We start from the raw sequence: 143,469 nt of genomic DNA, 5'->3' as shown, positions 1-143,469 counted from the left end.
CCATTAATCACTTCATGTCATTTTTCCAAATCATCATACACAATAACACCTTCGGGCAAGATATTGCATTCAATGATTTAGCAAAATGCAATGCTACCTTTTTTTTTTTTGTTGAGAAAATCAGATAAATATCAGTGAGTGTGCCACTTTGGTGACTACCACCCACTTCAATTTCAAAATATCCTCTTAATGGGAAAATAAGGATAGTCTTTATGCCCAACAATTTTCAATCACAAAAATAATGGTTTATGTGACAAAAACATAATCATCAAACATGCTTCAAACATAATCAAAAATACATGTGATTGATTAAACAAAAATGTTAATTACAAAAGGCATATATGATGTCCAAAATTTAACAATTTATTAATTTAACACCTCAATATTAACATGCATGAAGGCCTTGATTCAGATTATTCAATATTTAAATAACAATTAAATGGGTTACTAACTCTTAGCCCCAGCCCAAAATCCCATTCTGGTCCATTAGGATGCAGTGCAAATAAAATAAATATGAGCTGATTAAATAAAAGGGCCCAACTTGCAATTATAGACCTATTCAGATTGGGTTTAGTAGGCCAAAAAACCCTAAATTATTCCTCCCTATTTTCCTTCTTCTTCCCAGCGCCGCCACTGTTCCTGTTTTTTTTTTTTTTTTTTGTTTGGGAAGCAGCCCGTGGCTGCTACCCATGGCAGCCCCATGGTGGCAGCCCGCGGCTGCCACCCATGGCCGCCACCCACGCCGGCCACTGCGAGTGGCCGGCGACGCTCCCTGGGCCGCTGCGACGCCCCACGGCGTGCGGCCGCCCTTGGGGGGGGGGGTGGCCGCGAAAGCCCCCGGCAGCGGCGATCTCCGCCCGTGAAGGAGGCGGGATCCCACTGTGGCCGGGCTCCTTTGGGCGGTGGTTTCCGCCCACGGCGGTGGCGTGCGAGCCGCCTGAAATTCCTTCCGCCGCCGTCGCACGGCACAGAGGCGCCGGCCAGCGGCGAGGAAAGCCCCTTGCCATCCTTCATCTTCTTCTTCTTTCCCATGAAGAGGGGATTTGTAAAACGGGAAGAAGATGAAGGATGTCTGCGGGAGAAGAAAAAAAAAAACAGAGAGATTTAGTTCATCCATCTCATGACAAAAATTGGTAGACTAGTTGCTAGGGAGAGGAGAATACCAATGACATGTCACGCTGGCCCCAAAGCACATCAATGCTTTGGAAGATGATAAGGAAGAAGATGACTCATGCGGTTGGAAGATGAAGCTTACGGGGAGGACAAGGAAAAAGATGAACAGTGAAATCCTTTTCCCTTTTCTCTTTTTATTTTTATTTTTTTTTTAAATCCGAAAATCATATTCCATACAAATCTAAAATAAAATCAAATCAAAAATTTGATCATCAATGGAAGATCCGTGTATGAAGATTTATGCAGAAAATCCATTCACCATATATCACCAATGCATAAAATCAATCCTTAAATCCAGATAAAATAATAACTGTGTATGAAGGATTCTAATCCTAGCATGGATGCTCTGATACCAATTGTTAGTCATAAATAATAACATGCTAAGATTTAGAATCACAAATAATACTGTATTCAAGTTTAAGGGATATACCTGCGGAAGACATATTGAATACGTTCTTCAATCACCTGGAATAATAGCGGCTGGATCTTCCCTTCCTTGCTCCTCACAAAAGATAGCCGTCAATGGGGCAAGCTATCAACCATATGGAGAGGAGAGGGGGACCTAGCCTATATATAGGAAACATAGAGGAGCCTTCCCATTAAAGGCTCCATAACCCTAATTGGGTTTCCTGGCCTACATACCAAAAGTACCACAATAAATAGGACTCAATCCTATACATCCAAGGTGCACCAAAGCCCATAAAACAAAATGATCACACATCATATTGGGCTTAACCATAGTACCATTCTGAGCCATACGTCTAACCCGTTTTATAAAACAAAAATATGCAATCAATGTAAGCCCATATTTTGAAATTATTCTAACAATGTGATGTTACGTTTAGGGATATGGACCCAAATTGTCTATCCATTAGCTAGATGCATGGATGATCAGATTTGGTCGTCTTCCTTCCCTCCATCCAACCCTACAGGATATATTTATGCTAGGATCTTGTAATTCTCTCAGCGTACCAAAATAAATATTTATCGGTCACGAGCAAATCATTTTCGTATGCCGAGTTTAGATCAAACATAAAATTGAAAAAAAAAATTGTATGTGTTTTTATCTTAATTTGAGAAATCAAATGGAAATGCCCGTAAGATCTCCAAAACATGAGCCTCTTCCATCCAAGTAGAGAGCAGCACTAGCCCGTTATATTTGTTTACGATTTTAATTTCAACCTATAGCAATTCTGGGTGAAAGTCACCAATCCTATTAATAAGAAAAAACATGAATCCGGGGGCTTTCATTATCACATTGGCATTCTAAACTAGAATGCTAGTAGGTATACCACAACGTCTAAATTAAGGGAAGCTTTTCCGGGAGACACGCACGGTACTTACCGGTGCTATCGGGCCTCGGAGAAAAGAACTAGCGGGACACCCACCTCAGGAAGAAAAAAAGGTAGGTGTTGCGAAGGGGGAGTTCGGCTTGCTCGTAAGTCAAGGCAAGACTTTGGTTTAAAGTACCAAGGGTTTTTAAGTCGATGGACTTCTTCAATCTCGTTTGTAGCAAAAAAAAACCTTTTATATATATATATATATATATATATATATATATATATATATATATATATATATATATATATATATATATATATATTTGTGAGGGCTGTTAGGGTACCAGTTTACCTCGTAACATCTCTTATATTAGTGAGAGTATATAAGGAGAGAACTGAATGACGAGGTTGGAAATTAAATCTACAGCAACAGAAAACCTACAAACGTTATGATTCCACGGTTCGAGTTCCTCCAAAGTCTCAAGATTAGCTTTTTATTGACTTTTACCAGTACTCGTTTCCTTCACTTCCTTTAATTTGCAATTCCAAGTGCTTGAAAGATAATTCATAGGTCGGATAATTCCTAATTACACTGCTACCTCAGCAGTGATAACCAGCATAACGTTGCATTTAGAAAATAAATTAGAACGGAAGCCCACCCACCATGCTGTCCCTGTATGGCATGCAGGAGCATCCAATAATGCCTGAAAGCATCTCGACGAAGTACTAAAAGGAGCACAATTCAGGTAACAGGCACTCCTCCAACTGGCATCTTGCAGCTGGTCTTGATAAGGATGAAGCACAGACATAATAAAGTGCAGCTAGCGCTAGATGAAGACACCACCAGAGATACTGAACTATAGAGCGATCACCGAAGTCTGGAATTTGTGTGGGCATCACTGTAGAGCACACCCTTCAAAGTTCATCATTTGCGCTGCTGACACGATGTCGGACACTGGAAATATCGGTGGTCACGGTAATAATGTAGCAGCTGTTAATATTTTAAACCAATATAAATGGTACAAGGGTTGGGGTTGTGTCAATTCCTTCAAATACAGAAGACTCGACAGAAAGGTAGGAGATGAAAGAAACCGACATATCCAGAAAATGCAATATCGTAATAGAATTACTTGTCTATTATTTATATAAGTAATTTGGAAGACAGCAGTACAATAAATAATAGTCGAAACATCATCACCACTGAAAACAGAAGATACCATTCGTCCATGAGTTTTGCTTGAATAATATATTTCATGAAGAGCCGAATAATTCTTCGCCAACTTGTTTACCAGAGAATAGTTGATATAACATTTTTTTTTTTTAATGAAGAAAGTAGAGATATCAATTCAGCAAATGAAAAAATGGGTAGGAAACATCAAACATGAATGAACAAGTAAACCTTCAATAATTAGAAGAACCAACGTTACTAACTTACTATCAGCGATACCAAGCAACAGCGACAGTTGACAGCTCGTAGGCCAAAAAACGAACAAGAAGATACATGTGCCGGTGTTCGCCGGAGATGAAACTTGCCCGGGGGACCATTGCCGAGGGAGAGAGAGCAGGCAAGGGAATCGTACCTTATCAACTTTTGTGTACGTGATAGTATGAAGCATGACGTTAGTAGCTGCAATGGGAGTCTGGTGGAGGAGTACATAACCCTTTCGGCTATCTGGTGACAGGGCCTTATACCGTGGGCGCTCTGGATTTCCAGTGCTCGCACCCAAGAGGACGGTTTCGTTTCATTTGCGAGGACGCCTAGTGCACTCATGACCGCCATGACCCCATAGCTCTTGAGGACCCGTGGTCTGCAATTTAGATCCTTTTAAGTAGGGGGACTTTGATGGCACGTCAAATTGCTTTGATATTCGATATATGTAAGAGACCTGACCTTTCATGCCATGCAATGGCCGAAAAATCGCATCAACCTAGCTACGGACTTCTAAGATGCTATTCACGGGTTCTCTCTCCTTTTCCTCTCGCCTACTTTTATGGTCATAAAGATTTAGGAAAGCTGTGCGCCAGGAGACCAACTTCACTATTACTTCAGTCCTGGATCTGGCTTCATCATAGGATTGGTGAGACTATGGTGCACTCATATCATTATTTGTTGATGGAAATATAAATCATCTCAAAAGAACTGTAATCGGTCCGAGACGTGTAGTCACCGTCTTTGAAAGAGATTCGTCTTCTTATGTATACTGAATTCTGGCGATCCCTTCCCATGATACAATGGACCGTTGAATTTGTAGACGTGCACAGTACTACAAATTCTCTTGAACTCAACAAGAACTTTTCTGTATACTCGTACACAATTGATTCAGAGCCAAAGGATGAAGAGAGATTGACGAAGAGGAGACCAACAACAAGATAATTCCTCTTCTCTTCTCCCCTCACCGCTTGAAAGAAAATAAGGAAGGAAAGAAAAAACCCAAGAAGGAAAAAAGCACCCTAACGAATATGAAGAGGAGGAATTAAATGAGAGTGAGAAGACTCTCTCCTCTCTCTCCCACCTGGAGTATCGTTGGAGCCCAATGTCTCTATTGCATTTAGGATAGGTTTTAAATGAGTTTAAATGGAGAGGGACGGTTCATAACTATTTTAAATTTCAAAACCTCTTACATTTGTTTCTTATATATAGCTTATCATTGGGTTCATCTGTGCTATCTTATATGATGTGAATGTCACAACATAAGAAATTACAAGTTGAAAATAATAAAAGAAGGCCAAGCAAACCAAAAACATTTTCTGAAACTTTGCATTAAACTAATTCTTTCTTACAGATGACTGACAGAGTAACTTTAACGAGTACACCAAATTATTTGAGGCCTTCGTTGACCGACAGAGGCATTCCCCTCTAATAACTTGGATAGAAACAGTGGAAACAGGACAGAAACTCTTACTTGCAGGAATTGCAGTTAATAGACGTGGATGGTAAAGAAAAGTCACTCGGCTCAAGTCCAGCAGAGCGGGGCCTGGTGGTAAAACTACACCTTGCAAGCTTGGATTAAATTTATCTGCACCTCAGGAAGTGAAGCAAAATATAATGTTTGGCATTGTTCGATGTATAATATTCTCCAATAATCTGTAGTTACACTGTAATATAATCAACCTTTATGTGCTGTCGTCATCACTAATTGCAACTGGCCACAAATGGCCGTGAAAGGAGGCATGTTGATTGAAATGGCAAATAAACATTGGAAGTACAAGCATTGCAGACTGTGAGATACATATAATATAAATTATAAAGGTCAAATATACTTCCTTCTTGTGTTTGGTGCTGTACTTTGACTAATCTTCATAATCATTTAACCAGCAACATGGAATAATACTGAAGTTTGAAATTTGGAACGCACACTGGGTCTTTCAATTACTTGTCATCCGCCAAAGAACTTTAGAGACAAAGTGTAATCATCTTAGCAATCATCGAAGTAGTTTATGTGTTGAAATTTACAACATGAAGGAAAAAAAAAGATCCAAGAAATTCCGTTTATTTGCACGCCGTTTTTTATTAACTTTTTCCTCTTCATAAAGAATCATATTGTGGCAATATAGGTTCTCCGCCTACATTAATTTCTCCTAGTTAACAATTTTGGCATCGTGGAAGTGTTTTGATGTGTTTGTTTTTTCTATCTTGATCAGGTTGCATGTTTTCTAAGCCAGAAATTCCTTACAATCCGCTAAGCATTCCATTGATACATTTTGAAACACATATAGGCCAGGCAATAAACGTCTACTATTAGATAGATGTCCACAAGAGAGACAAGAAATTATGAACATACCTAAGTTGACCGTTCATCTCCCTGAACGTTTAAAACTGCATGAAACAACAAATAATTAAAATTATTTAAATAAAAGAAAAAGATGGCAATGGATAAATGAAGAGATATATGCTTACTGGAAAGCAATCAGATTTTCTAAGTATAGGAACCCTTTATGCTAAGCTACTTTGCCTTCAAGTGCTTGGTGATTGTAAAACTCTTCAAGAAATACAAATTGAAAGTTAGAGAAACTAATTTTTAAGAGTATCTTAGAGTTCACAATTAGGAAGAACAACACTCGAAACAGCATGCAACTTTATTATTTTCTTTCTGCATTCACATGCATGAAATGTAACTGATGTACTCACAAGTAAAAAAAAAAAGTGAAAATGATAAACTATATATGTAGATACTGATAGTGAGCCTTGCATGGATAATGAATGATTCATCTGAGATGCCGGTATGCAAAGATGTACAAAATCCAAGATAGAAGACTGATTCATTTAAGCAACTAGCCATCCTGCAGTGCATATTCTTCATCAATCAGAAATGCACACAGAAGTATGTACCTGAATATGCAATGTTAATCATCGTTTGAAATGCTCAGTGTGGTGCCCCTGTACCGCATACCATCAGCCCCATATATACTGTGCATCATCTTTGCAGAGGAACTGTGAAAGGATATGAGGGGGTGCACCATTCCAAATACCATACCAGAACATGACCTATACACCCCCATATCGTGCCATTTCAAATTTTGACGTTAATACAAATTGTTTTATGGGGCTCCCATGCATGCTGTTTTTCTGAAAACTTTAGTGGCAATGAATTCTTGTCAAAATGCAAGAAGCAATACTTTCAGATGAAGCAACTTAATGGATAACAAGTTATTCTTTTTTCCGTTAAAATTGATTGATAATTGTAACCTTCAAGTCTTGTTCCAATTATTTGGGCTTAGCTTTATGAGGCCTTATTCATCTATTGTTCTTGTTAAGAAACACTTAAAGGTCAAGCTTTTCCAAATAAGATTTCCACACTCTGACATCATATTAATTTTGATGGGTAATCAACACAAACATCGTTAATAAGAGCTGATATTTTAGTATCACAAAAGTAAGTTCCCACAACCAACATAGATTGACAGATTTGTGGTTTTCATTATGACCAGGGCCACCTTTTTTGTATGCCCATGCCATCTTCTATCTTTGGTTCTCCCTTGCTTATTCGCAACTAGTGCAAATGACATACCTTTTCTAGCATTCTTAATTTAATATATCCTTTCTAGTATTAGTTTAAGAACTCGTTAACTCGAAATTCAACTAAATTAACTTGACTCAGCAAATTTTTGGGCTGACTAGATGAGAGACTCGGCTTGCGTAGAAGTCAGATTTTGGATCAGTATTAACTCGACTGACTCGCCCGGTTACCTGAAACTTGATCCAACTCACTTGATTCGATGGATTCCTAAAGTACACTAGCCATAGGCCATTTCAATAACATATTTTTTCAGGTTTTCACCCAAAGCAAGTCATAGGAGGTTGTCTTTTAGTATATTTAGTATCTCAACCACCCTCACAATACCATCCTTCGCAATTACCATCATCACTTGAGTGTGTTATGCTGGCAATCCCCTCCAAGTACTTGAGACCAACATGCAAATAGTAGTTGATAGCATGTCAAATAATTATCCATATTTCTTATTTTTTACTTAATTATTAAATTAATTATAGTTGTATGCTAGCAATAAATCACAGATTTAGGGCTGTATGTGTCCACGTATATAAATATCTCTATTTAGGTCCCTAAAAATCAGTATCCAATAACAAATTTATATTTAATACTAAACAATATAAATTATTGAGTCTTGATGTTAAAGACTCATTAGGCATTTGGCTGAGTCTTTCAATCGAGTTGACTTGGCTAACTTTTTAATAGAGTTGAGATTTTGGTTTTTTAACTATGGTATTAACCCAAAACCATCTCAGCTCTCATTATTGGCACACACATTTTATTTTCTCAAGCACTCACTATAGTGCAACTTTATGAACCATAAAAATTGCTGGTCTTATGTTTCTAAAACTTTTCCCTGTGGCCATCACAAAACACTTAAACAACACTCCATTGCATCTATCTAGCTCTCACTTAAACAGGTATCTATATCTGTCTCTATTTCTTTTGTATGATGAATCCAATATAAAAGACCCTGATGCTATCATGGCATGTAATGGCTTCTAATTACAGTTTCATCATTATTTCCATTTCTGTTAATATCTGTAATGTCCGGGCCCAATACAGACCGGGCCCAATACTGTAGGGCCCAGTTGAATAGTATTGGGCCAGGGATGGGTTAGCTGGCCCAAGATGGCCATAATCTCCCGCCTGAGGGCTGAAAAGACAGGATCACAGATGGCCAACGGAGAGACCCCTACAGGCATGCACAACCGGAGCCTGCCACCTCCCTCCTCCTCGGCAGCTGGGCCTCGAGCTGGCCTGAAGAGGGGGGGGTAGCTGGTGGCTCCCGAAGCCCTGAGCAAGGAGAGGATGCCACCTCTCCTTGGGGTCAAATCACAAGCTTAGTTTTTATAGACCTAAGCCCTGCTAACCCTAATCTTGGATATACCCTCTTAAGCTTCTAACCCTCTGATATTCGGTACCAGAGAGCTAGATCCTGGAGCTGGAGGTGGAAGGTGCCCCGCAGCCCCAAGGGAGGAAGGAGGGAACTTGCCGAGAAAGGGTCACTGCCCAACTCCACTCAGCCAAGTCAAGGTAAGCACACTGCCAGTAGACTAAAGCGAGAGAAGAGGGGAGGAACCCCCTCGGTGGGGGTGTTCTCCTCTCTGTTCCATTCGTGAACAGAGGGGAGCACATCGGCACAAGGAGAAAGATCGGGCAAGACAACAACAAAAAAAAAAAAAACCCAGGCCGGACCCACGAGCCGCGGGCCGGACCCAGGAAAACCCAAGCCCAGGCCCGGCTGCCACCCGGGCCGAGCCCAACCGGACTCGGCCTACGGGGTGACAGTCCCCGGCCGCTGCCGCCCTAGGGCAGAGGGGCAGCCAGGGGGCCGCCGGTTCTGGCCGTGCCGGCGACCAATGCGGCCCCCAAGGCCGCCAGCCTCCGCCCCCGCCTCCCCGCCGGCGAAGGGGTGGCGGTGAAGAGGGGAGAAGGAACCCACAAAAAAAAAAAAAAGAAGAAAAGAGAGAAGAAAAAAAAAGGGGAGGATCGATCCTTACCTCGAGCCACGGCCTCACCTCGCCGTGGCCGAAGGCGGAGAGGATCTTCCCCGGAGGAGATCCCACCTCGGACCCATCTTCCGGCTCCTCTCCTTTCCTCCGGCATCATCTCGAAGAAGGGGGAAAGAGGGGTCTCGACCCCATGCCACCATCACCCCGCCTCCCCGGTCGCCGACGAGAGGAGGAGGAGATGTCGGAAGGGGTTCCGGCGGAGGCTAGGAGGGAACGAGGGAGAGGGAGAGACGCGGGCGAAAGGGGGAGGGGCAGAAGCCTCTGGAAGCTCCCGGAAGAAGAGAGAAAAAAAAAAAAAAAAAAGGGGAAAGGAGGGCCTTAACGGGCTAGCGGGTCGGATCCAAGTCCAGATCCGAGACCCGTTAGGCCCAAATGATTCAATCGGTTTGGGTGAGCCCAATGAAGGGTTGATCCAAGCCCAATTGAATTAAACGGATCAATTAAGCCTAATCGATGTTGGGTCTGAACCCGACCAAGCCTGAATGAAACCAAGTCAAGCAAATTGGGCCAAATTTGAACCCAATTAAGTTGGGTTAGATCCAGCAGACCCAATTGAATATAGATCAGGCCCAATTTAAGCCCAATTAAATTGGCAGAAGGCCAAATTGGCTAGAAAAAGTGGACTTAACCACAAATCAGGCCCAATCTTTCCCATAAGAAACCCAATTAGGCCTGGTAGACTCAAATTTACTTTAATTGGGTTAAAATTTATGATAATAGAGGATAATGTGGATCTTATAATATGGTCCTAGGAATTAAAGACTTGTCGTCCGGACTCAAAGGATTGATAACAACTTATTGTAAGTAACCTGTTCTAATCCTGTTTTGGATCATGTCATGTTATTAATATTTCCTCAGCACTTCTTTTAAGTATATATGTTTCATGCTTGATATGTTACAATGCTTAAGTAACTTGCATGAACCCAGAAGCTATGGCTATGTATGCGATATGATGATACTGATATTTTAATCATGCATGTAAGTTTATAAAGTCTTAGCTAGCCCAGAGGCACTATAATGGGCTCAAAGATGCTACTGAGAATGACTGAGCCGCCAGTGGCTGAATAGTAACTGAGCTTGCCCCGCCAGTGGCTGAATAGTAACTGAGCTGCCCCGCCAGTGGCTGAATAGTAACTGAGCCTGCCCCGCCAGTGGCTGAATAGTAACTGCGCATGCCCCGCCAGTGGCTGAATAGTAACTGCGCTTGCCCCGCCAGTGGCTGAATAGTAACTGAGCCTGCCCCGCCAGTGGCTGAATAGTAACTGAGCTGGCCCCGCCAGTGGTCGAGTCTGACTTCGCAGTAGCATCCGAGAGAAAAAGGACCACGGCATGCCGGGGGCACGATTTCATATGCATATATTATGAAAATTTCTGTGATTTGCACTACTGCTTTGTTTAGATTGCATACCTATTATGCCATGATGATTATTAGATGAATATGCATGTCAGCTTCTCAAATCCTGATTTACATGTTTAGCCTACTGGTTGATCCGGTAGGATTATGCAGGATTACTTACTGAGCCGTGTAGCTCACATCTGTTTATGCTTCGTTTTCTTTCAGATCCTCACCAGTGATCGCCATCAGATATGTTTTTATTTTGTTACAGAGCTTCGTATTTTTGGAGAAGCTTATATACTTTTTGTACATTTGAATAGCATAAAAGTTCTGTATTTTTGGTTTCAAACTTGAAGGTTGTACTGCAAAACTTTTAATTTATATAAGTTTGAATCCTTTTGGCTACCTGTTACCCCTGTATGAGGCTGCATGCTACTGTGGGCGATAGTCGGCAATAGCACGGCCGTGTCACGGATCCGGGTCCGGGGCGTGATATCTAGTGGTATCAGAGCCTTAGGTTAAACAATAGAATAACCATGCCTAAGAAAAGGGGTAGTTAAGAATGTCACTGTCATAGAAAATGTTATAATATGCTAGTTTATCATAATCTCACTGTAAAAATTTTGACTGCTAGGCGATCATTAGGAAGATATGGACGACGATCGGAGACCACCCTCCCCGGAGCCCAGCGAGCGGTCAGCTTCCCCGGATACTCCATGGTCTGCAGCGGGTCAGGCAGGCCTAGCCGGAGTGTATCAGCTCATGGCACAAGTGCTGCAACGGCAGCAGATGATGCAGCTGGCCGCTATGCCATCAGCAGACTCCTGCTATGAGAGGTTCCGCCGACTGAACCCCCCGACCTTTGAGGGTGGGTCTGACCCTATGGCGGCAGAAACATGGATCCGGGAGATGGAAAAGATGTTCCGAGCCCTCCACTTTCCTGATGAGGTGACAGTCCGACTGGCGACCTCTATGCTGACAGGAAACGCCGAATACTGGTGGACGGCCATGGAGACAGCTTATGCCGTTGACGGACTCACCTGGAGAGACTTTAAGAGGATGTTTTACAATCAATACTTTCCGGACTCAGTTCACCTGGCGAAGCAGAATGAGTTTTTGACGCTGACCCAGACTGACCAGATGTCCGTTCTGGAGTACGCCAATAAATTTAACGAACTGGGACGATTTTGCCCCCAGTTCATGGAGGATGAGAGAAGTAAGGTGAACCGGTTTGAGCAGGGATTGAGGTATGGGATTCGGTCCCGAATATCCTCCCATCTATTCTCAAGCTACAAAGATGTACTGGACCAAGCCTTGAAGGTTGAGGCTGACCTGATACGGTCCGGGAGAGAGAGGGAGGACCTGAAGAGGACCCGGTCATCGGGAGCACCGAGCAGTGGGTCTGGAGGCAGCAAGGGGTCTGTGCCCAAGAAGAGACAGAGCAGAGGCTGCCCCACTTGTGGCGGAAACCACAAGGGTACCTGCATGAAGAAGACCGGAGCTTGTTATTCTTGCGGGCAGACAGGACACATCGCTCGCAACTGCCCTAGCCGAAAGAAGGACGAGCCCAGACATAATGCACCAGAGGACCAGAGATCGAGGGGTAACCCTCGAGTTTTCGCACTGACTCGACAGGATGCCAGTGCTAGCGATCAAGTGGTGACAGGTACACTTCTGGTCAACTTGGTTCCTGCCCTCATTCTATTTGATACTGGTTCTACGCATTCTTTCGTGTCAGTTAGCTTTTCCAGACAATTACATAGCACATCTGAGAAATTAGTGGAACCATGGCATGTTGCTACACCCCTTCAGAAAACCGCAATTGTTGACACTAAATATAAAGATTGCATAATTCAGATAGGGAAAAAAGAATTAGAGACAAATCTTTTACAGCTTGACATGCAAGACTTTGATATTATCTTGGGCATGGACTGGATGTCACAGTATCACGCCCACATTGATTGTTACCACAAGAGGGTGGTATTTCGGATACCTGGGGAGCAAGAATTTTTCTTTCAGGGCGATATACCCCTTCAAGATGCTCCTACACTACACTTTATTTCTGCCTTGAAAGCTGGAAAGGCTTTGAGAAAAGGGTGTATGGCCTATCTGGCCTGTGTAGTGGATACCCAGAAAGAGACCAAACTGGAAGATATTCCAGTAGTCAGAGAATATCCGGATGTCTTCCCGGAGGAATTACTAGGATTACCCCCAGACCGAGAGATCGAATTCACTATCGACCTCGCACCAGGAGAGGGGCCAGTCTCCAAGGCTCCTTATCGGATGGCCCCTGCTGAGTTAAGGGAATTGAAGGTACAACTACAAGAACTCCTGGATAAAAAGTTCATCCAGCCTAGTGCGTCGCCATGGGGAGCTCCTGTCCTGTTTGTGAAAAAGAAAGACGGGAGTATGCGGCTATGCATCGATTACCGGGAATTGAACAAGATAACCATAAAGAACAAATATCCCCTACCCCGGATCGATGACCTGTTTGATCAGCTGCAAGGCGCCCAAATCTTCTCCAAGATAGATTTGAGGTCGGGTTACCATCAGCTGAAGATCAAATCTGAGGATGTGCCAAAAACTGCATTTCGAACCAGGTATGGGCATTATGAATTTCTGGTTATGCCTTTTGGACTGACCAATGCCCCGGCTGCATTTATGGACTTGATGAACAGAGTCTTTAAACAATATTTGGATCAGTTCGTGATAGTTTTCATCGATGACATTTTGATATACTCAAAGAGCCGGAAGGAACATGAAGACCATTTGAGGGTGGTGCTACAAATCCTTCGAGAGAAGAGGCTGTACGCCAAGCTGAACAAATGTGAGTTCTGGCTGGACAGTGTGGCGTTTCTCGGCCATATAATCTCCAAGGAAGGAGTGTCAGTGGACCCCAAGAAGATAGAAGCGGTGGTGGATTGGCCTCGTCCTACCAACGCCAAGGAAATAAGAAGCTTTTTGGGATTAGCCGGGTATTACCGGCGATTTGTGGAAGGGTTCTCCAAAATAGCTACCCCCTTGACCCAGTTGACTAAGAAACGGGCCAAGTTTATCTGGGACGGCAAGTGTGAGAGGAGCTTCCAGGAGCTTAAACAAAGGTTAGTTTCTGCCCCAATTTTAACATTGCCGTCCTTAACTGGAGAATTTACCATTTACAGTGATGCTTCCAAGAACAGGCTAGGCTGTGTGCTGATGCAAGATGGCAAGGTGGTAGCCTATGCCTCGAGACAGCTGAAACCCTATGAACAGAACTACCCGACACATGACCTGGAGTTGGCCGCAGTAGTGTTCGCCTTGAAACTTTGGAGACATTATTTGTATGGCGAACACTGTGAAGTGTACACCGACCACAAGAGCCTAAAGTATATATTCACCCAGAAGGAATTGAATATGAGGCAAAGAAGGTGGTTAGAACTCCTGAAGGATTATGACCTGAGCATTAAGTACCACCCAGGGAAGGCCAACGTGGTGGCTGATGCCCTAAGCAGGAAATCAGTAGTGGGATCCGCCGCGTTACTCACCACTCAACCACAGATTCAGGGGGATCTCAATAAACTGCAGGTTGAGGTGGTTACCCGAACTACAAAAAGTTTGCTGGCCGCTTTGAGCATACAACCAACCTTGATCGACAGGATAAAGGTCGCCCAGCAGTCTGATGAGCACATCTGCCAGCTCAAGGATGAAGTGGAGAAAGGGTTGCGACCCGAGCTCCAAATGCACCCAGATGGCACTCTAAGGTTTGGCCATCGACTGTGTGTACCGGCAAATGTTGACCTAAGAAGGGAAATCATGGAAGAGGCCCACCAATCCCGTTTCTCTATTCACCCAGGCAGTACTAAGATGTACCGGGACCTTCGGGAACATTACTGGTGGAAGGGGATGAAGAGAGAGATAGCTGAGTTTGTGGCCCGATGTTTGACCTGTCAGCTGGTAAAAGCAGAGCACCAGAGGCCGGCAGGGTTGCTGGAACCAATAGAAATTCCTGAATGGAAGTGGGAGCACATCACGATGGATTTTGTTACAGGACTTCCTAGAACAGTAAGGAAGAATGATGCGGTATGGGTGATAGTTGACCGTCTCACAAAATCGGCCCACTTTCTACCATTCAGAATTGGTACTCCTTTAGACAAGCTGGCCCAATTATACATCGACGAGATTGTACGCCTGCACGGAGTACCAGTGAGTATCATTTTTGATCGTGACCCCCGATTCGTGTCCAGATTCTGGGGAAGCTTTCAAAAGGCCATGGGTACCGGACTGAGGCTCAGTACAGCATACCACCCCCAGACTGACGGCCAGTCAGAGCGGACAATCCAAACTCTGGAAGACATGTTGAGGGCTTGCACTGTGGACCTAGGTGGAAATTGGGATAGTCATATACCACTGGTGGAATTTGCTTATAACAATAGTTACCATTCCAGTATCCAGATGGCCCCCTACGAAGCCCTCTATGGGAGAAAATGTCGGTCCCCCTTACACTGGGATGATGTCGGGGAGCGAAAAATGCTAGGCCCCGAACTGGTCCAGCACACCAGAGACAAGGTACTACTAATTAAGCAAAGGCTTCAGGCTGCCCAAGACAGACAGAAAAGATGGGCTGATAGAGGAAGAAGGGCCTTGGAATTTTTGGAGGGGAACTTTGTCTTTCTAAAAATTTCTCCATCGAAGGGTATCACCCGATTCGGAAGACACGGCAAGCTAAGTCCCCGCTACATCGGCCCATTCGAGATTCTTGCCAGGATAGGCAAGGTTGCCTACAAATTGGCCCTACCCCCGGAGCTATCGGGCGTACACGACGTCTTCCATGTCTCACTACTGCGGAGGTACATCCCGGATCCCAGCCATGTGGTGCCACATAAGCCCCTGCAATTAAATAGAGATTTAACCTCTGAGGAGGCTCCCCTGCGCATTGTCGACAGAAAAGAGCAGATCCTCCGAAGGCGCACCATTCCCTACGTTAAGGTCCAGTGGACCAATCACACTGAAAGGGAAGCCACCTGGAAATTGGAAGAAGAGATGCGACAGTGTTACCCTCAGCTCTTCGAGAACCAAGATATGCTTAATTTCGGGGACGAAATTTATTTAAGGGGGGAAGGATGTAATGTCCGGGCCCAATACAGACCGGGCCCAATACTGTAGGGCCCAGTTGAATAGTATTGGGCCAGGGATGGGTTAGCTGGCCCAAGATGGCCATAATCTCCCGCCTGAGGGCTGAAAAGACAGGATCACAGATGGCCAACGGAGAGACCCCTACAGGCATGCACAACCGGAGCCCGCCACCTCCCTCCTCCTCGGCAGCTGGGCCTCGAGCTGGCCTGAAGAGGGGGGGGGTAGCTGGTGGCTCCCGAAGCCCTGAGCAAGGAGAGGATGCCACCTCTCCTTGGGGTCAAATCACAAGCTTAGTTTTTATAGACCTAAGCCCTGCTAACCCTAATCTTGGATATACCCTCTTAAGCTTCTAACCCTCTGATATTCGGTACCAGAGAGCTAGATCCTGGAGCTGGAGGTGGAAGGTGCCCCGCAGCCCCAAGGGAGGAAGGAGGGAACTTGCCGAGAAAGGGTCACTGCCCAACTCCACTCAGCCAAGTCAAGGTAAGCATACTGCCAGTAGACTAAAGCGAGAGAAGAGGGGAGGAACCCCCTCGGTGGGGGTGTATTCCTCTCTGTTCCATTCGTGAACAGAGGGGAGCACATCGGCACAAGGAGAAAGATCGGGCAAGACAACAACAAAAAAAAAAAAAAAAACCCAGGCCGGACCCACGGGCCGCGGGCCGGACCCAGGAAAACCCAAGCCCAGGCCCGGCTGCCACCCGGGCCGAGCCCAACCGGACTCGGCCTACGGGGTGACAGTCTCCGGCCGCTGCCGCCCTAGGGCAGAGGGGCAGCCAGGGGGCCGCCGGTTCTGGCCGTGCCGGCGACCAATGCGGCCCCCAAGGCCGCCAGCCTCCGCCCCCGCCTCCCCGCCGGCGAAGGGGTGGCGGTGAAGAGGGGAGAAGGAACCCACAAAAAAAAAAGAAGAAAAGAGAGAAGAAAAAAAAAGGGGAGGATCGATCCTTACCTCGAGCCACGGCCTCACCTCGCCGTGGCCGAAGGCGGAGAGGATCTTCCCCGGAGGAGATCCCATCTCGGACCCATCTTCCGGCTCCTCTCCTTTCCTCCGGCATCATCTCGAAGAAGGGGGAAAGAGGGGTCTCGACCCCATGCCACCATCACCCCGCCTCCCGGGTCGCCGACGAGAGGAGGAGGAGATGTCGGAAGGGGTTCCGGCGGAGGCTAGGAGGGAACGAGGGAGAGGGAGAGACGCGGGCGAAAGGGGGAGGGGCAGAAGCCTCTGGAAGCTCCCGGAAGAAGAGAGGAAAAAAAAAAAAAAGGGGAAAGGAGGGCCTTAACGGGCTAGCGGGTCGGATCCAAGTCCAGATCCGAGACCCGTTAGGCCCAAATGATTCAATCGGTTTGGGTGAGCCCAATGAAGGGTTGATCCAAGCCCAATTGAATTAAACGGATCAATTAAGCCTAATCGATGTTGGGTCTGAACCCGACCAAGCCTGAATGAAACCAAGTCAAGCAAATTGGGCCAAATTTGAACCCAATTAAGTTGGGTTAGATCCAGCAGACCCAATTGAATATAGATCAGGCCCAATTTAAGCCCAATTAAATTGGCAGAAGGCCAAATTGGCTAGGAAAAGTGGACTTAACCACAAATCAGGCCCAATCTTTTCCATAAGAAACCCAATTAGGCCTGGTAGACTCAAATTTACTTTAATTGGGTTAAAATTTATGATAATAGAGGATAATGTGGATCTTATAATATGGTTCTAGGAATTAAAGACTTGTCGTCCGGACTCAAAGGATTGATAACAACTTATTGTAAGTAACCTGTTCTAATCCTGTTTTGGATCATGTCATGTTATTAATGTTTTCTCAGCACTTCTTTTAAGTATATATGTTTCATGCTTGATATGTTACAATGCTTAAGTAACTTGCATGAACCCAGAAGCTATGGCTATGTATGCGATATGATGATACTGATATTTTAATCATGTATGTAAGTTTATAAAGTCTTAGCTAGCCCAGAGGCACTATAATGGGCTCAAAGATGCTACTGAGAATGACTGAGCCGCCAGTGGCTGAATAGTAACTGAGCTTGCCCCGCCAGTGGCTGAATAGTAACTGAGCTGCCCCGCCAGTGGCTGAATAGTAACTGAGCCTGCCCCGCCAGTGGCTGAATTGGAATTGGGCCTGCCCCGCCAGTGGCTGAATAGTAACTGCGCTTGCCCCGCCAGTGGCTGAATAGTAACTGAGCCTGCCCCGCCAGTGGCTGAATAGTAACTGAGCTGGCCCCGCCAGTGGTCGAGTCTGACTTCGCAGTAGCATCCGAGAGAAAAGGACCACGGCATGCCGGGGGCACGATTTCATATGCATATATTATGAAAATTTCTGTGATTTGCACTACTGCTTTGTTTAGATTGCATACCTATTATGCCATGATGATTATTAGATGAATATGCATGTCAGCTTCTCAAATCCTGATTTACATGTTTAGCCTACTGGTTGATCCGGTAGGATTATGCAGGATTACTTACTGAGCCGTGTAGCTCACATCTGTTTATGCTTCGTTTTCTTTCATATCCTCACCAGTGATCGCCATCAGATATGTTTTTATTTTGTTACAGAGCTTCGTATTTTTGGAGAAGCTTATATACTTTTTGTACATTTGAATAGCATAGAAGTTCTGTATTTTTGGTTTCAAACTTGAAGGTTGTACTGCAAAACTTTTAATTTATATAAGTTTGAATCCTTTTGGCTACCTGTTACCCCTGTATGAGGCTGCGTGCTACTGTGGGCGATAGTTGGCAATAGCACGGCCGTGTCACGGATCCGGGTCCGGGGCGTGACAATATCGATGCGAACATATATGATCAAGAAGTTTTTTGCGAACATATATGATCAAGAAGTTTTTTGCGAACATATATGATCAAGAAGTTTTTGGCTCGGGATAATATTTTCATTTAGAATGTACAGTGCATCCACTTCTAGTAGGATCCTCGCATAAATCAAATTTAACAGCATACTTATGTAAACAGGGTTAGCGGGCTCGCATTGACCATACATACATATATATATATATATATATATATATATATATATATATATATATATATATATATATATATATATATATATATATATATCTCCATTCATTAGCTAATTGGAAAATGCTATAGTGAAACGATGCGATATAAATTATGAGATTGGCGGGCCTGCACGCCTACCGCCCGCAGGCCCAAATAGTTTAGTAAATTTGGGTCGGATTAGGTCGTAGGGTTGGAAATCTAAAATTGCCTAAATTTCAAATAGATCGGATTAGGTCGAATTTAGAAAACCCAGACTTGTCCCCAATAATAGAATGGGTCTAATTTTAAAATCCAACCCAGCCCCACGAATACTTTAAAATAGGTCGGATTAGGTCGGATTGGATCAGGTTATGGGTCAACCTACCTATTTGAGCCTTAGTTAGAATCAATGTCCAAATTTGGAACGTTGCAAAGTTGGTCTGCATCGTGAATCGTTAGCATGAGTTTAGCATCAGTCATGGAGTTAAATAGCTGTTCTGAGATTCTGTCACAAAGAAAATGTGACTCATTATATATATATATATATATATATATATAGTCAGGTTTTATTATTCTAATATAAAGAAAACATATCTATGTGAATCAGGAAAAGAAAAAGAAATATCCGATAATAAGAATCATAAAGTAGTTTCTCTATGATTTGCACTGTGCTATTAGAGAAAACAAAATATAAAACGTTTTGGAGTATATAATTTGGCTTACGACACATGCCATGCACATTCGTGATGGAAAGAAATGGACGTGACCGTTCGATTAAAAAGAGTGAGGGGAGCTGGAAGCCACGATTGGATTGGTGAAATGGTTTGCGGCTTCCCAATTGAAATGTTTCTGAGGACTCCTCGATTACATTATATATTAACATAAGAAGACATCTATTGTTTTAAGGTGGCCAGGGAAATCAACCATTTCGATCCAGAAATATCACCACATCTGATGTAGACTAGTTTGGCCATGACGAATATTCAAAAAGATCATCAAATTTGATGTAGAATACTTTGGCCACTACAAATATTCAGAAGGACCACCAGACTCGATATGGATCAGTTTAGCTACTACGAGTATTCAAGAGGATCACCAAACTTGATGTGTAATACTTTGGCTACTACAAGTATTTAGAAAAATCACCAAATTCAATATAGAACATTTTGGCCAGTATGGATATGTAAGAGAATCACTAGACTCGATGTGGAACAATTTAGCTACTACGAGCAGGACTGGACAGGGCTCAGAAGTGAGATCTGCCACATCAGAAAGCCAAATCGCATGCCAAACTTCTGGAGGCCATAACTTGGTCATACAATGCTTGATTGAGATGATCTTATTTTTTAAAAAAATTGGTATTTTTTCGAGATTTACAACTTTAGGTTGAATTGGACTGAAATTCTATCGTTTAGGCTCCGAAACAGACTAGTCAAACTAAAAACAAAAAATTGGATAAGAATTTGACCGGGCGTAGCTCTCTATCCGAGAAGAATCAGGTAGAGCGATAAAAGGTGGAGTTGATGTAGAAGTCGTAATCTACCTCTTCAAAAAAATTTAGATTTTTCTACAATATTTTTATTAATCATATTTATTTTAGGGTATCTATTCCTATTCGAGCTAGGAGAGAAATCTAACCTAAATTGTAAAAAAAAGACCTCACTAGTATTATAAATAGGGGCCATGTACCTCATTTTAAGAGGTGTGGAAAAATCAATGAAAGAAAAAAAGAACTTAAAGCCCTACTTTCGAAATTCCTCCATCTTCTTCTCTTTTTTTGAGAGAGATTCAAGTTAAGCAAGTTGAAGAAAATATTTCTTCTTCCCAATTGGTTCAAATTGGTATAAGAGCCATGTTTCTCTACATGTAAGGAAGTAACTTGGTATTAGAGCTTCGATCATCTACATTTATGGGAGCCTTAGTCCATGGTTTAGATGAGTGAGCAGTACAAGCAATCAAGAGAAGGACTATTCGTGCTTGAAGTACATTGAAGGACAGAGACGAATGTGGCTGCTATTTCTACCTCGATAGATGAAGAGATGATAGAACGTCAACTCATTGAGATCGTGTCTCGATTGGCAAATGCCTTCAACACAAGTACTAACAACTCTATCTTCAAGCAAAACTAAGTGGCTCGGTTGTAAGGCAGGAAGCAAGCATTTTTCCATCTTTAGTTCTTTTTTAGTAGGAGCTAAATTTTCTAAACAAGGAGAGCTCTAATCCAGAAAGAACACTAGACTCGATGTGGACCAATTTGACCATTGCGAGTATTCAAGAGGATCACCAAACTCGATGTGGAACACTTTGGCCACTATGAGTATTCAAGAGGATTATCAGGCTCGATTTAGATCAATTTGGTTACTACAAGCATTTAGGAGGATCACCATACTCGATGTAAAATACTTTGGTTACTATGAGTGTTCAGAAGAATTACTAAACTCGATGTAGAATACTCTGGCTACCACAAATATTTAAGAGGATTACTAGATTCACGTGAGATTCGCTATATCGGAAAGCCGAGTTACATGCCAAATTTTCAAAGGCCGTAATTTGGTCATGTGATACCCGATTGAGATGATCTTTTTTTTTAAATAATTGGTTGTCTTTTCGAGATCTATAACTTTGGGCCAACCTCATAGGAGATTGAATCAGACCGAAATTCTAGCTTTTAGGCTCCAAAACGGACCGGTCAAACCGAAAATTTCTTTTCGGATAAGACTTTGACTGGGTATAGTTCTCTATCCAAGAAGAATCAGGTAGAGTGACAGAAGATAAAGTTGATGTAGAAGTTGAGATCTACCTTCTCACAAAATTTTAGTTTTTTTTAGAAAATTTTTATTAATTATATTTATTTTAGGATATCTAGCCATATTCGAATTATTAGAGGAATCCAATCCAAATTATGAAAGGAGAAGATCTTACTAATATTATAGATAGGAGCTATGTATCTCAGTTTAAGAGGGGTGAAAAAATCAATAAAAGAAAACTTAAAGCCCTAGTTTGAGATTTCTTCATTTTCTTTCGAGTTTTCTTTTAAGAGATTCGATTTGAGCGAGTTGAAAAAAAATTTTCTTCTCCTCGATCATATCACATTTTTTCCTTTTTAAAAATCTTTTTTGGTCGAGCTTGGATAGTCTGCTGGCGAGACATCCTTCTCATTTGGGCGGTTGTTGATGATGTTTTCTTAGTCCTCCAAGAATAGTGCGCATGGGTACTTAATTCTATATTGATTATTTGCTAAATAAATTTTGAGTATTTATATAAGATTAATAAATTTAAATAATAGCTTCCGTCTAACTTTTTTGGATAAGATCTTGGATTGTAACAAATGGTATTAGAGCAAATCCAGCTCATGACCTATGTAGACTAGAAGACACTACGACACATATATTTGAGCTGACCATGAGCTGATTATAGTATTTCCAATTAAATTTAAATGAATTTGGATTTTTAGCTTGCCGAGGACGCTAGAGCTTATAAACGAAGGAGGTACGTAAGCATCTGTATGAGTATGTATCTGTTCCTATATTGATTATTTGTTGGATAGAACTTGAATACTCATACAGAACCAAAAATCTCAAATAATATTTTTGAACTAGCTTTTTCACGTCACGTCCTGAGCTATAACATCCTCGGCCCCATTCCGTGCCTATGAATTTAGGTCCTTGCACAAAAAAAAACCTTTTCGAGGTGAATTTAGCTCCTTGCAGGAAAAAAAAGTGGGGAAAAAAAAAGCAGCACATAAGTAACTTCCAAGCTAACGAAGCAATTGAAAAAAACACAGCAGATAACCCCAAGCCTTTTCGATTATATTGACACAGCCAGTCAGGGGAGAACAAGCTCTCGTGAAGTTAAAAAAAAATGTGGGAAAAAAAAAACAGCACATCAATGACTTCCAAGCTAACGAAGCAATCGAAAAGAAACAGCAGAGAACCCCAAGACTTTTCAGATTATATTTACACAACCTAGTTGGGGTCGAACAAGCTAACGAAGCAATGGAATTGTCGAAAACTTTTCAAATTTTCCTCTTTTTTTGCCTTTTCAAACCCCTAAGCAGAACTAGGCTCTAACTTTATGGTCTAATTTTACAGGATGTTGCATTGTCTTGCAGGGAAGAAGGTGAATAAATAAGAACCAAAAAAAAAATATAAAAAATAAAAATTGGTATGAGAGGTTTAGGATTTGGGACCGTCCGGTCCCCGAAGTCATCGCCCGCTTCTTGCGGGCGAAGAATAACGGCTGGTTCGCTCCTCTGCGGCTCTCTGTCAGCCTTTATCGTGTTCCTATCGTTACCCTTCTCCGCGCTCCGCCCTGTCCATGGTGATCGACAGGCTCCTCGATCGCGATTTCCGCATCCGACCCGACTGCCCCTCCCCGTCCTCTTCTACTACGTCGATCGCATGGCCATCCCCACCGCCGACGGCCTCCCTCACCGCCAGGACCGCCGCCTCGTTGGGCGGCGCCTCGAGGTCGGAGCGGCAGATGGGGCAGGTGGTGTGGGAGGCGAGCCAGGAGTCGATGCAGGCCGGGTGGAATGCGTGGCAGCAGACAGTCAGCAGCCGTATGACGTCCCCACCGGCGAACTCCGCCAGGCACACCGCGCACTCCGCCCCGCACTTCCCCTCCTGCACCCCCCTCACCGCCGAGTACGGCAGCTTCGGGAACGACGCGATGATCGCTGGGTCCAGCCCCGTCTCACCCTGGGTCTCCCCGCCGCCAGCCAACCCTCCGCCCCCGTCGCCGCCGCGTCCTCGGGCCCCCCTGCGGGCGATCCAGGCGGAGACGTAGTGGAGGAGGTCGCGGAAGAGGAAGATGGAGAGGAAGCAGAGGAGAATGAAGAAGAGGATGAAGACGGGGAGGAGCATGGGGACGGGGTGCGACGGCGGGCCACCGTCAGAGGACTCCGCTGGAGATTGGTCGGAGATCGGTCTCTCCATTGCCGGATTCGTCGGATTCCGGCCGGCCGGGCGTCGCTTCGCATATGGATTGATGGGTTTGTATGTAGCGCTCTCTCTCAGTCGTCTGTTGGTTGGGTGTCTCTTCTCTTTCCCGGGGGCGTGGGGAAAGGGGGGGGGACGGTTCAGTCGTTCACATAGTACGGCCGCGGGGATGATGACGTGGCGGGTCTTGTGGCCGGGAAGGCTGGCTTTGACGCGGGCGGTTAGTGCAAGGTAGCGGTCGGGACAGTTGGGTTGGTCGGAAGAGTAGTTGAGGTATTTCTTTTTTGGTTACAACGTAGGTTGCTGAGCCTAAATTGCACCACTTAGATCTGCAACTCTGCAAGTAAAATGTTACCCCAAGAAAGTGGAACACAAGTATAGCTATCAATGACAATGACGAAGTTTCCATTGATTGGCCGCACGGCTATCCAGCCAGCTGCCCGATTTCCTTTGCAATAAATATGTGTTACCTTGAACATATAACATGCCCTATGTACAAAAAAAAAAAAAAACACATCAAGCCAAATTTTTGGCACCAGAAGAGTAATCGAAGCTTGATCAACTAGCTATGTATGTACTTTTTTTTTTTTTAACTAAAAATAAAAATATCATACATAACGTGTACGAATACAACCAAGAAACTCAAAAAGCAATACATCATGGAGTACACCGGACAACTCTGCCTCTCCCACCCAAAGATGGTCCCTCGAGTATATGTACTTTCAAAGCAAAAAATATTTTGAAACACACTTCTCAATAGGCTTTCATTCCATCCAATTTAATAATTCTGGGACCACATTCCTACATTTATCTCTAGTCAATTAATCTGCTATATATTTTTTAAATCTCACAAAGTCTAGTGACATAATATATCCTCCACAAAAATCTCTCACATATTAATATCATGCATGCATATGCATGTCCATTCTCTCGTAAAAGTGTTTGATATATCAAATCAATAATACCTGAATGTAGAGTTGGAAATTGGCTCGAGCCGGCCAGAGGCCCATCGGGCTGGGCTCGAAAAAATTCAGATTAGATTTGAGCTTAAATATAGAGCTCATTTATTTTTCGGGCCACGCTTGGATATATCATTGGCCCAGCTTGAGCTGGAACAGAGCCCGAATTTAGGTTCGAATCAATTTATTTTTTTATGTCATTATTTAGACAGAATATGAAAAAAATAAATAACAAATTAAAATAGGTTTAGCTGAGAATAATGTATCACGTATTATTTACTTGTATCATAGAAGAAAACCTAATTTTTAACTAGCTTATTTAGTTATAAAGCAGTATTATGGAATATTAAACTTCAATCGGGTTTGAACCGGACCTATTTTTGGCTCACCTAGATCCGATCCGGTTGAAGAACGGATCGGGTCAGGTCGGGTTCAAGTCCGAGTTGGATCGAGTTCGGGTTCGAATCGAGTCTACTTTTTTTTGTGCTTTTGGAAAAGAATTTGGGCAAACCTAATTTGGTCATATCATAATTATGAGGTGCTGGGTGACCTATGACTTGAAAGACTTGCAATTGACCTCCAGTCTGAACAGATGGCCCATGACTTACTAAGTCGGTCAAGTCCTGCAATTGACCTCCAGTCAGAACAACTTACTAAGTAAGTCGGTCTACAAGCCAAATTTCATATCACACTATTTTTTATTTATATGATTGATTGGACGGAACTTGGCGTCTCCCAGCTCCCCTCTCACGGGGACAAAAAAAAATCCCAGACCTTCTTCCAAAATCCAATTCCATTGCAGAAAACTGGCACATGACCCATATTCAGTTCAGTGTTCCCTCACTTTCTCCCTTCAAAAGTTAAAAGAAACAAAACCAAAAAACAGAAGGAAAAAAAAAAAAGCCAGCTACCGAGACGCCAGAGGTATCAACAGTGTAATAGATCGAGAGGGAATCCTGACGGGCCGAGGTTCCTTTGGATTCTGTGAACCTATGCTTGTTGCTATCCTTCCATGCTTGAACCCTACTCCTCCTCCTCCTTCTTCTTCTTCTTCTTCTTTTGGTTTTTTTTGGTACAAAGCTTTCCCTCCTCGTTGCCTGGCATTTCCCATCCCTTAGGGAGCAAGCTAATAAGCTCCTAAGAAACCCATATCTCCTTTCTGTCTGCCTTGAAAACCCGCCAGAAAAGATTCTCTTTTGCTCCCCCCCCCCCCCCCCCCCCCCCCCCGTGCATTCAGGTCGGATCGGGTCCATTCAGTAAACCCAGATCCGATCCAAAAAATGATTCGAGTCTAATTTTAGGATCCAACCCGTTCCATTTACAGCCTTAATAGGTACATATACATATATACACATACATATATATACGCACATAAATACAAATATATTTCTATGTATATGTGTCACATTCAAATTCGTCCTTCACTCTTCATAGATAGAGACGGTGTTATATAGTTTCTTTTTTATTTTTCAAAATAATTTTTTATTCATTCATTTCATTACTACCGTAAATAGATCTTTATTCACTTTAGAATTTTCTAAATAATTTTTTTTTTTTACATGATCATCTTTGCTGTGACTATTGTTTTTTTATTTTATTTTTGCATCATTCAAATAGAAAGCGGTAAGATCAGTCTAAAAAGGGTGTAATTTATAATCTATAAACTATGAGCCCCTATTTATTTATATAAATAGAAAAGTCTACGATAGTTTATTTAATTGTTTCAGATTTGACAATGAGGCGAAGTGCAGCACTAATGATGGCATACTATTTTTTTGAGAAGGAAATTTTGTAGCATAATTTTCATCAATAAAAATTTTAAGTCAATATTTTTTTTTGATTTTTCGAAGTATGTGTATGCTAGGCCCTTTTAAGGGGAAATTCTGATTCCACTATTATGTAGAAGTCAATCATTTGCATCCAATACTGATTGAGTTATTTGAATTAATATAAGTTAGACTGTATGCAGTCATATAACCAATCTCTGATATCGGTGTCTGCTGGCTGGGGAATGGCCAGCAACCGTACCATCCTGTTCTTGGGAGTATTCCATGAAAAATTCTCTCAGGGAAGAGTTCCAAACGTACCATCCTGTTCTTGTCACGAGCTTTGCAGAGAGTTTGCGCTAGCCGGGAGCTGGTGCCGTATAGTCCGGCACCAGGGGCCCGACCCCTTTCCCACTTATTTTTCGCTGATGATTGTCTTCTTTTGACCAGGGCACGAGTGGCTGAGGCACGGGTTCTTCGCAGGGTGGTGACGGACTATTGCATAGCGTCTGGCCAGAGAGTGAACTTCCGGAAGTCAGCTATTACCTTCAGCCCCAGTACGGAGTCCAGAGTTCGACAGGAGATCCGGGGGTTACTGCAGATACCAGAGCAGGAGGGGACGCTGACCTACCTGGGAGTTACCATCACCGGCCGACGACCGCGAGTGGCAGAGTGCTCGGGCCTGGTGCAGCGGGTACAGAGCAGGCTTGAGGGATGGAGAGCATCTTCCCTATCCATGATGGGGAGATTGACTTTGGTCAGATCAGTGTTGGGATCCATACCGATGTATCTCATGGCCAACACTGTTATGCCAAAGACGACCTTGTTGAGGATTGAGCGTCTTCTTCGGAGTTTTTTGTGGGGCTCACACGGTGGAGGCCATGGAGTGCATTTGGTGGCTTGGGAGCAGGTCTGCCGTCCTATTAGTGAGGGCGGTCTTGGGGTGCAGTCCCTGATGGAGAGGCGCGAGGCGCTCATCGCTCGGCATGCAGTTCGGTTTATACTTGAGCCACATAGCCTATGGAGTCAGGTGATGGCAGCCCGATATGGACGAGGGGGCCTAGGGGGGGCATGGAGGGGCCGCCGAGTCTCTTTCATGTGGCGTGAGATTGTGAGGCACTTACCGACTGCATTAGCGAGCACCAGGTGGCTGATCGGCGACGGGCAGAGCATTGATGTGACCAGCGAGCCATGGGTGGACACCGTGCCATTGAGGCGTTGGCCGACCATGGTCGATGTAGAGGCAGTAGAGGGACTACGGGTTAGCGACCTTTTGGCAGGAGGTGGAGTAGAGTGGGATGATACTAGACTTCGACAGCTATTTGGGGTACACCTCGCAGCGAGGATCCGGTCTCTTCCGTTACCAGGATGTGGGGGGCGGGATGTCAGGGTATGGGGCACATCGAGCCAGGCCAGTGTTAGGCTAGGAGACCTCTCCCGTGTCATCCAGTCAGAACGGGAGAGGGGGCCGGATTGCACATGGATCTGGAGGCACGGTCTCCACCCGCGGGTAGCCCTCTTCTTATGGAAGGTGTTCTGGGATCGCCTTCCGACGAGAGCTGCGCTGAGTAGGCGTGGTTGGGGGATCCCTGCAGAGTGTGGAGCGTGTGGGGCTGTGGAGTCGGTAGACCATGTGCTCTTTCAGTGTGTATGGGCGAGATTGACATGGCAGTGGGCCGGGATCTCGCAAGAGGCCCGGAGTGACAGGCCACAGTTCCTTCACATGATACGACAGGGGCTACCCAGTTCCGGGACGTGTCAGGAGGCTATTAGAGCGACTTGCACAGCGCACCAGATTTGGCTGGCAAGAAATGCTCGTACTCTCGGCGACCGCAGGGTGTCACCGAGGTTTGCTGCGGAGCTTGCTCGTGTTCAGGCCCTTGAGTTTGTACCCACCACCTCTTCAGACAGACCTTTGACAGCTCGGGACACCTAGGGCCCCCCCTCTGCTTCGGCAGCCCACCATATGGTGTTTTTCACCTGGGAGCCCCCACCCCCGAGTTTCCTCAAGGTCAATTTTGACGGGTCGGTGTTGGACGGCGGTGCGCGGGGTGGTGCGGGCTTTGTTATACGAGGCCCGCACTCCAGGGTAGTTGCAGCAGGTGGCTGCCAGCTGTTCGATACGTCGGTTCCGGAGGCAGAGCTTCGAGCAGCCTGGGCGGGCGTGCGCCATGCGAGGATGATCCTGCGAGCCAGGTCGATCATTTTGGAGGGCGACTCCACCACGGTCATCGGATGGATTCGGAGGGGGGCGACGGGTGATGGTACAGACCACCCTTTGATCCGCGACATAGGGAGCATGATGGGAGATGAGCGAGCCTTTCAGGCTCAACATGTATTTAGAGAAGCTAATGGGGCAGCCGATTGGGTGGCGGCCCATGCGGCTCATCACTCAGGGTATACCCTTTGGTCGGGGGAGGAGGAGCTGCCACATGCGCTCCGCGAGTTGCTTTATTTTGATTTTCTTGGATGTATTCGTACACGTATTGTATGAAATATCCGTTTTCAGCAACAACAAAAAAAAAAAAAAAAAAAAAAAAAAAAAAAAAAAAAAAAAAAAAAAAAAAGAGTTCCAAACGCTTTAGCCAAAAGAGAGCATGCAATAGACATCGGAGATAGGAAGCGATCACGCGTGCTTGGTTGGGGCACGCCTAATTTTCCCTCTCTCTCGTATCCGTGGGGTGGAGTGAACAAATTGCGTTGTCAAAATAAAGATAAATTATTTATTCCATATGGTTTAGTGGGGGTAAAGACGATCCCTATGACCATTTATTCATGAAAAACTGGCTATGCTCACCAGAAAGTCTAACCCGCTAAAACATGCTTTGGTGACAACACGTGATAGATCTAGAGATTGGGCGGGCCCAGTCCCATACCGCTGAGTTTGCATATCATGAGCTTCTCATAATTAGCCGCATCCTTATCGGGAGACCCCATGATCATTGAGATCCCCACCAATGCAACAGGCAAGACGTCATCCGTGTGCGAAGTATTCACGTCTGATGTACAAGCCGTACTCAAGCCAGTCATTTATGGTCGACCCACATGCCCTAATTTTCTGTTGGTAGGTAGGCTTCTCCACCGGACATACACAAAATGAGAGAGAGCAAATGCCCTAAGAGGCAAAAAGACGACCTCCTTCTGTTCCATGATTACTACACTAACTTAGGCATCGGAGGGTCTTCTACTAGATACATTTCGGCCAAAGGACTTCTATGCTCTGTGCTATTTTAGGTCGGAGTGCTACTATCTGACGAAGATCTCAGTTGCAACGATCAAACACCGCTCGCCTTCTTCAATTCCAATCAGAGCAGCTAATCACCGAGCTCTCTAGTGTCGTTGCACTTCTCGTTGTGGTGCTTAGGACCAGTCAGTTATCAGCGGCAACGGTTCATAAAGCCGCTACCCTTCGCTAGCTTGGATTGATGACTTTTGTGTTTTTTTGTTCGCCAGATGTCCTGAGTCTTTATCTGTTAATCCCGAAGTTTTGTTTCTTTTTGAGTTTGCTTGCATCTTTTGCGTTTAACTCCGCTAGGTGGATTTTTCTGGCATGGTTAATGATTAATTCCTAAAGAGAGTGGGGATAGAGAAAGGCACGAGGAAAGTTGCTGATCACGAGGAGAGGGGCAGGGCGTTGTGGGCTATGGGTGGCTGCTTCTGGAGGTTCGCTCTCGAATACATTGGTGGCTTTGGCAACACATGGTAAATAGCCTATCAGTGGTCCTGTCTTAAACGTCGCCATGGCTGGCAGCTTGGGCAGTGATTCACCGGGTGGTTCTTACAGGTAAAGCAGAGACCGAGCAATGATACTTGTAAAGGTCTATAAGATATTTGCAATGGTTCCTTTCTGAATATTGTGAGTTTGCCATTGTTTAATGCCAAGTTTTGGTGGTTATGAAAAATAACTGGCTGTATTGTGTATCTCTAATTCCTGATTTTACTGATATTGGGTTCCCAAGATTTCTACCAAATATCTTATAGTCTTTTGAAGAGAAGTTCTTGTTTTAATCTATGAAATTGTTGGGTTGAGATTTGACTTTTATCTAAAATATATGATTAATATTACCCTTCATCCCATCTCATCAAAAGACTGCACAAGGATTCATTTTCATGCATGGGTATTGCCTGGACTGCTGACTATCAATATGACCTGTTTTTAATGTGATTCATATGTAATGATGTCCTCTTTTTTTTTTGAAAAAAAAAGGCAGAAGTCCTTTCGAACTCATTTATATCTGAGTTATCTATTTCATTTATTAAATTTTGAATCGGATTAGCTATTCTTGAAATCCATGAAGCCCAAATTGCCACTGGAAGCATAGGAGACAGTTAATAGCATTGAACATGATTTCAAATCAAGCCATCTTCTATTCTTCATCCTGTTTTACAGAGTTATCAGAATGTATGACTACTGAAAGTTATTCCTGCATTCTCTTCACCAACCTGTCCTTTCTACTGGTGGTTTAGTAAAATGATGTTGGAAGAATAATCAATTATTGCACTCACATGTCTACTGTAGTTCATGGGATATACAGAAAGATTCAGAGGTCTTTTCTTGTATTCAGAGCAAAACTGCATCGGCCAAATGTCAATTTTCTCTCGAGACCTGTCAAGCATGGAACAACTGGGACAGTGATTGTTCTCACTACTCCAGATGCCAAATGCACTATGCTTGCGTTTCAGGTTAACTCTTTTCCAGTTTGTATTATCATAAGTGACTATAACTTTAGTCTTCTGTATACTTTTGTACAATATATCTTTCAGTATTACTATGAAAGCATTGTGGTGAGATGGTCTTTTGTAGATTATGCAGAGTTAATACATGTGAACTGAAGCCCTATAATGTTGGACACTGTAATTTGATTTCTTTCCATCTTATCATTTAACTATCAGAAGTGCAGAATTTTGTTTAAATGGTAGCGATGCCAATATGTTGTTATCCTTTGGTAAAGAATTTCTGTCTCCCTTTTGAAAGTACCATCCAATTTTAAAGAAACAGGTATAATGGAATAAGGATAATCTCTCGAGGTTGAGGTTGTTTCTCTACTAGTTGGCATGTCCATATCTATGGATCTTGTGAACACAGTAAAGGAGAATGATACAGTCATTTTATATCGATACAGAAAAATAAAATATCTAGTCAACGTTCCCTTTTGAGTCTTCATTACAAGCCTTTTTATTTGCTTGTCTTGGATTTCTTTGTTTAGTGTGTATGCATGTTCTTCTAGATTCTGTATACTAGGTTAAGAACTAATGCATTAATTATAGGGCTCTCTAGATCAACTGGCATCGGCAGTGCCAGTGTGCTAATAATGTAAGTATATTTAGGTGAGCAAACATGGGATGCTTCATAGACAATCAACTGATACTCGATCACTTTTGTGGCTAGTTAACTTTTATCATTTAGAGGATAACCTCTTAAAAAGATCATAAATGATGCATATGAAGAAAGAGAGATGGAAGATATGGAGATGAAGTTGTTTTCAGACGGAATATATGCAAATGAAAAAGTAAAAGATGAATTGTTTTTTTATGTTTGTGTGCCAATAAAATTTTTAGAGAAGTTTGTTACCTAATCTTCTAATTGGTAAGTGTTAACACATGCCTAAACTAAACAATATGATCCATAACTTACATAATACCTGATCCTCTTTGGTTATAGGAAGGTAAGATTATAGTTTTTGCTCCAACATGAGCATAAACTTTATAATAAACCATGTGCTAAGAGTAATATGAATGAACTAAACCAAGATCAATTAGAATAGGAGCAGACCATCCACCCCATCAATAATAATAGCACTGAAACCGACATACATGGCAACCAACCAATCCTGAGTGCATGCAGTACTTGATAACCAACATAATGATTATTAGAGATGGATAATCTCTTAATCAACTTTTAATAGGCTATTGATCTACTCTATAACATTTTCTCAACGCATCAATTGCATTATGATACAGTATAATGATAACAACCACTACCATGGTTAGAGAAGAAATAACTATGACCATGACATTTTGACTTAAGCATCAAAAGTCATTGTGGCTCTTTCCTTCTAGAAATGCAAGTTGTCAAGATCTGTCATCGCCGTAAGAAAGCAATGCAACAAAAGTGATAAAGAATGTACAAGTAGTGGATATGAGTTTATATCCATCTCTGTAACATTTTTAGATAGCTATAGCTAGTTAGCTGCAATATATAATGTAGTTTTCTGTTGATCGACTAGTTGGTCTTAAGTTTTGTTATCGATTGGTCGGTCTTAGTTCCTGTTATGCTTATGAGGTTCTCCTTAAGTGTTGTTACACATCAATTCGTAGTAGCCTTGGCATGATTTATCTGATTGTTGGCCCTCGCTTGTTGACCACCATTAATGCTTTTATCTTGCTGTTTTCACAGGCCGCTTCATCAACTGTTGACCATGATCCATTCTAAGCTGACATAGTCTCAAAGACAAGTGTACCTGTCATAGAAGGTTATTTATTCGAACTACTTCATACAGTTGAAACTATCCAGAAAGCCTGCAATGATGCTTGCAGAAATGGTGCTTATTGCTGGTACTGCATCAGTTATATCATGCATTGATAGATGTTATGATGATTTCTGATAGGCCTTTTGCCTTTAGTTTCTTATGTATGTCCCCTTCAAATTTTAAGTAGCAAATGCTATTCTGCATTCCCTTGGCATCAATTGTTTTTGTTGCAAGATTGCTTGTTATACACTTCTGATCTGAAAGTAAAGAACTTGTCTGTTGTTTCTGTTCAGGTATTTCATTCGTGTCGGAAATGTTCTTTGAAATTTACATCCTCGTTTGTTTGTGGTAAAGGTTATACAGATATTTCAGCTACTAAGTGAAACACCTATTAGTGAGAATATGGCTTGATATGCTTGAGTCAGATGTGTACTTGAAAGAAAAGAACTTTGTAAGAAAGTGAAAGTTTTCTTAGTTGTCTGACACCATGTTCTAAAAACTATTTACTATATAAGTTTAGAGTTTCTCAAGATCCCACAACCACACTAGGTGCTTCCTATTATATGCAATCTTGTCCTTAAATTTCGAGGCATGGAAAAAAAAAAATCTTATGAGTAACTTGGCCATTTCGTGGCTTCCTCCAGTTCAGTCTATTCTAGGAATCTCATTCTGTGAGACTGGGGAGGCAAGATACTTCCAATTTAAGTTCCCCCTTTTGTCAAGAAAAAAAGATACTTCAACTTTAAAAAATGCATGAACCATTACTAACCAAACTATGGATCTTTTCATCTGAGCAGAAAATTTGTTGTCTGCGACTTTCTTCTTCCTTTCCTTTCTTTTTGCCTCTTCTTCTTTGCCTGTCTTTCTTTCCTTTCTCTTATTCTTCCATTTTAAACGTCCATAGGGCTTAAAAGAATCCTCAAAAACATAAAAGAAAAAAAAAATGCTATACTGGTATCTAACGATACATATATGCGTATCGATTGTCGACAGGCATGGTAGGATACGGGACTATACAGGTTAGATACTGGTACAGTCCCTGCCATCAATTGCAGATCTTGAATTGAAGTGTGGAGCAGGGATTTTATATATGAGTGTCTCTGATCCTGTCACCTCTTGCAATCAGTCATAAACCTGTTGACAGATTATTCTTTGCTGATAACTAGAACATATCTTCCTCCTGATATGTAGCATTCTAATTCTCCAGACAGAAATTCAAGAGTTCGGTATTGTATCCTAGTTCGTTTAGTTGTTTAGAACCAGGTGCAGTAGTTGATGCATTTTTTGCTCCTGAATTGCGCTGGACTTGGTAAATAAAGGAATTAACAGAATTGCTGTGTAAGGGGGGAACCTGTCCTCCAACTCGTTGTGGAATGCTGATGAATAACTTTTTTTCAAACACTATGTTATACTCATTTAGTCTCCCCACCCTGCACTCAAAATCACCAACCCAATCAACCCTTTTTAACCTTCATTCTGCTTTTTGATGTTGGTACAACATGAATTCAAATGTGGCTGGAAGTATTTTGCATTGTAATTTCCTTTAGTCTTGAGATTCGGCGGCATTCAGCTTTTATATTTGTGGTTATCATCATAAAGTTCTGTATGCTGGGAGCGAAGTTGAAATCTTAAATTTGGTACCTTCTGAAGTATCTCACTTTCATGTAAACAATCGCAGTTGCTTCTGAACTGCGATATATTCTCTACGGAGCAAATCAAGGTAGCTTTGTCGATGTGCTTCTCTCTTATAGCCTGTTCAAAGCTAGTAATGCTGATATGGATGAAAAGTGGATCAAATTGCACCAGGCTTTAATCATCACTATCGGTAAGTTCTAACTAGGTTTTTTTCCCCTCATTTTCCCCCCTCTTTTGGGTATTATAAGTCACGGAGTGTAAGCAATTCCTCCTCACCAACCCATGAGACCCTTAGAGTGGTCAGCCACATACGAGGCCACCCAATCTATAGCTTCATTGACCTCTTTATAAACATGCTTGGTCTGGAAAATGACGTCTCCATCTACCATGGCCCGAATATTTCGAAGAAGGGATAGTATCCAACCATGCTGCCGGTGCCCCCTTGGATCGACTTAATAATCTTGCCGAATTACCTTTGAGCAGGACTGCGCTGACCCGTAGAATACGTCGGGCATGACACGGACCAGCCTAAGCTGCCCTTAGCTCTACCCTCGAAACAGATATGTTAAAAATCTGACATACGCCAGCAACAACTATCTTCGCCTCTAATAACGAAGCTTGTACCACTTCTTCTACCACCGCCTAGAATGCATCCGTCGAAATAAATACCACTTTTAAGACCGGAACCTCAAGACTCAAACCGGTCCTCCATTTTTTTTTTCTTTTTTTTGTTTTGAACAATGATAAGTGTTCTTAATTAAATTTGCGTCAAATAGTTTAAAACATTAGCTCAAATGCAACTGCTTAGCTATACCCACTGTGAGAAAAAAAAAAAAAAACTCTGAGTACCCATCCATTATTCCATTTAAAGAAACTTTTTCCTCTTTTCTTACTGCCGGAAAGGCAAACGCCTATGCAACTTTTGGACTGTTCTTTTTTTTGACAATTATCCTTGAAAAATTGCTTATTTTACAAATTAAAATGTTAGGTCCATTCGCATGTTTCGTCACATCAATTTCAAGAGATCTTTAAAAGCATTTGGGCCAATAGCAACCTCTAGACTTGTTCATGTCATTAGTTGGTTTCTTGTTCCAATTAAGAGAGCTACTTTTGAAGGAAGAAAGAAAAAAAAAAAAAGAAGGAAAAGGGTCGTGGGGTAAATAATAGCTTTATTAGCGCTAACCATTCGAGCACGTTTCCCTCCTTGCTTTCCAGGTGGGCCCTTATTCTGTTCTGGATGCCATTAGCCTATGTCACGACGGTTTAGTTCTCCCCTCCCTTTCTTGTGGGGACCAACCATCGCTTCTCTTAGGTCCAAGTAACGCTCTCATGATCTCCCCGGAGAAGCATATCATCTGATGCGAGCATATACGAACGCCATCTGTCCCCAAATCGGCAATATTGTTCACGCAAGTGCCGAAATTTACTCTCATCCACTACGTGTCGCTTTTTAATTGCTCCAGAACAGTGTACAGCTGTTTGGCCCAACCTCACCCAATCCTCTTTTCTAATCCCAATTCTAATTTACCATATTACCCTTGCGCTAACTGGGCAATACTGTAAGCCCGTTTAGTTGCCTTGCTTATAAATCTGAAATAAATTTTACTTATTCAATTTATCCAGTTACATAATTTTTTTTAACGTTACAACATAATAAGAACGCAAAAGATACTTTCGAAACTTTGTAAAGGGAGAGATGAAGAGCAATTTATAATATTTATTCTTTATTAATTCGGTTAAATATTAAGTTATTTTGGCTAAATAATTTTTATATTAAAAAAAGTGTTTAGCATTTTTGTTTGTCTAAAAATTCTAATTATTTTTTTTTTAAAAAGAATAAATTAGAGGGGTAATTTAGGTAAGACAGTTAATTAGTTTTTTGAAAAAAAAAACTCGCCGGAGCCATTGGAGTCCTATTCGGAGACGTTCCCAATTGCTTCTGCCCTTTTCTCCTTCTATGCATTCTCTCTCTCGGTTATCCCCAACGAGGAGGCTCGGATATTATATAACCCCAAGCGTGGAGTTTCTTCTCCCCCGATTCTTTTCTCCTCTACGAGCCCTAGAGAGAGGGAGGCGGCCCGCCCTTCCCTTCTCCATTCCTCCATCCGATCCTCGGAGATCGTTGCTCTCCGGCGCCGGTCTCCGATCCTTAGAAGAAGCACGATTTCTCGCGCTCCAAGATGGTGTCCGCGAATCGGGAAATGGCGGTGTACTGCTTCGACACCCTTGTCGCCCACTACAATAGCGACCAGGCGCCTCCCCCGGCTTTCGAAGAAGGCCAGCAGTAAGGATCGCCCTCCTCCGATTCGTCTCCTTGGTTCCGATTATCGTTTCTCGTGTTATTGTGGAATTTTATGGCGTTTAACCTCACTTCCTTGTAGGAGAAAAGGAACCTTGGAGGGATTTTTGTTTGTTTTCTTCTTCACCTTCGGAGTTTCTGGTGTTCTAGTGGTTTGATTGCCCGCTGGCCTTCAGTCGAGCTATAAAACGTTGGAAAAACGCTTTTGATGGTTTAAAACAATAATAAAGGACTGATGATCGCTGGATTATGCTCTGATTGCTTATGCATTAAAGGATTGCTTTCTTTTCTCGATTCTAAATTGGTAGATCTTTTTGGTTTTAGGTTCTCTTACGGATATGAGGATTAAAAATTTCTTCTTGGGTTTTGTTGAGTGAAGGATTGGTATTTGAGGTTTGTTTTCTTTGAAAAGTGTTTTTTTTTTAAAAAAAAACATATATACCTTAATCACTTTCTTTAAATGTTAGATAAATAGCCAGGTATGGGTCCGTGTCTCATGTTGTTCTTAAAATTAAACATTGGCACATGATTCTTCTTCCCTTCTTATGGTGCTGTTGGTACTAATTTTCCTTTTTGATGTTTTTTATACTTTATCTTTTTTATTTATTCTTTTGGTTTTTCTGTCATGGTTAGAGGTTCCTGTTCGCCCTATATGTGTCCTTTACATCTAATATTGATGGCTTTAGTTTCTGTTTTCTTTGTGCTGATTGGATTAAGGCAGTTTGCTTACAAATGCTGTAATGTGTCTTTAATGATTATAAAGTTACGTTGATCGAATGCCATCAAATTTGTAATGTACGAAAAAAGGAAGGATCTGTGATAATTTGACTACTGTGATAATTTGTTGATCAATGATTTATGTTCCCTTTGGAAATATCATCACCCATTGTGAATTAAGGCTTATTATGAATTTCATCGATTCAATAGTAAGGTGATGGGTCTTTCACATCTGAAATTGCCGTTATACTAGGCTGAAGTCTTTGAAGTTTTATTTGTATGCTGTAGTTCTCTATGGATATATTTGTAGTATTGCTCTGCTCTTACATTGATATGTTTCTGATTTCAGCCCATTGTTTGTAACTTGGAAGAAAGCAGTCAATGGTGGGGAGCCGCGTCTGCGTGGATGTATTGGAACTTTAGAAGCCCGTTGCTTGATAAATGGTTTTAGGGACTACGCATTAACTAGGTATTTTGTTTTACATAGATACCATCCGGAAGTTTCTGATTTTGTGCATGGTGATATTGGAAGGATGATAACCTTGTTGTGATTCTTATTCTAAATTTTAACACTTAACTAAAAGCCTCTAAATTGATGATTCAAATCTAGCACCATCAACGTAATTATCTTCGGAACAAGAATTTGATGTAATGCAAAAGCCTGGACTGCTCAGTTCTGAATTTGATTATTTTTAATTTCCAGGTTATAAACACAGGAAATCATGACAATCATATGCATCTATGCTTGTATTGCATCAGTTAGCATTAGCACGTCATTTTAATGCAGCGATAATTATCTGACTTATGATGCGTGTATTGGTTGATGAATAAACTGCTCTACACATATTTCTGGGTCTATATATATGCCATATCACATGAAATATTTGTATTATTCATTATTGAAAATGATATTCTCGTATCTAGGCTGAATAAATTTTAATCTTTCCCTCAGAACTGTATGGGTGTTGTTTATACAGAACTTCCAAATTGATAAGAAACCATATAAACTGTCTAATGCTGGGAACAAGAGAAGAAATTGACCATTCTCTTAAATTCTGTTACTTTCCTACTGATGAATAATGTAAAACTTGTACGTTGATGCTTAAAACTTATTCATGGCACTAGAGTGGTCTTATCAAATCATACTGATAGATATGTCACAATTTCGATGAATTTGGTTCATTGAACCCAAAAATTGCAAAATCAGTAGATAAAATGATATTGTTTTAGATATCGAATTCTCTAATTATGCATTAGTAGTTCTGTTAGTTTGTAGGGGGGGTAAGCCAGCACTGTCATGTTCTCTAATCGTGCCAATAATAGATTTATTAGTTCTTATAGTTCTTTTTCCCTCAATGACATATAAGAGAAGTGCTTGCACCTGTACCTTTGTTGGCTGATGAAGCTATGTTTCAAATGCCTTATGATTGTGACATTGAAAGTTCTTGATGAAAATTTGATTGGTGAAATAAGTTCTAAATACCAATCATTTAGGAAGAGGAGGTCTAATTCAAATAGCTTCTGACTAGGGCTGAAACCAAATCAGATATAGATCGGGTACCAGTATATCCATATCCATATTTGTTTTGTTTAACGAATACTTATCAGAATACGGATATTAGTTAGATGCAATTTCATATCCATATTTGTTTTAAACCGATACTGGTACAAATCAGATAGTGAAAGTATGTATATAAATATAGATATAAGTCAGATAACTAAATTTTGTGATTATAGAATTAGAGATATTACTAAGTGGAAGGTAAATTAAGTCAATATCATATTAATATAGGCATTTATTTTTCTTAGAAGTTCATGGGTATTATATAAAATTAAATAGAATTACAAATAGAATTGGATATTAGGATACGGATTGGATGGTTGTCTATCTATATCCATATTCGTTTTTCTTATGAATATGGATATTAATTGGATGCTCAAATTTCTATCCATATCCAGATAAATTCGGATATGAAAATGAATCAAAACGGATATTATTCAAACTACCTTTACCCCTACTTCTGACTGCTCATCAATGTGTCGACACTTTTCATAATAGATCATAGGCTAGGAAACTTCATACAGCCACATTTATTAGGTTTGTGTATGGCATGTGGTTTGCTATACAGGTTTAGAAATAGGTAGATTGATCAGTTGACAACTGTATCACTGATGTAAGATTTCATACCTTATGTGGTGGATCTCTAAAAAGGTTGTCTTTTCGTAGTGGTAAAGGAATGAGTATTGTTTTTCTTTTGCTCTCAATATCTGGAGCTGCATTGAAACTTTGTGAACAAAGACAGGGATGAGAATCTTTTTGCAGGATAAAAGTTTGCTAGTATATGGTCTTCATTACATGCTAGAAATATGCCGATGACAAATGTTGCAGACACTAAAAAACTGGCAATCTTTAGTGCTTTTTGTCTGTTGTCGTTGCATGAATAATATTTGGAATCCAACTAGATGGCTTTTACACCATATGCCCAGGGCTCTGCTTGTTAGAGCTTTAATCAAACACATTATTTTGCCTGTTATGGCAGCAGTTGGCGTCATAGTTTACTTTATCCTTTCTAGAACAGCTAACCCATCAGCTGTGACAACTAAGCTTATCCAACGACATCTTGCTAGGAAAATTAGAATAATTGAAGAAATTGTGTTGTGCTGATATATGGAGGTTAAAAAAAGAAACGGTGCTGGGCACATGAAATGCACGTGGTTTATTCAAGAGTTTGGAGCATTTGATCAGTGGCTTTCATTCCATCATTCATAATTGTAATGAACTTGATAAACAACACTTTTCCATTGTAGTAAAGATGTAAGTTGTACTTTTATGGTATAAAACTTATAAACCAAATTATGAGGTTTTAGGTAAAGCATGGTACAGCAATGATCAAGACAAGTAATAGGAATTAGAATTTTTTTTTGAAGTCCTCAATTAAAATTGATGGCCTTCATTAATTTTGTTTTATTGAATCTACTATAATAAGAGATGAATGTCAATATGCCTGACATCTTCAAAGAAAATATGATGTGTAGATGTTCTTCATATGTGTCCAACTATATATTTTTATGATACAGTTGTTAGACCAATAATGTTTGGACCTGATGTTGAACAGTGAAGTGGGCGCACGTGCATTAGTTGATTGTAGATGACAATGAAAGTGATTTCATGATTATGTTAAGGAAAATTTAGAAATTGGTATACTACTGGAAGTTTTGGATATGCTGGTACAGGATAATGATGAAGAGTTAATTGAGTTTGTACGGTTTTAAGAGTTTCTAGACATTAAGGTTCCTGTAAGGAGAGAGGTTTGAAATTAAGTTGAAGGTTCAGGAAAGTTGGGCAAGGAAACAAAACATAGATGACATTTGTGAGCAAGGACTTCTTTGCTGCCTGCCTAGTAGACTTTTAGATTCATGGCAAGCTCTTCTTTTCCGAAAGTTATCGTGGCCAAGAATTCAGCAGAAATTCTTAAATGGTCCGCAACATGTTGTCAAGTGGTTGTGAAAATCTACTCGGTGTTCTACTTGGATTTCTTCTACAAAACTGACTTCATTTTGATGCTTGAAGGCTTGGCTGATTGTGGTTTAGATGACATAGTTGAATAGTGTTTTACTAGTGCTGATTCCATTTTGTTTGAGCAAGTGTTCCGCTCCTAGTATGACTGCTCAAAGCCAGTGCTAGTGACTTTTCTGCTTCTTGATGAATTGTGATGGTGACAGGTTATAGTATGTTATGATTTAGTTTTAATTCTGTTAACTTCTGGGTAATAACTCCACCTTTTCATTGTGCAAAGGAAATTTCCTTAATTTGTGTTAAATGTAAGATTCTGGATTTTCCAAGGAGAGCGTTTTATTTTTCCTGTAGTTGATTTCTGTCTTTCTGAGGTGGTCACAGGGAGTAAAGGTATATGTATAATATGTCTTTTAATTCCTTCAGGTAATGGATTTTCTGTCTTCTTGCAGTGCTCTGAGGGACCGGCGCTTTCCTCCTATACAAGCTAAAGAATTGCCATATTTGGAATGCACAGTATCTATTCTGACTGATTATGAATCTGCTCTCCATTACCTTGATTGGGAGGTTTGCTGCTTCTCTTGTGTTTGATGTGGTATGCACAACATATTAGCTAGGGGCATGGGTGGTAGGTATAAGCTGTTTGCATGCAAAAGAAATTTTAAACTTCATCTTTCAATGAGACACCAATATCATTTTGAAAGGCGATTTATAATGACCCAATATTTATCTTCTGCTTCTCTTTCTAAACCTTATTACCTTCTAGTTTCCTGCTAGATTCTAATGCACTGGCCTGCTAGTTATTCTGTTGTATTCTGAGGCATTGAAACACCCTCAAGATTTTACTGGGGAGGAAAAGATAGAAAGGATGATCTGGTCGAGGCATTGTTAGATATGAGATCAAAAAAAAAATCTGTTTTTAAAGGATTTGACCATTGATAAAAATAATGGCATGGTAGGATCTTTAAAACTAACTGCAAAGCTAAGAGAATGTAGCTTTTTGTTTCTGATTGCAGCAAGAGGCAAAATCAGTAGTTGTCTGATTTCTGTGCTTTTCAGAGGTTGCCTTGCAGCATGCTGTATTACTTGTTTGCTTAAACAAATTACTATTGTTTTTTTCTTTTTCTTTTTTCCTTCTCCATCAACCCATGTGTTCCCATGTTCACACCAATCACTGTCTAAAGCAGCTAGAGTATTTCTAATGATTACAACTGAGCAGTTTCTATTTTGCAGATTGGAAAGCATGGCTTAATTATTGAATTTACTGACCCAGATTACAACACAAGGCGTAGTGCAACTTACTTGCCCGAGGTTGCTGCCCATGAAGGTACATTGTGTATTATTTGTTTGCTCTCCTCAGTTTTCCCTTTATTTTCATATGAACTATTGAAATAGTGCTTCTCTCTAGAAGTTCAGAGCATCTGAAAATCAGTTCAAATTTGCACAAACCTGTACATCAACTTCCAGTTCTAGTGTTCAAGTGTTAGTCCGTCATGAATTGTGGTCAAATGCCATAATAGATAATGGCCTAGGTGACTCTCTGGAACCATGAAATTGAAGGATTACAGGAAAATTGCTCTTTCATGTAGGGAGATATGAGATGCTTACTGATGCATTATTCTATATCTAATGCTCTTTCATGTGTTTTTCCATCTTCTGAACATAATTGTTCGCACAGAGGGCTTCATAAGATAAAGGGCGTGGTGGTTTTATCTTCAGAATATGCTTTATATCGGTATGACGGAGACCTTTTCTTTTCCCCTTTTGAAACAGGTTGGGCAAAAACAGAAACCATTGACTCATTGATGAGGAAAGCTGGTTACAATGGAGTCATCACTGAGTCGCTTCGCAGGCGACTCCGTGTCACCCGCTATCAGAGCACCCTGTACACCATGCACTACAGTGACTATGCCTCCTATGTCAAGATGATCAGAGGAACTGCCCCTGCAATTAATGGTACTAGACTTAATCATTGATTTATTCAGAGCGGCTTCATTGTTAAAAGCTGCAAAGGTACATTCAGACTTATTAAAAATCAGTTGGGTGAGAATTTGCCTTGATTCCATCCCTGCCAATTGATCTGCTCTCATTATTTGTCAGAACTCATTCAAGAAATAGGAAAAAAACTGACAGGTTAGCCAGCAACTGTAAAATTGTTGAATGGCTAAGCTGTATCATGTCTCAAGATTGTCTGTGGATTCAGTTTAATTTGATATGCATTCCTTCATATGTGGTCTTCTTGATAAAACTTTACCTGGCATATGCCTTCGAAAGGGTGAACTCTAAAACTTTGCAAATGTATAGTTACCTACATAAAACTATCTAGGGTTAGAATCTACCAACAAACAACAGTTGACTGCAGATAGGGGTCGGGTTTGGGCAGGAAGTTGTTTGAGCCATTGACACCTATTTCAAGTCTTGGACGTGAGTAGATGTGTTAACTGAAAAGGCTTAGATCTGTGAACCATCTGCAGCCTAGTCCAAGAATTGACAGTTCTGATCCAATTGATTACACAGGCATGTCTGCCGCTGGGGACTGCACATTGTGGTAGATTTGGTGCCAGGCCATTTGTTTAGTGTTCTGATTCGGTCTAGTATTTTTGGTATGCCCTTGCGTTTCAAGCCGCCAGTATAGCAGCGAAGCCATGCACATTGATGAATTCACCTGAGGTTTCAGGTCTGTCGAGCTTTAGCGGCAGGACCATCATCCATATAGATTCTTCACAAATTTGTGGTTGCAGTTAATCTTCGCCTTTGATACAGCGCTTTTTTTACAAGCAGTGCATGATAGGGTCTTGAAGGCATTGTTGTTTCTTCGCATTGTAAGCCCCAAAATAGGTACCAAAGTCTATGCAAAGTACAAGACTACAATTATAATTATTGTAACACCCAAACAACTTGTAAAGGGAAATAGGAATTAGGTAGTTTGGTAAAAGTTTAGTTATACTATGTATAAGGTAAATGCACTACTCTTCAGGGATCTCACGTTACAATTTTAGTCCCACAAAGGATTCTGCTGTCTCTTACATATTAGAATCTGTATTTGCGAAAAGATTTGTAGATTTCAAGCATATCTATGTGGCTTGGATCATCATCTTCTTCATGAGTTCCTTCTGCTCACGGTGTCTTGGTTCTTGGTTTATTTTTCTGCTAATCTTTGGAGTGCTAGGGTTTTGAAGTCTCTGTTTGAGTTGTATTCTTTCTCATTTCATATGACAAAACCCTAAGCCTAAGATTCTTCATGAATGAGGTGACTTGAACTTGTGGTCTCGTGATAAGAATCCTACTAGCTTCAAAAGCCGGTAGTTCTGAATAAGATGCATCAAGAAACCTCGCAGGAAAAAAAGAAAAAGAAAAAGTGTTCTTGCTGTTGCACCATGTATGACGGATAGCATTCAAAAAAAACCTGACATCGCTGCAAATACAAGAGATTTCCCTCCACAGATAATATATGGAACTTCCACGTGAGCTTCTTAGTCTTACAAAGAAAAGGGCAAAAAGTTAGGAAAAGGAAAGAAAAGAAGACCAACTCCCATGGCCGTGTTTCCCCAGCTCTACTCTCCTACTTGGGCTTGGGGGCTAGAGAGGGAGCTCTCTTTCTGAGAAGCGCAAAGAATGAGAGAAAATGGAGTGTAACAACTCAGAATTTCATCTAAAATGGCTAGCTGAAAGGTATTTTTTTGGTTCTTTGATCTTGTATAAGTACCCAAAATTTATCCAACAAATAACCGATATGGGACTAAACACACGTCTGCACGAATCATCACATGAAGAACAAGGACATAGAGGGTGGTGAAATGGGTGGTAGGGAAAGTGCGGAGGGTGAATAGGATCCCATGCGTTGGCTCACGTATGTGTAGATTGTCGGTGGATAAGAGGCCATAGGTGGTAGCAAGGACAGAGTCGTACCAATGGCAGGCAGGTGGGTGGAGAGTGTAGAGGGTTATTTTGGCCACGGTTAGTGTCACGCCCCAAGATCATAACAATTATTTATAGGTTCCAAATCTTTTTTAAATAAAACAATAAATAAATAAATATTTAATTTTATCATTCATTAAATAATAAAATAAAAATCGGTTCAGATCATCTAAATTCAAATATAAATTTGAAACTCATAATTTTCAATATTCAAAAAATTACTAAGCTACATATTTATAACCAACTAAAGAACTAAAATTTTACTATAAATTACAAATTTTGTTAGTGCGAACTCTAAGCTTGGATTATCGTTTGTTCCTACTAACTTTATACATCTGGAAAGAAAAAAAATAAAAATATATGAGCGGCACAGCTCAAAAAGTAAAACTGACATCACTTTATTAAACTATATAATGCTATATCATAATGCTAATTTTCATAAAGCAAAATTTAGGCACAACAAAAGCAGTGATATTATTCAATTATTTATTTGTGAGATACATCCAATAATGCGTATATTTTTGTATATTATGAGTGATTATATATTAAAAAAAATCAATTTTTGAGAAAAAAGCTAGAAGCCTAAAATTAATAAAAAAACATATTAATTGAACTTTGTTTTGCAGTTGACATCAATCTAAAATACCATTGACTTCAGCATATCCTTCGGCAACTTGTGTTTTCTACCATCGATGTAAGCTTTAGAAGAAAATAAAAATTTGTTAGAGTAGTTATAGCTGTATCGTGGCAAATCAACTTATCAATACAGATATCATAATATCTCTTTTAACTACGATAAACTTATTCAAAGTTCTTATCTACAGGTCGTTTTATTCCAATTTTCTCTCTCCTTCTTTGTACCCCCCGCTCTCTCTCTCTCTCTCTCTCTCTCTCTCTCTTAATTCTATGTATTGGGCACGCCACCAATTTTTTCATTTTTTTTCCAATAATAATAAGGTCAAAGAAATTCCTTATTGTCCTACGATTACCCATTAACGGTTGTGTAATTGATGCCTCTCTACCCTTTATTTTTACAAAGATACACCATTTTAGCTCTTATTCAAGAGAGAGAGAGCCAAGAAAATGCATCAACTACAAATTAAGATTATATATATCAAACCAAAATTAGAATAGTTATTTCTCACGTAATCACAGTCGTTTATGTTTTCTCTTGTGTTATCCTAGTTGTCCAGAACTAAAACAGCAAACCAAAATATAAACCTGTATGTACCTCCTTCCACCCCTTCCTTATTCCCCTTCTTTTTCCTCCTCTTTCTGCTTTCCAAAAACTTCACCCTATAAAAAAAGAAGGGTTTTGTCATTAAACTAGGATGACCAGTATACGGCTAGGGAGATCTATCTTATTAAGTTCATGCAACCAAGAAACAGACTTTTGAGATTGTCCTAAGCTTAGCAAGAAAGCAGGCAAATTAGAGGGACATCATTGACTTTTGAAATAAGAAACTATGTTCATTTCAAAAGCGCAAATAATGCAAATAGATGAACGAGTCATAGGCTCAACCTCCAAGGTATTTTATATGCAAGCTTAGTTAAGGACTATGATTTAGCTAGTACCACGTTACAATAGCTAATAGTATAATAATAGCAGCGTATTCTTTTTCTAAAACTTGATTAAATCGATGTTTTAGAATTTAAATCTTCTATTTGTTGCTGTTAAAAAAAGTCAATTTTCAAAAAAAAGAGAATCCAAATCAAGGTGCATGAGATGGAGGGCCACCCGCCGATACATTGAGAACTCCAGTCGAAATGGAATCCAAATCAAGAAAGAGGCCATTGGCATTGCATGATTTATCCCGCGATCCTAGTAGATTTCTTGTGATGTTTTAGCCCACTAAATGCCCAAAGAAGGTGAGAGAGCGCAAAGCTAAAAAAGCTTGGAAGGCTGGAATTCAGCGATCGAGTCCCTACGTTTAAATTATTCGCCGTCCAACGGCTGACTTCTATATCCCGGCCTTTGGCAGCTCTTGTGCAGAATACCGCACGATAGAAGTTCATGACGCTTATATTCCGAAAGAAAAAGAATAGAAGTTGAGCCTACCGAGAGTCACTGTGCTATAATATCATTACGGGGGCCATGACACTGCTCGGATTTGAATCAAGACCCACCTCTCTCATTATTGTTGTGCCTTACCAGGGTGTTTGTTTGGGTAGTTGACTCGTAATTGTTGCTTGCCGATAAATTTTGACGCTTAATAGATGATTACAAGTTTAATAAAATAAATAAATTTTGGAGGCACGCAAAGAAGTTTGATAGGAATGATTCTTGTATCAAAGTTGGTATATTTAATCATGGTGCTTTCGGTACGTAGGAACATGCATGCATGGGTATCTGTTAAACGGCTGAGGAAGAAGCAAGCAGCAGCCATGCATGTGCTGATGACCATGCCACCAACTCCCCTCATCCATTCACTCAACCAACCTCTCATTGGTAGATCGCCGGAGGTAGCCGTGGGGTGACGAGGACTTCCAGTGGCGTAGCCTTGGGTAGGCTCGCACCCTTGCCCTCCGTCATGTCCACAGGTCCGCCTGTTGGCGTCTCCAGATCAAACCCATGAATTACGCGGGCGAGCGTCAGGTGCATGACCTGCAGCGCGAACGACGCCCCCGGACACGCCCGCCGGCCCGACCCGAACGGCAGGAGCTCCCAGCGTCTTCCCCGGACGTCGACGTCCCTGTGGCTCGTCAGAAACCTCTCCGGCAGGAAGGCTGACGGCTCCGGCCACACCTGTGGATCGCGCTGGATCGCCCATGCGTTAACCAGCACCTGCGTGCCGGCCGGCACGTCGCAGCCGCCCACCTCGCAGTCCTCCATGGCCTGGTGGGGGATCAGGACCGGACCGGGCGGGTACAGCCGGAGCGTTTCCTTCACGATGGCTTGCAGGTAGGCCAGCTTCTCCACGTCCGACTCCTCCACGTTCCGGCCCATGCCCACGTGGGCGTCCAGCTCTTCTTGGGCCTTCTTTAGAACGCGGGGATGGTTCAGCACTTGGGCCAGGGCCCAGGTCATCGTCACGCTTGTCGTGTCCGTGCCAGCTGAGATCAGAGCCTGCGTCCAAATGTGTCCCATGGTTATTTAATCATCCGAAGCTTTTTTTTAGCCGGGAGATGGTGATGGCTTTAAAGAATTAGCCGGGACCCCCCGCCCTAGATTTGCGGGTGATTTGTATGCATTCTGATCATTGACGTCGGAATTCGTGCCTTCTATCTTAAATGCCGGAAGAGAATAAAAAATGGCCCAAGTCTGGAAGGATTACTGCCTGCCGCCCATGGTTTAGCTTCTGCCACGGAATTTATAAACCCAGCCTTCTTCCACGACTATTTAATTTCAGCTGTTTGCCCTTAATTAGGGGCTTGATTTAGGAGAAGAGATTCCTCAGCTAGCAGCCTATATACAGCACCGTTTACTGTTAATAACTTCTATTTACTGTTCTAGAGAAGTGTTTATTCCTGTACCAGCACCTAGATGAAATAAAACCTTTTGGTAATTTCTGTTCTTTGGATTTAATCGCGGACTTTTGACAGGATCTACTTGCCTGTGATATTGCGTTGACCCTCCCTCCTTTGTTTTTTTATTTTTCTATGTGACACTGACCCACCCAAATGATTGGTGGGAACCACCCTCCCTGGGTCCCTGCAGTCCTCTCTTTTAGGCTTTTGTAATATAAAACTGGGACCTGTTGTTCTAAGAACTTTGCGGTAAAACAGAATTTGTCGGATAACGTACCAGGGAATTTGCCTTGATAACAGTATCCGGATCGTGGTCGGAGAACAGCTCCCCTTCCTTCTCCATTATCGACAGCATGACATCCATGAAGTCCTGCATGCCGTCACCCCGTCCTTGTATCCTCCTCTCTCGGTGCTCCCTTAACCACCCTCCGATGATGCAGTCCATCACAGCCGCGTTGCGCTTCATCGCCCTCTCGTAGCCGCCCAAATCCATCCACTTGAGGAGCGGCACCACGTCGGAGATCGCAAACGCTCCCAAGAGCTCCATCATCCGGTGCATCGCTCCGGTGAACCTCCGAGCCTCGCTGCTGCCACCGTCATCAACAGCACCATACACAAGCACCTCTTCCCCGACACCATCCTTACTACCACGTTGAACGTCAGCTCCTGGAACCACTTGCTGATGATCTCCACCCTCACCGGGCCCCCATCGCCGTCGCGACAAAGTCCGTAGAGGGTCCTGGCGAAATCACGAATCTCCGAGGCCCGGACGTGAGCGAGGGAGCCTAGCCGGGCGTGAGAGAGGAGCTCCAGGGTCAGGATCTTGCGGATCCGGCGCCAGTATGGTCCGTAGGACGAGAAGCCCACCATGGCGTTGTTGTAGCACATGAGCTTGCTCGCAGCGGTCGGGGGTCGGCCGGCGAGGGCCTTGTCGTTGGCGGTGAAGCACTCCTTGGCTGCCTCCCGAGTGCTGACACCCAGTGCTGGCCTCGCGCCCAGCCGTAGTGCGAAGACAGGCCCGGCCGCATCCGCCGCCGCTTTTAGCGCCCGGCCGATGTTGTTGTGAGAGCCGAGAAGTGGGAGGTGGCCAAGGACGGGCCACGCGCCGGCCGGCCGAGGAGCCTGGTTTCTTCTTTTGGCCGACTTAGACTTCTTGGCCAGCCATTGGTTGGAGACGAGTACCAAAAGAAGGAGAAGAATAGGTAGAAGCCCAAGACCGTGAAAACGGGAAGCATCCATGGTAATGGTATACGCACTGGGGATGATGAGAGGTGGGAAAGAGCAAGGGAGGAGGTTTGGACGGTTAGTTTCAGGACACTCCGCTCCCGCTACCGTTTGTTATACACACGAGACCTCGGAGGGAGATGAGACTCAGGAAAGCGGTAATCTAAGACCGAGGGGCCGCTCGTCAAAACGAAGGACGGAGAAGAAGGACGGCGACTAAGTGTTGTCTATAAAATAGTACAGATGACGCGATTTAGGCCGGCTGGTAGACCTGGTCTTGCCAAGAATTTTTCTGTGCATGGCCGAGCGCAGTGAACGATGGAATCCATCATGATATCGGGACTAATTTTGATGGACATGTTATATAATTATATCATGCATAATTATAATTAATTTTGACGGAATCTGTTATACTTATTTTAAAGCATAACAAATATCATGCCTGTCAATGGGACTGATGAGCCAATTAACCTGCACCACGCAAGCTTAATTACCAGGAACAAATTGTGTTAAACTGGTCCAAAGGCATGGCCACAGTAGGATTTCTCCATATGGATCATACGAGCACCATATAAAGATGAACTGCACCAAGAATATCTTTTGCTCCTTGTTCTTACCAGCTATAATTATCCCTCAAAAAACTCTAACAAAAATCCTTTGAAACCAAAGGTATGGCAATTTAATCAAAAAATGTCCCTTTCTATTGCGCTGCAACTTAAGGTGGAGTTGACTGCCAAACTTTAATGAGTTTTGACTGTGCGGCTAAAAATTGTTCCATGGAGTTTCCTCATTTCCTTCCATTTCTTACCTTGATCAGATGCATGGCAGTGCCCGTTTCGTCCCTTCCAAAGCTTGCAGGGAGCAGCTTCATCACATACATAGCAATAACACTGCACCAATCAGCCAAAAAACTGAGTGTTATAAGCAAGCAAAAATATCAGTCGCGAACAAAAGAAGAAAATCACAAAGTAAAAGACTAGCTTAGAAGCTGAAGGTATTAACAGGATTTAATGGTAAAGCCTCTCGTCTTCATACGAGACCTGGACTTGTAAACTGGAGTCTTCAACGAAAGTCACAGATGGATGTCATTAGAATAACCCGTAGACGCCATCTGGTTAATTTTCTGGTGGATTGGATGCTAATAGCCTAATACTGAACCAAAAGCTCAGCTTTTCCTTTTTCTTTTTGATTAATTCTAATATGAATTATACGAACAGTTATGATGCATTCAGTCAACCTGCTGTGCATGATGATCGAAGAAAAATGGGGGGAAGGCGAGCAGTAGATACTGCAAAAGAAACAAGCTGCTCTTGAATAAATCATGAATAGATTGTGCTGAGCTGAATAACAGGCTCGATCGAGCTTGTTCTATTAGGAAGATAGAAAAAAAAAAAGCACAGACATCATTCAACGCTGGACTCAACAAAGTCGAGCCTCAACATCTTCAGCTTGCAAAAACAAATAGAAGTTTGCGCTCGGCTCAATGAAAATCCTACTCGAGCTCATTCAACCTGAGTAACTCTTATGTAGATTAGCTCGAGCTTGACTATCCTATTCATATAATGAGCCGAGTCAGATCATCTTACAACTCGGCTCTTCTCCCCTTTTTTCCACCCTCCACGACATTGCAAACATTATTTCTGAAGTAAATGGATTCTGCTCTCTCTCCTTCTATTACATCGTATCCAATAACGCCCTTGCAAGGAATTGAACTTCTCCTAGTATAAATACTTACTTAAGAAAAAAGAAAAAAAATTAAATTCTTTGATACGAGGAAAACAAACAATGCCTATAGAAAATAATAACTTAAACCTCGACGCCGAGCCTTATATTTCCAAACGGCACCTATTAGTAATTCAGAGCTATATATATCAAAGAGAGGTGGTCCCTGAACTCCTGAAGGCAGCAACTTTCATGAGACGTCATGCTGAAGGGATATTCAGAACACAGATGTCGTGAGTGGGGATAATCTCTGCAAGCCACCTGCATTCAGGGATATCAATCAGAGACGCATTCATTCATAAACAAAGCATGTCGATTCCCAAAATTAGGACAGTCAAGTTTGACCTTATCATTTAACATGCCTAATTACCGCAAGGAATCTCTTCAATAATTTTTATTATTGCTTTCTAGTTCTGCGATAATTTTGTGCAACAGCTTATGTTTTCAGTCAGATCTTGACTTGATAACAAGAGAAACAATATGGACCACGTCCTACGAATCTGTAGAAATTTATCCATACATACAGGTGCAGGCATTACCATGCATCATATAAGACCATACATAATATCCACAAGCAGAGGGAATTGTTGTAATGCTTACATTCATGGGCACATAAAGCATATGTTACACCCAATTTGCAGCAAAATGGGGCACTGTGGAATGCACCATGCCTTATACTGAGGGCATAAGATTAGCATTGCTTCATTTCTCAAACAATAAGACATCGTTGGCATCCTTACCATACAGCATGTACACAATTTCGATATACTAGCCATTTTTTTCAAAGATTTTAGCATAATTTTTCGCAATTTGCTTGTTTGTTTCTTGATTGGGTGAAGTAACTGATCTAGTCCATTCCATTCTTGCAATTAACTATGAATCGAAGCAAAGGAGGAAAAAATGAAGGTAGGAGGGGGCAAAAAAAAAAAAAATCTCAGAATCTCCTGTGGTGGTAGAATCTGAAGAGAAGAACTAATGAAACAAGGGCCACAGTCGTTTCTAGAAATGAGATTGGCTGCGAGCTAATTGATGTTTCCTAGGCGAACAATCCAGCCTTTTTCTTTTGGCTTGTTCCACTCTCTTGTTTTTGTTTTTGTATTACTGCAATATTGACTTCCATGATATTTTACAATACCTAACTTAATATCAAAGTAAAAGCGTATTATGAAGTCAAAATTGTCTTTCTACGTATATTATCACTCCCTATACCACCAACCCCCAAAAAATAGCGAGCAAAATGGGGAATAATTTAAAGGCAATTATCAAATGTCAAAAAACTTCCCTTGAAGGAGACTAAAAATTGTATATAAAGGCCAAATGGAAAAAGTATTCATTTTTGCACCTTTATCTCATGTAACAATGTGTTTTTCTAAACTAACATCGTCATCTAAACGTGTGTGTGTTTTTGTTTTGTTTTATTTTTTCCCTTCTCAATTTTATTGAGAAACGACCCTACACTTGCAGGTTGGGTTGGAGATTTGGTCAGTACATGCCCAAATTGGATCCATATATGATGTTTAATCAAGTCATTTCAAAATCTAGCGGGTTGGGCTAATTTTAACCGTGAAGTGAGACTATGCCGGATATGAAAGCTAATATCAAACTGTTATCATAATTTATAAAAGATGAGTTACATGTTATGGATATGCAATGAAGAATAGAGGGTTGGATTTTATTGAAGAAGGCTTAGGTTGTGCCGAAGCTCGCTTCAATCCAATTTTAATTCAAGCTTGAATTAGCCATATATAAAGCGATCCACATGACATCGACATAAAATTCAAGCTAATTCAAGCTTGAATCCCATAGGCTTCCTCCACCTTCTCTCTTCCATATCCTCAACCCTCTCATTGCTTTCTAGCTAATGGGAGATATAATGCAAGCAATAGCCTTGCACGAATCGTAATATCCTAGCTGTTGCACAAAAGATGAGAAGTCATGCCACTCTTTAAGGACCATGGGATGCCGTAGCACATACCACATGTAATTGCATGCCAAATTAGCTCCACTAATTCAAACAAACGTTCAGGATAAATCATCATCACATCCACATATATATATATATATATATGTGTGTGTGTGTGTGTGTGTTTGCTAAAATGGAAGTATCATGCATAACGTGTACAGATACAATCAAGAAAGTCAAAAAACAGTACATCACGGAGTGTACTGGACAACTCCACCTCTCCTACCCAAAGGAGGTCCTCCGAATGATTGGCAATAAAAGAGACCACTCAATCTGCAGCTCCATTAGCCTCTTTAAACACGTGCTTCGCCTGAAACACCATCTCACTACGGACCATGGCTATTACATCCATATTTTGGTCGTACTACAATTCTTACCTCGTAAACCCGAGTCACCCTAATAAATGTCATGCCCATCTCAAAGTGAGCGCGGGTTCTCCTTGTCTTCGTTCTTTAACCAAGTCAACTTCCGTTATGTAAAAAGATATAAAATATATAAATAAATCTATTTCATCCTATTAGCTTAAGCTTAAAAAAAAAAAAAAGGTAATTTCAATATAGTATCAAAGCAAAGATCCTGAGTTCGATCTCTGTCTCTGCATTTTTTAACCCATTAAAAAAAATACGGGCCACATGTAAGGATTTCAACATGGTATCATCTACATGTAAGGTATAAAATATATAATGTGAATCTATCAATTCAAGCATTTAGAAAAAACGGTGGGTGCAGCTGGGACAGTGGGAAACCCTAAACAAGTTTCATGCCCCATCTTCCTTTAAGGTGGGGGCCATCTCTACGGCTCCCCGCCAACTTGTGATGCTCGAGACTTCGTGGTGGTTATCCCACTACCTTCTACCGTTTGGGCCCACCGTTGCGGAAGCCGGCGAGGCAGTCACCGACGATGCCGAGAAGGCCATCGTCACGCTTACAAGCTTAGATGGCGATGGATCGGACGGTAGGCTTATCGAAATAGATGATGTAGATGTACAGCATATGGTGGACCTCAACCCCTCTCTCATCTTCAGAAGGTTGCATCATCATCAATGGTAATGGAGGAGGGGACGTTGCAGGGATACAGAGAGCAGTGCTGAAGACTGCAAAAATAAGATCGAAAAATGTCCACATCCGCTACTTCATCAATTTTAGCAATTTTTTTGACAGCACATAAAAATACATATATAATTATCTCCCTCATGGCAACCTAACGAAAATTATATAATTTAGTTCCACATCGATTATTTGCTAAATAGATTTTTGATATTTATACAGAATTAAGAAATTCAAATAATATCTTCCAACTAGTCATTTTGGATATGATCCTATATTGTTACAAATGGTATCAGAGCGAATCTGGTTCATAACCTATCCAAATTAGGAGACACTGCAGCACGGATACATTTGAACTGGCCACTGGCCGATTGTGGTATTGATGATTAGATTTGAATTCTTAGCCTAACGAGAATGTCAGCACGAAAAATATTTTTTTTAAAATATTTAGTTCCATATCGGTTATTTATTAGGTAAATCTTGAATATTTATATAAATTAAAGTTTCGAATAAAAATATTTTTTTTAAAAAATAAGATTTTTGGCTATGCTTAATTTTTAAACACATAATATTTATTTATATATAATGGAGAGGATGACGGATGATAGCATAGTATTACGGCTGGAATGGGACCGCTTTTCATTTTTCCGCGCGGGGGCCGGGATGGGGGGTTTGTGGGGTTGGGGGGACGACGACTTAGGCGACTTCATCACCTTTGAGGGGAGGGAGAGAGGTACCGAGCGCGCATGCATCCCGTTCCCTTTTTTATATTATTTTCTTAGCTATCAAACAACGTACTAATGCCTCTGAGACGCCTTTTTTTTAATGCAAGTTGCTACCAAACGTATGATAGCGCACATGCCCTTAGGGTTGAAGTTCGTGCAATCGCCACCATATTTTGTTGGAGAATAATTCCCACTCTCTGTGGACTTGCAAGCTAGTATTCATTTGCTGTAGATACTTGCAAGAAGAGCGGAAGAAATCATATACATATATATATATATATATATATATATATATAGCTGGTATTTGTGTACGTGGACTGGACCTGGCGATACCAACAACAAAATGAATGCTCAACTCTTGGATCAATGCGGCGCTTGTTTACAACTTGCAAGGCGCCGCAGTTGCTTTCCTCACACGTCACGAGCTACGTGAGCTCCAGCTCGGCACCACCTGCCCCTCTCCCCCTCAGCCAGCCGGCGCCAACTGGCTCCCAGCGGACCCAGCCGGCATCAAGGCGTCGGCTTTCAATGCACGGTCCAACTTGATCAGCCTTGAAGCGGCGATCCCTTTTTACGGCTAAAAATTGTCCCAATTTGACGAATCCAACGGTCTCGATTAAGGAAAGATTCGTCTAAATTTCCTGGACCCTAGGCGCGCGGGATCGAAAAATTCCGAGGAGACGAGTTTCACCTAAAAACACTTTATCGCCCTCTAAAAACTCTTTTAGATAAAATAAAAATATTTAGTAAAATTTTTGAAAAACAATTTTAGTTTTTCTAAAAGCTAAAATAGCGGGGAAAGGAGCTTCTATGAAAAATACTTTTAAGAATTATCGGAAAGCAGTTTTAAATTATAATATTTTTTTTTCTTTTAGAACCAAATTATTCATAATAAAATATAATAATTACACAAAATATCTATTTATAATAATATTTTATATCTTTATTATTATATTATACTATAAATATAATATTATATTACATTATATCATAATTAATTCATATATTATGTTAAATAATTTAATATTATATTAAATTATTATACTATAGTATACAATATTATATTACTATATTATAATAATATTATATTACGTTACATTAATATTATACTCTATCATATATTTATGTATTAATACATATTATTTTTTATTATGCTTTATTGTATAATATTATATAATGTCCTATTTTCTTAGTTTGTTTACCAAATACATGTCAAAATTCTACAACACCTTAAAAATATAGTTACCAAATAGCAAACAACTTTTTTATAAAAAAGCTCTACTTTTTTTTTTTTTGATAGGACGGGTAACTCATACCTGACGAGTACGAATGCACCCAATAAAATCAGAAAACAAAAAATCTTGGAGTGCCTGGAGCAACTCCCTATCTCCAGCCCACAGGGTCCTACCTGCATGACTGCCCACATAGGCAGCCACCCAATCTGCAGCCCCATTAGCTTCACGAAATACATGCTTGGCCTAAAAGGCCCTCCATCCCTCGTCATTGCCCAGATGTCTCGAAGCAACAGATGGTTGCCGCTGGCACCCCTCGGACCTCCTGGATCCAACCGATGACCGTGGCCGAGTCACCCTTCAGAATGACTGAGCTGGCTCGTAACTCAAGCCGGGCATATGTTGAAGGCCTCCCCAGGCAACCTCCAGCTCCACACCGGGCACGGAGATGTCGAATAGCTGATAGTCATCTGCTGCCACCACTATGGCGTCCGGGTTTCTGATAACAAAACCCGCGCCTCCCCTCATACCTCCGTCGAAGATGGACCTATCAAAATTGATCTTGAGGAAACTTGGAGATAGAGGCTCCCAGGTGAAGAACACCGTACGAAATACTATCCTAGCAGAATAGGAACTCTAGATATCCCGAACTATCAAAGGCCCTTCTGAGGATGAAGTATGACTGATTTTCGCCATCTGCACTCAGGCGCTTTTCATCGCGAACCTCGGCGACGTTCTATACTTATCAAAAGTTCGAGCATTTTTTTCAAATAAAAAAGATTTACTTTCAAAGCTTTATTGCTAGGTCGGTACTTTCCTCTATGCTTATCTACTTGATGTCGAACACCATTGTCCCCAAGATGGTGTTGATGAGGATTGAGAGGCCTACGCGGAGCTTTATCTGGGGGTCGCAGGGCAGTGGCCGAGGGGTTCATCTAGTGGACTGGGAGTCAGTATGCCGACCGACCAGGGCAAGGGGGCTGGGTATTCAGTCTCTGCTAATCAGGAGAGAGACGCAAATTGCTCGGCATGCTGCGAGAGTTATCTTGGAGCCATGGTCTGTTTGGAGTTAGTTGATGGTCGCCCGGTATGGCCCTGTTGGGAGTAGTGGGACCCCACCAGAGGGGCGGAGGGCGTCACAGTTTGGCGCAAGATTTGCAGATACATACCTTTGGTCCTATCGAGATGTAGGTGGTTGATCGGTGATGGTCAGAGAGTGGATGTGATGCTTGGGTGGAGGATCTCCCGCTGATGCGGTGGCCGACCCTAGTCAATGTTGAGGTCGTGGAGGGACTCCAGATATGCGACCTTCTTCTCCCGGGCAGTGCAGGATGGGATACCCACCGGATCGATCAGTTATTTGGGGAGCCACTTGCGGAGCAGATTTGGTCACTCCCAGTTCTGGGGCACTCTTGCCCCGACGTCATGGTGTGGCGCTAGCTCGTCCTGCAGGGCTAGAGTCAGGGTGGCTGACGTTTGTTGTGCTATTCGGGGCGGAGGGCAGTTGGGGGTGGATCTCGGCTATATCTGGCAAGTTGGGCTACACCCTAGAGTGGCCTTATTCCTATGGAAAGTCGCTTGGGGCAGGCTACCGACGAGATTGCTGTTGTGCAACGGGAAGATGGGTATTCGCCCCCAGTGCCCGAAGTGTCAGACTAATGAGTTGCTGGACCATGCTATGTTCCTGTGCTGTCAGGCCAGGAGGATCTGGATGATGGCAGGTTTCTCCATGGATTTATGGCGCCACGTGGTGGCCTTTCTTCAAGTTTTCCGACGCTGAGCCGCGGCCTCACAGTCTAGACCGGAGGCAGTATGGGCGACCTATACTGCCTATCAGACCTGGCTAGCGAGGAATGCATGGACCTTTAGCGAGAGGAGCCCTACACCTGGGGTGGTGGTGGAGAGGGCGCGGATGCTAGCAGTGGAGGCCTCTTAGGCGATCTGCTCGGATAGACCTATACTGCCTATCAGACTTGGCTAGCGAGGAATGCATGGACCTTTGGCGAGAGGAGCCCTATACCTGGGGTGGTGGTGGAGAGGGCGCGGATGCTAGCAGTAGAGGCCTCTTAGGCGATCTGCTTGGATAGACCTTTGACAGCTCGAGACATCTGAGGCTCTACATCTGCTCGTGGAACGCCCCGTATGGTGTTTTTCACCTGCAAGCCCCCACCTCCGAGTTTCCTCAAGGTCAATTTCGATGGATGCATCTTGCAGGGCAGCTGGAGCGGGCTTTGTTGTCAGGTGCCCGGATTCTAGGTAATCGCGGCCGAGGGCTGCCACTTGATCAACACCTCGGTGCCAGCGGCGAAGTTGAGAGCAGCTTGGTCAGGATTGAGCTATGTTCGGCGTGCTTTACTGGAGCAAGAGGTCCTCCTGAAGGGCGACTCTGCGATGGTCATTGGGTGGATCCTACAGGCGTTGGGTGGAGTTGGCGATTACCACCCACTGCTAAGAGACATTCAGGCTATGGTTTATGACGAGTTGATGATCCAGACGAGGCATGTGTTCAGGAAAGCCAATTAGGCCGTGGATTGAATGGCTTTCTTTGTTGCCGATCACTCTAGGAACCACCTACGGATGGGCGAGACGGAGTTATTTAGTATTTTTCGTGATATATATTCCGTACACGTTACGTATGATGCATCCGTTTTAGAAAAAAAAAAAAAAAACTTTATTGCCAACGGCTCTCCTAAACTGCTTTACCGGGCGAAGCGGCTTGGCTGACAATAACTGAATCGGTCGGCTACGGGCCGACAACCCAAGCCAGCCGGCACGCATTAGTCCCCATCTGCTGCAAGACAAAATTAAATGACATATTTCAATACCATTATCGGCAAACTAAATATAAAAACCCCAAAATACTTGTACGGTCCGATTATTAGAATAAAATAGACGAGAAATTCATTATTGAATAAAATAAAATAAAATAATAGAACCCACTCGCTCATAGGCCGCATACCTGAGTTGCATTTTTTTATCCCCTAATTCAGCGCTATAAAAGGTAACCGGGATCCGCTTCTCTTCCCCCGGGGAGGAGGAGGACGAAGCCATGGAGGGAGGAGGATCCGAGGAGGAGGAATCGAGATCGGCGGCGTCAGAGTTGCCGGCGGGGCTCGCGTCAGAGTTGCCGGCGGGGCTCACGGCGGAGGAGCAGGAGGTGCTCCGGCCGACGATCGAGGAGCACCACCGCTACAGGGTGGGCCTGGGCCAATGCTCCTCGCTGCTAACCCAGAGGATCCACGCCCCGGCCGCCACTGTCTGGTCAGTCGTACGCCGCTTCGACCGGCCCCAGATCTACAAACACTTCATCCGGAGCTGCGCCATCAAGGGCGACGGCGACGTTCGGGTCGGCTGCCTCCGCGAGCTCTGCGTCATATCCGGCCTCCCGGCGACCACCAGCACCGAGCGGCTAGACGTGCTCGACGAGGACCGCCGGGTCACCGGGTTCAGCATCATCGGGGGCGAGCACCGCCTCCGGAACTACCGGTCGGTGACGACGGTGACCGAGTTCTGCCGCCCGGGGGGCGAGATCTGGACGGTGGTGCTGGAATCGTACGTCGTGGACGTGCCGGAGGGGAACACCGTGGACGACACCCGGCTCTTCGCCGACACCGTGGTCCGCCTCAACCTCCAGAAGCTCGCCTCCGTCGCGGAGGCGATGGCGGCCGCGGCCGCGGAGGTGGAGGCGTCGGCGGCGACCGCCGATCCGGAGAAGGGGAAGTGATCCCAGATCCCTCCGCCCTCCCCGCGGAAAAAAAAAAAAAAAAAATTAGGTCCGCTTTCTAGCTTCTGTTTTCGTGGTTTGTGATGTAATAATGTCGTAATTTAGTGGATGAAAATACGGAAACATCCCTAATCTCTCGTTAACTACGGAGACAACCCTTCCGTTTCTGCAGGGATATCTGTCTATTTTCTCTCCAATGAGGGACGTTTTTGTAATTTCGCCTTTTCTCTTTTGTTTTCTGCTTCTGTGCGAATTTAATTCTTTTCGCTCAAAAAAATTTTGGAGGGCGAGTGCTGGCCCACGTCAGATTCGAACAGATGGCTGAACAGCGGCGGAGGAGACGGCAGCTCCTGCGGTTTAATAAATTCTTTTCAGCTTTCCGAGAGAAAATTGAAGGGTTTGCGAAGGAGCCGTTCGTGGGGCTTTATGCTGTTGTCGCCGTGCTGCCACGGGCATTTGGACCGGTACTTTTTGTGGTGGTTGAGAAATGGGGGGCTTTCCCCTTCTCAGAGCCGAGGAAATAGTGAGAAGGGAGCAAAACTTACCGTCTCTTTCCATTTCTGGGAATCTCATATTTCTATCCCGAGGAATTCCTTCTGGCCTAAAGTTGCCGGTGCACGGGGGGACTCTCTCCGACATTTTTGTGGCTATGGTTAGCTTACCATTTCTGTGCTTGCTATAAATAGGTGCTAGGTTACTTGAGACAAAAATGTAAAATGACCGTTATGATTGTCTTTTTGATGGGTAGAGTTTTAGGTTGGCGATTAAATACGAACATCTCAAGTATTTTATTTTAGCGGATCCAATTGCCACCATTCCTCGTGACAATGCATGCGCCATATCCATTTGGCAAAACGAAGATTAGATAAAAATTAATGAATAATGTTAAATAAATAAAAGTAGAATAGAAAATAAAAATTAAAGAGAAGGATAGAGTTGCTTTAGAAGAAGATGGAGAGAAAATAAGTTTGCTAGAGAGTAGTTAGTTAGGACAGAGAGAAAGGATCGGGAAGATGAGTGATCGAAGTTTTAAATTAATTATTTGCATATTTTTGTTTCCAAAAGCGCCTATATTAATTGCTATTATGTAATAAAGTTTTGTTTGTGGATCAGATGTTCCATTCACGAACAGTGTTGCACTAATCCATATTGAAGTTCAACCCTTATTTTTTTTTTTTTTTTGGTGAACAACGCCAGACGAGGCAGCAAATTTTTTCGACTGTCGTATGAGGGTTTTGTTCTCTGGGAGGATTGTTTGCCTCCCAGTTTAGCTGATCTCTATTTGGTGACCCTAGGCTAGCTGTCTCTATACTACGGTGCAAAGAGCAGTCAGTTTAACCATTATATAAAGGAAAAGCAAAACAGAAAGTGAGAGAATCTGGAGGTGGGTGGAGCATTTGCATTTCCATATTATAAATAGAGCATGGCATTGGCAGGTGACAAGAAGAGAGCTTTGAATCACTGAATCTAAGCCATACAAAGGCCATGTTCTAGCATCACTACACCAAAAAAAAAATTTTTTAAAAAAAAGGTGGAGAGGTGGTGGAGCGGGCTTGTAGCTATCACAAAATCAGCCACCAAAATACTGTACAACATACGAGGTGACTCAATCAGCTTCTTTGTTCACCTCTTAGTAAGCATGGATGACCTGAAATGCCACACAATTCCTTAAAATATTGCGGATGTCTTGCAGCAATTGTATTTATCGCCTACTCTAGCGTAGCTCTGGATCTACCCAATCATAGTCGCTAAGTCTCCTTCCAGGTAGATACACTCCGCCCTCAAGTGGACCCGTGCGTGGGTGACCCCTTCCCAAGTAGCTTTGAGCTCCGCCCTAGAAACAGAAGTGTCATAGAGATAACTGCTCCCTGCTACAATCAGTCCAAAATCAACATCTCTGATCACAAATCCAACAACTCCTCGTTCCCCATTCTCATGCACACTACTATCGAAATTCACCTTAAGAAAGCTAAGGGATGAGAGCTTCCAGGAACAAAAATTGTTTGAGTTGCTCCAAGAGCTAAGTGGAGTCTCCAGATATCCCTAGTAATTCCAGATCTTCTGATAGTCTAAGTTCAAGCAAACTTATCTGCATGAGGAAGCGTCCAATCTGCCACAACCCCCAGACTCTGCTTTTGTCCCTCAAAGGTTATGGCATTTCTGTCCGGCAAAATATGATAAGCAACATAGGTAGCGCCAACTCCTGTGGCACCAGCGACAGGTTTGCTGATGAACTCCTTCAGGTGAATGAGGAAAGTTACAATCAGGATCGGAGACTACAAAAAATCTCAATTGCCTTCAGCTAGCTATCACACAGGCCTGCTCTCGGGCAACGAAATCTGCTTCAGTAAGTGGTATTGCACTAGCAAATTAAAAGACAATACCCTTTTATCTCATTTGCAGCCTTTTCCATCCGAAGTCCTAATCTCTCTCTGCCTTTTTTAAAAAGGGCGAAACATATTCGTTCGGTGAAATGCAAAGAAGCCCATTGGATGGGGAGGTTGGGAGCGTTCTGAGTGGGCCTTGCATGCTTTCCGGAACCGATTGATACTGCTGGCAAAAACACTTGACAGAAAGTGATGTAAAAAAGTAAGCACAAGGGACCAGAGTATAATTCACCAGCTTCACACATGAATTTATTCCGGACTTATTGTACCAGAGTTGCATATGTTTCAAATATGTAGTTTTCGGATTGCTAATATAGAAGACTTATTTAATTTTATTCAACAAAGAGAATCAGATGATGCCTCAAAGGTCACACCCATCTTTTGCTTGGAGATTTCCGGTTCGAGTCCTGGATGATACATCTTTAAGTATTTGGATATGGATAATATAATTTGATTAGCCATTCTCTCTTCTTTGCTCTCTCCCTCTCTCAAACAACAAGGTGACCTTGTTAAGAAATTTTACTTTTCACTGAAGAGCTGTATTCATTGAGATTATCATACATTACAAAATAGTAACCAAATGGAATGTATATATGTATATAATATATGTATACATATGTATGTATAAAAGGTCCGGTGGTGTCCTCTTTGTTCAAAATATATACATCACATATTTAGATAAATTAGCTACATTTAGTATATTCTACAGCCTCTAGTAGTTTAAATGAATTATACGATAGTCATCTTTCCATATGCATGCTAACTACCGGTGCTATCACCCACTCATCACTTCAATTTACTCTTTTCTTTTTTCACATTCCTTACTTCTCTCTCTCAATATATAATATTATCAAGTGGTACGAGACAATACTTTGTAATTATCGAATCGTTCAATTATTCGACACTAATTTATATTATTAATCGATGCCAAGATGGTGGCGGTTGGTGGTCATATTTTTAAAAAGCACTAGCGGTTGCTTTCCCGTATGACAGGGTCCCATGAAAAGGACGTCCCAGCTCAAGTTGGCCAACTTGGACAATTAAGTATTTGAAAATGGCTGAGGCGAAGTCACCTTTAGGAGGTGGGGTTCATCAAGGCCGAAAGTGTCTGCATCCTTTCCACCGTTTTCTCGACCAAGTAAGGAAAAATGCTTCGGAGTGACGTCAACACAAGGCTATGCTTCAAGGGAGATCTCTTTTTTCCATGTAGACGTGCATGTCGAGAGTAACATGAGGTTGGTGTCCGGTTCACCCATGAATTTATTAGATTTCTTTCCCTTTTTTTTCTTTGGTTTTTTTTTTTTCAATTTTTTCGGCGAGTAGCTTTCTTTCTGCTTTAGTGTGTGTGTGTGTGTACGTGTGTGGTGTGGACTTGTGGGGAAAAAAAAAAAAAAAAGAAGAGGGACTTGCTAGGAAGGTGGATGGGATGGTGCTGAGTTTGTTATCGAGACTGGGAGGCCAAATTTGTGGTGGCTGAGAGCCGACGGATTTTTAATAAGTCTATAGTCGGTGCCAAAGTCAGAGCCTTATAGGAGGGTGTCTCCTACGCGAAGCAAATGTTAGGCGCAAACCATATTATTCTGAAGAAGGACTCTGCCACGATGATCGAGTGGGTTCAAAATTCGGATCGTATGGTTGGTGGTCGCGGCCAATACACGATATCCGCAGTCTTTTGGGGGAGTGCGCCTTCCATCAGGCTACCCATGCCATGTCTTCCGAGAAGCAAATAGTGGGACGGACTAGGTGGCATCATTTTCGGCTCACTATTCGGAGAATTTTGTTTGGGATACTTATACCTTGGTGCCGTCTTTTATGTATTTTCTCCTTCTTTCTAACTTCATAAACTGCATCCACACCCATTATATATGAGTCGCCAATGTACAAAAAAGAAAGAAGAAAAAGATACCAGAGCGATGGTTCTCTCGCAGCATGATCACTTCTATTTTGCATCCATTTGCGACGAGTAACGTTGGAGCAAGTTCCGGAATTGATACATGTGATTGCTTAGCTTTCGACAATAAGCAACCTGAAGAGCCTTCTTTAGTTTCTTCTTGGTAATTCCTCTAGGGAAAGCAAGAAATAAGCAAATACAAAGCACAATAATTAAAGCCATGTTTGGTTTCAAATGGCACGGATGTTATGTTCTGATGTATGTATATGCATTGATATTATACTATATGCCAGCAATTATGAGGCTATAGCTAACAGGGATGGTTAAAGATGGGAATATTGAGAGGTGAGGTTGGCTCAATTAAATGCCTGGAATTAAAAGACCCTGGAGCCTTATCTTAAGCCTCTAACGAATCATAATAAAAAAATAAAGTAAAAAAAAGGGTTTCTCTGACCATAACTGAACATGAAAGTATGAAATCCAACGCCGAAGGAACTGTTGGATATGGAGTCACAACAATGTTATGAAGAAACTGTTGGCATATCCTATCACATATTGTCTGAAGTTTGATAATAATGAAAATTTCTTCTGTAAATATACAAGCAACACATTCAAGAACAAAAAAACAACCATGTAATCTCATGTACGAAACACTTGAGAATTTTAATATATTGTTCCCTAGCACTATTATCCTATGTAGTCGCTATCTATGCCGAATATTGATGGACACCATCAACTTGAGGAACAAAGAAATAAAATACACATCAGAGCTAACTCCATCTTTGGAATGGCACTCATTTGTTCCCCAGCACCTCTTATCAACTTTAGATTGAAGGAAAACATTCCTTGTGACAACATTACAATGTCCTCCATTTCAAAAGATCTCATCACCAAAAAGATTTGCAGTTGTAGAAAGATGCCATACCATATTAATATATTATCAAAGCAATCACGAATGATGAGCACAAATAATGTCCAAGCTACAAATTTATAGAAGTCTAGACACACTAAAGGCTACTGCAATTTTTTTTTTTTTTAACGAACTACTCATACTCGGCACTCCTCTTCTCATCAACCCTGTTCTTGGAGGTACCGTCCACGTCCATGTTCGAGCTCTTGAGCTTCCAAGGCCGAGCCTTTCCGCTTCACCTCGGCGCTTCTCTTCGTAACTCTTCTTTATAAGAATCGCATCAGGCAGGACGAGGCCTTTGTACTTGTCGATCTCGAAGTCGTTGCTGTTGGCCCCATAAAGGTCATAGCCTAAGGCATAGTCCCCGGGATTCAGGAGGTGGCCGAGATGGGTTCCGACGGCGAAGATGCCGTCGTTCTTCCCGAAATCAGACACCCGGGCCGGCCACCTGGGCGTAGGCCAGGGAGTACCTCGACCCGCCGACGGTGACCTCCGAGGACTCCACCTAGATGTCGAGCACGACGTACTCCACGAGCTGGCGGCTGGAGAGCAGGGCCTTGAAGGGGGCCCGCCAGTACTGTCTGGCGTCGAGAAAGGCGGAGCGGAGAGTGAAGGGGAGTTGGAGATCTTGGTGCAGAGGACGAGGAGGCCGAGATTCCGGAGGGCCTGGGCGACTCTAGGTGGGAGGCAGATGGGGCAGATCTCGACGGAGAAGGTGTGCTTGTAGTTGTAGATGTTGCTCCTGGGGTCGTGGGAGACGAGCTGCTTGTCGGAGCGGGAGCGGACGGGGACGACGCCAGAGATGAACTCGACGAACTCGACGGCGTGGGAGCGGCTGGCGAAGAAGAAGTCGAGGCCTCCGGAGGCGGCGTCGTGGAGGAGGATGAGCTGCTCGGGGAAGAAGAAGGTGCGGCGGTGGGTGACGTGCTGGCGGAGCTCGACGGCGGCGGACCACTGGCCGGGGTTGGCCTGGGCGCGGGAGCAGGCGGGGCAGAGCTGGTCGTGGACGCTAAGCTGGACCAGGTGGGACTGATCGAGGATGAGGGGCCCAGGCCTTCGAGACCAAATATAATTGGCTGCCAGGCTCCGTCCCGGTTCGAGTTAACGCCTGGGTCCAGGCCTTCGAGAAAAGACCGGCCCGACGGAGAACCGGAGTTTGGGCCGAGGGAAGCGGGAGCTTATCTCCAATGTGGTGTGCGTTTATTACCTCCAGGACGAGGCCTGCGGTTAGGTTAGATATTTTCACTCCATTTTTGTCGTTCTCCTCCGCTTCGATGGCCACGGCGACTTCGTCTGCTACACCTTCCCTCGTAGGTGAGTCGAGTTTCTCGTTCCCTCTTATCTATAAAAGCTCCTTCCGATTTTGTGTTGTTCGATCGGATCCCTTTCGGGGCTTCGTTCCGTCTGGATTTTCGTCGGGTTTTTTTTCGCCAACCGATCAAAATTGCGCTGTAATCTTGTTCTTGTGGTGAGAAAGATCCGGTTTTGAGAATTGTAGCGACCGTATAAATCGCAGAAGATCGGCAACAAAATTACCCGATCTTGGACGCCAAACTTTTACATTCTCGCTTTGAATCTGAACGTCTTCTTGATTCGGCCGTCATGCCTGAGAGTCGAGGGAACTGTAAAACCATCTTCCATGTTACAAGCGGTCTTCCCTTAGCCTGTCAGCTTCGCAACGGAACACCCTTCCACCAAATTCTTCTTGCAATCTCCAAGCCGCCCTCATACCCTAGAAATTACAGAGGCACAACAGTTTATATGAATTTATATTTGTTGGATTTTCCACCTTTTGAGTGTTTAGATAGTCGAATTATGTCAAAACCTTGCTTCCTTTGCATGCTTCTCGTGAGCCAGTGGGACATGCGCACCACTATCAGGTATCTGGTATTGGAACTTCCACCCTTAACCGGCCCTTCATCTTTGTGGAAGCTCGTTGTTGGTTCTGTGGCTTCATTTGCTTCATTCATCAGATCAACACTATTCATGTGCCATAATTAGATCCTTTTTATCAGGTTTGAGATGTTTATTTTCCTACGAAGATCCATCTTGAAGGGTCTGATCTTGCCATGGACCAATTTCTTTGTACTTTTCAGCATTAACATATCAAAAAATTTCCTTCTTACAACATCTACAGCGAGACCAGAAGATCAACCTATAGAACTACTATACAAATATGTAATCAAATCTCCAGCAACATTATACAGAAAGTCTTACAAGTTGTACGTAACTTGAATTTGGAACTTACTTAGACCCTGTTTGGGGGAGCTTTTGGAGGGCCAAAAAACACTTATTGGCCCTCCAAAAGTACTTTTCAATGAAAAAGGGTGTTTAATAAAAATTTCAGAAAGTTGTTTTAGCTTTTTCAGAAAACTGAAAATAGCTTTTTGGGAGAAGCTCTATTTTGTAGCTTTCTGAAAATGCTATTTTCAGCTTTGTCGGGAAGCTTTTTTTTTAACTAAAATATCCCTATTTAAAGATCCTTTTTTTTCCAAAACCCTCCATCCCACCGCCTCTTCCTCTCTCACCCTTCCCTCTCTCTCTCCCTCTCTATCTCCTTCTTCTTCTCAACACCGCTGCCTGCCGTTCCTTTTTTCTTTCTTTATTTTGGGAGGCAGCCCGTGGCTGCCCACGGTGGCAGCCACCACACCGGCCGCCAACCGTGGCCGGCGACCCCTCCGCAGGTCGCGCCAGCCTGTGGAGCAGCCCGGCTAGGCCGTGGGGTGGCTGGGCCTCCGCCAGCCGCGGGATCGCGGCTTCCCAACCGTGGGACCGGGGAGCTGTGAGGCGAGCTGCTTCGGCTCCCTTCTGCCGAGCCCGACCGCGGCGTCCCAGCTGCAGCAAAGCCCCCATGGCAGTGGAGCTGTGGGGCGGTGATGTCCGCCTGCGGTGGTGGCGGGCGAGCCGCCTCGGCTCCCTTCCGCTGGGCCCCCTCCCACCGCCGCCGCGACCCGGCCCCCTTCCGGCGCCGCCGGCCTCGCGGGAGGAGAAGAAATGAGGAGAAGGGAAGAGAGGAAGGAACGAGAAGAAGAGAAGAAAAAAGAAAAGAAAAAGAAGAAGAAAAAAAAAGAAGAAAAGGAAAGAAAAAGAAAAGAAAAAAGAAAAGAAAAAGAAAAGAAATAAACAAATAAATAAATGCATAAATAAATATGTATATAAATGAACGAATAAATAAATAAATATATTTCAATGAAATAAAATAATAAATAAATAAATAAATAAAAAGGAAAATAAAGAGTGAGTGGCAAATAATCTGATCTAAATAAATAAATAAATAAATATAAATATTAGTAATTATTTAATTAGTTTTATTATTTAGCTAGAAAATTTGTTAGAGAGATAAATGGTCATCAAAAGGGTGAAAAATTAATTTACACTAATAATTATAATATTTTATATATTTGTTATTGTATTATACTATAAATATAACATTATATTACATTATATTATAATACATTGATATGTTATGTTAAATAATTTAATATTATATTAAATTATCCTATAGTATACAATGTTATAGTACTATATTATAATAATTTTATATTACATTATATTAATGTTATACTATATCATATATTTATGTATTAATATATATTATATTTTATTATGCTATATTGTATAATACTAGTAATGTCCTTTATGGTCATTTTGTCACACAAAAGTACTTTCTCAGTTTGTTTACCAAACATATGTTAAGGTACCACGGCACTTTAGAAATGTAGTTACCAAACAGCAAATAGCTTTTTATAAAAGCTCTACCTCCAAAAGCTTTACTTCCAACAGCTCTACTTCCAAAAGCTCTACTTCCAACAGCTCCCCCAAACTAGTCTAATCAAAACATTGGAAGGTGTGATCTTTTATAGTCATTTAAAATAATTAGAAGATTTTTCTCATTTGAGTTCGAAGTTTCACAGATCTCAAGTAGACACTGTGCGTTTCACCAACCACTGCCACAAATTCAGGATTTGGTACTCATCCAAGAAGTGGGAGAATCTATGGTTCAGAAATACTGAAGAAAAGCTGAGAGTATAGAAAATATTGTAGAAAATTAGGACCAAAATAAAAGCTAAGTAATGTAGAAATGTGTAGTTGACAAATTATATTTTGGTTCAGAAATACAAGAAACAACAGATTCAAGAATTTTCAATTGTTCCTAAAAACAATTGGCTAATGGCAACAGGAACCAGGATAAAGCCGCATTCTGGCTTTATCCTCCTTTTTCTTTATGGTGATCAATTTTCTGTTTTGTCATTAAAAGGCATTTATTTTCTTTTCTTCTTCTTCTTCTTCATTGTCCTTTCTTGGGGGTTTTAGGTGGATCTCATTTGAAGACACGTAGCCTGCAGTCCAACAAGTTGAAGATGTTGGCACGCCATCAAACTCAGTTGGCAGTTGGTCAGAACAAGCGAGTAAATCATCGTCAGAACTTTTCTATCTGTGCTGAATACAGGTACTTAGCATTTTCTATTACTTTATGATAGTATTCTCTGTCAGAAGTTGCAAAATCTTTATCTAGTATTTGTACTTACAATGATGCTATCCTTGTCTCTCATCATTGAGTACAAAGCATGTTCTTGATTCCACAGATTATTTAGAGAGAAGTTCCATTGGTGTTAGTTTAATTTTATAACTTTGGAGCCTCTGTATGAAATACGTATGGTATATTCAAAATGATATCAGTGTATGTCAGAAAGTGTCTCTTGTGGACATTTTTCGTGTGGTTATTTGGCATGCCATGCACTTTCACCAGTTTATGGTGGTATTCACATGAGTGATGATTTCATATGTTATATGAATAAGAACATATATATGCCGTATGTCAGTGACATGCGAGAATCATTAAAGAAATAGAACGGCATGTTGATAAATTTAAGTCCAGACCATGTTTTTGTCAGCAGTAACCATATGATTGTCACACTATGAAATCTCTGGAAAGATGATGTTGCCTTGTCTTTATAATTAAAATATCTGTGGTTTTAGTGTTAGTAGTAACATGTATAGGTGTAAAATAAATGATAGGATGTTTGCTTGTTGCAACACAAACAAACACTTCACCATCCTTGTCTTCCATCCACCTCTAAGGCTAAGATCTGATAAAGAGGAGTCGTTGTCACTTCTTTATCTCTGGACTCAAATCTTTTCATAAACACCGGAGATAATCTGGTTGACAATCTCTGAGAAAAGAACTAGTGTGCAGTCAACAGACCTATTTGTGTCCTCAAGCTTATCTCTATTTAACAAGCTTTGTTTATTATATCATTTTTGAGTCGGTTGGCATCACAATTAGAGTTTCTTTTTCTCTGAATTAAAGAATGTTACCATGAGTAGCTGACAGGATATTACTTTTGCAAATGGTATAGAAGAGAGGGAACTCCAATTTGGGAAGAAAGTTATCTGAAAAAGATGTTTGATTGACTAGTTTCCAGGAACCTTCTTGGTAAAGCTTGGGCCCACCAATTGTGAATCAGACTTGTTTGCTAATTGATACTTCAAGTTATAAATGTTCATTTTTGGATTCAAAGAAATCTTTGTGGCTTAATAGCATCAGGAATCTTTAGTCTGTTAATGGTGCAGGTCCTTCAGAGTTATGGGTCTTGTGAAAAGTTTTTCACTTCCGGTCAGATCATTATTATGATTGGATATGTGAGACTTTTCACATCCTGAAGCATCTTGTGACAATAATATTTTATAATATCCAAAACCAAGGAGGTTTTAGGGTAGCTATAATAAGGACATCAAGATCTCATTTATAGGGATAATTCAAATGGGGACAATGTTTGAAACCCTTTGGCATTAGAGGTATCAAAACACTAGGTCTGTTTCTCATAACAAGATCTTTAATTGAAAAAAGCACTACTTGTTTAATATTAAAGGCATATATCGAGTTTCAGTTAGGCCTAAATTATCATAAAGGCTAATTTGCTTCTCATAGAATCTTATAAGATTTGTTCATTTTTCCCCCTTTATTTCTTCTTCCTGAAATCATGGGGTGTATTAACTGATATAAGACTTCTGTGAAGAAGAGATACTAACTTTTGGACAATGAGCTGTTTTGATGTTCCTTGTTTTCCAATTTTTGCCCTCATTTTCTAGGTTTTGCCTGTAAAGCAGCTTTGGCCGGTACTTTCCTTGGAGCATGACATCCCAGTGTGCCTATTCTCCAATTGACATCCTTTGGAGAGGAAGCATTAGAATTGTCAATATGATTTGTGCTTAATTCTACTCACCTCCTCTCCATGCAAATCCAGAAAGCTTTTTCTAAGTTCACCTTCAAGCTCTTAATGAATTCAACACACCAGAAGGAAATTTAAATTGGAAAATGTAGAAATATCATTCTCACAAAAAGAAGAGCACAATATATGTTACAATCCTCCACACTTACCCCATCTGCAACCCACCACCAGACATGAACACAATATTTTTCATTCTTGTTGTCTGGGAAGCATTTTCAAGGCATGCTCATCCCCATTTGCTTGACGAAATTATGAAAGTATTTCCCTTTTTTATTGGATAAATATCATATTTCTTTCCCACTGTAATTGGCAGTATCAGCATTTTTCCTCTGTTAAGCTTCTCTGTTATCACCTAATATAAACTTTTTCAGTGTAGTATGCTTGCTAATTGACATTTGGATTCTTAGAAAAACAAGCTTTGCGAACACTTGAAATTGAATCATTTGCTACATCTACTGGAGTCATTTTATGGATTGTGTTCAATTGCTATATCATCATATGCATCTGCTAGTACCTTGAATAGTTGATGCTGATATGAACGCTGCTATTAAGTATTGAATTATATTGTTTCATTTCCGCTTTTCTTGTATCTTGTTACTTGAGATTATTAAACTTTTATGAAATAGATGACAGTATAGTGTTTTTACTTGCACATGCAGTAATAATTCTAGAGGTGGAGGTGGTGATTTTCTTGCTGGCTTGGTTTTAGGTGGAGCAGTGTTTGGAACACTAGCATATGTTTTTTCTCCACAGGTAATTCTCTCTTTTGTAGAATTAACCTTTACGTTTATTTGAGAACCTCATATTTGACTGGCATTGCACATAGATATGATCTTCAGCACCTCCTTAATGCTACAGGACAACTTCCACTACACACTGTCCCCACCCTCCATGCAGTAACACTTGTACATGGAGCCAGCCGTAATACAAAGCTTTTCCTCTTGCTTGTTCACATTATGCTCCAGCTATTGCCCAACATGCTAATTTTCAAAATGTTTGAATATGCATTTTCCACGTATCTGTCATGGCATTCTCCTGCTATAAAGGTATTAGGCACTGAGCAGAAATGGGGAGCTGTTGTTAATTTTCATCTCATGCATATTTTTGGGTCTTGGCTGTTCCTCAATCTTCTCAGAGCTTGTAAATAAGTTACTGCTGGAATAGACTATTCATACTTAGTCTTCGGGGAAAATTACAGTTTGACCTCCTTAACTTTTAACCATTTGCACAAACTTCCCTCTGCTTTAAAAAGCTTCGATTTGCTCCTAACTTTTAATCTGAGCCAATGTTGCCCTACCGCTTGTTGCCTATGATGCTGCTAGTAAAGTCCACAAATGACCAAATTGCCATTCTCCTCATTTTTCATTCTGTCTAAAATTGTTCTGTCTCGCTCTCATCATCCTTGTACTGCCCTTCATTCCATTGGCTACACCTCCACCTCAGTCACCAAGAATCGGAAGCAACTCCTCCAAATGGATGGAAAGAGGGAGTGAAAGGGGGAAGAAAGAGGAGAATGTGAGGGGCAAAGTGATGATAGGCGAGTACCAGATGAATGGCTTTGGCTGACGTAGGCCACTGTGCATACGGTTGGTGCAGGCTAACATTGTGTTACTGTTGACAGTGGAGAGGATGAGATCTTTTATGTGTAGTTTGAGAGGGTTGGCGACTTTAGAGAGGGAGACATGGTTGGGGCTGTTGGAGAGCTAGAAGGAGACGGAGGGCAGGATGGGAACTAGTTGGGTGGGGAAAGGTGGGTGAAGGAGATGATGCAGTAGTGGGGGCATAGGAGATGTCGATGTTGTACCTGCGGAGGATGATGTCGCCATAGTTAAGGACCTTCTCATCGGCCTTGGATTTGGATGGAGACATTCGGAGCAGATGAATTCCTTAGTGGGGGCATATGAGATGTCGATGTTGTACCTGCGGAGGATGATGTCCCCATAGTTAAGGACCTTCTCATCTGCCTTGGATTTGGATGAAGACATTTGGAGCAGATGAATTCCTTCTCCAAAGAGATTGCTTAGCGGCACGGAGGGGCAATGAGGCATCATCGGACTCCATCCTTCGTAGGACTGGTCCCAAATTCATCATAGAAATGGGTGGCTCTATCAAGACCTGGATGGGTGGGGCTGCTTCTTATTGGGACATGGGTATGTTAGGAAATTTAATTCTTTTTGAAGGACTCATGTGATGATTGCATGAGTTGTTTTACTATATTTAAGGGAGATGGATGGAAGGTTTAGATTGCGATAGAAATTAAATTGAGGGACGTAATTGAAGCTTTTTGAAGGAGAGGTGGTGTCTGCAAATGGTTGAAAGCTGAGGGGTCAAATTGTAATTTTACCTTTTTTTTTTTGGGAGAAAAGTTATCAGATGCACTGCAACATGGCTTCCTATCGTATTTACTAAATGTTAGGTCCAAACCTAGTTTTTTTTTTCTATTTGGCACGCAGCTTAATCACAAAGCCCAGTTTCTTCCACAGATCAGAAGATCAATACTAAATGAAGATGATGAATATGGCTTTCGCAAGGCGAAGCGGCCCATATATTATAATGATGGCCTTGAGGTGCCTGTCCAACATTTCCTTTTGAGCATTTAATAATCAGATGGCATTCTTTGTTCCTAATTGAAATCTCGTATGTGGATCTTAAAACAGAAAACTCGTCAAACACTGACTGATAAGATAAGCCAGCTGAATTCTGCAATTGACAATGTTTCTTCACGGTTGAGGGGTTTAAGAGGTGGGAGTAACATGGCAACAGAACCGGCTGAAGCTGATTCAGAAGTAGAAGCAACAATTGTAGAATCTGCGGTTTAATTCATGAAGTCATCTTTTATTTTGTGTCTCCCCTCATGCGGACTCTCTATCATGTGTTTTGACAATATAGACATGCACTTGAGTACTTCTACATGTTGCTTTCTTAGTACTTGGGTTTATAAATTTTGAAGCTGTTTTAAAGCCATGACTTTTTTCTGCTATACAAGAGCCATTTCCTTTCTTTTAAATTAAATTCTGGGGACCAGTTGAAGTATCTTAATTAGGGGTCTTGATCTTCATGTATGAAAGGTGAAGACCTTCCTGAAAGCTCAAATGAAAAATTGAACACCAGACCAGAAATAATAGCATGAGACCTGCCATATAAAAATTTTAAATTAAGCGGAGCATGAAATTTTGCTAGTATCATATGCTTGAGAACTTTTTTATGTAAAGTTTTCCCCTTGATCACTTAACCAAATGCATCCTATAGCCACATATGATCTCTGATTCATCGATCGTATTCTGATCTAGGAGCAATACCATTCCCAAGTTCATGCCAAAGTTTAACCTTGCAAAAGCAATTTAATTTAACCTCCGCAAAAATAAAACCAACATAACCGTTCTGTAACCCAAGCATGCAGATGCCATGCAAGTTCAGAGGATCCATCCCAGCCTGTAATCAAAGTATGCGGATGCCATGCAAGTTACCTTCGGAGGAGCCGCTAATATTACATCATCCAGAAGCGGCCCTGTAAAATTTTAGCTTATGAACTGCTGAACTGACGTTCCATAATATCTAACATAATTAGGGTCATAAGAGAGAATTTGTAGACAAAGCCAAAGGAAATCTGAAAACATTTAAACCAAAGACTAAGCTTAACTGTATTAGAAGCAAGAAGATGCCAACTTCTTGCGGTGTCATAAATTCTTCGACTTTTTGATATTTTTCCAAAAAGCAATTGCAGGCAAGACCAGAAAAAAATATGCCCAGTACATGCTGCAACAAACAATAAACGAACAAATAGATTATAGCAAACTGGTTGCCTCAGAATGCAGATACATTTTTAGGCCATCAAGCATTCTCCACGAGCATATCATCTGCTATAGTCCCAAGATTTGCTAGCTACTCCAAAGCTAACGATACCCTCCACATATGTTACCATCAAAGCTGGGAAATTGGCGTCTCAAAAGCCAGTGACAACACATGAGAGAGGAATAGAACCATCAGCTTTGGAAGCTAAACACACTGCAGCAAGCCACAGAGCAGCACATGATTTATCACTGCCAACCTAACCAAGCACAACTAATGGTATACCGCCTATCCCCACGACAAGCTTTGGTTACCTTCTTAGGTGCCATCACGAGCATCTCACTAATAATCATTATTTAGACCACAGCTAAAACCACCTGAAATATTCATCTTTTGGAAAAGCATGATAAAACAAAGAAAATATACAAGGACTTAACAGTAACATATCCAGAGAGTTTCCGCATAATTTTAAGATTTGGCTTTCTTTCTCTTATATACAGACAGCCGTAACTCTGCACTCTAAAAACAAGTAGTGATTGGAAGGAGGGGAAAAAGTTATAAGTTGAAAAAAGAAATGGATTTTGTCATGAACATATGGGCAAGGTCTCTGATGCTTCCCCTTCTGATCATCTAAGTATATTTAGGTGGCAATTTACAGGGCATATACAATCGCAACTGGATTTAAGCATCGGTAAAGCTGCCAAACAGAAGTAAAGAAGTGTTAACGCAAGGCCTCTCCGGCAAAAGTTGCTCGGTTCTTATAATGGGTTTGTCTGTTTGTTTCTTCTCTGTGCCAGGAAAGGCCAGGGATAGAGAGAGTGATGCTGACATATCATCTTCATCATCCACTGCAGGACCGGGCAGTTTATATCGGCTGCTTTTTCTGTCAACCAAAGGGAAAAGAAATGACAGGACTTCCTTTTCTGATGATTTTTTCTTGCCTCCAAGTGCAAGTTCAAGATCTGGAGTACTGGATTCTGGCATGTCTTCATTGTCCAAAGAAAGAACATGTCTGTTCTCTGATACAACATTTCTCACAGGACCCAAATCCACAGGAAAGAAATACCTTTCAGCACTCCTTGTGTTCTCAGTCATTTCTTTTCCATTGCAGAAACCATCCATATGCTGCTGCTCATTGATGTAGCTAGATAGCAAAGGACGTAACGATAAACTACAAAATGCATTTTCATCCCTAGAAGCATGTCTCTCGCTGCAACTCCTAATCTTCTTGTATTCTATTTCATTTTTAATAGAACTGATGTTTGCTCTCTCACTCCAAAGCATCATTTCATCAGTACTCTTTGAGGGTTCACAAAAAGTGTGGGTAACTGTCTCTAAGGAAGGTGAGTATGAACGTTTCTTGCTAGGCCTTGACTCCCAGCTGAGATTGTCAATCTCCATCAGATGTTCCTGTTGCTCGCTATCTGTCCCAGCTTCATCTTTCATTGATCTTTCTTTCTCCCTCATTTTTTCACAATTTCTGCTGCCTTTACCACCTGTTCGTTGAGCAAGCAAAAAGAAATTGAGCAGAAATATCCTGGACAAATCATGCAAGCACTACTGAAAGAAAAAGCACCTTGCCCAAAATATGAAGAAATTGAGTGTGTTGATTGTGCAGGCAATGCACTGTTCAGATTTTCTATGCTGGTTGCACGAACGTGAACTGGGGTTTTGCCATCAATATCATAGCTAGCGTTCCCCTGCACGCAGATGGGTAAGCTCTGAGGATCTCATGCCACATGCCACAAAAGCAACAACAATCTAAGCATGATGAAAAGAAGGGTATACATTAATTGCAATTAGTTCATGTGAGATAAGACAAGCATGCATAAATACTAGAGATTAACACGACTGGTGATCAGAAACAACAAATATTTAGCTAGCATGGACTAGTAGTCAATTCAGATATTGATCAACCAAAAAAATTTATTAACCTCTTTCAATCAAAGACTCCTAAACAGTTGTTTTGAGAAAGAAATGGTCACAGATGAATTAAAATTGGGAAAGCTAAAATACCTCTGTCCTTGAACCAACGCTGTTTCCTAAATGTGCTATATCCTAAATGAATTAAATTTGTGATGTGGCAAAGGCAGGTGCAAATTAGCCAATGACAGGAGCTTCTGCTCAAACTGCACTCGAATGGCATTCTGCATTCACACATAAATTGGCCAATGCTCAAGGGCTCCTAGGAAAAAGATTCATCAAACATACAAGGTTGATAGGAAAATGCATCATCAAACATATGTCTTTGACAACAATGGCAATCAGATCTCCTAATGCCAAACTGCATAATGGTTTTTAAAGTTGTCAGACAGTTTAAAAAAAGCAACAACTGGACAATATTTGGACAACAATGTGCAGTCAGTACCATACATAAATGTATTGCCGGATTCTTCTTTTCTTTTTTTCCCCTTTTGATAGAAAGTATTTTAAATAGGATAAACAAAAACAAAATCACAAAAATAAAAACCTCATCCACCCATCAAGTGTCCTTAAAACTCAGTTTCAGTTATATGTAGTCAAAACTAACTGATCTCATCCAATTTTGGCTACAAGGACCAAGATGAGCCATTTGTCCATTTATTTAAACATACTAGGGTAGATTCTATCAATTTTTAAGCCACCCCTCATTGTCTAATAAAAGGGCACACTTACTCATGGATGATAAACATTACCTCTTGTTAGTATTTTCTCAAGTCTAAACATAGAATTTTGGGACTTTTAATTGGAGAAGTTAAAAGTGAATGGAAGATTTTCCTAAAGATGACCTTTTAGGCTTTTTTTTTTTGGTAGAAGACCTTTTAGGTCTCTGAGATTTCATTTTTGTAAGGATAAAAGGATCTCTATGTATCATATACTCGACAAGTTCCCTAGATATTGGATTTTCAAAATTTAAGTTCAGATTTGCTAGATTGTAGTATAGGCGTTTAGGTGAAATATATCTAATTGTCACCCTTTTAAAATTTTCAATAACTGGAAATCAAAAGTTATATAATGGAACTTGATATGATGGCAATCATACTTCTATAAATATTTACATTGTTGATTGTTCAACAATTAGATTGTGTACAATTTTTTGCATGCAATTTGCTTAAAATTTTTTTGTTAGTCTGCAAATGAATTTATAATGTTTCAGACCTTCAGGCTTTCAGCCTAGAAAGACTAAAACAACAAATCCAAATATAACAACCGATATGCTCTAAAATTATATTGCATATGCATCCTTGCTTACAAGACCAAAATATTAAATCAGGAGAAAACTTTCTTTTAACTTATCAAAAATAGAAATACTAATCCTAGAAAGTTACAAACACTATAACAGTATCTTTGATCTTAAAGTGCACACCCACATATCTGGAAATGACTCACATACATTACATCTTAATAAAAAATGTGAAATATAAATGATTAACAAAGTAATATCATTGTCAGTAATTCACATTAATCTTCACATTCAACAGCTTTAAGTAGTTCACACTGAAAAGGGAAAAATTCAATTTAACCTAAATCAATTCACTTAGAATTGTCAAGACGATGCGGAAAGAATTGTAAGCAAGCAGACAAGGTGCATTGCCTAGACAACGACTACATTTTTGTATTCAGAATAGGAATTGTTGGTAATGATCTTAGACATTGTTAAGATACAGGTGTTAGTCTGTCTTTAGTTCATATTGTTTTACTTGCATAATTAGAATAAGCTCTATTTTACATCAGTTTATGAGTTAGATGTTACATCACTTGCATCAACCAATTGTATGTTATGATTTAAAAACTTCTATAAATTACTCTATCGCTTAAAAAATTTAAAAAAAATTTCATTTGTATGTTAGACTATTCAATTACTCTCGAATTATTCAAAATGTTATGATTTTAAGAATTTTTTATATATTACAAATTAATGATACCATATATGATTGCTAGTGGTGATGTTTCTTTCTATTATATGTTATATTTGCCTCTCCTATAAGTGAAAAAAAAGGATTAAGAATATTTTATGAAGCCTGTTTTTTTTTAAATTCTGTCGTTTTTTCTATTTCTTTTATTATCCAAACTTTTGACAAATTTTCTGGATTTTTCCCGACTTCCGAATCATTACATCCAGCCCGAATTGTTCCCGAACACTGAACTTATGACTATGGTTTTTCATGTATTGTTGCTGCCATACACAGGTGTGCCTGCTCTATACACACTTGTACGGATGCATGGAACCTAAACTAAAAAAGCCATCCAAATGAAGAGCCAGAAATAAAACCCAGGGAACATTGCCTAAACATTAGGTGGCAGTTAGCCAGGGGCCATACCTAAATTTCCCCTACAATTTGTATTGTTCACCATCTAAGAAGCCAGTCATTTAACCTCATCCTCAGCTATTTAAATACAACCAGGACATCTATGAATGTCATAAATTCCTACTACACAAAAACCATCAAAAAACCGTTGACAGCTACGAATCTGCTAGTGATAGTTCTAGCTTGCTCTGGATCTATCTACAGGTGACAAGGGGCTATTGGTGAAGTCATGTTCACTCAGGTCATCCTTCTCCATACATAAAAAAAACACCCATATAAGAGGTTATTTAGATACGTGGAACATAAAATAAAGATGGCACAAGTAGGCACTTGCGAGTCCAATTTGGATTATCAGAAAAATAAGCTGGGAGCAACATGATTTTGTCTATAAGAACTGGTGAATGAAGACAAATTCAATTTTCGATAACTTGGTCCAGAATGTTCAAAGTCCTGTTCAGGTTTGCTCATTCAGAGGTCCATAACAACAGTAAACCAGATGTCTTTAGATTTCTTCCCAATACCAACGTGTATATACTCATATGTTGGTACGTATGTGTGTGCGATTTCATTTGTGGCAGCATTTTTAGCAACTGGAGTCAATGACATGAAAAAACATGTTAATCTCAAGAAACATGTAAACAGCCCATGGAAAACAACTATACAGGTACGCAGATGTAAATACACTAATGTAATTGTGAAAATAGTTACAACCCTCATTCCCAAAAAAAAAAAGGAAAAAAAACCAAATAAAAATGACGGCAATGATGTAAACAAACAAAATCGTGTACATTTCAGCAATCACATGATGCATAATGAGCAATATAGCAGATGCAGCATCCACAAATAAAGATGCAAAATATTGCACTAGCAGTTGTAAGCTATTCTGACAATGAAAACATTATATGCAGCAATTATAATCAAGAAGCAAAGGGCATTGTAGGCTTCAATCCTTCAGGAAAATAAAGCTTTACCAGGAAAGTGGCCTCCCTTTTCAAAGCAGGGCACGATTCCATGGCACTCATCTGAAGGTCAGGCACGGGACAAGCACCAAGTGAGCTGCGCAGCTGGCATAGTCTATCTGACAAGCAGCTTACAGGAAATGAATCTGAAACAAGCTCTGATGGCTGCCGACTCTCAGCAGCTCGCTGACACGAAGAATTTTGAACAAAAAAGGACTCCTGTGTGTTGCAGATCTTATCCTCGATACCAGAAGAAGAAGTAGGCAGAAAATCCACCTGAATACTGGATTTCACTGCCTTCACTTTCAGTAATCTATCACTCCTAGAAAATTCCTTTTCTGAACTCTCATGGGAATTTATTTTCTGAGAGGTAGAAGCTTCAAAAAGAGGGAAAGAAATTTCTTGAACCAAAGGATCTGTGCTCAACTTGAACCAACAAGGCTGCTTCTGTAAATCGGGCAGCACTTTGAAGCAGTCTGTCCTCCTTCCTCTAAAGACACCCCAGAGGAAGAATAACATGTTCCAACCTGAAAACAAATAAAGCATCTTATCACAGATGATATTTTTAAATTGCAATTAGCAATACCGGATAGAGGGAAGGAAATCATATAAAATCATGTTTGCATGCAACAATCTATCAAAAGCACGGGCATATGAAATAAATGCCCTTATTACAGTTGATTACATAAATCCTGTTTCTTACGTTGGCAGTTTTCTGGTAGCTTATTTGATGGGAAAATAAGCAGCTCAACCTCACTGATGTTCCCTCTAAGGGCTAAATCTCTTTTAAGCATATTTTCCAACAGCTTCCCATAAGTACTTTCATAACTGTATCAAAACCAACGAAATAAATATCCATAAAATTCTAGATCTTAAAATAATAATAATAGTTTATAAAAAAGAGAAAAACAGCAATCAAACCTCTCAATATCTTTAGCAAAGAAAAAAAGGGCAATATTATCTTCCTTAGGACTCATTCCCTGAAACTGAACTGGCCACAACCTAAGGCAAGGAACTTCATCCAATTGCAGTTTGCCAGGAAACTGACTGACTACTTCGAGCACTTTAGACGATGCACAAGTTGACAAGTGAGCTTGAATCCCATCAAAAAATTCAGGAAGTCTTCCGGTCCTAAGCACCTCAAAACCACCTCTGTAGAGAATAAAGGATATGAATTATTATACATCAACAAAGTTCAGTTAATTATGAGAAACAAATTTAAACTCTCAAATAAACCATCTGAAATAAAAAATCGAGCAAGAAAGATATCATACTGCCATATATATTTGTGTTCTGGGATTGCTGAAGCTCTAAATGGATTTGCAAGTAAAGAAGATTGATCAGGCAAAATTTGAGTTGAAGAATTCGCATTTGAACTATCAGAATTGGTAAGAATGGCATTTGAATCACATTCTTTAGGAAGAAATGAGGCTTCAACTGGGTGTTTTGCTTGCTGTGCATAAATCTCAAGTTCTTTTCTGCCCAAATCAGCATCAGAGCATCTCAAAATAACTTTCCCATCAGATGTCCCTTCCAGAGGCAAGCTCTTCAGACCACTTGAATTTGACTGGAAATCTTTGGAAGCTACTTCATAATTAACTTCAGTACTTGGCATTGAACATCCAGACTGGTCTGGCAATTTATTTCTCTTCTTTGTTCTCATTTTTGCAGCTTCACTTGCATCTCTGCACTTATTGCTATTACTACTGCCCTCCCTTCGGTCAGCAGAAGGTTTAAGAGCAGATATGCTAAGTTTGTCAATTGGGCAGAACTGTGTTGTGTGGCCCGTTTCATTGCATTTATGACAATGTAATACTCGACCACCAGTTGAAGATGCCTGCCTTGAAGTGCTAGAATGGGTAGAATCATTGATTTTATGTTCTCTAGGGGAGGATTCTGGAACCTGAGTCACACTGCATTCCAAAACTGAGTCAGCATCACAGTGTGAGCTATCAATAACAGTGGGATTTGCATGAGAACCTTCCTTAGGGACAACTTGGCATGACCTTTGATCCTCAGAATTGCACAGTTCATATCTTTTAGATGCATTTGATGTTTTCTTCTTCACTTCGCTACGTCCTATCACAATAGCAAAACAGGAATGAACATAATTAATATTTAAACAGCATCACAATGTAGCCAAATAAAAGGAATGCCAGTTACAAGTCCTCTAAAGAGATACTATTTACCTGAATCCTTTGCATTTTCTGATACTTTTTCAGACTTAGGAGTTAAATTTCCATTATGCTGTGAACTCTTCAGATCCACCTTTGGGATAGATGTGCCAGCTGATGGTGACGGACTAACAACAGGACAATCTAGAACAAAAGAATTCTTCCTTTCCACCATGTTCCTTTCTTTCACTGGTTTCCAACCTTTAAGTTCATCAGCTCGAGGTGAATTAAGTGATTGCAGTTTATTTACTGATTCAATATTGGAGCGGCCTGAGCTCACACTTTTAAATGATGCAGATTTAGTCATTGTTTTGACTACTCCATCCTTCCTACTGTTGCTGGAAACATATTCTCTCATAATTTTTTGCTTCTGAGGTAAATTATTCATCAACTGTCTGACTTTTGGCTTCATGTTTGAGTTATTAAATGAAAGCTGCTTTGAGAGAGGCCCTATGAAAAGAAAATATTTATAAATTTTAAAACTTCCCTGAAGCATGATTCAACTGAAAATCGTCTGCATATATTATACAAAAATTATAAATGCATGCAAATTTACCTCGAGGTGAATGAAGTTGTGCTTGAACTCTTGATGGGTTAGAGCTTGAGGTATGTGAGCGGGAGTTGGCCTGGAAACTATTTGCCAACTGACCTTTGGGGGATGGAGACAGGTTGGTTGGCTTTACCTTTCCCATATCCAGGCTCTTAAATGAACTTACTTGAGACAAGACAGCATTTTTCCTTGGACTGGTTGTTCCTATGGACCCACCATCCATCTCAGAAATCTTTTTGCTGTTCATTGAAGTAACCTCCTGGCTGTCTGCATGCATCTTGCCTGATTTTTGTGGACTTCGCATTCCTTTGGTAGACCCTCTCACTTCCGTACCGATAGCTTCAATATCCAACTTAGCTAAATTTTTAGGGTTGAAAGTACTTTTTCCTTTCAAGTTGTCTTCTTTTGATGTTTCAGAAATTGAATCAGATTTATCCACTTTTTTGTTTTCCGCATCCTCCTTGAGTTGGCATTCTTCACAAAACCATTCACCTTCTGGAATTTTGTCCAACTTAATTTGCATGCAGTAACTGGTTAATAGTGAACAATTTTCAAGCATTAGCATCAAACGAAAATCATATTAAGAGATAGATTAATTAGGATACAATACAATTGAAAATCAATAAGGGCTTACGTGTGCTCTGCACCATCACTGCATCTGCTACAGATAGCTAGAAGTTCCTCCACACCTGCATCCCCACATATATCACATACCTTTACCTGAAACAAGTAACATAACATGTATCACATGGACTTGTTGCAACATAAGAAAAGGCAAGAAATATGAAGCCGAAGTTTAACATTTTCAGTTCCATCAATTCATCAGAGTAAAATATATGTCATAAAACTATCACCATACGTTAAGTATCATATATCAATCATGGCTGTTAGGAGAGCACGGCAAAAATATGAAAGCTACTTCACCTTCACAGCAAAAGCTGTCAAATACAACCTCAACTATGTAAAGTATTAGTCGCACTTCAACAGTTGAGAACAACATCAGATGATATATCGTTGTATAACTATCCAAAAGCTATACATAAATCATCTCCTCTATGGCAGCTGCACAAAAGATTTATTGCTAAAAAGCCTTCACGCAACTGCTCAGGGTCAGTTCAAGCAAGAAAACAAAGAAAGATATGTCTAAGCCCCTGCAGGCAGCACGCATGTTCATAATTAACTTTCCTTCCTTTATTCATAAAGAGTAGGATATACAAAAAGCTTCCAGATCGATAACATATGATTCGTTATTAACAAAAGAGTAATGACATAATCACTAGATAGACCCATCATTCATGGAATCAGATTCACATAAGAGGCATCATGCTTTGTGATAAACTTAGAAAATGCAATTGTTGTCTCCTAATCTGATATGACAAGCAAAAACTCATTATTAAACCAACCATGTGCATACTTGGTCTCATATTTTTTCCAGTAAGTTGAAAAGCCAGCACTAGCTGATCAAAACTTCATATATATGTATTACCCTCCAGTGAATATGATAAGGAATCCAATCAAACCCAACATTTAGGTACATCAACTTCAACAGAGCCCTGACAACTATCACAAAAAAAAACAGAGCCCTGACAACAATGAGTAAATATTTGCAATTATACCGTTGCTGAAAGAACCAATAGACCAACCATTGTGCTAATTACACCTTGCAGCTCCTCCTTTCAGCCCCTTCAAGAAATCACTATGTGGTTGATGATGGGACTAGATTTTGTTCTGTTAAATGATTCATTCAACAGCAATAGCAAAAATCATAGTTTAGCTGCCATGTTTATCATAGTTTTAAGCTGAAATTAAGCCAGGTTATGGGTGCAAGAGGCCTAATCCAATGGTCCATTGATCGACTTAATGATTATTCTCATCAAACAGGGTGGATGGACATATTTCTTAATTATTTTAACCATCCATCTATCAATGAAGAGCATAAGTTTAGTAGTGGTAACTGAACAGTACCACAAGTCTTCTAAAGCATTTAACTGAAATTTGGAAAAGCTATCAAAATAGCCAAGCTTATATTATGTTTCACCTCCTATTGCTTCCTTAGGGTTCTATATATGGACCTAATCATGATTACAAAGTGACAATTGTTCTTAGTCCTTAATGGTGAATTGAATCGACATTTTCTTTGCAGATCACAACAAATGCTACCTTTAATCTGTCTTTTCTTCCTTTACTTTCCCTGGTTTCATCCAAACAACAGAATTTCCATAAACCTTCCATTAACTCCATTGCCCCTCCAGCACGTATCTCTACAATTGGGAAAAGCAACCAAATCAAATCCTACTGTCCCAACTCTCAATCTTATTGATTGCAAAACTAGCAAAACGATATGAAGAATAAATGGTTGTTATTTTGATTTCTTCCAATCTCAACCCTTTATTGTACCAGTGAATACGAAGCAACACTTCAATCTACATTTCTGATAGTCTACCTAGCAATTTTATAATGGCCTGAGTTATAAGCAATTGCTTGCGAAACTATAACAGAGCACCTGATCATATTTGACAATATGATATGAAGAGTAAATATTTGTTATTTAGATTTCTTTCAATCCCAACCCTTTATTTTACCAGTAAGTGCGAAGCAACTTTTTGAACCACATCTCCATCTTTAGCTCTAAAAACCTAACATTCTTAAGTGCTAGTTTACCTAGGCAATTTTATAATGGCTTGAATTATAAGCAACTGCTTGGGCAACTTTGAGACAGTACTTTACCGACCCAGTCCCAACATTTATTTTAGGAAAAAGGGCATTTTATGAGTCAGATATGGAATAAGTCAGACATGAACATTTAATTGTCCTCCTCAAGCTTAGTCTCCTCATAGCCCACCAAGCTATCTCGCAAGTTGGCCAAGCTCAAGCCTTCTGAAAGAGAGACTGATGCAGTTTGAGTATATTATCTATTAGCAGCCAGTTTGTGTTCCTAGACTTCATAGTGTAAAAGGGGAGGGACATTCTGATGAAAGAACCGTACATTGGATGCACCAGAGACACCTCTCAACCAGGACATTCCGACCTTCCTAGTTGGTATCAGCCCAGATAGATCGGGATGGTTGCATGCCGACACTTGGGACAGCCTGCAATCTCGAGACACTATTTTTTTTTTTCTCTTCATTATCATTGTTAATGATCATTTTGGTCTGTCCCATCACTGCAGCGATCCAGGACCAAATCAAGACAAGGACCAATACTAGGCTTTAAATCTTACCATCAACAGTAGCTATCATTTATTCCTCATATATAAGGGGACACTATAAAAAACATTTTTGCAATATTCTAAATTTCCATTTTCCCCTTTCTTCAAATTCATATCCTTTTCATTTATAGTGAATTCCCACATTACCCTTATCTGAAGAATATGTAAAGAATTTTTGGCATTCCAGGAGATCCATATAGTAGGTTACTCAAAGAACATTTTGCTCATTTAGAAAATGAAAGGCCTTGGAAGAAAAAAATTTCAGACTATATTGTTAGGATCTATTTCAGGTAATATAAAGAATACATATAGCTCAAGCATATGTATTTAACAAATAACTAAAAAAAATTCCTCAAAGCAATTTGAATCAAAAAGATACTAAAAAAAATAAATTTTCAAAAAGTTATATACTTAAAAATTTAAATGTTCATAAAAATTATGTACCAAAAAATCATGTTAAGAGTGTTTCAAAAGATTAAAAGATATATACCATTTTATTATTTGGCAACCTACCATACAAAAATTTAAAAAAAAATCAATAAGATTTTGATCTCTAAAATACCAAAGTTTATGTCTAAAATTTCCCTTCCCTCTTAATCTCATTAGAAACTTTTGTCCGGGGCTTCCAAATCTTTTGGGAACTTGCAAAATTTGCTAGTTGGGAAAAACTGCTTCCCGATATATGAGAAATTAGTACAAATTACTCATTTATACAGCCTATTTAAAGTTAAGCTAGTTTCAGCTTAAACTACTAATCTGACCCCTGTTTCAAGTAGGTGCCAGCCAAAATTGGCATGTTTAATTTTGAAGTTTTGGGCAAAACTTTAAATCATGGAAGCTACAAATCAGATATACAAGAATTAATGTAAAAAAAAAAACTTAAAATAAATCACTAACTCCTATGGAACTTCATATAATAAGAACTTGATATCAGAAGTTGGATCATCTAGGTATATAACCAAAAAATTTAGCCATAAGTTTTCTCATACAACAGAAAAATTGAGATATTGTTAATTTAATGGAGGTGGTTGGCCTTAGGCTTCAATGCATTTAACTCGAACTACTGGCATGCAATTGTATGACTTCATCCATCTGGAATTTGTGATGGCATGGCAGAAAGGCTAAAGCCAGCAGCAAATTTATAATTATAAAGCAAGCAAATAATTTATTAGTTGATAAACTGGAATCCAAGTAACCATCATACTAAATCCTCCTTCAAGCAATTTAAGTTGACATACAATTACTATCTCTCAAAGGTCTTACAAGGATAAATATAATAATCTTTTAGTTTGCACTAACTGATTTAACTAAAATTGTTTTGTTTTGTGAAACTCAGAAGCAGTGTTATCACAGTTTTTCCTTACTCTAATAGTCATACAATTCTAAGACCCAACCGCTGATAAAAAGTGTATACACAAACATGTACAAAACAAACTCTCCTCACCAAATTTGAGTTACAACCTTCCAATAATCGCTCACCTTGTTTTTTATTTAAATTTATTGGTGTATCACAGAATAACTTCAATTCAATTTTTATAAACAAAGCACATAACAGATCAAAGAGAAATTTTAATGACCAAGGAATATTTAAGAGTATAAAAGTGCCTAAATGGATGAACAAGAATTTTTATAATAATTTGATGGCCAAGTTGAACAAAAAAAAAAGAAGGTACTTACATCACATAATCCGCTGTCTGATTCAGAATTTTCCCCCTCCTTGATCAGCTGACGTTGCATGTCAGGCTCTTGCACATTGGATGCCTCCAACGAGGAACTATTCTTTCCAAATTGCTCACCAGTGTTCTTACATTTAGTAGATTCATCAGATGGTTTCTCACCACCCACTGCAGTTTCAGCTTCAAAGCATGACTCATGGTCCTTTAAAGTCCTTGAAGAGGAGGAAACTCTGATATGACTCAGTTTACTATCTTCATCATTTGGCAGTGCAGCAGATTTCTGCCTATCAATACTCATGGAAACCCTTGGTCCTACAGAAGAAGATTTCACATCATTCATCGAGCGGTCAGAAGGTTCTCCTTGATGTTGAGAAGTTAGATACCCTTCCAAATCCTTAGAATCAGAACTGAGGTCAACATATACATTTTGCGAAGGCGAATGTGAAGCCAGTATTTTGGGAGATGATTCTTTTTTTGTGGGAGGGAACTCTGCAAGGTCAGACTTGTAAGAAAGGCCAGCATTTACAGAGCTAGAACCAGAATTCTTCCTCAAAGATTCCCTAGGGCATGTGTATAGTTCTGTTGGTTTACTCTCGCTCGCTTCTATTTCATGATGAGATCCATGATGGCCATCCACCAGTACCTCCACTACATTTTCTTTAGCAACTATATCACAGGCCGATGCAGAACTACATGATGTATCTTTCTTCTCCAGGTCAACATTATGATCACATGCTGGCACATTGGCATCTCTGACTCCAGTGATACATGACATATTATCCCCATGGCATTCTCCACCATGCTGCTCTTCGTCTTGATGTAAGAACAGCACATGGTGCAAATTAGACGCAGAGTGACGGCATGAGTGATTTAGCCCATGACTGGTACTAGTAGCCATTCTAGAAAGAGGCTGATCTTCTCCTGCTGCTTCACCTGAAGGCACTTTTGGAGGCATGTCAACATCTTCAGATGCACATGTAGCAGAAGCCCTCATTATTGCTTTACTTTCAACATTTTCAGAATATGAATCATGACTTGAGCTTGTGCTTAATAAATTGCTTATTTCACTACTTGCATGTTGTTGATCATCGCATGCTCTGCTCCTGGGAGGAGGCAGCACATCGGCACCAATGAATGAACAACTATCAGTTTCATTCCTCTCACAGATATTGCCGGAAAACCCACACTCAACTTTTGACAACGTGGCTGACATGTTACGATGCATACAAGAGGTGCAAGGAGAAGAACAAACGTTGCATGTCCCAGATTCTGCCCTCATTCGAAGACTGCCGTTTATAATTATACACCTTTTTCCGGCTCGGAAAACACTCTATCAAAAACAGTGTAAACGAAGAATTTCAGAAACCTGGATAACATGATATATTTGTTTTTCTTTTCCTCTCACAAAAAAAAGCACTTGTATAACATGATACATAAAGGATCTGGAACAACATGGATGAGAAGTGTATCGGCACATGAACTTGTGTATGTTAATTCATATTTGGCACTTTGATAAATTTCCAGCTAGAGTTCTCTTCTACATTAAAAGGTAAACAATAATTAACATAACACCCAAGGTTATAAAGGAACAAACACATGAATTAAAGATAGGTAGAAATCATGAAAGCAAATAATCAAGAAGACTTTTGCTTTCAATATGCATGCAACAGCCCATCCAGCAGAAGTACCCCCAACAACCGCAGAACTATCACAAACAGAAACACGTGTCTGAAAGAAGATATTTTGAATTTCAAATACTGCATGATAGAACACCAGAAAGCAGAGACTCTAAGTAATGTTCCTTAGCCATTTTCACAAAATGAAAATTATTATAAGGTTAGAATCATCATCTGGAAAAAAAAGGTTATGCAAAGAGGAACCAGCTTCTTTTAGAACTCAAACTATTCATTCTCCTTTTGAAATCAGGAATCTGGTTTAAGGAGTCAAATCACAAATTAAAACTCCCTCAACATCATTCCCTCGCTGAAAGTCCTTTCTTCTCATTTATGCTTTTTCTCGCTCTGCTTTTGGAATTTGACATCACTTTATAACCATAATACACGGAGGAAAACTCTTTGTTTCTTCCTCCCTTGTACATTCTTTGATTTATCATTACATCTACTGCATATCTAAAAGGGGGAAAAATCGTGCAACTTAAAATAGAAAGTAAATTCAAAGATGGCAAAAATGCATATAATTAAGTTTAAAGAAGTATTTTAAAAATAACATCATTAGAATAAAGGGCAAGGCATTACAATAAAGTTGGCTAAAAAGCATAGATATGATGTCTCAAACCAACATGGGGTACATGAACTGTTTCATTAAACAAGCTACATAGTATAGGATTCAACAGCTTTGTAATATTTATTAAATATCAATTCTATTTATTACCCAAAAGATCTTTATGTAACAAAGTAGATGATTTTAAAGTGTCCATATCATCAATGGGGAATAATCTCAGTAAAGTTTTTGCATTCATAAACCAGGTCCTTTAAGATACCAGCTCCAGAGGATTAGATCTCAAGTAACTAAAGAAAATAAGTATCTTCACATTAACCAAGCAAACAGTTTAAAACTTAAACACCAACTTCTCAGTTAACTGATGCGCAATCCTGTCCAAGACAACTTTAGCAAAGAGAAAGGACTGGCATGAAGATAGAGTGACCACTTGGGGGGAAGAAAGGGCTAATTCATGACAGTAAAATCAAAACTTATTAAATCAGAGACCTACCTCCAACAACATCCCCATAGACTAAGAAAAATGTCTAGACAACAGAAAAGGAAGGCATAGTTTAATGATAAGAATTGCATCCACCTCCAAGGCACAAATCAGAAGCCATAAAGCCATGCTGAATCAAAATCCCGCAATGAATAACAATTTTCTATGTATAAATAACAAAGACTGTTCTAAAAAATAAAATTTAAAAGAAAGTCAAACTTGTTGCTGCAGATAGAACTAAGAGCTCAACCTTTTTCTAGACAGAAAGAAGATTAAGTTTTCTCAACATCGGGATTTTCAGTGGCGTGCTCCATAGAGATCCTTAAATATGCGCAAGGAATTTGCTTGTTGCAACTGTCACATCTTTTGGATCACATCTATTATAAAAGGAAGAGTCTATAAGAGGCATCTTAGTTCATTTGAGCCCAGAACCTTTAGAACACTTTTCAAAGAAACACGATTCGCAAGGAGACAATAATCATCCAGATTGAATATCAATTTGTATCCCGCACACATGACTAAAAGATTTTTCATGCAATATGATGGTTCCATGTAACATAGCATGTAATAATCTTACACTAATGAAAGCAAATTTTAGCAAGCACAATAAAATGCATCACATATAATATATTATCAATGGTCTCATGACAACTAAACAATGAGATCCTTATGACATGACACAAACTTGTGTACCAGAAGCAATTTTGTCTTTCCTTACCTATGAACAAATTCCCAGGTACAACCAACAGAATTAGAAAGATTTATGTATTGTCAACCTTGCAATCACAATTTTATCATGTTATTAGGTCATTATATGTATTGCACTACATTAAGTATATCTCTAATAATGCTCAAAAAAACCACAACTGGTACTATCAGCCTTATAATCGACAAAAGATCTGCAAAACGCAACAGACCCACCAATATAAAAATAATAATTGAAAAGGAAGAAATCCTTCCCCGCTATCAAAGTACGATGGGTTGGCTATGAGACCAAGAGACGTCTATGGAAATCAGAAACAATAGCAGACATTTGTTATTATACAGAGTTGGTAAGAAACATCATTCAAATTGATCGCATAGGTCTCAGGCTTAAAAGGAGTTTGCGAAATGGCTAAACAAAATTCGCTCATCCTGCATCTTGTCAACATGGAGTTTCCGACTGAACCGTCTCATGTCCAACTGGGAACAAGTATTCAGTGCCGTCAATGTGTAAGAACCTAAATCTCCTTATGAACTATAACTTTGTTACATCATTCAGTGTGTGCTGATAATCAGAATGTTTAGTAACTAAATCATTTTCCTGATAACTTAAAACAAGAACATCGTGACATTATTTTTTAACTTCCAGAATGTGCTCAAAGATTCTAGTGCAACCACTAATCATTTTTCTATTGATCATTAAAAATTTGCATCGCAATGTGAAAAACTAGATACGGCAGGTATCAGATACGTTTGGTAACATAAATAAATAACTGATTCACACACCAGGGAAAAAGAAAAAGAAAAAGAAGAAGAAATCAAAATAAGATATTGTCCTATTCATCTCAGGTTCACCTCCTACCGAGTTCATCTTTTGAAGTTCATGGTCCGACTCATGCACACGTCCTTGGACGCGACAACTCCCTTCCAGGGCTGGTGTTATCTAGAAAGCAGATTTGAAACCATATAGATCACAATTTTTTGGCCAATGACTAACAAGAGAACCAAATATAAGAGCCCACGAAGTATTTATTGCAGACAAACCGCAAAACAATCAGTCGTCCAAGGGTCTCCAATCCAGCCTTCTTATGTTCCAGAAAATGAATATGGACGCAATAAGCCTAACAAAAAGTTGTACTCGTGTCTATTTACATTAACAACAACAGGCCACCATACACCTAAAGTCGGAAAAATTTAAAACCAAAGACTACATGAAATTGATATGCGAAAGGGTTTCGAAAAATCCAATCTTTCTCCTATAAAGATAGGAAAAAACCCTAGTTTCCCGGTCCAAGTGATCGTGAAAAATTAAAAACATCACAGAATAAATATCAAGATCCCCGGTCAAAAGACAAGCACCGATCCCATCAAACACATGATCAAACACATGGATCATTGAATTGAACAAAAACAGATAAAATGAATGCAAAGAATTCCCTAAATGCAATCGATCAAGCAAAGAGACAGCCAAGAAATCCTAATCTCCAGAAGGAAAGGGGATATCTTTACACGCCTCCGGTTCCGCGATCCTGTCGGTGCGATCGTAGAGCTCCTTCAGCTCCGGCTCCGCGCGCTTGCTCATCATCCTCCCACGGGGGCGGCGAGATCGGCTCCGATCGGACTACCGCATAACGCGGCTCCCGTCCCCCGCAGCCGTTCCACCTCACGCTACAGCCCCCCCAAGAAGACGACGATGTCGACGACGACGACGACGACGACTAGAGAGGGAAAGAAATGGGCAAGCCGCGGAGGCCGCCGTGCGACAGTGGCAGTACAGAGAGGGCGCTTAACGTGCGCGGATCGGGGGAGGCAGGGTGCGTGGAGAACGGCGAGGGTTTCCCGTTGAATCAATCTATGGCGGAGAGAGAAGAGGAGAGCAGCACAGAAGAGAAGAGAGAGAGAGAGAGAGAGCGAAATTTGCGTCGAGTGAGGGCCCCGTCGCCCTACAATCTAAATTGAGAACAGAACGGCAGAGAAGAAAGAGTCTTTAAAAAAAATGGGAAAAAAAAAAAGGTTGATTTTTCGCACGCGCCTGTGGCACGCGGCTGACTCTGCACACGTGTGACCCGGCTCCCTCCGAATTGAGTGGAGGGCGGTCGGGGTTGCGTTTTAAATGAGCGGAATCCCACGACGCGATCTTCCGCGGAATGGCACACGGCCCACCCGGGAATTCGTGCCGGTTCCCGATCTCGACCGTCCGATCGACGGAAATCTCTAATTCCGAAAATTTCTTCGCCGTTCTCCCAATGGCCCAGAGAGGAGCGGGCGGGGAGGGAGGAGATTTTTCTGGGACGAAACGGTGACGTCAGGCTTCTGGAATCTTCTGACCTGCGGAAGCACGCGTAGCACGCTCCGGGCTTCTGGACCGTTCCAGAAGTGTACGGCGGGGTGGGGGGCCGGGAGATCTGAGCCGTCCACTTGTAAGATAGTAAACGAGAGGATGCGGGAGATGGCGTACCGGACCCGCTAACGTCTTTGATGGGGCAACGGTCTGGGCCGGGCCAAAAGTGTTACGTAACCGGCTCCGGTCAGTCGTCAAGCTACAGTATCCAAACAGCAAGATCCAAACGAAGTGGTACACGCGGCTGGCACTGGTGAATAATTTAAATAAGATTTCTTGGATGGAGTTCGCTACATGGGCAACAGTTTCCACGCACCATGATTTGATGGAACCCGGATTCCTAAGCTGCAATGGCGTGGGTCGCCTGTCGCCGTGTGGTCCAATGGGTGCTTTTTTTTTTTTTTTTTTTTTTTTTTTGGATGAATAATAAGGGAGAGGGACCAACCCATCCACGTAGCAACCCCCACTAGCTCCCTTTCCACCAAAAAATATTTGATGCGGATCCCAAGTTTCCGCGTGCCCTTTCTGATCCATGGGCTGCTCCGCGTGTGAATACGTCATCCCAACGCCATTTTGATACTGGCAAACTAGATGGCGACTCCACCAGACAAATTAGGCAGGGGGCATCCGGTCCCCACATTTTAATCGACGTCCGTGCATTTCAAATCTGAGTCACTTCCATAGAATCTTAGCCCCGTTCCAACCGTATTACCACCTTTCATGGGGTGAATCCCTCGCATGCGCTTGCAAGTGACGTGCATGTGGCATGTTCAATTCTGGGCACATCTTAGCTGGGTCTTCGTGGTTGGGCCTAGTTTGGGTTTGGTCCCGTGCGTCGTGAGAGTTAAAATGTTTGTGGACCCAATACAGATTTTGGGGTTTCCATTCAACATGAATGATTGAGGATGGATGCATGAATAATTTTAATTGCTTCCTCTTCTTCTACTTCTGGACTTTAATGTCCTTAATGCATTTTGTGCGGCCGACCAAATAATATATACCATTTGCACTCATTCTATAGTTGGTGCATTATAGTGTGATTGGAGAAATGATGATAGGTTGGTTTCCTGCTGGCAATAATAAAAGCTTTTGTTGGTTGCAAATGTTAGCTGAGACTGAGTACTTTCATTGGTCCGCATCGAGCTGTATGCCATCTTAATTATTAGCATATCCAAGCTGCTGAAAGCTCGAAGAGATGCATAATTCAAACTACATTAATAATTATTTTTAGAGATCAATTTTTTTTGATTCATATATACATACATACATACATACATACATACATACATACATATATATATATATATATATATAGAGAGAGAGAGAGAGAGAGAGAGAGAAATGGTATTTTGCTTGTCTAGAAATTTTTATTCTTTCTTATTATAGTTCTATATATACATGCATACATATATAAAAGAAATATGGCTGTTAAAATTTCTATTGCAAGCATTTACAGTGACATATGATAGTTAATAACATAAAAAAAAAAAAAAACAAAGGTTTTCCTACTATAGATTCAAGTAAACTTATATATTATTTACAAATGGATGTTATAAATAAAAACATGTTAATTAAAACTAATACAGGGACATAGAGATGTTTCTCAAATATAGCTACGTAATGTCATTGTAGCAAACATAATGCATGCATAACGGTAAATGTTTACTCACATTGGTTGTCTTATTCTGAAATTGTCTAAATGACTTCCAATGAATTTATGCTTCCTACATATTGGTTTTCTTATTGCCGGCTTCCGAAGCATTCTATGAGACTATGGTTTAGATGTGCATATGGATTGTCTATGAGACTTTGCTTTAGGTAATCATCAACAACCTGTGGCCTTCACAGGTATTTCTCATCACTATTCTACCGCTTATGGACCATGGCAAATTAATCCATCCTTGCTATCGAGTTGGAAAAACCGTCTAATAATTGTATAATTGTCCATTATAATATGCACAAGTTGATTGCTGAAATCTGGATCCGATGGCAAAGTGCTTAATAAGAGAATTTTCTTCAAGGCTGGTCTTAGGAGTGCCATTTAAGCTGCGAATTAGGACTAGAGGTGAAAGGATCCAATGGCCCATGGGTGGCCCAAAGCCCGTCATTTTTCGGAATCTTGAGAAGCCGTGCTGCGCTGCTCGCAAAGTCTTAGCCACCGATCGAACCTGAATCTAGACACTAGAGCCAAAACCTGAAGTTAAAAGTATGTGCACGCATAGATGTCCTGTAGACACGAGGGCCATGGGACCATCTATGTCTAAGGACCGTTTCAATGGTAGATTTTCTCCCATTATATTTCTCAGAGTCAAGTCTGAAATCTTCCAGTTTTTTTTTTAACCAAAACAAAAAAGAACATGGATTTCAGACTTGGCTCTGAGAATTATAACTAACAAAAATATCTAGACTAGACTATGCCAATGTCTCGTTTGGAGCGAACCCAAGCAGGGAAAACTGAGCCTGATCAAATTTAGGGCTGATCTGGAGTTTGATCCATATTTGCTCTTTTGTATCTTTCGCACAAAAGAATGATTGATTATATTTTGCGGCATTGACTGATGAATCGCAGTTCGTATAGATATCAAAGCATTTCGAAATTTTTTGGTCATCCATCGGCATAGATCTTCAAGTGACCATCGCACGATCCAATAGTAGATTCATATGAAAAAAGATAAATCTTTTTTTCGTATGAAAGATACCCATTTGATCTACATTTGCTTGGCTTGGGTTTGAACCAGACCATACAACTTATCTAGGATTCAGATCTCGCATAGATTCCGATTTAAATACAAATCATTAATATCTCCATTTATTGGATTATTACTGGACTTGGCCCTTGCACGTCCGCATAAGTGAGATTTTTTTAATATTTTTTGGGACAGCAAGATCTGGTCCTTTCAAAAAAAATATATATTTTTTAAATAGGTGAGGTATTTTTTTAAAAAAAAATCCCTGAGTCTGGCCCCTGGTCAGGACATCCAAGGACTATGCAGCGGCTATGGCCTAAAAGCATCAGTAGCCATGGAATCTCACAATGAACCACTTCTCACCAGATATTTAAAACATGCTTGCCCTGTTTTCTTGTTGCACTATAATATAATTGATTATAATAATGAATAAATATGTGTATATATATATATATATATATATATATATATATATATATATATATATATAGCAGCAAATATCTCATTTATAATAATGCTAAGTTATGCATTACTTGCATAATTTATAATCTATCATCTCCACAATTTTTTATGATGTAACGCCGACATCGCGACAATGAAGAGAGTCTATGAGGCCTTTATGGACATAGCCTGGTGGAGAAGTCTAAGCCACATCATTTTTTTATTGTTATGTACTTTGCACCAAGGCTTCAATAACAATAATTTATCCAAATAAACCCCCTCCGAGTAGGTTATTTTTACTTTAACGAAAATAATGACCCTTGTTTGCCAGCTCCATCCTTTGCTGGGTTAGCTGGAAAATAAACTATTAACCGTTATAATTCCTAATATTTGTCATTATAAACCAAGACACAATAAAAAACAACAACAACAACAAAAAACAACATTATTTATTTAAATTATCACTTATCAAATAAAACCTAGCTTAAAAAGGTTATGTTGTTTGGATGAACAATGAAAGTGGGTGAATAACCGTTGTAACCAAGTAATAATTAGATAATTATCATTACTTAAATTATCTTTATCAATTACCCATCCATGGAAATGTCATGATATCTAGATTAATTAATAAAGAGAATTATTTAAATTCTCTTTATTACCTAATCTAGATAACAGGATAGGAATCATCTGAAGCCATTACAGTAGAATGGTCGTTATAACTTGACAATGTTCATTGATCTAAATTTTGCTGTGTAGTTAATTCTTAGGGGGAAAAAAAATGGTTAAGACCAGAACTGCAAGTGGCATGGATGGAGGTCATAGGAGCACCCATAAGTAGGGTTTTCGCTGGGGATATTTCTAATAAGGGTAAGCTGTCATCTTTGACACGATAGAATGATTAATCTTCTTTCACAACCTCAATCTTGGATTGTGACTTGCACAGCTCTCAAAGCACCCCTATATTTTTTCCCATCCTCCTGCATGGATCTCGAAGCAGTCATCCAGCGGTGTCATGAAGGAGGATCAATCGTCTGGCGGCGAAAGATACGACCCGAACCCAAGCTGTCCCAGAGACAGGCTACGAGAACTAGCCATACAAAATCCAAAGGCTTTGCCTAATAAGGGAACATGACGGCTCTGGGCCTTGTGGAATGTCCGAATCTTTGGGCCGCATATGCCAGCGTGACGTTATCCATATAAGATTTCCCGATGCGGACTACTTCGCCTGATTCTCCGGTTATCTCTATCCTACGTGGTATAAATCCATTGGCCCAGGGAATTCCTATGGACAGAAGGCTCATCCTAAGAGTAGAATAGAAATTAATGGGACCAGCCGTCTCAAGAAAACACAAAGTAGCATAACAGGGTGGGGATAAAAAAAAAAAAACTTGCAAGATTCTTGAGATGTAATCTCTCATCTGGCTGTACTCATGCCAGGTGTCGCATGGAACTGCTGCATTGGATAATTGAAAAGTGTCACATTTTAATTTATAAATAAGAAAAATCTATATCAATATTCAGCATATTTCATCGGGCTGATTTTTTTCGAATCATTCTCAGGCAATCAAATTAATCAAGAACTTATTCGTAGATTTTATTACTTATTCATGAATTATTTAGAAGTTATTACAAGATACACTCTTATAAAGTGCTTTAATAATGAAAATTCTCTGATTAGAGGGTTGCCTTTTTTTTTTCCTTCAAAAAGCCCATCCCGCAAAACAAATTATCAGACGTCAATAACCAATATATACAACCTTGTTACCCTTGATCAAATTTTAGTCTTCCAACATCTTCTTTGTTGTCTTCGCCAATATATCAGCAAATATTAACTATTAGTGGTGTTGTTTTCAATGTCTCTATCCCTTCTTGTTACCTCTTCATCACATATTATTATTTTCATGAATTGTGCGCGCGCGCGCAATTTACATTTATGGTATATCAATAAAATTTAGATAGATAATTTTGAACTTTTGACTAATAAAATTCTAATTTTTCTCTGAGTTTTTGAATCATCCTGTGCAAATTCTTTTCTCCTACTATCATATTTGGAGGCGCTGGATTAAATGACAGGTTTGTTTTTGCTCTAATTTAGTGCTCCTGCTCTTATCCGAGGCTAATGGGAACTCAACCCGATCGGTGCATGGCTAATACTGTTTGCTGTCTGTTCCCAGACAGCGGAAGGTTTGTTTCACAGCCAGAAACAAAAGATGCAGACGCCGGATCTGGTTGTATCTTTCGCACGAAAGATGATGGATTCTCTTTCGCTACGTCAACTGTTGGATCGTATCTCGCACAATTTTAAAGCCAAATCTTTTTTTTTGCAGCTGCACAGAGCAATCATTGTAGCTTTTTTTTTTTTTAGCTACAAAACACCGAATCCTTCCTTCACTGAAAGATACAGCTATTTGTCCTTCAGTCACCGATTCTGTTTTCCGGCTCCCGCATTCGACACACACAGAGTCGCTCCCTCCGGGCCGGGGGTGCCCACGCCGGCACGTGCTCGATTTTTAGCCCTTGGTGGGTCCCACCGCCAGCGCCACGAGACACGACGGGGGACAAACAAGGCGCCACTCCCGCGAACGTGCAGAGATTAAACAAAAAAAAGCTTCTGTCGATACTGTGGGCGGTGCAGCTCCCGTGGCGTCCGCCTCGCTCTCGCCGCCCGATGCCTTGAGTTGAGCTCCATCTTCGCTAGCTCGCTCTCTAGCATCCCGAGCGCTCTCTCTCTCACTCTCATGGAGCTTAGTTGCGTTTCTCCTCGCGCGCACTCTCTCCTCGTCTCCTCTTCCGCCGCCTCCTCTACTCCTTCTCCTTCTCCTTCTTCTCCGAGAGGTGGATTGGGATTCTGGTCGCGGGAGGGGAGGAAGGGGATCGGTCGAGCGAGGGTTAAGGCCTCGGCGGAGCGGAGCGGGGAGAGGATCGATGGCGGGAGCGGTGGTGATCACCGGCGGAGGGGGTTCGCCGGTGCAGGCCCCGCGATGGAGGCCTCCTCGTCCGCGACGACGACAAGCAGCACGAGGGATTCTGAGTTCCCCGTTTGGGAGAAGCTGGGAGCCGTCGTAAGACTCAGCTATGGACTCGGTGAGTCTTATCTCATCCTTTTTTTAAAAAAAATTCTAATTCTGGTTTCTAACAAGTACATTAAACTGACTTCTGGAATCTTTAAGTTTAATTGTTTCTACAAGTACATAAAAGTTTGATTTTTAAGAATTACGATATTATTTAAGCATGCAATTAGAGAAGAATTATATGGCATTACAATTCAAAGGGAAAACAAAAAAGAGAGAAGAAAAATCTGATTTTTATTTTATTTTTTTGAAAAAAAATCAGGAATATATGGAGCCATGGCGCTGGCGGGGAAGTTTATATGTTCGATCACAGGAGTGGATTCTACGGGAGGGTTCCATCCGTCGCTAAAAGCTATCGTGGAGGGTTTGGGATATGCGGCTCCACCAATCATGGCTCTACTCTTCATCTTAGACGTATGCACGCTGTTCCTCTTCTCATATTTCCTCTGTTTTATTTGTTCTTCTTTGGAATTGGTAATTGAAGTTGCAAATTAAAATTGGAACTCCAACACGTTACCTTAAAACTGTAGACGTACAATTGGGACCAGCTTTGATGTCCACCTTCTCTTTTTTGACCCGTTTGCTCGGTCTTTTCTTTAAACAGTTCTCCAGACTAACTTGTACTACCTAATTTTGTAAGTAGTCCTATAACTGATGCCTATTGGTTTCTCAAAATTGGGTCCTACTCCAGTATGCTGGCCTTCGATGGCTTAATTTGAAATCCTATTCTCTTTTGTTTTAAAAAAGTTGTATAATTTGCTTCTAAGAATGTTACTTATGGCACTTGAATAGTCTTAAACTGGAATTGCTTGCCAAACAAGAGTTAACCAAATAGTTGAGACCGGACTTGATGGCCACGCAGAGTAACTATCAAGGTTTTCTTTGATGTCTTGCCTTCTCTTTCTTGGCTCGCCTGCATAATCTTTCTTCTAATACTTTCTCCCACAAACATGCCTCCTAATTTAGAAACTATTTTCAACTATGTGTTCCTAACAGTTATTATGATCAAAAGAGACTTGGACCAAGATCGAACTAAGGTTTTCTACTTAGTTACACCTCTATTTTGTTGGAAAAAATCTTCTTATTTTGGAAATCTCTTAATTTAATATTGATAATTAGTCTTGATTATTTAATAAATAGTTTTCTATATGCGTTGAATCAAATAAGTTAAATTATAGATGTTACCCGATTCGAGGCATGCTATAGAAGGTACTTCTTTGAGAATAGAATTTCATCTTGCTCCTATGCAAACAATTGATAGCGGCCTACTCTCAAGATATAACGAACCGGTTCTTGTTCTCTTTGAAGTGCATTCTAATGAAGGACAATCAAGGAAGAACCTAAACCAGCCAAATCCATATGTGGTGAAAATCAGCAAACGAGATTGGAAAAATATCTCTCTGTACTCTTTTATGTTGACATGATCCTCTCTTCTCAAATGGTCAAAGGCACTATTTAAAGATATGAAAGTGTGCTCACATCTGTAGGATTTTAAGAGAGGAGAGAGAAATAAAGATAAAAACTAAATCTTATCTTCTCAAACGACCAATTTATTTAGGTGTCTAAAATAAGGACTTATATCTAAGAAAATTTTTGTTTGGTTTTAAATCCTATATGGGACTATTTTTAATAAACCAACATACTTTGCAATCACTTGCCCATCGATTTGATCTAGGACAATCAACAGGGCTAGCCAATGGTAAAGTTCAAACAATAGGTTACTTCTACGCATGATGGAACCTGTGGCTTCATATTCTTATAGTAGCAATAGTTTTCTACATGTCCTAACTGATCGACTGATGCAATTTCATGGCTTGCAATCGTATCTTAGTGCCGAATTAGTAATCTATGTTGTACTTGGCTGAGAACTGAGACACTAAGATGTAGAAACTAGAGAGGGGAAAAAATCATGGTGATGATGTGAACTGACAAGCTTTACACAGGATGAGGTGGTGAAGCACTCACCCCATGCTCGTGCCATTAGAGATGTGGAGGACGAGGAGCTTCGCAGCTTCTTCTATGGCATGTCACCATGGCAGGTATTTTCTAACATTTGCTTTGTACATGTATAACTTTGTTCAGATATCCTGTCTGGTGATGACTAATGGAATCTGGTACTTATGGGCTTTTGCAGTTCATACTCATGGTTACTGCAAGCTCCGTGGGGGAGGAGCTTTTCTATCGTGTTGCTGTTCAGGTAAGGCCTCAGTGGGAAATAACGTGGTCTATTTGAAACTATTGCTTCTCTTCTACCCCCCAAAAAACTAATTCTTCCTATTTCACTGTCTAAGACCACAAAATAGTATCAAAATCACCTTCCCTACGCACACACATCAATAATATTATTTAAGTAATGCTATTTTATTGAGGCATAATGAATGATATTAATAATCTAACTTTATTAGTAACTAATAATATTAGTACAACTTATAATAAATAATATTATTTTATTCAAAGTTTCGAAGCTGTACTTTTATACTTTCTAGACATCAAAACAGTGAAACTCTAACTCTTTTTTTTTAGTAAAAAAAAAAGAGCAAAACTCCACTTTCAGCAAAAGATATTTTTTAGAAAGCCATTCTTTTTCACTTCGGCCATTTTCCTGCAGCCAAACACCCTCTAAAAGCTCCATTATTTTCAGCAAATCATTTTTCAGAAAGTGATCACTTTCCACTTCGGCCATTTCAAACACCACCTAAAAAGAAAAATATCTATCATGTCTCTCAGAAAGGAGGCAGGCTCAGGATTAATGGATGGAAGAAGGGATCATGTGGAACTAATTTCCAAGTCCCTTGGTGCAGTTTTATATGATCTCAACCTATTTCCTAGTCAAATCTAATACAATTCTAGGGTAAAGAGTCGCACATATTTCCTCCTGAATCTAAAGGCCTCACCAAGTGAGTGTTCCTGATGACAAAACCTATTCACATCTGACTACAAAATGTTCACTCCTAAAAGCCTCCTCTTTTTCCCCCACATTCTCTTCTCATATCTATCTTTCTTGTAAATCCCATCTAATTCCTGCTAGGATACAGGGGGCATCGGCTCATATGTTCTTGGGGAGCACTGAATTCCTGAAAGATGCACGTGGAATCGCATCTCTAGTAAGCACACCAAGTTCATTGACAACACCTGTAAAAAACATCAGATTGTTAATTCAGATGCAGACTTCTGAACTAGATGCTTTCAAAATTCTAATGTTTCAAATCATTGTAGACTGGCATGCTGCCTCCCTTTGTTCCATTCGCTCGAGCATTTGCAGCTGTTATCACAGCCGCCCTTACAGGATCACTCTACTATGTTGCAACTGCTCCAGAAGGTATCTTTGCCTCCACTGACTCTTTTTTTTCCAGCAACCACAGCTACTGTCTCATCCTCCATATCTTGCTACTGCAGACCCTACATATGTGGTTGCACCAGTTTTACCGTCTTGTCCTGGCCGTGAAGACCTTAAGAAGCTTTTTGCAGGTTAGTAACCTAGCTATGGTTGTTGTACATAGAAAATATGCATCATGAATCACCTATTTTTAAACTAGTTGTCATAAATTGAATAGTTCTGTGGGAAAATATATCTCATAAGAAATAGGTGGCTGTTTGCTGTCCCTTCTCGTGTATCGATTCTTAATGTATTTAGTATGTACTTAGCAAGGATATAAGCTAAAATTGTCAGGTGGTTAGGAAGTTCATTAACACTCGGGTCCCTAAACAAAGAGTTACTTGACTATGAATTGGTAATAGCATAGTTTTCATGGATTTTCACTAACAAGAAGCTCCACATCCAAATGAATGTCTGTTCTCATTTTCACTTAGCAGCCGAGTTGGCAATAACTACACCCTACACATGGCTTCACCTTGGTCCACTCATCTGTGCTACTTCCGTACTTTTGAGTGCAGTTCCTCATAGTGTCATTATTTTTTGTACTTAGCATGGTGCCATTATTAGTGGATGCAAATGGTTATGGGACACAGACATAGGATAAGAAATAGAGAAGATGAACTTGGCACATTATGCTGAATCTCTATGGCCTGCACAATTTCTGTTATGCAGCCTGGTATGAAAAGAGACAAATGAAGAAGATATACTCTCCCCTTTTGGAAGGACTACTGGCTCTTTATCTTGGTTTTGAGTGGATTCAGGTATTCTAGGATCTCATCAAGTGTCTTATTTTCAGTGATCACTGCCAGAGTATAGAAAAACAAACATACTTATTATCTTCTGATGTTTGTAGACGGATAATATTCTCGCTCCTATGATCACACATGGGATATACTCTGGCGTAGTACTGGGGCATGGACTCTGGAAAATTCATGACCACAGGCGTAGACTGCGGCAAAGAATCCAGCAAGTGAGGGTGGAAGCCAAGAAGTCAAATAAATCATAGACCAAGATGGATAATCATCAATGTTTGCAAGAAAGAAAGGGATGCTTTCGCTTGAACTGACACGAGAGCCAAGGGCCAGACCTTGTGGTGGAATGGCTGCACATTATGTAACAAAGAGCGGGTATCAATGAGCAGCCTGTAATCTACTACTGTAAAAATTTAATCACGTAGGCAAATGTAAAAAGGAGAGGTATTTTGTCCGCGGATACTATATCAGATATAAAAAGGAGCTTAGTTCCATCTAAGGCCAACTTATATGTCTTTTAGATGCATTCAAAAAAAAAAAAAAAGCTTGTGTGTCTTTAGGTGGTTTAAACCTTTTTCCTTTCTTTTTTTTTTTAACCCCTCCCGGTTTACAGATTTTAAATCTCCATTCAAGAGTCGCTCCTAGTTGGCAACATCACCTGCTTCCCACTAGTTTACACCTTTCCTATGGCAGATACTCTGCTATCCATCTCAGCACAATTGCTTCAATCTGCAAGATTGGCTAACAAGAGATGCTAGCTTGGTCCTGGAGGCTGAGATTATTGGAAGAATCGTCCTTCCTGCCCTTCCCACTATTAAATAGCACAAGAGTTGTGTTGCAATAGAGGCTTACTAACTTTCGAATCCAACAAGGAGCAGAACAACCATCAACAAAAATTACTACACAAATCAAGTTATGTTGTCTCGGTACCAAATTCTATATCTAAGCTATTTTAATGCTGTATCAGTACATCTGGTATAGAAGCCGGTTCGGCATACCGAAAGTCAGTACATCTTCTATACCTCAAACCAGTATCGAATTGACATAGTATGATATGTCCTGTACTATCTGATTCAGTACAGTATAAAGTATGTTGACAGAAACCTTATTAGTATATGCCTCTGCCACAAAGTGGTGTTGAAGGGATTCCACAGCACATCAGGGCAGACTGGTGGAGGCTCTCAGCACCTCCTTCATGACTGCCCCATGGAAAAACATCACAAAGTGTCGATGCACTCCATGACCCTCTTTAGAAGTCCTTGAGCATGGCACATGTGGAATAAAACGATATAACCCCTACCTTTATTTTCCGGCAAGTTTAAACCTGCTTGTACTAACGCCAATCCCAACAAGATACATTGAGGCATCTTCAAACAACATACCTAGACACCTCTCCAACAATAATCTACGAAGAAACCAGAGATAAGTCTAAAATCTATCCTTTTTCAACCAGATCATGCTTCTATTTACTCCTGATGCATTTTTGACTTGATCTGGGCTGCACTAAAAATATATACCCCCTATAAATTGATTCGATTTGCCTCTATAAAAGACATTTTCTTAAAGCTGACTAAAGTTTTCGGTTAAAATTCTCAAAAAAAAAAAAAAAAAATCATGGCTGTCTTATTCTAATAAAACATCAGGTGATTTATTGAATTAGTGCAGTTGCTGACTAATTTTCTTTATGGTGCTACATACCATGTTTTCCTGATGGGCTCTTGAACCAGTATATGCTTTAAACGAGAACTGTTTTGCAGAATTCAGACAGAATGGAATTCCATAAAAGTCTGCCATAAGCATGGCATAGGAGAAAGATTCAGGCTACATATATAATTTGTGCATCGCAAACTTGACTATAATAAAAGCAATGTAACCTCAGAACATATCAGAAAATAAACAAGTGGATCTGTCAGTTGCTATCTTCTTCCAATTGGGAGATGATGCTCACGAACACATGGAAACCTTGGCACATATCAGAAAATAGGCAGTACTCATTCCTTGCATGGTATGTAGCCATTATGCCTGCAGTGAGGGCACGGGCATTGATTAATCTTATCATTATATGATTTAAACTAGCAAGTATTAAGGATATCAGGAGACAAATCCTGTTCAGTAGCAAAGATCAACATAATGAACTCATAGATTATCAAAAAAGAAAACTAACAACAAAAATCTAGTACAGGTTCTGAATATTTCTCATCCCATGAGCAAAATGCCAAGTATTTTAGTTTTAGGTGCCTATGACAGTAGTCATAACTGTTGATTATCATAGTGTTGCCAAGTGCATGACTTGAATTGGCCTCATCTTATTTTATTCTTTGATAAGAGCCTTTCAGATAAAGAAATCAAATGGCTTTTAACCGTGCGATGCAAAAAATTTACTCTATCCAAATTAAACAATTTCAGCACTCAGTGTCTCATATGAACTTTATCTTATCAAATTTATTATCTTCAAGCCATTCAACGAGTTTCTCATACATCAAATCACAATCAGATTTGCCTATATGGAATATGATGAAAGCATTATGTTAGGAAAATTATAAAATGTGAGTTCATATAAGCTAGCTTAATAAGCTAAAAATGACCATGTCAAAAGTTGGTTAGGTTTTAACGATCATAGCTTTAAGGAAAGGTTGGTTAGCTTCTTATAAACCATGATGGTCCCAAAGGAGATTATGGTCAATACACAAAGGGTTCTTATAATTAGAGGGTTTGGGTGCAGTTTGGCAGTTCTGATTTGGGAAGGACTTATGGTTGGGCACCCAACGACGAGCTATCTTGGTGCTGTCTTAACTCGAAACTGCAGTTTTTGGAGATTTGGGAAGTGCCGACACTATTGGATGGTTGGACATGACACTACATGGCATGAGACTCCAAAAAAATAGTGTCCTGCACTCCTCCTCATGTTAGCTGGAAGAGCCAGCACCATGACACTTTTATTTGGAGTGCCCCATCAAAAAACACATTATTGTAATTGTTGACACTTGAATTATTTTATTAAGTTACCTAGAAACAATACAAGTAAATGTTTCCAAACTCTTCAAGTAAAGTGCCACACCAATTTCTTCTTATCTTTATTGTCATAATGAGATAAATGTAAGTATTTTTCAATTAAAAAGTGTCACAAAAAGTAAATGTACCTAGTCACCAGTTTATTTCAACATATTAGTATCTTTTATACACAGAAGTGTCCAGAGTTGGGATTTTTGGAGGCTAAAGTGCTGGGCACTAAGCACCTGCGCCAAGTGTCTAAGTAAATCGAACACTATAATAGGGAAACAGAATTAATCACTTCTGCACATTCATATGTCCAATACTTTTACCAACTAATGAATAGTCATCAGATTGAGTTTACAAGAGCCTTTTCAAGTTGAACTCGTTTATATCCTAACTTTAACAAGTCTCTTAGGTTATCTAACTTAGATAAGCATTCTCAAAAGAAATCAAAAGAGGACTATTGACTAAACTTCCACCTAGAAGGTTAATAATAGCTCTAAGCCTCTAATTTCAACCAAACTATTACTTTCCTACTTCAAAAAACCTAGTACTTACTTCTGATTGTGAATACATTCCCAATAGTTAGAAGTTGATTGAAGATAGACAACTTTGAGCAAGCACCACTGCAACATCATTCCATCACCCACCCCGTTTCTTCTCTTCCTTCTCTTTTCCTGCTTTATTTTCTTCATTGCTTTCCCCCTCTTAAAAGGTGCTATTTCAAGGCTTAAACATTTTGGTCTTCCACAATATAGTCAATAACTTACCCACTAGAAACAAAGTCAATTGTCTTTAAGAAAACAACCAAAAATCATCCAAACTTCAAACAAATTCCTGATAGTCAAAAATCCTATCGAAACTCTGAAAAAAATAAATATTCACACATCAAATTCATCTATTTGAACACTTTGACATCATCTAGAGTTGCTTAAGAACAATGAAAATCCACTGTTTACCTTTGTTTGGAAAACTAATTTAGGATGACATAAGCCTAACTGCCAACGATCCAATATCAAGGAGATGAACCTAACTATAAGTGTGCAAGTTGCAAGAAAGCCCCACCGCCACTTCTCTTAGCATTTGTTTGTCCACCTTTACCTACTTCACTTCCTTCGTACATAGAATTCCCTCTTCCTTGACATGTACCAGTTACACCTCAATTTCATATACATTCTGAAAAAACCCAAAGGCTAATAAAGACCCATTTGAGGAGGCGATTTGAGTAAACCACCAGTCACAACCTCTCCTCTCAAATTTCTGTAAAAGATAGATGGCGACTCCATGCTAATCCCTGACCTGGCAGAGGATCAAAAACATCATAAACACTTAAAATTTCTGTCTCCAAATTTCAGAATAGGCTCACCCAGAAAGAACAGGAAAAGAGTAACTTGTCAACATAATTGCAATCAATTAAGAAGGCAATGCCACTCTCATGGAATAGTTTTAGAGCTGTTTGGTAGCAGTAGGGCTTCACATAAAGAAAAACAATTATTATCATGAAAACTGTTTGACAAAAAAGATGCACTTACCATATCCAGAAGTTTGCACATCAAAACCCTCATCCTAGCATAATGAAAAGACAGTGCGTGTCAAAACACGAACGAGTATTTTGTAAGGCTATCAACTTCAAGAAGATTAAATATGAACCTGTAACTCTCGAATCAATGGCAAACTTCCTGTGATCGAGTAGGGCTTCACATAGCCAACCACTTCCTCAGTTGCTTTACATAAGACATGAAAGCCACAAGAATCAAGATTACAAGCAACCCCAGACGTCACAGCCTCATCAAAAGTGATTGTAAGCCTAAAAACATCAACAAATTTAATTAGTTCAGTATGTTAAGAATCTCACACAAATAGAACAAGAGGTGTTAAATAATTCCTTTAAACTGACATCTGCTCCCGGAAACATTACTTTCTATGCACACTTCCATGATTCATGAGGGTGAAATCATTACCACAAATCTCATAATAGGGATCAAAGTCTGGTCTATGATATATTAACTTCAAGCATAACAAGAACTACACAAGCAAGTTGATTATAGCGTAATGTTATCATCCAAATAACTAGAAGAAAAACGAAACTCTTCTTTGAAAGCTTTTTCAGACAAAACTTTCCTTCTTACAATAGAAATTTTAAGTTAGAATAGCATTTTCACCTTCCTCTCAGATTTTCATCTGGAAGTACATATTTTGACACTGGTCCACGTGAATCTAGCTTCTCTATGTTGGCATTTATCTCATCTACATACTCTTGTAATTTCTTGACTGCATCTGTTGGGCTGCAGTAAAAAGAAAGGGAAATAAAAATCCTTCGAGCCATAGAAAGTCCGAAGATTGAAACAAGAAAAATAGATAACAAGAGTCCAAAAAGGAAAATAATGATAATATCAAGAGGGATAGACTCACTTGTAGAAAGGAGTTAACCTGCAAGACAAAAGGAACACTAAGTCAGATCAAACCTCTCAACAACCTAAGATTATAGATTTAAGAATTATGCGAAAGTAGCATGTACATATAACATATGCACAACAGTAATCACAATCACAACTTCTAAAAGAATATCATAAGCAACAGGTAGTGATGGAGCACCATCAGCAAAACTCAACTATAAAAGCCAGCTACAGCATTTCAAGAGCCTGATCTCAAAGATAACAAGATATCAAGCCAAAAGAGGAAAAACAATTAAAAGCCAAAAAAATCTCCAGTTTCCCAGTTAAAACATGTCTGAGAAATATAACTGGAGAAGTCTTTGTTAAATCCTAAGGTAGGTCTATCGCCTTTAGCAAGAACCCCTAACGACCAAAGAGGTTATGCATTGGATGCATTCAATTTTTGCTCTTATTTAAGAAAATTTCAATTCAAATAAGTGTTATTATCACATGAGACTAAAAATCTATATCTGATCAATTCATAATTTGATCAATCATGCCAACATATTTAAATAAAGATGGTGGAATATCGACATACTTATATAGCTTTGTACAGCATACCAACTTCACTTTCAGATTAGTTAAGTTGGCTTGTATGTCATCTATGAAATGCTAATTTGATTTTTAAAAAAAGGCTGCTCTTAGATATACCTTACATCCCCTGATATAGTACACTCTGCTGGAATCTGATTGACACCACCTCCAGGATCTGCAATGCACCATGTATCAGATGCACGGAGGATATTATCAAAAAAAACAGACTTGTTCTTGTTACTACAATCAGTTTGTCACTTCCAGATAGATTTTACTACTTAAAGCACAAATAACATAGCATAGGATAATAGAGGACTTACAACTCCATTGAGTTGGTTTCATAGTTGATGGTGTGGCAAAGCCATAAACCTCTTCCTTAGGATGTGGAGGGAAGTCTCTATAAAATCGTGACTGAATCTCTTTAAGTGCTTCCATGGCTAACTCCAACGGGTTGATAGCCTGCAACATTGAGTGGGGAAAAAACCTTGTTCTTAAAATAGGATACATATGAGACAAATTATTCAAATACTCATTGAAACTTGATGTGAACGGCATTATGCAGTCCATCCTCTGCTAACTTCCCACACTGACCCATGTAGTTGCTTATAATTTAGGGCAGGACCATCTTATATTTTTTCAAGTAGATTAACTTTAAATCAATTAAGATAGAAACCATTTGGACTAGACCATTGTTCCACTTTTCAGCAAGAAACAAGAAAATATGAGTAAAAAGGACAAGGTCTTATATAAATTTCTTCACGTCTACCGTTAATGACACAAAAACTTTGTAAATAGGAACAATTCCAATCATGCAGAACACATATATTTCGTAGTATCAGAAACCTTCTAAATAAACACATTTAATTTGAACAAGACCTTGTGTGCAAGACCGCTGTGGAAAAGCTTCCCTGTGGCTCGGAGCTTCCATGCTATCATTCCCCCAGTACCAATACACGGTTGCTTGTCAGCCGTATCAATCCAAAATCTATAGAAAACCATGAAAAAAAGCACCCAACTTGGAACTTAGAACACACAAAATCTCTGCTTTTTTTTTCAAATATACACTATAAACCATCCCATAACATGGGTCAATACTTACAAAGGTCCTGCCTTTAATTTATCGAGCAACCCGTCCTTGACCAGGGCATCGACGCCGATCCCCAGCACCGACGAGTTCTCCTCATTGGCGATGAACACCGCGACAACGGTGTTCTTGAGCTCCGGCCTGGTCTGCCCCAGCCGCCGCATCAGCTCAGTCACGAGCGCCACGTGCCCGAGGCAATCCGTCGTCCCCCGGCCCCGAAGCTTGTCCCCGTCCACGCTCAGCGAGAAGGGATCAAAGTCCTATACACATATTACCCAATAAAAAAAAGGGGTAAGAAAGATCAAAACTTGGAACAAGAATAAGCAAAGAAAAGAAAGATCAAAACTTGGGACAAGAATAGGGAAAGAAAGGCGGTCACCCAGTCGTTGGGGTTGGCGGAGACGACGTCCATGTGGCAGCCGACGAACGAGAGGATTTTCCCGGGGGCGGAGCCGGGGTACTCGACGATGACGTTGCCGCGGCCTTCGGCGTAGACGACATGGGAGACGATGAGGGGACCTCCGCCGGTGGAGGTGCTGAGGGGGAGGAGGGCGTCGAGGACGTGGCGGGCGACGCGGTCCTCTTTGGGGATGAGGTCCGGGGGGTTGTTCTGGACGTGGCGCGCCTCGCCCACGATCTTAGCCAGGAGGGAGACGTACGAGTCCCGGTCGAGATCGCCCAGGACATCCTTCACAGAAGCCGCCATTGGATTTGGATTGAATTTTCCTCGGGGTGGGGAGACGAGAAGGCAAGCCGAGAGCAGCGAGGGACGAAGCAAGGTTAAAACGAAGGAAAAACGCCGGAGGAGGAGACGAGAATCGTCGAGCAAGTTTGGTTCCCTAGGAAAAGAAGGGGAGGCATAAGCACGTGTCATGCGCGTGCATCTCGCGCTAAAGTTTTATATAAGATCTAGGGGCTTAGGCCTTGGGATCACAGGTGGATTGACTTAAATTCTTTACAATCAGTACTAGTTTAGTTGGCGGAAATTTAAAAAAAATTAATAAAAAAAATATTTGATTGAAGTTTTTTTAAAAAAATAAAAAATAGTATTTCTATAGAAATAATATTTTTATATGCTTTAGAAAAGAAAAATCTATAAGAATATTATATAGGACATGAGAAAGCTATTTTTTCACATATTGAAATTTTTTTTTGTAAAATTATTTTTAAGCCATCAAAATCTATAAATAAGATTTTTTATTAAGAGTATAACAAATATTTCGCATAATTTTTTAAGAAAAAAAATATCCAACTAAGTATAAGCTATTCTGAAATTTATCATTTTTCTATGATCAACCAAATATGCTAAAATTATTTTTTCAAGTATTATATTTTTAAAAATTATTTTTTATAAAAAAGTATTTTAGTAAAAAAATTCTTTCTGTAAACCAAATGAGTCCTTAATGCATCGGAGGATGCCGACCAAAATTTTTTCTCAGTAGCTAAATTGAGTCAAGTTGAATTTAGCGTGTGCTCTCTCCCTGGTCAGGCTAAGCTAAGCCTAAGTTGCAGCCCTTTCTACAAGTTGACTAGGATAAAGGAGCAAGATGTCAAGCTCCTCTTTGATGGGCGAGTGCTCTCATTTTTTTTCCCTCCTTCTAATGGATGATTTGATGGGGCTTTCATTTTTTTTCCCCACTCTAAAGTTGTCGCTATTGGTTTGTGTGGGTATCTTGCTTTTGGTAACTTTATTGCTTACATTTGGCTATCACGAAAATCCAATCTCCATATTCCCTCTTTGTAGTCGAGCCTACTTGCCAGCTTTTACTAATATTTATTAGAAAACTTTAACAATTTGAAGTAATAATTTAGATGCTATATGCTAGTAACTTCTAATCATAGTTTAATACCAACTTTGGACAAAGTTATTACCAAAATATAGTTTACAAACAAAAGTTTAATTAAATTATTTGATTTATTACATAAATTAATTTGGGAAGTGGGCTTATTAGCCATACTACAAAAGTACTATGACTTTCTTTGGAGTTTTAACTTAGATAAAAATTTAATTTTAAAAAATAAAAATATCAGCTCTATCTTCTAATTTTTAGATAGTTTAAAAATTTTAAAATTTTTATTCTTTTTTTAAGACACATCTTTATGAAGAGTTGTGACTTTTCTCCAAAGAATGTCAGTTCTCGTTTCCGTAGAAATGCGATGTTTCTTAAACATTGCATCTTCAAAAATGTCGCACTCTATCGATCGCCGAACGAAGTCTATAAATAGACTCTAGGTCCAGTATTTTGGATTATTTAATCCACATTACTATTTCTTTACTTTCTGAAACAAAATAGAGAATTTTTCTCTTTTTTTTCTCTTTTCTCTTCTTCCAAACCTCTTTCGAGTTTTTTTTTCATCTAGACATCTGAAGAAGTTGGTCGGGTCAAGCCTATACTTGTTAGAGGAGGATCGGGTTGAGCCGGATTGTTGTACCTTAGGAACAAAATCGCCACAAACCTGCATGTAAGGAGAAATCACATTCTTAGGGTAATATATATTACACGCCTCGATTCAGACTAGAGCTGATCACGGGCCTTCTAGCCCGCCCAACCCACCCAGCCCGGTCCGAAATTTTTCGGGCTTGGGCATTAAAAAAAGGCCCATGGGTCGGGCCTAGGCAAGAAAAGCGGCCCGACTAAAAAAATCGAGCCGGGCCTGGTCGGGCCATTCTGGCCCATTTCCAGATTCCAAACAAAGAAAAAATCGGGCCTGTCGGGTCGGGCCTATCGGGTTGGGCCGGGCTAAACGGGCCTAGAACCAGATTTATAAAGTCGGCTCGGGCCTGAACAAAAATTTAAGCCCGATAGTCGGGCCGGGCCGGGCCTGGGCATAGGCATCGGGCCTAATTTTTGCTGTAGAGCCCGGCTCGAGCTCGACCCGGCCCGGATTTTGATCAGCTCTAATTCAGACAAACTCTTTTTAATTTTCTGATTTTATTCTAGTATATTATTTTTTATAATACTTTTATAAATTAAAGATATAATAGTTTTAAGGCAAAATATTTTTAATTGATGGGAGCTAGAAAAATATGATAACTTAAATCAAAATATTTGATGCTTACCAAAAAAAAAGAGGGGGGGGGGGGAGATAGAATCCCTTCTCAAGTAATTCTATTATATAGATGGTGCAACCATCATTCCTCATTAAAGAGTTGTCTCCGCAGCGCCCCACCAACACCCCCGCACCCCCCCACGTGCATCCTTCTACCCATCTCCATCTCTTTTTTTTTTTTTTAATATGAAAAATTATTTTTCCATCCCTGTAAAGACCCTACTGTAACAGGAGGTCCGACTACTCGTTATAAGCAGGTCTAACTTTGGACTGCTAAGCAACTTCCCTCTTCTTTTTTTTTATCCATGTTCTATTTAGTGCATGTACTTCCTTAGTTATATATAACTAAAAAAATTGTGCCTAACTTTGAAATATAGAGAAGATATTTGAGATTTATTTGGTAGGAGGAGATCTATGGTTTACAAGGATAGCTCCTCCTCCCCCAATCCTGATGAAGGTGCAAGTTTATACTTCTTGGTAAAGACTTTTGGTGGTGATATAAGAGATTGAGATCATGGATGTTTTTTAAAAAAATAAAACATTCAAGTGATATGAGAACTCTAATGACTTTCAAGAGCAATCATGTAAGATAACTATACAAATAGCCTTAGATGTCAAGCCATACCCCAACTCCCAACAAAATAGTATTAGTTTATTGTCCAATATTTCATTGTTGCAAATGCCTATACCATCTTTATTGCTTTGCCATCATATTGTTTTCGAGTAATTTAATTCTTAATCCATCAAATGTCCTTCATTATACTTATTCTTGACTCCATTTTTACTAATTTTAACATACAATTGCATCTCAAAATTATTATTTTTGTTACATTCACCATGTTTGAATAAATAGTTTTTATTTACTTATTTCAAATAAATACATCCTATTACGTACCTATTATTTTAATCCATAGGCATATTGATCTTATTAGCAATTCTCAAAAAACGCACTCTGAAGATACATGAACCATAATATTCTGTTAAATTGGCTTTTTTTTTGGGTAATTATAGGAGGCATATTGGGACTTTGAGCAGAGAAATGCAGCACATCTCTCCGCTTATCCTACCAGGGCTTATGAACTCCAACGACATGAAAACAAGAAGCGTATAAATAGATGTTACATAGAAAACGACACTAAATTAACTGCATCACTGAACACACTCCCTCAGGAACCCCGATCATTTTCCTGTCTTTTTCCTTGTCTTTACTGTTGATGATTACGAACGCCTAAGTCTTCTTTGCCGTCGTCGATCGTCGCAATCATCTTCTTCTGCTTTTCCTTTCATTTCTTTATATCCATGGAATTCTGCGACCACAACTACAGCTCCATCGACATTCAATTCGCTTGCGCTCACGATTGCACGTCCAATATATCATATCAGAGATGAAAGAATCAAAGCTAATGTTTGGCTCGACGGCCTCGACCTTCTCCTCGTAGGAACAGCTTAATATCTTACAACACCAGGACTTGATGACTCCACACTCGGAGGAATAACACAAGCATATATAAAATCGACACATAAATTACAAATATCACAACATGCTTTTCCATCCAACCTCTAAATTAATCACCATCCAAGTCGAAGCTCTAAATCCAGCTCCTCAACAACAGCTCCATCTTTTCCACCATCTTTGCCCACCCAGCTGTCAAGTGTTGGCGGAGAAGGGGAGACTAATCCACCCCCCGGATACGGAGCAATCGATAGGAGAGTGGAGGGTGAATCCCCGGTCGGTGCAAAGACCGTGCCCGTGTTTGGGATAGGGTAGAGAAGGCAGTAGCCGCCATTGGCGACAAATTCTGGTATTGGTGGTGGGAAGATAATGGGAGGAGATGGAGTTTCCGTAGGGGCTGGGTCGTCGGACCCTTGAGGGGACTGCCGGAGCCGAGCTCGATCACGTCGGTGAACGTTCATGTGACCGCCCAATGCTTGGGCTGACCGGAACTCGCGACGGCAGAAAGAGCACGCATACGAGCGCGGCGGCCATGTCGTGCCCATAGCACTGCTTGTGTCCTCGGCAAATGCCCGGACCTCCCAAGAGTCATCGTCTTCAGCCGGTCGGCGACCTGGCCAATTCCAGATGCTAGGATTCAATTGCTGCTGCTGCTGCTGGGCTAGCTTTTGGAGTTGGTTCATGGACGGAAGGCTAAGTTCTGCTGCCATGAGGCTGGTGAAGCTGTTGGATTAGGAAGGAGATGGCAAGAGGGAGTATGGGATGAGCTTGGAAGGGGTTGGGGTTATATACCAAGGGGGCGGTTTGGTGCAGTATGGGACAAAGAACGCTTGCATGGAGTGTATCACCCGTGTTGGGAACCAAGCAATTGGACTTTAGTCGAGGGAAAGGCTGGTGTTGGTTCATTAAAAATAATATAGGATTACTAACACACGGAAGTGGAATTTCTCCCCTCCGCAACGGTACAAGCCCATGCATTGTCTTGAACGCCCACTCTCTTTAATTTGTTTACCCTATCCTCTCACAGAATATACTTGGTTTTGTTGACTCTAAGGTGGTTAATGGTGTGTGCTGATGACCATCCCAAAGTATGAATCGTATGATGTTTGTTCCATAAACATTAGGCAAGAAGCATGCTCGGTGGGGCCAGCAATGGAGATCCATGTCAGTGTGACATGGCATTTTATCGTTCAATTAATGAAGCATCAGTATATTAACTTATCCTACTAATCCTTTTGGGTTTTATATTTTCAGTTATTGTTCATGGACAATGCATGCATTCTAGGAATACAACAAACAGATGGGAAGAATTAGGAGGGCTATTAATATTGGCATGCCACGTTATAAATTAATCATGAAACATGCAAGAGCCAAAGACTGAAGAAGTTTACCCCCTAGAAAAAAGACCGACAAGAAGCTGTTTCTGTTCTCCTACTGAAAAGACAAGAGAGTAGTCATGGGATGACCCAAGATTTGAGGTCTTCTTCGGAGGGTTGAAAGGTCGGTCAACATGGAAACTCAAAATATATTATGAAAACAGCATCGAGGTAGATAACCAAGTAATTAAACCTTCTTGAGGCTGATACGCCATCCTTCTGAAGGTACCCGTACAGTTCCTATTGTGGTTCCAATATATATTATGAAAACAGCATTGAGGTAGATACCAAGTAAACCTTCTTGAGGCTGATACATCTGTATGAAGGTGCCCATGCAGTTCCTATTGTGGTACCGTACCAAATTTTTACTTGAAAATTGTAATACCCACGCAGGTTCTTTCATATTAAAAGATATTTTTTCTTTTCTAAAAGAAAAAACGAGTGAAACCCCATCCAACTTTCGATCAGAGAAATAGCGATTGGAGCTATCCAAAAGATTGATGGAAGACTGTTCAATAAGAAATCCAAAAGTACTTCTGCTACACACAAATATAAAAATTAGATTATTTAATTTTATTTGAGAATTAGAGAATTTTATTTTTATGCGGATTTTTATTAGAGTTTTGGATTATCTACATAAACTTATTGCCATGATAATTGAGAACACAATTTATATTACTGAGATTATAGAATAATACGGAGATGTCCTCTCTCTCGCATCATCTTCTCATCTTTTTGCTCTTCTTCTATCTTCTCTCTCTATCGTGCATCAAAGATGCTTCTTGAGACTATGATAACCTTTACAAGATGTGCTCCTAAAATAATAAGATCCATGTTAATTCCTATTAGTAAGCATGCATACACTAGTAAAGGAGAATGTGCAATGACACAAGAAGAGAATCAATAATTGAATCTGAAAAATACTTGAAATGAAAATAAATTCTAATCATGCTGATTATTGATGCAAAGATTAATGTTGGACAAAGTAGGTGCAACCTTGGGAAGTGTTTGACAAATTATGCTCATAGCATTTTGAGATGATCCATTTAGTTCAGTTATAATTAAACCCTGCGGAAGGAAGTCAGCAATATCTGGAGGCACATATACTATCCCAGTCTGGTGGCCAAAATATAACAAGGTTGTGCTTGGAATAAAGTTTTTCCAGCATGTCCGCTTGAGATCTTACTGCTTGGTTAATATGAAAAGTACTAGGAACATATCCTGAAGTAACCAGACAAATATAGAATCTCATTGTATATATCGACAATTCCAATGGCATATCCATCTTCTTGGACATGGACTGTCATTAGCAAGAGCCCTACCATCTAATTCTGGGTCATTTCTGTTTGAATTCAACCCTTTCTTTCTTGTTCACATAGCAAGACTTCACGGTGCATATTGAAGTCTTCCTCATCCATTATAAAATATTATCGCCAGAAGACGGTCATGGCTGCTACATGACAAACTTGTCCTACCCATCTTTCATAATCGTCATTTTAATGGCTTTTAGCGATTGTTCTTAATTCGGCTGGCCAACAATGCATTGAAAAGTTGCTTGGCCAACCTGGCTTCCTTCGCCTCTTCCCTGTGCCCAACAAAACCCTAATCTTACTTTCTTGGGACCTTCTAAACTTGCCTCCATCATCCAAGACAAGCTTGCCTTGGTGGAACGATTCCTAGTCCTAGTTCAGAGTAAAGTCATCTATAGCAACATAAAGAAACCCTGCTGGTATAAGAAATGTTTTTAATTTGGTCAGCTCATAATATGCAAGGGAATTAAGAGCCGGGTAGGCAGGCGCAATTAACCCTCCCATTAACTAAGAATAGTCGAACAATATGATTAGTTTTGTTCTTCCGATGATTGGCAAAACTACTAGGATATACGAATCTATATTAGTCTAATCATCGATCGTGTCAAAAAGAATATTCTTAGCCCTAGTATACATGTTCCCATGACAAGTACTAATTAGGACTCCAAGACAATGAAGAAAGACAAGACAAACGTATCAAACACGAAACATTTGGAAGGTGAGGTTGTTTTAGTCTTGATTTTAGGGATTTTTACATGGTCAAGAAAACTATATTGGTGTTTGGGTGCTATAATATAGGATTGACTGCTTGTCGCCAATGTAATCTAGAGTGTATGTTGGTGAATATATATTACGGTAAATTGATGTTGAACCGTAACGACTATTGTCGTTGGAGGTCCGATCCAACTTGTTCACATGGACATACATGTCTTTAAAATAAATAGAACACGCCGTGAAAGATTGGTTGATAGGTACCAACACTATCATTCTACATTTTTCCGATAATTCATCTCTTTAATTTGCGTACATAATGTTCATCAAAATGAATGACATTTGTTTTTAGCAATAAACACCTTTAAAAAAGCAATGGAACTGCTCCATCAACATGGCAGTATTTCAGGGATGTGTGTTAGTAGACTAGTCCCATGTCCATGTATCATATTAGATCCAAAATTCAGGGCTAGAATCTATCTAGGTTGGGGATGGTTCTCTTATTACTAAGCTACATCAACCTATTTGAGCCCCAAAACGATTCTGATTAGAGTAGGTCCAAATCTTAAATGTTGGAGCCAACATCCACCTCAGCCTGGAAATGGATCTGACTACAAGTTGCGAAGTAAATGGATGAGATCTTCAACCTACATCGAAAACCTGAAGTCCCACATCCAAATCAGATAGGATCCAAATCAAGCTAGTCGATGTGTCACTTTAGCTAACTCGACCAATTTATAGATTCTATAATACAATAATGTTGATATTTTAATAAATTCTACAAGATTTAGACTAGACAAGAGTTAGCATGTTCATAAGGTTCGAAAGCAGCACTTTTGTTGTCATATACTTATCCTCCATGCTTTCTCATCCTCTTGATTGCATCATTAAAAGCAAACAAGTACTTTTTAAAACAAGTATGTATGAGACTAGCTTGGCTGGTCAAACCGCTAGGAATGTATTCAGACCAGTTTACTAGGAAACGGTGTGGAACTCTTATACGAGCTTAATTAATTACCCAGAAAGGGTTGGGTCGAACCAATGTGGCACGCAGCAAGTGGGAAGGAAAATGCAATAGTGCTGATGCAGAGGACATTTCTTACCTCACTTTCGGTTACCAAAAAAAAAATTAAAAAAAAAAATCTACATGAACATCCTCCTAAATATCGAATTTTATATGTATATCATCTCAAAATTAATATTTACATGTACATCCTTATAAAACACTTGTTTTGCTATTGTCTTTTTTTTTTATTCTTAATTTTGCATATGTACCCACGCCATTTATTACCGTTAAAAAAATAGCGGCTTGAAATTAAAATAACTAAATATTCTTAATGGGTAGATGTACCAAAAAAAAACTTATAAAGCGATCGCAATGGAGGACAAAAAGGTAATTTCGATTTTTTTTTATTTTTAATAAAAATAAATGTAGTTTTTATTAACTTTGTTAGGAGAACCGTTATATTAGAGGCATTTGTGCAAAAACAATGTTTTACGAGCGTACAAAAATAAAAATAAATTTAAGAGGGTATACACGTAAATTTGAATTTTTATAATAGTATTCATGAAAAAAAACTCAAAAAAAATTACATAGCATAACTTAAATTGGTACAGCCCAAAGCCCACATGATGGGGCCCAAGAGATGGATGCTGACTCGTGTTCCAGCCCACTCGTGTCCACCAGGATAAGAGCATCATGCTTCTAATTTGCTGGATCCAGTTGTCTTATGGGCCACGCAAAGCATGAGTCCAGATTCTTAATGCGGGGCACACCGGGGTAATAGAAGACCCCCCAATCGGCTAACACAGGCCTAGCTGGTTGGAATTCACACTTGCATGGTTATGGATCAACTCTCATTCATCACCAATTCCTTCTCATCCTCGTTAATCTTCTCCTATTGTTTGCTCTTGCTTAACGTGTGTTGAAACCTGGAAAATGTTAAATGGCAAGTAAAGCCGAGCTGAACCTCTAAGTTGAATGGGCACCGAGGCTTAATAAGATGAAACTATTTAAATGCTTCGAGGTTGCAATACAACATGAACTGAAGGTGATTCCTGTATCCTCAGTTGTACATCCTCAAGAAATGCTCCGGGCTGCGGTGGCAATTTATAACTTGAACTCAAGTTTGCAGAGAGCTAGGGCTGTCGTTAATTTTATGATCGAGTCGTGTTTGGATTATTTAAGACCAAGGAGATCATAAATGGTCCGAGTTTGAGTTTGTACCTAGCAAGCCACTATAAGTTTGGACAAGATCTTAAAAAGTTAAGGATGCATTTGTTCCTTGACCATAATCAAAATTAGAATGGATAGAAATGGAAATTGGCATGGCGATTTTCTCCAATATGTTTGGTTCGAGATTTGAATACTAAAGAAGAATATAGATTGAATTTTTGAGATTTGGACTATTTTTATTTCCTCCTGGAATTAGAATAAAAATGAAACTTTCCAAACGAAACGGCTGGAATGGAAGTCACTCATTTCCATTTCATAATCCATCTCCCCCAAACCAAACATGCTCTAACTTTAGGTCTTTGAGATGGTGATAGTAGAACAATAGTTCATGGTCTCATCAAAGCTTTTAACTTGAACAACCATGCAGTTCATTGTTAAGAGGAGAAAAAAAATGCTAAAAATAAATGCCGAACAAACAACTTGTTCGGGATTTATATTTTCAATTTTTTACTCTAGTGTTTTCTCCTCTCATTTTATTTGATGACCTACTGTATATCTCCTCTTCTTGACTTTATTTTAATTTATTTTATTTTCCACATATACGATTGGTGAGCGAATCATTAATTAATTTAGCAGATTTATATAAAATAAATGGGTTTCATAAGTATTTATTCATTCAACTTAATTGTAAATGGATCAGTTTTTGTGGTCCAGCTCAAATTCACTCCAAACAGAACTTGGACCTGACCCATTTCCGTAAAAGTGCATGCAAGATGAGATGCGGACCAAGTCCTCTCTACGTATGAAGAGATGAACATCATCTCCTTTTATCATCAGATGAGTCGGTGTTCAGTTCTTTTGACTAAATAATATAACTGCCACAACCTTCATCTTTAATGGAGTCCAGCCATGAGTATGACGCCCAACCACAAGTAGAGATAATAATTTATGATCTGATCCATCAATCCGACTCACCAACAAAACGCTTTAAGTAGGTTTGGATTTGACATAAATAAATTTTAGTTATAAATGGGTCAACCCGTCTAAATTTATGTATGAAATAGATTGAGTTCAGGTTTAAACATTTGATATGTTTAACCTATTTTGAGTAATTTAATAATTCGATCAAGTAATGACTCGACCCGATTTACCTGTTTAATCTGTTTGAAACTTGTTTAATCTCTTTTTACCTTGCTTAATATGTTTAACCTGTTTAAATCTATTTAACCCATTAAAAATTTGTTTAATCTGTTTAATCTGACTCGACCTATTTAATAAATAGATTATATGGTTCGGGTCGAATTATCTATTTAATAAATACATCAAATTTAAATTTAAAATTTTAATCTATTTAATAAATAAATCAAATTCAGATTTATATTTTTTTATTCAATCTGTATCCAATCTCAGCCGACCGGCCGATCCAATTGCCGCCCCTACAGGGGCCCACGTAAAACAAAGCCCAGTGGTCCACATTTGGCTGGGTCTCCAAGTGGTCGAGCCCCACAGAGGCCTACCTGAATACGTCGACAAATGCAACGAAGGGCCCCGCAGCCTTGTTCCGTCACGTGGGAGCGTGGGTGGGCCCCGTGCAAGACATAATGGAGCGGGCGGGCGCACATGCTGTCTCCCATCGGAGTTTGTGCATCGGTGAGTCGCACGCACGTGCGCGAGAAATCGAATACTTCGACTGCTGGGCCGTTCGTTCGCCTCAAGATGGACGACGCTGGAGGGTGGAAGTGGCATCGTACATGAGGGCGCACGTGGAGCCGTGCAACCCATATCACCGCGTGGACTTTATCCCGATCCTCAACTCTCAGCCGTCCATTTCCATGATGCGTAGCTATCGGAGTAAAGCTGCAAACGGATCAGGTTGGGATCATCAATAATGTTGCTGCTGCGATCTATCTAAGCCAATTTCTGAGCCCAAACTTGATCCCATACATGGTCGGCTGTCTTGAAAAGAATATCCTTAAGATTTTTTTTCTCAATCCATACAAGCGGAAGGGTGCAACAGATGCCATGTTTGCATCCGAACAATGATTGATATTGATTAAGCTGTGCTTTGGGACAAAACTAATGCACTTAGAAAATTATTGCATGGTGGAGTCATTTTAGTATCATTTTTGCAACCTAGTCCAGCCTTCGGCGTACACTTCGACTAAACTTCTATGAATAATTAAAAAGCTGATCCAGCATGCTTAATCTTTTCCAAAGTCGCAAGAGATTCTAACCACTTAAGGTCGATTGCAGATATCTATTTTGTTGGATTTTTACAAAAAATGTGTACATCTAAAGTCTTCATCCTAGCTAGGCCTGCTTTGTCTAGGTTTGATCTTTGTTCATGAGAGAGAAAGAGAGAGAGAGAGAGAGAGAGAGGGGGGGGGGGGGGGGAGGGAGATGCTAGATATACAGCTCGATCGTTTAAATAAGGTGATAAGGTGACAAAGCAATCATTATCAATCACAAGGGTAAGCTCATAACCAATCCCATCTAATTAAAGTTTTCATAAGTTTTTCTTTTGGTCGATTAAAATTGTCAAGGGTGTCGCGTATGATTATCGTTGTGGTGTCCAATGTCCCATGTCATGATAAAATATTCGCCTATGGGGACGATACTTAAGTGCAAGCTTGCTTTAAATTGTGCAATAGATGGGTTTCCATCCTGGCCGATGCAAACATGATCTAAAATATAATTAAGGACTTGGTTTGTCGGCTCAATTATGATTTGTTTGAGGTTGAAGTGGCGACATGATTAGGTGGAGCTGCCGCCAGAGGTAGCGGAAGGTGATTTATGTGGACCTTGGCGATCGAGAAGGGTACCTCCAATCTTTTTGAGTTTAGCTAACTTTGCTTTTCTATGGATTTGAACTGCCCCATCCTAATCTTTTTTAGTGTTTAGGCTCTCAAAAGAATTATCAACAATGTTCTCTCTTTCAAGGTTGGTCCAAAGCCCTATGGAAGGTTACAATTGATGGGCATTTCATAGGCAATTGGTAGTGATGCCTAAGCCTGTGTACCTTCATTTGCTAGCCACTTGGCTGCTCCGCCCATCATATGTTAATCTTTTCATGGCTTAGATATTCACTCCATATAGTATATGTCGACAAGGGGATCTGATACTGTTATTTAATTTCAGGGAGCTTAATTTTGTTTAATTTTATTTGGCCAAGAACATAGATTTGAGATTCAGTCAGCGGTGAGTATTTGCAACTTAAAATCATTAGAAACAACATAAGGGAATGGCATTGATGGTTGGACACTAAATACAATTCTTTGTTGATATATACCTACACACGCACACAATTTTTTTGGGTAGAATATATATCGTTGATATAATCTAATTTAAATGTTCAAAAGTTTTATATATATGATTACCGTTTGTTTGGCTTAGATCAACAACATTTAAATTAAAGAATATATAATACATAGCCAAAATATGTACCAACGTTCAGACAACACAAAACAAACAGGAGTTGCAAGCAGTCATCTTTCAATTTCCTAAGATAATCTTATATATCAAGATGCCGTTATTTCTTTATAGATCCTGAAATATTCTACTATTTGACCTAATGATTTTAACTGTGTGGTTTTAAAACATAAGCTTATGACTCGATGAATATAATGCATTTTTAAAACAGTAATCTAGTTCTAAATAAATTTTTTTCGTATAAAGAGCTGAAGCTTAAAAGAAAGTAAAAGTACGTAGAAGTTACTTTCTCGCACCAGCATCCAGGTTAGTGTGCCATTATCTATAGGTTGTTCTCTCTGAAAGCCTTAGGAAAGTACTTATCATTGAATAATTGAATGGAAGAATCTTTCCTAGCTTTAGTCATTCAATTGTATAACACACTGCATGATAAACAAGTAAAAGACTATAGTTATAAAAGAGAGCAGCTCTTATTTAAATTCTCAATCACCACTACGTACTATCAAGTGCCTATTTAAAAATTTTGTTTGGATATCTTTCAAGTGTCGTTTTTATTTTTTTAATAAACGGAATCTAACATTAATAATTATGACCATTGGCTCATTGAAGTGTTTTTAAAAACATTTGATGAATATAAATTAAACGAGATAGTTGCAACCATTTTCAGTGGACTGTATTAATCCACTGATTTCCAAGTGGATGTGCTTGTTTGAGTTTTAATTTGATGCCTACCATATTAATTTGTTCTTGTTGTGCGGATCCTTGTTGAGCCTACGGTAATGAGAAGGTGAAGAGGAAGAAAGTAATAAGCCGGAAGAAATAAACCCAGCTAGGAATTAAAGTGATGGAGCGGAACTCAAGTTAGGGACTAGCAAGATAGCTTTCGGGGCAATCTAATGGGACTATCCGGACTCAACTGGTGAATTAATAGTGGTTAGTCTTCGCCTGTGGACTGAGAGAGACATCGATCATAGAGATTATCGATAAGATATCTTAATCACTTTTTTTAAACTAAAGGCCAGTGACAAATGGGTGCAAGTCCCCCTCCATTGAGAGCCCGGGATTTTAAGGCATCTTCCAAGCCGGTCAAAAAGAGGTGAATATAACGATGCACGCTTAAGATCTCGAGCCACCCTGGCTTATTTGTCTCCAATGCCGCAACCACGAATCAGAAGAGATCTCTAATCTTTTATTTCCCTCATGAAGTTGGCAGTATCATCGACCTCTAATGAGAATAAACAAAGCACTACATCCTAGCACAGTGCTCGACCACTCATGTGAAAACTACGTTAAATATAACTTCTTGTATTTATTAGAGGGAGGTTAAGCTCGCACAATATGAACCCCTCAAGAGAAGCATATTATTATTAAAGTTCTACTTTATGTTTAAACACTCTATTCCTCATGATTAATATCTTCATTATATATTCAACCTTAACACAATTGTCTAATCTAAGAGTTTTTTTTCCCTTCAAAACAAAGAGGAACTCCATTCACAGATCCAATATCACTTATCCAACCACTAATCCTTCACCTCTTTTCATCCATATCAATCAATCCTTATATATACATACATATATCTTAGCAGCTGTACGAGGCACATTACCTTCCATTTCTTCTACTTTATCTTTGAGGCTTACCGAATCTTATCCTCTTCGACAAGAGATCAATTACATAACATAACCTGGTGTTACTCAGGCCATAAATATAAATGAAAACTTGCACGACTATATCCGAGTGGCGGACGCGTTAAGCCAGGGGGCGGTACCCTGCTGCCACGTGGTGAGAAGTGTATAAGATGGTGACGTGGGCGGCGTTGATTGGAGGATGGCGTGACAGACCTATCGGATTCGGTGGACTGCACTGCACCCCCCCTCCCGGCCGGAGCGGGGGGAAGCGACGCCCGGTGTGTCGGCCGGCGAGCGTGCCGATCCCTAAAGCCCCGTGGGTCTCCTCTCTTGCTCTCTCTCTCCTTATTCTTTATTCCATTCTGGGGTCAGGGTTCTGGACGGGCAGGGTTGTGGGGGGCGGTCCGCAAGGAGACAGATGGCTGTCTCGGGCTGCCCGGGGAACGCGGGCAGCGGGTGGAGGGATTCTCGAGGAAAAGCGACAGCCGGCCGTTCCCCGGGCAGCGGGTGGAGGGATTCTCGAGGAAAAGCGACAGCCGGCCCGTGGCCGACGGCCACGCGGTGGCTACTGGCTGGTGGTGTTTCCTTGACCGCACGTGATCCACGCCTCGCCTCGCCGGCCAACCCGGGAGGTGTGGGTTCGGGCCCTGGTCGAAGCGGCGGCTCGGCTCCCGACCGGATTAGGTGGCTTGTCGTGATCCGTCACCCTCGGGGTTTGCTTGTGGGAGCTGGCGACGCCGGCGGAGTTCTCGAGGCGGTTGAGCGGAAGCTGAATTTGGCCTTACTTGCGGTAAAAATTTCTCCGGAAAAATGCGTCTCCTTGATCCGGTCCTGCACGCTTCGCTTCTTCCTCACCAAACGAACAATTTCTTCATCCTGGAAAATGGGTGTTTTGCTACAACTCTCTCACGTAAGCGTCAAAAACGTAGTCCCACGTAAGAACAAGCACCGGACTAGTTGTTTGGTTGCTTGGGGACTCTTGAGATTGGGCTCAAGACGGACTCCAGATGGCAGCGCTGGCCGAGAAGTTTAGGGCGATGTCATGGCGATCAGGGAGGTAGGGTAGAGGATGAGTGCTTTCCTAGTCATAAATGCAATGGGGTGTCCAAATTAGGTAGGGGCCTGGAGAAAATTTCTGCATGAGTGACGTTGTGGTTGGTACCAAATGATTTTAGCGTTTTTCGCAGAGTTTGCACGTGGGATCTATAGTGGGTCTTGATATTGGCTATTGATTGCAACAGAAGGATGATTTGCCGGTACACTTAAATCAAGGGGCTTGGCTTTGGCTCATGCCTACTCGACTGCTGCATTGATGTAACAAAATATTTATTTACATCAAGAATAGAGATATGTGAGAAACACGATGACATATAAAATGAATGCATTACATCTCAGTTATCTTGGTGTGTGATCGATGTGTAGTTGGACTATTATATTGTCAAATAGTGTGATGAGCACCAACATGTACCTGCTTCCACTGTGGCATGAAAGGTTGAGAATAAGTTTTTGTTGGCTGTAAGCTTGCTCTTAAAGTCATTCTATATGGTTTACTAGAAAAATAGTCATTCTACATGAATTATGAAGCAGCTAGACTTGCCTCAATAACAAAAGCAGCGCGACAACAACATGCTAGACATGGGCGATACATGCTATAACCAACGAAGCCAACCTATGTTGTTGGTTAAAAGAGAATGACGATATTACATGTGGTTCTGGGTTTTGCAAGAAGTGAGTGCATTAAAATTCTCGAGCATGACAAGTCTCTTTCTGTTGCATTAATCAACATCTAGTGATTTATATTCTTGTTTTTCAACTCCCTTCATTAATTAAATTTGAAGTAGATATAAAGTAAACTCTTTATTCTCTATGTATTTTCTAATTTCTGCTTGGATATTGATTCCATAATAGGCAAAATGCATTTGCATACGATACGAACTGCACAACCCAACTGCTTTATAAGTTCTATCATATTTATAGATGAGATTGTTATCTAATTACTTGAATCTTAATCCGATCGGTGAGAAGAAAGAATTTTCTTAACTTACTCAATTCAAATCCCTTAGTAATCATGGAAAAGTAGAAAAGATTGACGAAAATAGGTTTATGTTCCATTTTTTTTTGATGATTGATAAACTGACATACATAGTCTCTATTTATAATTGTGAGGTTTACTTTTGTATAATACAGATCGGATTCCTTTTTTAGTTTGAATAAGACCAGTTTTCCGAAAATAAACATGATTAATGAAAATAAATATGAAGAAGCTAAATTTTATAGAAGGCAGATCTCGACTCCATCATCAATTATATCTGATATTGCTCTTCTTAATTATTTCTAGATTAGAAGATATATTCAGTCAAAATCTTTCTTTAAAAAAATGGTTTAATCGACCAATTTTAGGATACAAATGATAGAATTTGAGCTTGATCATTGTTGCATAGCCCCTTAATCGAGAGGTGCTACATCATAGATCTTGAAATTATCAAATTTAAAAGAGAAATCATCTTAATCGAATGTCGCAACGTCAACTTATGGCCTTTAAAATTTTGGCTCATAATTCAGTTTTCTGATGTGGTGGATCTCACTTTGGACCTTGTTCAATTCTACCTGTTGATGTCCAAAGTGGTTCATACTATGTTCGGCGATCCTTCTAAATCAAATCCAAAAATTTAACCTATAAATAAATGGATCAACAATGTATAGCATTTCTAATGCAATGTGATCTAGAGTACATACATGGAGAGATAAGCAACACATAAAGCAATTAGGATGATAATTAGATTTAATAAAATAAATAATTGATTTCCAAGGGATATGAGTCCATAATCTCTAGTAGTATTACCACTTGATTCCAAAAACCTTAAATGCTAGCAAATATGTCAACAGGAACCAATTAAATCAAGTAGGTGCACTCCGCCTACACATGTATATTTAGATCTGCTTGTTCTACATATTATGAAATATCTTTTTGATCCTTTTATAATTTTTCCTTTTAATGTGTCTCTGTAAGATCAAAGCCCCTAGGTCATATATATTCTCTAAAAGTACAACCCCAATCAACAACCATGGACAAACATAGAGATCACCCTACAAAATCAATAATCTAGAGTAGTTTCTGATCTAAAGAGCAGGAACTTGTTATGTAGTAGAGTGCCTAGTTACCTTCGTAGATATGGTCGAGAAGCTTTGGAACCTTGTTGCCATGACCTTAACATAAACAAAGGATGATGAGAACTTGTCTTACCTGAACTCTATGCTATGAAAGTCTCAAAATCTCCTCCCATCCACATCTTGAATGCCTTCAAATTTTCATATTGTCTTGCAATTTAACATTCTAATTTTATAGTAAATATCCATAAGCTCCTTTTGCAAAGCCTCATAAACTTTTTTGAGCGTTAGAAGCAATTTCTTGTCTTATTTTTTCTTGGAAAGAGTAAATCTCAATATCATATGAGTCTAGTCATCTGATTTCTACAACTAGTGAGTTAATTTTTAATTTCATTTTTTATTTTGTCTAATCTTTTCTTCATTGGTAAAACATGCATGTTTCAGGCACCAAATTTTAAATAAGTTCTGTGAGCATAAGTCATTTATCTATTATGCCGCCAACTTTTGGATTGACACGTTCATGTGTGATCCATTCTTGTGGGATTTCTTTTTGTCAATTGCCATCACTCAATGGTGGCTCGCTCATTTATGAGAAGCAACCGTATTTGTCCACATGAATGCATACATTTACAGGACATCAGTTTTTCTATTTTTACTAGATCTTGTCTAGCGAGGGAAGCTTGGTTAAAGGATAGTTTTAAAAAATATCATTAGTTTGATATAATAAAAGCTATATGCTTATAGTCAATTAAGTACCTCAAATAATGAATTCTTCCAATATGAGAATGTGAGTGGATTGCCTATTCGTTATGTCAACTAACTCTACATGTTATGTGAGTGGTACGTCAGATTTGGTAGATGTACTTGCATTTATCTAAACACATGTAGAAATAAACATTATAAAAGTACTTAATTTAAGAGAAGAATTTATCCATAAAAAAATACTATAAGTTATTTAAAAAAGAAAAAAAATATTTTGGTCAAACTCTCCATTTCTTTTCCTTACAAACAAATGCCCCTTCCCAGTAAGAAAGCTTATTAGGGAAATCTCACATCTTCAGTCATCAGATCTTCCTCAAGCCTCATCATCATGCTGATAGATGAACTTATTTTGACATCCATTGAAATAGGAGCATCGTTGACCTCCAACAAACCCCAAAATACATATGATATATATTAAATAAAGGTACTGCTATGATCCAAGCCCATGTAAGCATCAACAATTAGATATTATCCTTTGGAGAGCCACATAAAAAATTTCTAGATATGAACGGACCAATCAATAAGAAACCTCGAGGTCATTTAGATTGCTCTTCAATGATATTACTTCTTGAGAACTAACAAACGAAAGTGACGCCTTGGATTGATGGAAAGGATCTGTTCAAATGACAATGCTGACAACTAATCAAGAACGGGCACAGAAATTTTTATCCAAGGCTAAAAAAAATGCAAACGAGGCGCTGGCTGGAGCAGTCAAGGGGTGACGAGCCGAGGGGAGGCCGAGCCAATGAGCTGGGCTCCCCGTGCAAGAATAAGTCTTGGGAGGAGTGGGTCCCACCCGCCGCAGCAACCCCCGTCCCACTTGCTTCCACTCTTAATCTAACCCTAGGTCAAACTGCCCTGAGCCCTTGGTTAGCACCAAATAAACCCTAGTTTAGGACATTTAATAAACCCTAAAAGGCATAACCATCAACTCCCCCTTTGCTCCGCTTCCTCCTCTCTCTCTCTCTCTCTTTCTATTATTTTATCCTTTCATCAACTTCTGGGGAACCTCGCACCTCTCTCTTTCTCTCGGCCCCTTCAACCTCTCCCTTTCTCTGCACTCGATCCTCGTTCTTTTTTCTATATTTCCCACTTCCTTCTACAGGCCTGCACCTTTGTTCTCTCTCCCCCCCTCTCCTGTTTCTTTCTTTTTTTTCCTACTCGCCTCGTTCTTCTTTAAATTTTAATAAACATAAAAAAACTCTCAGTTTAAATATGATTTCCCTCGCTTTTCCTACTTTTTTTAATTAAAAAACAGTTCTCCTGTTTTATTTTTTTCTCATATTATTGTTTTTCTTGGATGAGGCTATGGCTGGCTTGGATCTAGGCACCGCCTCCAGATTCGTCCACCAGCTCCACCACCGCCCCGACCTTCACCTCCAGCAGCGCCACAACCCCGACTCCGATGACGACGACAACAGCAACAAGGGCAAGGGAAACGGGCAATTCGCCGGCACTGCAGAGCGCGATGGCTCGTCGTCGGGCCCCCAGGGACTCGAGCTCGTCGCATCAGGCGCCGGGGCGGGCGATGTGGTGGCCCGGCGCCCCCGGGGCCGGCCCCCGGGTTCCAAGAACAAGCCCAAGCCCCCCGTGATCATCACCCGGGAGAGCGCCAACGCCCTCCGGGCCCACATCCTCGAGGTCGGCGGCGGCTACGACGTCTTCGACTGCGTCGCCACGTACGCCCGCCGCCGCCAGCGCGGCATCTGCGTCCTCAGCGGCAGTGGCACCGTCACCAACGTCAGCCTCCGCCAGCCCTCCGCCGCCGGCGCCGTCGTCACTCTCCACGGCCGCTTCGAGATCTTGTCCCTCTCCGGCTCCTTCCTCCCTCCCCCCGCCCCCCCCGGCGCCACCAGCCTCACCATCTTCCTCGCCGGAGGCCAGGGGCAGGTCGTCGGAGGGAACGTTGTCGGTGCCCTCTTCGCCGCCGGCCCGGTGATCGTCATCGCCGCCTCATTCACCAACGTCGCGTACGAGCGGCTCCCGCTTGAGGAGGAAGACCCGCCACTGCAGATGCAGCCACCTGCTCCCCAGGGGTCAGGCGGCGATGGCGGGGGTGGCAGCGCCGGGGGAGGGTTCGCGGACCCCTCCTCCGGGCTTCCCTTCTTCAATTTGCCGCTCAACATGGCCAATTGCCAGTTTCCGGTGGATGGACATGGCTGGGCGGGGGGCGCGGCTGGCCGCCCCCCTTACTGATGCTGGTGTAAGGTAACTGTGAATCAAGAAATTAGCTATTAGAGATTTGAGGTCGAGGGAGATGGCACCGGACATCTGATGGATCTGGCAGCTGCAAAGGTTAGCATGCATATTTGAGGATTTCCATGTACAATTGGCTTTTCCCTTGCTTTGATGTTTTGGTTTCTTGGGCTTCTTGTTTCTACTTCTCCTTCTAGGTTTCATTTCCCTCAGATGATCTTGTTTGTTGTCGTCGTTGTTGTTCATGGAAAATCTCTCTTCATTATAAGTAATGGGTTTGAGGCCACAGGCCTTGGCACTTGTTTGTCCCCATGATCATCACACGTATATATATCCACTATTTCTCCTCCTCCTTCTACCATTATCACCATGCAAATAGATCCACTACTGGAAGTTCTACTTCACTTTTCATATCAACATATTTTCTTTGGTGAACTTCATCTCTACATTTATCTACTTGGTGTGGGTCTCTCCAGTATAGTTTGGAGGGTGATCAAGTGTTATCTAGGCTTTTATTGCTATTAAAAGAATATATAGAAGGATAAAGTATAAGGACTGAAGAAACAAAGCAATAGGGAAATGGGGTTTATTTACAATGTAGAGTTGCTTCAGTGAGACCAAAATAATAAAAATAAGAAGAAGTAGGACATGATGGGCTAGGGTTTCTTCCCTGGGAATTGAGACGGAGACCTTAAATTAATCTCACGTGTGCATGTATTTGATAGAAAGGGCTTTTGCTTTCTTGGAACAAGCTCCTAGGGAATCTTCACCCTCTAGCTCGCTGTGATATGTCTTTGCATCTGAAATCTAAAACGTTGGCTTCCATGAAATATTGGAACAAGCACATTCAAAGATTCCTTTGATTGTGCACTGAAGGCAATGATGTCGAGAAAAAGGAAATGTTGGCTCCTACATTTATAAAATGTTTTATTTTTTGGCTCATTTTTTGTTCATTTCTAAGGGTAGACTAGCAAACCTCTAAATAGAAATTGGATTATCATGTCACCTCTCATTTGCAGCACAAAACAACAAGTGATCATTTGCAAGTTACCTTGTAATAGTAATAACACCAAGCGTGTCATATGGCCGGACTTGCACTAGGTTACAATTGTTCATTTTTGCCTTTATCAATGTTGCATCTTCTCACCCTTCCAATTAATGAGGTTATTCTGATTGTTTTCTTTAAATTTAGCACATATTCTAGGGTTTTATGCTAGATTCTTTTTCTATCATTTTCTGAACATTTGAATCTTCCTATTTTCATTTCTTTTTATCATCAAAATCAAATAATCTTTTAAGGTTTTCAATAGTTGCACATTCATGCAAGCCGCAGGACTGTTTATGTTGGTGATCACCATTTCAGGGGAAAAGGCAATCCGTGCTTTGAGAGGCCTCTATGCTAGTGCTTTGCCGCATGATTTCTTGATAATTGTTTCGAACTAGTTGTACCTCTTCTAAAGTAGCCAGTCATCAGACTCTATCAGCTAATTGGAATATAACTGGAGAAATGTTTATTACAAATATTGAGATTTTCCAAGATATACACACTGTGTCATATTGTTAAGTTGGATTCAGGATCCTAAAGCTATTTGCTGAAGTCCAATAAAAGAGATAGAACGGAGTTCAAAATAATGTGAAAGTCACAAATGTCCCAATATGTCGTAAAACATCTTACCATCTTGCGACATAGTCAAATCTCAATAATGATAACTTGAGCCATGAGAAGCATTGAATGGCAGTCACAAGAAATTGGAGTAGGTTAAGATGTAGAACAAAGAAGTACCCAATATGAGGAATTCTTGAGATAGAATGAAGTTGAAAATAATGTGAATGTCACAATGTCCTGATATGTCGTATAACATCTTACCATCTTGCAACATATTCAAATCTCAATAATGATAACTTGAGCCATGAGAAGCATTGAATGGTAGTCACAAGAAATTGGAGTAGGTTAAGATGTAGAACAAAGAAGTACCACAATATGAGGAATTCTTGGCTTACCACAATATCAGGAATTCTTGGGTTATACACTTTTCTTTTTCCTCGTGGCCCTTTGATTTGATCTTCAGTATTATACTGAAAGTCAACTAGGGACACGAAACAAAAAGAAAAGCAATACTAAACATTTCGAGGAAGTTCTTTTATGAATGTTAGATTGTACAAAAATTATATTCTTGAAAAAAGATTGTACACAATTAACCATGCCAACCTTTTAGACTTCTGAGAAACTACAGAATATAAGATTTGTACCAAGCATTAGTTATCATAGTCTTCTTACTGATGTATTTTCCAGATGAACAATTCTCTGATTTTGAAACAATAACAACAACCAAGATGTTGATATGGATCCTCATTGGTTTGTATGACTTCTTATGTCTTGAAACTTGTAATTTGTAATTTTAATAGTTCTTTCATCACAAAATTGAGATATTTGAGCTCATGCTATGTGTGATATCATTAATGAATATCTGAAGTATTGTTGTTCATTATGATCTGGTTGTTTCTTTTCAACATTTAGTAGTCAGACTTGGATCAATTTGAATTTTAATTCTACTATCTGAGAAAGTACTTTTTTCAATGTTATGAAACATGCCCTTGTCGATGCCTCTAGGATATGCTAACATAAAGAAAGTGTTCATATCATCCAAGCTTTGGTCACATCATGATCACAGAATGAATTCTTCAACACTGGAAGTACGGTAAATATTACAGGTAGAACAGGTTATCTTTAGACAATGTCAACTAAGATAGTTCTGAACGTAGTATAATATTGGTTGATTGTTTATTTTACCTCCATTGTGTATTATATTAATCTTAAATGATATTTGGTTCTCTAGTAGGGAAAACTATGAAGCAAAAAATATTATAGAAACTATGTTCACACGTTCACACATAATCAATGCGTGTGGATAGATATATAAAGATATGGATATAGATAGCCGTCCTTTTTCTCTGAAAGAGATATGGATATATGTAGAGATTCATAGATTTATAGATATGTAGACAAATCATGCTAATAATGAAGAGCAATTCTTGTCTCCATATGATCCTATAGAAAATATAACAATTTGATGGGCTTCATATATAACTAAAACCCAACTGAGTTAACATTATATAAATGTTCTCCTAAAATATTTGTACAAATCATTGCCACCTTTCTCCTAAGTATTAGGATGATTATGGCACTTATAGAAACAATTTCAACGTTCTAATATTTATTAATACAAAATAATCACATGGTTAAAACTACTTACCAAAAGAATGGTAGTCAATGAACTGTATAGAGAAAAGTATAAATCAATTTCATCTTTGAGTAGATATATTGATTCTTTGCACTAAAATATTCTCATGGTAAAATAAGCTCGATGCCCTGCAAACACTTTATATCAATGTAAGTGGATGGACAATAAAAAAAAAGATAAACTGGACAGTTAAATACTTTCTATCGGAACATTCTCAACAAGACACTGTAAGAATGGTATCTTAAGGAATATATCGTTCCATCATGTTTTTTGTTATTTCTGCTTTATCTTGTTAATTGTTCAATTACTATTCCTCAAGAGGTACAACTTTTAACTTATTCCAGTTGATATTCATGTTTCTCCAATAATATATACATACAAGTATTTTGGTATGAGGAGATGATGAGCTTTTATTGAATCAGTTTGCATGGATGTGATGTAGACAAGAGATTGAAGCCAATCTAATTTGTTCCATGTTAGCATAAATTCAGATTAACTTCGTTATGATCAATTTTAAAAGTTCCAAGGTAAGCAATGAAGAAAACACTGCTAGAGTAGCTGGTGTTTACCAAATGAATTTCTAGTTTAACGGATCTAGTCGTATGTTGTAAACTAATCTGTTCTTTTTGATTTTAAGACAAGGTAACCTTTGCGGCATGAAGTCCTTTGAGTATAAACCTTGCACTCACTAAGAAAAGGAAGCAATTCATATCTCTTAATTTTTATTGCAATCTCCTTACTCTGCTGAGTTATCTGGTAATTAATTAAGCATATGACTTGACCTATGTGTTCTTTGAGCAATGGATTTAGTTCCTTTATCCATCTTTTGTGGTGGTAAAAATTCTTTGAAGTCAATTTAATATTGATTAACCGCACATTACGGTTAAACAGTTGCCCATTCAAGTAAATTTATTTCCTTATAGGCGTATGTGCTATTTTTAACAATATTTGCACCCTTATATAAATTGTGATTCTGATGAAGTTAGATAATCTTTATTTTAAGATTATCTACTTATGGTGATTTTTATTATATATTTCTACATTTTTGCTTTTAGGGTTTTCATGTGGAGACTTGATGTTTGGCCAAGATATGCTTTTTTCTGAATTTCTCGCTATCTTTGCAAAAATATAGAGATCCAAAAGAGCAGTATCATCCATGCAAAAAAACAATTACCTTCATGGTTGTCGGCAGTGGGATCAAAGTTGGTGAAAAATTACTACACTTCTTTTGTCCATCATACATCTTATCTAAACATAAAAAAGTTTAAGGAGAATATTTGGTAATGGTGTTAATATTTTGTTTAGAAGGGAGACCATACCATTTCTCAAAATATTTGCATATCTTCATACATATAGATTTTGATCACAAGGCCATCAATCTGTTCATCCCAATTAGTATGAGAATGTCCAACTTTAGTTAAGTGATGCACTGACTGACATAGTATTTCTCCGTTCCACTGCATTCCTAACATCTACATCACAGAACAAGCATTTGGGTTCTCGTCACTAAACCAATCAGGTGCGTGCGTGCAGTGGACAAAGTAAGGGACAACTATATCCTTGCTCTTCACCTCCTCTTTCTCCTTAACCACTTCTACTTTTTCTTTCCCATCCTTCACTTCAACTTTCTTTTTTTCCTCTTCCTTTTCGACCTTCTTCTCGATCTTCTGAGGCACAATCTCTCCATGCTTGTTTGCCTTCTTGCGAATGTACTCGATCAACTTCTTTTCTTCTATGGTGCCAACCACCGTGCAAGTCTGCGCATCTCGATTCATTTTAACAGTGTGAACACCTGTTTCATCAACCACAGAAATTAGATATCTTATAGGAGATTGGAAAGAAACGATATTTTTTCAAAGATCAATACCTTTGAGTTTCAGCAACTTCCTCTGGAGGTCATATTCACAGTTCTTACAGTGCATGTGAACCTTTATGACTGTCGTTTTCACAACCTCCTGGGATGAGTATAAACGTTAACCATGTAAAACTGGCACAGAACTGAGAAAAGAATGGTATTAATGAAGGTAATATATTCGAAAATGTTCAGAAAAGTGTGATACTTATCTTAATTTGATTGAATATTCCATTGAGGTTATATGCAAATCTTGTCCTCAAATTAAAATGAAAAGAAAATAAAGGTTGTATATGGAAGGTTTACCTCTTTCTTCTTCTCTACCTTCTTTTCTGGTGGCTTATCCACTTTTTCCTTCGGCTTGGGTGATATCAGCTCAACTTTCTTCCTGGTCTTCTTTTCGATTCTTTTGTGAATCTTCACTGGGTCGAACACACCCTTCACCGAAACCTTTCCTGTCTCAACTTCGATATCCACCTTATGAATTCCTGATGAATAAGATTCCAAGGTTAGAGTGCCCATCACACCTTTAATTAAGAACTATTATTTTATATAACATTACCACAAAATGACTCAAAACTAAGATGACAATTTAAATAACCATGCAAGAACATAGAAGGTGCAAGATGCCAAGACCAATCATCTAAACTCACCTTGTGTTCTTATGATTGTCTTCTCGACCTGGCGAGCACAATCCTTGCAATGGAGGTGCAGTTTATAAACGGCAGTGATGACTTCCTCGCGCTTCTCCTTCTCTACAACCACTAGTTCTTTCTTCTCACCTGCAACCATTTTAACGAAAACCAAGGGAGAAGAAAACCTACAGGGAAGGGACACCCACTAAGAATGATTATGGCTATGGAAGAATGTCTTGGTCTTTCTATAGACTGGGCATAAGAAAGACGGATGGGATTTCTGTTTATGGTTGTTTTGGGACAGTGGGTTGGTGGGATTCGTTGAGGGTGGTTCACTTGCTGTAGATAAGTTGCGCAATTGGACTGCGATTCTCTGCCGGACAACTTGACCATTTCTTGGGCACTTCCACAAGGGCAGCTTGACACGGTACGTCTTTATACTTTGCAGAGTCCACAACAAGATAAAGAGTTTATATGAGATCATGGTTGTCATTTTACTGGGCCTTGTGGTTTATTCGTTGAATCATTTAATAATTATCAAAATGAACTTACTTGGAACAAGTCACCAAGTGTTACCGTTTTATTCATCCATTTATTGTTTTTGTAAGTAAAAGGACTGGTACTTTAATTTAGATGGTATTAATACCTAACTGAAGCTTGTAGAAGTCATTCTCGTGGTATTCTTTGGCAAAAGAATTGAAGGTTAATTCTTGAATAGGAAATGAATGCATGGTGAGATGCAAGAAAACAAAAGAGAAGGGAACTAAAAAAGCCCAACTGAAGTGCATCGGATTACAGCTCTTTTAACTAAGATGAGTGCTGCGTTTGGAGTCATGGGAGCTAAGGGAAAGCCTAGAGGTGCTGAACATCTTTTAGGTTAAATCTTGATTTCATCCTATCTGGGTATATCTCGTTGGTGGGCGTACTAAATTTGGTACGGCGGTGTGTCTCTAGGAGCTCTACAGCTTAGAAAAAAACTTAAATACGCTTGGTGATCTAATGGAAGACATTGTAACATAACCCTCTAGGGTTATCATTGGTTATCTACGAGCATTTGTGAGCTGAACTACTTGATCATGAGCATATAGCGGTAATGTGCCATTACCAAAGCTCGAATCTTGAACATTTCATAAGACTCAGGTTTTAAAAGAGAGGATAACCAACTAAGCTAACAACATTGTGGTAAGGTTCGAACCCAGGACCTCTCCTCTGATACCATGTTAACAATCACCACTTATCCCAAAAACGTAAATTGATAGGATGAGGTAGATTTATTTATATATTTTATATTTTCTTATATATTGGTTGTATGCCTTTTGTTGTAGAAAAAAGTTCTAGGTTCAAATCTTAAAAGGTGCATCTCCAAGTTTTTGATATCAGTAATTCAATCATTTCTATAAAATCATTGATTGATCTTCTCAATTATTGTTAAAAAGAATTAAAAAAAAAAGCAGACAACATTCTTGTTCAAAAGTTGAGTAAATAATTTTCCACAAAAAGTAAGTCAGCTATTGCATGAAATCCATGAAACTTTATTTTACAAATGGATTGTTTTTCTTTTTCTATATCTATTTTTTAAAATTTTTGCAAGTAGAAAGAATATCGGCAACTAGGAAATTGAATCTTAGGATGGATTAGCGGTTGCTAATGTTATCCTTAAAAGGGTAGATTTTGGTGACAAAAAGGTCATTTCAATTAATTTATTTTGATATTTCAGCCTAACTCCACCAGCTATACCTGAGAAATGGTCTGCAATTTGCTCAAATTATTTCTATTTTATGTCACATAATTTGATAACTTTTGAGAAATATTGTATAACTTGGTATTATATAGAAAAAAATAAATAGCATTGTAGGTCAGAGCCTATTTAATATAATTGACTTTTAATGCAATGCCCAATAACAACAAGGTTCTCAATTCAACGAGCTTATGAAACTGCCTCATTTTTCACGGGTCAATGAAGATAGTTGACAATAATAACAAGATTCTCAATTATGTTTTTTTTTTGATAGAGAGGTTCTTGATTATTTTGAGGTGCAAAATAATTTGGTTGTACATTCTCATTTTATTTTACCTCTTTTCAAAAATATTGGGTGGCATTCCTAGCTCCCTTCATTTCATAAAAAAAAGGATATCGGCTCGCTACTACTTAGAATCAAATTCCTTTCCTAGAGACTAATTATGTTGGTGGACTAATTAGTAATTAAATCTGATGCAAAAGGACAGGGCAAAAGATAAATTACTAACATCCATTAAAGTAATGAATATATTCTTATATTCTCAAAGGTGAGCTTCACTTGGACTTTAGTTGCTCGCACACAAGGAGAGGCATATACAACAAAATAAATAACTGTTAAAAGGAATGGAAGACACATATATTCTCCCACTTTTGCTTTATAACAAGAGAAATCAAAACCTTCAAGAGATTTCCCTGCTATATTCTCCATGTACATTGAGCTCCACTAGCCCAGCATGCATACAGCAATATTACAAGTTGTTTGGACGAAAACCAACTTATGATAGGGAGAATGAATTAATTAAACCTCGAAATTGGATTTAATAATCCGGAAGATATAATAAGTATATTTGGGGGAACCGCCATATTCAATGATTGATCCTCCATGCGTAGCCAAAAATTTCTTCCTGAATTTGGTAAATTATGGAACAAAATCAAGAATCTATCCTCCCTACTGCATGAAGACTAAAAGTCTCTGTCTCTGAAAATAAACCCTATCTTAAAATCTTCTGTTCTCCTTCTCTTACACTCTATCATGTTGATGTTTGCTGCCTTGTCTCTGAAACTTTGAGGGAAGGCTTGTGTAAGATCTTGATCGAGAGACTTATCATTACATAAAAACTCAAATACTGCCTCCCTGAGGAATTGTCAGCAGCCTCTCTTCTTGCCTCTAGTTCAAGAGTTTCAATCATGCAGCCGGCACAATGATCCAACCTTTGTATATTACTCAAATAGAGCACTGTATCTTTACTTTTTTGGTTGGTTTATGTTGCTGGGTATTATTACCACAAAACTTAAAACAACTCTCTTAGAAGAGCTAAACTCTGGTCGTATATTCTCCTTTTCTACCTCCTTAATAAAATTTTACGTGGCATTCCTGCCTCCCTATAGATCCAAAAAAAAAAGATACTCGTTCATTACTATTTCGCATCAAATTCCTATCCTAGGGACTAATTATGTAGGTGGACCTACCAACAACTAAATCTAACACAAAAGGATAGAGCATAAGATAAATTACCAACATTCATTAAAGTAATGTATATATTCTTATATTCTCAAAGGTGAGTTTCAATTAGGCTTTAGTAGCACAGAAGGAGAGGCACATGCAACAAAATAAATAACTATTAAATGGAATGAAAGACACGCATGCTCTCCCACCTTTGCTTTATAATAAGAGAAATCAAAACCATCCAAAGATTCCCTTGCTATATTCTCCATGTACACTTGAGCTCCACCGGCTCACCCTACATGCGGCAACATTACAAGTTGTTTGGACCAAAACCATCTTATGATAGGGTTAATGAATTAATTAGACCTTCAAATTGGATTTGATAGTTTGGAGGATGTAATAAATTTGGGGGAACTGTCTTATTCAATGTTTGGTCCTCCATGCGCATCCAAAAACTTCTTTCTGTGTAAAATATGGAACAAAATCAAGAATCTCTTCTTCCTATTGCATGAAGTCTCTGTCTCCGAAAGTGAAGTCCATTTATATATCTTCTGCTCTCCGCCACTTACACTCTATCATTTGATGTTTGCTTTCTGAATTGTCTCCGAAACCTTAGAGGAAAGATTTGTTTAATGATTTGATAGAGAATCTTATCACTACAGACAAACTCAAATACTACCTATGTAGGGAATTGCCAGCAGCCTCTTTTCTTGCCTCAGGTTGAAGAGTTTTAATCGTGCAGCTGACAAGATAATCCAACCTCTGCATATTACTCAAACAAAGCATTATATGTTTATTAGTTAGTTCTTGCAGCTAGGTATTGTTGTTACGTAACTTAAACCAGCTCTCTAAGAAGAGATAAACTCTGGCTGTCTATTCTTCTTTTCTGCCTCCTTAATAAAATATATACATATATTTCATCCCTGTTAATGAAATGTGAGGTGGTTAAACCACTGTCTTGGTTATATATAAAAAGAAAAAAAATGGAAGCATCTTCCCCATCATACGGCATCCCAATAATGCGTTTACTTTGTAGATCTCCGTGCAACTGATGATCACAGAACTCCTGATATATAAGTTTGTGACAAAGTGGACCCATGCATGCATGAATTTTGGATTAGAACGGTAATAACATGAGACGACAGTACTTTCCCTTTCATTGAAGGAGGTTTTCTATTTGAGTCCTAGATGGTGCATCTAATGATCTGGATATGCAATTACTTTAACTGGATCCTCGCCTCTCTCTTTCTTACGCGCATGAATGCAACCATCTCTGCATGATAGCCGAAAAGTCACAACTGCGATCGTCGCACTTACGTAGTAAATGTATATAATTTTTTTTTCCCATTTTGAGTTTAGAATACAGCCACTGTGAATAGTCCATACTCAGAATTTGAAAGTTCGGTTATTTACTTTCTAGTGGTAACATAATAAACTACATACATATATGTACCATCAACATTGTTAAACTCTTTAACAATAATTAAATTTTAGCCCAGTTCCCATCTATCTTAGTTCTGAAAAAATAATTAAATTTGTCTTCTTCATAAACTTTTTGTTTATTAAATGATTACTGGTAATTAAAATCCTATCAAACCAAAAGCTTCACTCTTTTCCTCAAAGGTGCTGTTATCCCTCTCTCTCTCTCTCTCTCTGAAAAAAAAACATTGGTCCCTGCATTTCGTTTGAATGAGAAGATCCAACTTCATTCCAGTAAATGAAAATGATTCTAGAAGACCTAGAACAAGGTTCCCCTACATAGGATTGGAGTTTTCTTCCTCAAAGGTCCGTGCTGTTTTGCCGCGGGTGCAGCTTTGGAATAAGATCCCTCTTTAAAAATGTTTGGCGTTGAGAAGCCGGCTTGGATCTTGCAGTTCAATAAAAGAATAGTGTGGTGTGGTCGAGGCACGGTCGGCAG

The 143,469-nt window shown here is 40.1% G+C and overlaps 10 protein-coding genes, 1 long non-coding RNA gene and 1 pseudogene across 15 annotated transcripts; 6 read left to right on the top strand and 6 right to left on the bottom strand.

The window, feature by feature from the left end:
* Positions 1-22,720: 22,720 nt before the first annotated feature.
* LOC113462558 (RING-H2 finger protein ATL29-like) lies at positions 22,721-24,300 on the bottom strand. The gene has a single exon (XM_026803646.2). The coding sequence runs from the start codon at positions 23,847-23,849 to the stop codon at positions 23,202-23,204; it is 648 nt and encodes a 215-aa protein (XP_026659447.1). The 5' UTR covers positions 23,850-24,300; the 3' UTR covers positions 22,721-23,201.
* A 5,511-nt stretch (positions 24,301-29,811) lies between these two features.
* On the top strand, positions 29,812-33,337 carry LOC103704695. The gene is made up of 3 exons (XR_603662.4): positions 29,812-30,361; positions 31,143-31,260; positions 32,975-33,337. It is a non-coding gene; the product is annotated as an uncharacterized LOC103704695 (long non-coding RNA).
* Positions 33,338-36,620: 3,283 nt separating this feature from the next.
* On the top strand, positions 36,621-43,439 carry LOC103704694 (uncharacterized protein At2g38710). The gene is made up of 5 exons (XM_008788098.4): positions 36,621-36,966; positions 38,048-38,167; positions 41,665-41,779; positions 42,446-42,539; positions 42,986-43,439. Exons 1-5 carry the CDS (start codon positions 36,863-36,865, stop codon positions 43,186-43,188), a joined length of 636 nt encoding a protein of 211 aa, XP_008786320.1. The 5' UTR covers positions 36,621-36,862; the 3' UTR covers positions 43,189-43,439.
* A 4,134-nt stretch (positions 43,440-47,573) lies between these two features.
* On the bottom strand, positions 47,574-49,837 carry LOC103704746 (xanthotoxin 5-hydroxylase CYP82C4-like). The gene is made up of 3 exons (XM_039126965.1): positions 49,221-49,837; positions 48,876-49,185; positions 47,574-48,197 (listed from the first exon to the last, which is right to left on the bottom strand). The coding sequence occupies exons 1-3, from the start codon at positions 49,835-49,837 to the stop codon at positions 47,574-47,576; spliced, it is 1,551 nt and encodes a 516-aa protein (XP_038982893.1).
* Positions 49,838-59,484: 9,647 nt separating this feature from the next.
* LOC103704693 (abscisic acid receptor PYR1) lies at positions 59,485-60,794 on the top strand. The gene has a single exon (XM_008788097.3). It carries the CDS (start codon positions 59,561-59,563, stop codon positions 60,233-60,235), a length of 675 nt encoding a protein of 224 aa, XP_008786319.1. The 5' UTR covers positions 59,485-59,560; the 3' UTR covers positions 60,236-60,794.
* A 4,726-nt stretch (positions 60,795-65,520) lies between these two features.
* Positions 65,521-66,512, bottom strand: LOC103704745 (annotated as a pseudogene).
* Positions 66,513-66,595: 83 nt separating this feature from the next.
* LOC103704692 lies at positions 66,596-74,663 on the top strand. The gene is made up of 5 exons (XM_026803698.2): positions 66,596-66,737; positions 69,738-69,873; positions 72,316-72,409; positions 74,110-74,223; positions 74,314-74,663. Exons 1-5 carry the CDS (start codon positions 66,611-66,613, stop codon positions 74,473-74,475), a joined length of 633 nt encoding a protein of 210 aa, XP_026659499.2. The 5' UTR covers positions 66,596-66,610; the 3' UTR covers positions 74,476-74,663.
* Positions 74,664-75,813: 1,150 nt separating this feature from the next.
* LOC103704691 lies at positions 75,814-93,691 on the bottom strand. Of its 4 annotated transcripts, XM_039126531.1 has the most exons (12): positions 93,236-93,691; positions 88,303-89,631; positions 84,052-84,137; positions 83,424-83,947; positions 82,883-83,317; positions 82,700-82,772; positions 81,968-82,606; positions 81,615-81,845; positions 81,397-81,521; positions 80,706-81,220; positions 77,022-77,145; positions 75,814-76,941 (listed from the first exon to the last, which is right to left on the bottom strand). In XM_039126531.1, exons 1-12 carry the CDS (start codon positions 93,305-93,307, stop codon positions 76,127-76,129), a joined length of 4,968 nt encoding a protein of 1,655 aa, XP_038982459.1. In that variant the 5' UTR covers positions 93,308-93,691; the 3' UTR covers positions 75,814-76,126. The 4 variants fall into 4 exon arrangements, with proteins under 4 accessions (XP_038982459.1, XP_008786313.2, XP_038982460.1 ...); XM_008788091.3 differs by having other exon boundaries at positions 81,968-82,772; XM_039126532.1 differs by having other exon boundaries at positions 81,968-82,772; positions 93,232-93,690.
* Positions 93,692-99,774: 6,083 nt separating this feature from the next.
* On the top strand, positions 99,775-104,905 carry LOC103704742. The gene is made up of 9 exons (XM_039126530.1): positions 99,775-100,275; positions 100,525-100,676; positions 102,206-102,301; positions 102,397-102,459; positions 103,298-103,366; positions 103,479-103,581; positions 103,659-103,730; positions 104,311-104,399; positions 104,492-104,905. Exons 1-9 carry the CDS (start codon positions 99,930-99,932, stop codon positions 104,642-104,644), a joined length of 1,143 nt encoding a protein of 380 aa, XP_038982458.1. The 5' UTR covers positions 99,775-99,929; the 3' UTR covers positions 104,645-104,905.
* Positions 104,906-106,121: 1,216 nt separating this feature from the next.
* On the bottom strand, positions 106,122-112,279 carry LOC103704689 (acetylornithine deacetylase). 2 transcript variants are annotated; one of them, XR_003385164.2, is made up of 11 exons: positions 111,817-112,279; positions 111,453-111,697; positions 111,230-111,338; positions 110,674-110,812; positions 110,471-110,528; positions 109,797-109,814; positions 109,547-109,669; positions 109,035-109,191; positions 108,917-108,950; positions 108,344-108,683; positions 106,286-106,412 (listed from the first exon to the last, which is right to left on the bottom strand). XR_003385164.2 is itself a non-coding variant. In XM_008788089.4 (10 exons), the coding sequence occupies exons 1-10, from the start codon at positions 112,141-112,143 to the stop codon at positions 106,300-106,302; spliced, it is 1,323 nt and encodes a 440-aa protein (XP_008786311.1). In that variant the 5' UTR covers positions 112,144-112,277; the 3' UTR covers positions 106,122-106,299. The 2 variants fall into 2 exon arrangements, 1 of the variants encoding a protein (XP_008786311.1); XM_008788089.4 differs by lacking the exon at positions 108,344-108,683 and having other exon boundaries at positions 106,122-106,412; positions 111,817-112,277.
* A 19,100-nt stretch (positions 112,280-131,379) lies between these two features.
* On the top strand, positions 131,380-132,985 carry LOC103704688 (AT-hook motif nuclear-localized protein 23-like). Its single transcript, XM_008788088.4, has one exon. It carries the CDS (start codon positions 131,750-131,752, stop codon positions 132,635-132,637), a length of 888 nt encoding a protein of 295 aa, XP_008786310.1. The 5' UTR covers positions 131,380-131,749; the 3' UTR covers positions 132,638-132,985.
* A 4,047-nt stretch (positions 132,986-137,032) lies between these two features.
* Positions 137,033-138,974, bottom strand: LOC103704741 (heavy metal-associated isoprenylated plant protein 4). Its single transcript, XM_008788155.4, has 4 exons — positions 138,385-138,974; positions 138,038-138,219; positions 137,747-137,834; positions 137,033-137,671 (listed from the first exon to the last, which is right to left on the bottom strand). Exons 1-4 carry the CDS (start codon positions 138,521-138,523, stop codon positions 137,352-137,354), a joined length of 729 nt encoding a protein of 242 aa, XP_008786377.2. The 5' UTR covers positions 138,524-138,974; the 3' UTR covers positions 137,033-137,351.
* Positions 138,975-143,469: the final 4,495 nt, after the last annotated feature.

The sequence above is a fragment of the Phoenix dactylifera genome, chromosome 5 (genome assembly GCF_009389715.1).
Source record: "Phoenix dactylifera cultivar Barhee BC4 chromosome 5, palm_55x_up_171113_PBpolish2nd_filt_p, whole genome shotgun sequence".
NCBI lineage: Eukaryota > Viridiplantae > Streptophyta > Magnoliopsida > Arecales > Arecaceae > Phoenix > Phoenix dactylifera.
This window is presented reverse-complemented; position numbering and strand designations above follow the sequence as displayed.

Excerpts from the sequence above, each read along its gene's own strand:
- LOC103704694 (XM_008788098.4), top strand. The coding sequence starts at position 36,863 with ATGGTGTCCGCGAATCGGGAAATGGCGGTGTACTGCTTCGACACCCTT. Across the intron at positions 38,168-41,664 it reads AGGGACTACGCATTAACTAG|TGCTCTGAGGGACCGGCGCT; the intron begins GTATTTTGTTTT and ends GTCTTCTTGCAG. Across the intron at positions 42,540-42,985 it reads CGAGGTTGCTGCCCATGAAG|GTTGGGCAAAAACAGAAACC; the intron begins GTACATTGTGTA and ends CTTTTGAAACAG.
- LOC103704691 (XM_008788091.3), bottom strand. The coding sequence starts at position 93,307 with ATGATGAGCAAGCGCGCGGAGCCGGAGCTGAAGGAGCTCTACGATCGC. Across the intron at positions 83,948-84,051 it reads AGTGATGGTGCAGAGCACAC|TTACTGCATGCAAATTAAGT; the intron begins GTAAGCCCTTAT and ends ACTATTAACCAG. Across the intron at positions 81,846-81,967 it reads GAACACAAATATATATGGCA|AGGTGGTTTTGAGGTGCTTA; the intron begins GTATGATATCTT and ends TATTCTCTACAG.
- LOC103704741 (XM_008788155.4), bottom strand. The coding sequence starts at position 138,523 with ATGGTTGCAGGTGAGAAGAAAGAACTAGTGGTTGTAGAGAAGGAGAAG. Across the intron at positions 138,220-138,384 it reads GACAATCATAAGAACACAAG|GAATTCATAAGGTGGATATC; the intron begins GTGAGTTTAGAT and ends CTTATTCATCAG. Across the intron at positions 137,835-138,037 it reads AGGTAGAGAAGAAGAAAGAG|GAGGTTGTGAAAACGACAGT; the intron begins GTAAACCTTCCA and ends TACTCATCCCAG.
- LOC113462558 (XM_026803646.2), bottom strand. The coding sequence starts at position 23,849 with ATGGAGAGACCGATCTCCGACCAATCTCCAGCGGAGTCCTCTGACGGT.
- LOC103704688 (XM_008788088.4), top strand. The coding sequence starts at position 131,750 with ATGGCTGGCTTGGATCTAGGCACCGCCTCCAGATTCGTCCACCAGCTC.
- LOC103704746 (XM_039126965.1), bottom strand. The coding sequence starts at position 49,837 with ATGGATGCTTCCCGTTTTCACGGTCTTGGGCTTCTACCTATTCTTCTC. Across the intron at positions 49,186-49,220 it reads AGGATGGTGTCGGGGAAGAG|CAGCGAGGCTCGGAGGTTCA; the intron begins GTGCTTGTGTAT and ends TGACGGTGGCAG. Across the intron at positions 48,198-48,875 it reads TTATCAAGGCAAATTCCCTG|GCTCTGATCTCAGCTGGCAC; the intron begins GTACGTTATCCG and ends ATTTGGACGCAG.
- LOC103704742 (XM_039126530.1), top strand. The coding sequence starts at position 99,930 with ATGGAGCTTAGTTGCGTTTCTCCTCGCGCGCACTCTCTCCTCGTCTCC. Across the intron at positions 100,276-100,524 it reads AAGACTCAGCTATGGACTCG|GAATATATGGAGCCATGGCG; the intron begins GTGAGTCTTATC and ends AAAAAAAATCAG. Across the intron at positions 102,460-103,297 it reads TCTATCGTGTTGCTGTTCAG|GGGGCATCGGCTCATATGTT; the intron begins GTAAGGCCTCAG and ends GCTAGGATACAG.
- LOC103704692 (XM_026803698.2), top strand. The coding sequence starts at position 66,611 with ATGTGGTGTGCGTTTATTACCTCCAGGACGAGGCCTGCGGTTAGGTTA. Across the intron at positions 72,410-74,109 it reads CATATGTTTTTTCTCCACAG|CTTAATCACAAAGCCCAGTT; the intron begins GTAATTCTCTCT and ends TTTGGCACGCAG. Across the intron at positions 74,224-74,313 it reads ATTATAATGATGGCCTTGAG|AAAACTCGTCAAACACTGAC; the intron begins GTGCCTGTCCAA and ends ATCTTAAAACAG.
- LOC103704689 (XM_008788089.4), bottom strand. The coding sequence starts at position 112,143 with ATGGCGGCTTCTGTGAAGGATGTCCTGGGCGATCTCGACCGGGACTCG. Across the intron at positions 111,698-111,816 it reads CCGCCAACCCCAACGACTGG|GACTTTGATCCCTTCTCGCT; the intron begins GTGACCGCCTTT and ends ATATGTGTATAG. Across the intron at positions 111,339-111,452 it reads AAATTAAAGGCAGGACCTTT|ATTTTGGATTGATACGGCTG; the intron begins GTAAGTATTGAC and ends GGTTTTCTATAG.
- LOC103704693 (XM_008788097.3), top strand. The coding sequence starts at position 59,561 with ATGGAGGGAGGAGGATCCGAGGAGGAGGAATCGAGATCGGCGGCGTCA.